General features: G+C 38.3%; 1 protein-coding gene across 1 annotated transcript; it reads right to left on the reverse strand.

The window, feature by feature from the left end:
* Positions 1–46,892: 46,892 nt before the first annotated feature.
* On the reverse strand, positions 46,893–120,624 carry CHST8 (carbohydrate sulfotransferase 8). Its single transcript, XM_053719230.1, has 3 exons — positions 120,510–120,624; positions 66,262–66,299; positions 46,893–48,342 (listed from the first exon to the last, which is right to left on the reverse strand). Exons 1-3 carry the CDS (start codon positions 120,622–120,624, stop codon positions 47,209–47,211), a joined length of 1,287 nt encoding a protein of 428 aa, XP_053575205.1. The 3' UTR covers positions 46,893–47,208.
* Between the last annotated feature and the right edge of the window lie 2,023 nt (positions 120,625–122,647).

Genomic DNA, 122,647 nt, shown 5'->3' on the forward strand with positions numbered 1-122,647 from the left:
CATTAGTGGTGCAGTGGTGCACTATCTGTCTGCTTTGTCTGAATGGGGCAGCTGTACAGCCTTTGATTGGCTGTACTAGTCAAAGTACTCAATGACACTGAATTAAAAAAAGCTAATAGGGATGGAAAGCTGGGGCATCTTTACAATGTTTTGCTGTGGGTATTTAAACAAAACACACACTGTCATTAAAACCTCAGAGAATGTTCATGAATCACATAAAGGAACAGTAAGTACTATTTTTAAAAGAAACATCTTAGCTTACGTTAACAATAAGAAATAAAATTAACAGAGATAAATTAAAATAAATGCTTATAAGAATATGAAATCACTTATGATAATCACAGAAAACCATTTTAGTTAAAATAAGATGTACTTTCCCAGACACCCTGGTTCAAATTAAAGACAATGAACCAGATTTTTTCCTCACAATCCAGTAATCTGATGCTCATTTTACCAGTTAACAGACTCTTTACAAGAATAATAACTGGGGTCTGACTGGTAAATAATAAATGATTCACTCATACAGCCCATAAACAGAATTTGGATTGACTCATCAATGACTTCTCTATACATTTTACAATAAAGTGACATTTATTTATTTATTTATTTTGGCATCTAAAAAGAGGGATATTAAAAAATACCTTTTAAAACAAGGTTCCACTGTTGAATAACATCCTATTTCATTTTTATGCTTGCGGGTGTATGACAATCCACAGACAATTTAAGTGAAAACAAGTACACCATTTAATTTCACTTTCAATATCAAAATTAAAGGTACATTTTCTTATTGTCTGCCTTAACACCTCAATCATTTTTTAATTTTATTTTTTATAAAAGTACATGAAACACAATTTTTTTTCATTATTCAGATAGAGCATACAATTTTAAACAACTTTCCAATTGACTGCCTCACTTGCCTCTGTCCTCACCGCAAGTCACTGCTCTAAAGAAACTATAGCATGGTCAGAGGTGACAATGTCATATATCTGTGCCCTACTTTCTAATTTAAGTAAAGTATTAGATACCAAGCATAAATTAATCCGGGAGAAAGATCTATATGGACTAGACTCCCACGTATATAGTTTAATGTCTGGGTGTTGGATACGCCATATGTCATGTAATTTAAGATTTTTACAAATTTGTGTAAAGATTTTTGACTTTTGAGGTGAGCCAGAAATCCTCCCGGGGGAGAGTCTATCAAAAAATAATAACGGGTCAGATTGAAGTCACCTGCTAAAATTTCATTCTGATCTACATATTTGGAAAGCTTAGTCATGATTATATTCCAAAAATCATGATCAGTGTTATTAGGTCCATAAATATAACAGCATATATAGTTGACCCGGGCAATCTCAGTACTCAAGATTATCCATCTATCATGTGGATCAATTTCAGTGTTCAGAATATTGTAACTAAGATTTTTGTTTAGTAAAAATGCAACTCCTTTTTTCCTCCTGGAACAAGCAGATGCAATAACCTGTCCTACCCATTTACTTTTAAGTTTAGCAGCTTCTTCCATTTTTAGATGGGTCTCCTGTAATAAAACTAAATCAGGATTACATTTAGCTAGCTGTTTAATTATTGATTTTCTTTTAATGGGAGAGGTTATGCCACCTACATTCCATGAAAGACATCTAATTGTGTCATTCATTTCCTGATTTAAAAAGTGAGTAAAAAACTAAGATATTGTACCTAATAGATATATGGTGGGGTTGGAGGATAGTGCAGAGGGGGAAAAAAAGGGAATAATAAATAAAATATTAACAAATTGGAGGAACAGGGAGAACACAGGGAAGATACCTAAAAAGAGAACATAATAACATAGAAGACACATAAAAACTAAAATAAAAATTGAAATAGTCCATATCCTTATCGCATATTCAATCATGTTGCATACATTGAATCTGTTCAAATATTCTTTTTACATTAAAGAACATTTTTCTTTTTACAAAACTCCTGGGCTTCTGCACTGCTCTTAAGAGTAATAGTGCTATCTTGCTCTTTATTAACAGTTTAGCAGGACAGAGAAGTCTAGCCTTGTGCCCTGCACTAATCAGCTTTGTACAGTATGGAGACAATTATTTTCTTTTAGCAGACGTTGCTCTAGAATAGTCCTGAAATATCAGTATTTTAGACTGTCTTGTGTAAAGATTATCCATCTTTCTATATAGCCTAAGAATATTAATTTTATCTTGATAGTTTAAGAATTTGACCATGATGATGTGATTCAGATCATTAGGGTTGGTTCTGACAGGTCCTAATCTATGCACCCTTTCAATTGCTAATGGCAAATATTTTTGTGTCATGCGAACGGCCAAAGAAAGTGTTGTATTTGCCAAAAGTAATACATCAGAGTAATCTTTATTTTCAGAGAGACCTATGATTTTAAGGTTATTCCACTGAGAGCGGTCTTCTAGTTCATGTACTTTATCTTCCAGCATTTTTAATAGTTTCTCTTGCTTATCTAAAGTTTGATCCTGCTTGAGGAGTGCATCTTCAGCCTACACATTCTAATTATTTTCTTAGTTCTTTACTATACAATCTGGCTTGTTTTTGTTTAATGATATGGTAGTGTTTTTCCCTGTGAAGCTTTGACTCTGACTTTCTGATTTTAAATTTCCTTTCACCTTGGATTCCTCTGCTATCAGGAGATCTACATTTAAGTAGCCAATGTAAGTTTTCTTTTGTCTGGATAGCGAGACAAATTTTACAAATGTATGTTTTCCTTTGATATTTGGATTAATTAATTCACAGTTACTTTCTAGTACTTATTTGTTGTTTTATTTTGTAGGTGCTGATTAAAGTGCTAGAGTGTGTTCAGACAATAAGTTTAATCTAATTGCTCTCTTACCCCTAGCCATTGTTTGGTCACTGTGTTTTACTTGCTGTGTCCCAGTAAGGATTTGTGGTGAGTTGAGCCTCTAAGTAATTGATACCAGCTTGTTTATTACAAAACAACAGTACTCCACTTGACTCTGGTGAAGATGTGGACCTGGCCAGAAAAATGGTTTGTTACAAACATCTACATACTTGGTATCTGTACCAAAATAGGACCCCCTGTGTCAACTTCTGTTCATTCTTTATCAACTTTTTTTGTTTGGACCTCTTCCAAACACCAGTACTCTTTTTCTTAATATACACTCTCTCATAACATATCATTATATCATTGTACATCTAACTTGACATATGTAGTTCAGACGATAGCTTGTTTTTTATCTTAAATGATTTTCTGGTTTCTTAAAATTAAAATTTAAAAGAAAGAATTGATCATTTTTTCCAGTTCCTTGTCATGTTACCACATTTCACAATAAATTCAATAATAGCACAATTCTTCCATTACAGAAAAATGTCTAACATTGTTCTCTAACTCTCCACTTTTTGCTCAAAACAATAGCAAACTTTTTAACTGTTGTTCTACTGCAAAATCATATTCAGGCCATTTCTCTCTCCCATCTTAGGTGCATTATCTTTTTAGTATTTTTTTTTCTTCTTACTGTCTAGCTTTCTTTGCAACTACTTCAAATACAGTTCCACAAATTGCACCTTTTTATTCCATGCTAAACTCCACTGTCTTCCTATTAAGTCTCATATGAATCATTCTCTTCTCCTACATTGTTATTTACTCTTCTACTAAAGAATGTCTCTTTTCCTCTCTTTGCACTCAAAGAGGCTCCAAGCCAAGCCTTTTCAGTGTATTGACCCTTACTTTTGAAATAAGCTATATGTGGGTGCATCTCTAAGCAACTCCATGTTTACTGTTATTTTTATATTAAAATACACTTATCCCATCTGGACCATTACACTTGCCAATGCCCTGATAGACAACCAATGGATGTAGGAATCCGTACTCTAACAGAGCTCCTATGCATACCTGAAAGAAAACACAAACAGACGCAACATTAAATGGACATTAAATCCAAATTTTTTCAATAGTGATTCATATAGAGAATACAATTTTAAACAACATCCCAATTCGCTTCTATTATCTAATTTGCTTCATTCCTTATATATCCTTTGTTAAAGAAGAAGCATTGCACACGAGTGAGCCAATCACAGAAGGGATATATGTGCCGCCACCAATAAGCAGCTACTAACCCTATCTAGATATGCTTTTCAGCAAAGTATATCAAGAGAATGAAGCAAATTAGATAATAGAAGTAAATTAGAAAGTTGTTTAAAATTGCATGTTCTATCTAAATCATGAAAGAAAATATTTGGGTTTTATGTTCCTTTAAGCACACCCTGGCCACCAATGCTAACCTAGTGTAACATTCTCACTGAGATGTTATGTGTACATACCTTTAAGAAGTATCACCAGGTAACAGACCTGCTTTAAAAGCCTCCCTCTCCTAGCATATATTGTTTGGTTATTATTTGAAGCTGCAGAATCAGGCTTGCTCGCCGCCTGAAACTGTTTTTGCTCTAATCTTTGATAAGCTCACCAAGACATTGCAATTTGCTTCCTTTCTGTGTTCAGCAGCCTCTCTGGATTTTACACCACTTCTGCACAGCTCCTCATCTGCATGCTCAGAGAGTCAGCTGAAATCCTCACAATGTTGCCACAGACATTTAACTGGCTGTTCAGGAAGCAACTACAACTATCCCTGCACATTCAAGGGACTAGATACTAATACATCTAGTATCTTAGAGGTTAGTTATCTCTTCACTACAGGGAGTGCAGAATTATTAGGCAAGTTGTATTTTTGAGGATTAATTTTATTATTGAACAACAACCATGTTCTCAATGAACCCAAAAAACTCATTAATATCAAAGCTGAATATTTTTGGAAGTAGTTTTTAGTTTGTTTTTAGTTTTAGCTATTTTAGGGGGATATCTGTGTGTGCAGGTGACTATTACTGTGCATAATTATTAGGCAACTTAACAAAAAACAAATATATACCCATTTCAATTATTTATTTTTACCAGTGAAACCAATATAACATCTCAACATTCACAAATATACATTTCTGACATTCAAAAACAAAACAAAAACAAATCAGTGACCAATATAGCCACCTTTCTTTGCAAGGACACTCAAAAGCCTGCCATCCATGGATTCTGTCAGTGTTTTGATCTGTTCACCATCAACATTGCGTGCAGCAGCAACCACAGCCTCCCAGACACTGTTCAGAGAGGTGCACTGTTTTCCCTCCTTGTAAATCTCACATTTGATGATGGACCACAGGTTCTCAATGGGGTTCAGATCAGGTGAACAAGGAGGCCATGTCATTAGATTTTCTTCTTTTATACCCTTTCTTGCCAGCCACGCTGTGGAGTACTTGGACGCGTGTGATGGAGCATTGTCCTGCATGAAAATCATGTTTTTCTTGAAGGATGCAGACTTCTTCCTGTACCACTGCTTAAAGAAGGTGTCTTCCAGAAACTGGCAGTAGGACTGGGAGTTGAGCTTGACTCCATCCTCAACCCGAAAAGGCCCCACAAGCTCATCTTTGATGATACCAGCCCAAACCAGTACTCCACCTCCACCTTGCTGGCGTCTGAGTCGGACTAGAGCTCTCTGCCCTTTACCAATCCAGCCACTGGCCCATCCATCTGGCCCATCAAGACTCACTCTCATTTCATCAGTCCATAAAACCTTAGAAAAATCAGTCTTGAGATATTTCTTGGCCCAGTCTTGACGTTTCAGCTTGTGTGTCTTGTTCAGTGGTGGTCGTCTTTCAGCCTTTCTTACCTTGGCCATGTCTCTGAGTATTGCACACCTTGTGCTTTTGGGCACTCCAGTGATGTTGCAGCTCTGAAATATGGCCAAACTGGTGGCAAGTGGCATCTTGGCAGCTGCACGCTTGACTTTTCTCAGTTCATGGGCAGTTATTTTGCGCCTTGGTTTTTCCACACGCTTCTTGCGACCCTGTTGACTATTTTGAATGAAACGCTTGATTGTTCGATGATCACTCTTCAGAAGCTTTGCAATTTTAAGAGTGCTGCATCCCTCTGCAAGATATCTCACTATTTTTGACTTTTCTGAGCCTGTCAAGTGCTTCTTTTGACCCATTTTGCCAAAGGAAAGGAAGTTGCCTAATAATTATGCACACCTGATATAGGGTATTGATGTCATTAGACCACACCCCTTCTCATTACAGAGATGCACATCACCTAATATGCTTAATTGGTAGTAGGCTTTCGAGCCTATACAGCTTGGAGTAAGACAACATGCATAAAGAGAATGATGTGGTCAAAATACTCATTTGCCTAATAATTCTGCACTCCCTGTATATGAATATATTATAGAAGACCTATAAGCAGTGATTTTAACATTTTTAATCAACTTCTAATTAGGTCTGCAACATTTCAAACATATATATTGTGTAAACATCCTTATTTCAACCTCTGTTGTAGAACACTGCCACCGTGTGGTTCATATGTAAAATATCTGAAAAGTGTATAAATCTGCAGGTGAGATCCATTTAAATTCACAGAACCTGAAAAGGAAACCTTACACCTAGCCATGTAATTATTGTGGAGTTGGATCTTCATGTGCCTAAGCTCTGAATCTCATCTGCTGATTTACCTTGTACGCCTTCCATGTTCCAGGATCAGACACCCGAACTAAAGGTAGAAGGAGGGCACACCAACTGAAATCTGCAAGAGGAAAGATAGACAAGGCACCCCATCAGAAGCTGCTGCTGGAGCTAGTTTACAAAATAGCCCTCACTGAAACTTAGACAGTGCATCCACCAGCGCATTGTTTAGCCCTGGAACATGCCGTGCCACAAACTGCACATTAACACACATGCACTCTAAAACTAGGAAACAAACTACTGACTTGGATGTCCAAAACACCACCAACCTATTTGCCAGCTGCCTCTTCCACAATGCCACTGCCACCAAAATTGGAACGATCTCCAATACCGTAAGGTTGTGCACAAACCCCAAGGATCTCTAGGACTCAGCCAAAAGAGCCGCACTCCATGAGCACTATAAATATATGTGCCATAGCCATGCTAACCTGCTGCATCTGTAAATAGATACATAACCTAGTTGGTTAGGGGCTCAGGCTTCCACACCAACCCCTTGTTGAAATCAGATAAGAAATATTTCCATACTAGCAGATTGGCCCTCATCTCTTCTTTAAACATACACCAGAGCCCTCACTCTTCGGCACCACCTAAGAGTTCCTCTAACTATTGATTAAAGACTTTACCCATGAGAATGACCCTACAGGCGAAGTTGAGAAGACCTAGCAAGAACTGCACATCCCGCAGGGAAGTGAAGTGGCTGTCACAGCTGCAGAAACCGCAACCAACCACCACCACCACTGAGTAGATCTCAATGCTTGAATAAGTTAGGCAATTACAAGGCCCTTGAGTCTTCTCTTCAAGCTAAGGGGACCCCAAACCGAGCCATAAGGAAATGCATGATTCTCATGAGGACTGTGGAATCTTGAGAACCTGCTGCCCCCAGCAATAGAAAATCATTGAAGTAGTGAACTACCCCTTTGATTTCTGCCTCTGCGATGACAGCCCAGTGCAAGATCGTGTTAAACATTTCAAAGAAACCACAAGAGACAAGACCCCATGTGCAAGCAACGATCAATAAAGAAAGCCTGTTAAACTTCATACCCATGAGATAAAATGAGTCAATATGTAAACTCAATATCAAGTTTGGCTATAAGGGCCCCAATCCCAGCTGCGCAAACTAACTCAAGAGCTTTATCGACTGATTAATTAGTGCCCTTTATTTTGTGTGATGATATTATTATTATTATCAGGTATTTGTAGAGCGTCAACAGGTTCCGCAGCCCTAGATACACAAATTATGTTTATATATCTCTATTTACACCAAAAGATTGTGTAAATGATTCGAGAAATGGTTAGCTATGCATAGGGGCTAGTCTATTTTGACCAATAGGAAAGAAAGGCTTCCTTTTTAAGGATGACATCCAAGATTACTTGCCATCTTGATAAAGCTCCACACAAGGGGTAAAAACCGGTAGAAGGACAGTATTATGGACTAATTTACGTGCGTAAATTTCACCCTTCGGACGTAATTTTTATCCCCATAGACTAACATAGAACAGCCACGCAATTTGGTATCCAATATACAGCGTAAGGACTTAGGCATGCAGAATTCAGAAAATCTACTCCATTCTCATCTCGCCACATATTGCAGGTGCAGCAACCCTTGCACTGACTAAAAAAGCAACGTAACTCCCTGGAAGCCTTAACAAACACATATATTTAAGCAGCATCTCAAGGTTAAAGGGACAGTATACTATGATATTGTTTTTTTAAGGTTTATTTGTGTATTTGAAATAGCTGATTTTGTTGTTTAAAGCCACAACATAATCAAATGGATTGAGCTTGTAGGTAGAATCAGATCTCATCACTTTATCACATTGTGGACATATACTTGCTTATTTACTTTAAATTTGTTCTCAAAACAATCAACAATACTTGGAGGAGAGAACAATGGGAAATCATAATTGTATTACCTTCATCTCTTTAGAACCCACTGGAGTGTAATTTATTCTAATGTTAACACAGCTTGGCATTGATGCCAAAATATATAAAGGGACGGTCAAGTCCAAAGAAAATCTTCTTGTTTCAAATAGGGCATGTTATTTCAAACTACTTTCAGATTTAATCCTAACACTTGCTTTGTTCTCTTGGTATTCTTAGTTGAAAGCTAAACCTAGGATGGCTCATATGATAATTTCTAAGACCTTCTTGAAGGCCACCTCTTTGCAATTGTGTCAAACCAATCACAGACAACATAACCTCTCACCTGCAGCCTTAAAACACCTGATAATACACACCCTATTAGTAACATCACTATTATATATACCCATGTGTCAATTTATATTGGATGTGAGATACATTGATTTTTTTTGTGAATATTACTATATGTACCCTTAATAAACAACTATTGTGATAATTATTATGATAATATTACCTGTTTTTATTGCCATTTCCACACAGGTCATATTATATGTTTTACCAATATTAGTGTACTAAAACACACCTCACATGGGTGTGGATGACAATTATATGGTAAATAACAGAGGACAAGATTTATGGTGAACTATAAATGGATGAGGGAGCTGAGGTGACTGTAGTGGATTTCCTAGTTCTCCTGGTTTGAGAAGATTCTGCTATTTCTGCTTGTGTGCTGGCCACAGATGATAGACTGGAGGCAGTGTCCTGCTGTGGTGTGTAAAGTTCTCAACCGAACGCACCCAAGAGTTGATTTTGTTCTCTCCATCTATTGTCCATTTGCATCTGCATATCAGACAGAATTGGCATAATCTGTGACTGCTTATGAACACTTGCACTTAACGATGCTGCCATGTCTCTCTCTAGCTCTATGCTATGTTGCTGTATCCTCTCTTGGCTCCTGATGAACTTTTTATGGTTCCTGAAGAACCTCTCTTGGCCTCTTTGTATGCTCTTGGTGCTTGTTATGAGCCTCCTCTGGAGTGCAATGTATTCCTCACCCAGGGGAGTATACAATGCATCCACAGGCTCTTGAACAGCAGGGCTTCTAGGTGCTTGTGGGGCAGGGTCACCTGCATCTGCTGTTGCTGGAGGTGCAGGATCAGCTTCAACTGCTGGTTCATGTGGGGCAGGGCCAGCTTCAACTGCTGGTTCATGTGGGGCAGGGCCAGCTTCAACTGCTGGTTCATGTGGGGCAGGGCCATCTTCAACTGCTGGTTCATGTGGGGCAAGGCCAGCTTCAACTGCTGGTTCATGTGGGGCAAGGCCAGCTTCAACTGCTGGTTCATGTGGGGCAGGGTCACCTGCATCTGATGGTTTATGTGGGGCAGGGCCAGCTTCAACTGCTGGTTCATGTGGGGCAGGGACACCTGCATATGATGGTGCTTGAGGTGCAGCTGTAGATTTTGCTATGTTTCCATTGCTGATGATGGTGGTGCTCATCCAATTGCTGATGATGGTGGAGCTTGTCCAATTGCTGATGATGGTGGAGCTCGTCCAATTGCTGATGATGGTGGAGCTCTCATGGTTGGTTGATAGTCCCACTGATGACCAGTGTGTGACCACTCAGCCTGTCCAATTGGCATTTCCTGTGACATTGTCTGTGGGTAAAATCCCTGACTGCTGTGAGATTGTGTTGTGGGTGGGGGGTAAATACATGGACCCTTTGTGGCTGACTTGGCTCCCCCTCAAAGCCAAAGGGAGGATATTCCTCTGGCCAGGAATCTTGCCAGGGGTCATATGGCAATGGTCGTGGCATCACTCCCAGATCCTCAACTGATGCCATCCAACCATGCTCATGCCTGGGAGCATACTGTTCTTGCGGTTGCCTGAAGACTGGTGGTGGTGGTGGCATGGATGTTTGTATCCTCGTGACAGGAGGTTCTGTGAAGGAGTCAAAGGATGAGAGGGATTAGTACAGTCAGATATATGTCCATGTGGGCATACAATATACATTGATACATGCTAGGGCCTATACTGATTATCATGTCAAACTGTTATTCTGAGACATGTTAGTATTGTACTATTCCACCTCATATCATGAATTGTGTTAAGTAGCAGTAATGTCAAATATAATTGTAGATGTTTTTGTTAGTAGGCCAAATACCATGCTCCTCATTGTGTACATGAATGTGTGATATTAAAGGATGTTATATCTCAAATACATATAATACTGGTGTGTGGGATGTTACTCAACAGCATGATGTGCTGTGGTTGCAGCCCCTGAGTCATGAGCCCCTGGAAATCCACAGACTGCTGTGGTACTCAGGGACCTGCATATCATCTCCTGCCAGGTGTTATACTCAATATCCACAAATGGACCACCACCTGTTCCTCTCTGGTGCATAGCTTCCTGCCCCCATCTTTTCTTTGACCCGCCTCTTGCAGTCATTCCACCGCTTTTTCAGGCCCTCAACAGTCCTCCTCTGTGGGGCCACACTGTTGACGGCATCCTCTACTGCCAACCATGCCGTTTTTCGCTTTTTGGCTTTGCCCTTCTCCTGCCCGAAGAGGGCACTGTAATTGTCCATGATGGCCTGGACAAGGGTAACATTTTCATCAAATGAGAAGTTTGGACATCTCAGCCTCTCATCCTCCATGGACACTTGACTTCCTCCCTGTGATGTCCCTGGTGTGGGTTCATCCCTATCCTCTCCATCCTCCCCCCTTCTGTCCCCATGTGCACCCTCTGTCCCTCTCCTAGATGTGCCTGCTCTCTGGGGCTCTCGGGCATCTCCCCTCCCATCATCCCTTCTAGCTCTCCCTCTCCCCACTTCACTTATTCCCTGATGGGGGGCCCACTGCTCCTCCTGTCCTCTCCAATACTCCTCTCCCTGCCACTCCTCTCCCCTCCTCCCTACCTCTCCCTGCCATCCTCACACTAAATCACACTACACACACTCACACTCACTCCCAGTTCAATCACAACCAAACACTCAGCCTATCACACTGTAAAAATCAAATAAAATGTGGGAGGTGTTAGAAAAAAAAGTGTGGTGTATTTTGTATATGTATGTATGCAATATGTTAAAATATGTGTAAGTGTACAAGCTTACTCAACAACAATGCGGCCTAACTAACTCCTCTGTTTGCGCCTCTCTCTCTACTCTCACTAATCCTCCACTCCAGTGTAGTGTGTTGTAGCTCAACGAACAATCCAAACACACTAAAATGGCGGCTGCGCATGGGTTTATATATGAATTTTGAATAGCGTTATTACGTGTCGCATTTTTATTTGAAATCTGTCCATTTTTACGAGTGCTAGCCTAATTTTCATAAAACTACTCTTTATTGACACTTTCCGTGGACAAAATCGTAAGTTACTTGCGACGACTAAAATATGTATTTGCGCACATTTCAGAAGATTGCCAGTTTGTCCTACTTACGCCAATTTAGCATCTAACAGCGCAGTATATGTAATACCCAGATGTGCAAGGTAAAATTACGGGAGGCGCAAGTTCCCACGCTTGCGCTGAAACCTGCGCCGTATATGTAATCACACCCCCTAAGCTTACATACTTGCTTTTTTAAATAAAGATACCAAGCGAATGAAGAAAAAAATATCAAAGTAGTAAATTAGAAAGTTCCTTAAAATTGCTGCTCTGTCTGAATCATGAATTTTAATTTTGCCTAGACAATACCTTTTAAGGGTGCAGACATTAATATAAACAGGTATATATATTTATTGCTTTTGTCAGTTTACAATTAACTATAATTAATTAGCAAGATAGTGTGGCATTTTAGCACAGCTTGAAAATAATATAGGATCATTAAAATATATATTGTTCTTACAGTACACCTAACAGAAGCTTATAAAAATTTATAGCATCAATGGACATACCAACTTGATTGTGAATGCAAGTACTATTTATAAATAAAGTCCCTAAAAACCATAGCAAGTATTTATAACATACAAGACGTTTGTCGACGGTACATTACACAAACGTTCTTTGCACCACCACATTAATAATCAGTCATTTTATTCAGACAGAATGAAGAAGCAACAATCTTGGAATTAACAAAAAAATCCAATAAAACTGGAACTAGAAAATTCTGTGATGTGTTCGTTATTTGCAGCAACACTGACATAATTAATTATCAGTTATGTGTTTAACCCTTAAAAATATATTAAGATTGTGCAGTTACAATAAAGATTGTGGATGCCATAGCATTTACTAGAAGATCTTACAGCCAAATGAGTAAAACGTTTGCAAATCCTAATTTAATAATGACTAACAAGTCCCTATTTTAAGAATGAGCAAAATAGTTATCTCCCTCCCTCTCCCAAAATTCTCAATTTAAATGCACATAGTTTTGTATTAGCTAAAGGCATGTTTGTAGAATTGTAGCCAAACCGAAAACCTAGTATACAGGATAGGAGTAGTGTATGGGAGCACTGGAGAATTATGGTCTTTGGGACAGTATTTTGCTGCCTGCCTTGTAAATATTTAATACATATTTGTGTACCCAGAACCGCTTCAGTGAGATTATAGTGCCTACCTCAGTTTGAAAAGATCCACCATATGTGCTTATTTTACTACACATATCCATAATGGTCAAGTCACATATATATATATATATATATATATATATATATACACACACACAATATTTTCATGCTTATTAAAACTAGGAAAACTCAAGAAATCAGCATGTAAGGAAACATATTGTACACTAGTAGAAAACATAGTGCTAGTTATGTCCCATTAAGCTATTATCCCGGCAGCCATAAGATGCACTTTGGTATGGCATGGGAGATATATCTATTAACAGACTAGGGGGTAGATGTATTAAAAGGCTGTCAGAGTGTCAGGTATTTTTTTATTCTCTGTCATTACAAACAATTCAACAACAAAAAATTAGTTATTTGTTTATGCAGTCTAGAATCTACCTCAATCAAACCTTTTCAACGTAACATTCCTTTTCCGTCTGTGTCTAAAAATGTAACCTTTTTTGATGCATAGTAACATAATCATATGGCCGTTATGGAGGGCTGCAAGACAAAGCAAGCATAGTAGTGACTAGTGCATTATAGCAGGCAGGTATTATAGATTTAGCATTGCAGACAGTTTAAGTTTATACATTTAATTTACTCAGGACAATATTGCTTTATAACCTAATAGACTATTAGGTTATAAAGCAATATTGTCCTGAGTAAATTAAATTGTTTATGTAAAATATATATACAGCATAACCAGGGCTCTTCCTACTTGATGATTAACAATGTAACGTATGTATAATATAATGTAATATAACGAATGTATGGTACACCATATAATCCTCTAGTCTTACCCCACAGTAACCCCAGAATCAGCTCTCTATCTGTCTCTTCTTTGATGGTGGACCGGTCTTTCTGTGCCAGAGACGGGTGCCTGCTCTCCTTCCCCCGCGCTTCTGCACAAAGACCTGCTGGCTGACTCCTCCCTCGCTCTTCCTCTCCGGAGTCTCCGGTCATGTTCCTTGTGCTGTGAAGGAACGTGACCGCTGGAAGTTTACTGGTCTGTAGAGTCAGGAGGAGGAGAGGAGCAAAAGTGCTGCGCCACAGTCAGCCGCCCTCAGTCATCTCATCTCTGAAAGCTAATCGCAAAAATAAGAACAGTCAAGGGCCCAGACTGAGTAAAAAATAAATACAATAACACAACCCACAATTTAAAAAAAAAAAAAAAACACTCCAGCATTATGCAAGTGCCGGGCTGGTGGGGGGGCAAGCCATAGTTTAGGGGGAAAATGCCCCCCGTTGCACCACTGTAACGACTCCACTGTTTATCGCTCACTGTACTGTATGCTGGCTTTTAGAGAGAGGATAGGACAGATGTGCTGCCAATCCCAAATCTGCTGCTCTAGGCACCAGCCTTGTTGGCCTAGGCCACAAAATGCCCCTGGAATGAAGGGAACGTCACTAGGACCCGACACTTCAACATCTCAATGATACATCAGAGCATGTAAGAAAATATTCGTACTTTATTCCACAAAGTTCAAAACACATATTAATGTCACAAAGAGGTGCATATGAAAACAAGGTAGAAGTAAGGGGACCAAACCCCACCGCATCATATGCATTTAATTTTTTCTGACAAATTTTTAAGTTATGTCTATTTCCACTTCCCCTGTATCATGTGACAGCCATCAGCCAATCACAAATGCCTATATGTATATTCTGGTAATTCTTACATAAGCTCAGTAGGAGCTGGTGAGTCAATGTGCAAATATAAAAAGACTGTGCACATTTTGTTAATGAAAGTAAATTGGAAAGTTGTTTCAAATTGCAAGTTCTATCTGAATCATGAAAGTTTAATTTTGACTTGAGTGTCCCTTTAAGTTTTAGTTCATTTAAATATCTACATACATATTTACAGATCATGTTTGTGCATAGTTTATAAGACAAATAAATAGGCAGTGTAGATAATTTGAATAGAATTTGCTTCTGCACACATTTAACTTGTGTGTTTGATGGATTAAATCCGACACATCCAGGCCATTTCTGGAGAACTATATGGCAGCAATTTTGCAAAAATGTTATCCATTTACAAGAGCACTAGATGGCAGCACTATTTTCTTTGTTGTAGTGCTTCAGATGCCTACCTAGGTATCTCTTTAACTTTGCTTCATTATCCTTGTATCCTTTGTTAAAGAGAATACCTAGGTAGGCTCTAGAGCAGCAATGTATTATTGGGAGCATTTTGATGACTACAGCTCCCAGTAGTGCATTGCTGCTCTTTAGCCTACTCTTCAAGAAAAATGCTGTGTAAACTTTTGGTTTGTCTATCTTTTATTTTTTTACTTGCTTTAGCCACTTGTATCGTGTTTGCTTCTAATGTTATTAAAATAGTCTCATTTTTTTGTTTTGTAAATATAAATGTGGTGCTGGTCACTAAAGCTAGATAAATATTTATTTGTGAGCCCATCTGGTCATGGTGCCATTCCTTTTGGGAGACCATTGCATTTATAATTTTGTTTTTCCAATATATTTCTCAATATTTTAATTTGTTTCCTTCTTTGGAAAATATATGCTAAGTTAATTTTTGTTCATAATAGACCTTAAAATATCAGGCTTTTGCTGTCTTCCATAAGTAGTTACACCATTTGATTTTTAATTAAACTTAGTAGTCTACATTTTTCTTTTTAATTACTTTTACTAACATTGTACATAGTTTACTACTGCCTTCATGCAATTTCTGTTTCAAATTCATCGCTCTTGTACCTCTCTTGTAGCTGTGTCCAGACAAGTTGCGTTATGGATCTGCCTTATGTGCTTTTTCCAAATGTGTAAATTGAGCAAGTATATATTCCATTATTTATTTATTTTTTACTATTTAATATAGATTTGTGATTTATATATTCAACCCTTAACACACATTTATGTGTGCCCCAATGTGTTGCTATACTACTTTGTTCACCATATTAAATTGAAAATAGTCCACTAATAAGGTTTCTGTTTGCAAATGTAATTGTATATAATTGATCAAACAAAATAAATTATGGGAATATTTGTCCACATCTCTACATATTCAATCATTGTATAGTCAGACAATGTAATAAGATGCATCTGTGTATCCTCTAATGGTGGGTTCAAACATAATTATATATTGAGATATCCTCCAATTATTATTGATCCATTTCATATAATAGATTTACTAGTCCTAGATACCTCTATTCTTCATCTTTGTGTAGTTTTGACACCTGAAAGGGAATACATTTTAATAACTATCCAAACTCTTTTTTTCTTGTTTGGACCAAAGGAAAAATAGATTTTTATCATAAATACGGTCAATTAGCTTGTGCTTCTTTCCCTTAAAAGAATAGTTTAGTCAAAATTAAACTTTCATGATTCAGATAGAGCATGCAATTTTAAGAAACTTTCTAATTTACTCTTATAATAATTTTTTTCTTCGTTCTCTTGGTATCTTTATTTAAAAAGCAAGAATGTATGCATAGGAGCCGGCCCACTTTTGGTTCAGAACCTGGGTAGCACTGGCGTCTAAATGTAGGCACCAATCAGCAAGCGCTACCCAGGTCCTGAACCAAAACTGGGCAGGCTCCTAAGCTTAAATTCAAATCAAGATACCAAGAGAACGAAAAAAAATTGATAATAGGAGTAAATTAGAAACTTGCTTAAAATTGCATGCTCTATCTGAATCATGAAAGTTTAATTTTCACTACACTATTCCTTTAAAGTGTGTGCAATTTTAATCTAAGGCCCTTTCAAAAGATTGTGCAATTTTTCAGATGTATTTAAACTCTTTCGATCAAATTCTCTAAAGCTCCTGTGTGCATTTTTAATATGAAAATTGGTGCACTGTCCTTTTAAGGGGAGTTGACTTTTATTGTTTGTGTAAAGAGACACATTTTCTTTACAATATAGTACTTAGTAAAATAAGCACATGATTTATCTCCATGCAGGTGAGCTTTTGAGAATCTGACCCTTTGTGTTCATTAAAATAATTTAATTAATTTTACATATAGTTTTTATCTAATTTAATCTTGTTCATTACTAAAAGAGCAAAAAGCAAAACTGATTGTAATAAGTAATGAGTATAATTAGACGGATGTGTGTACATAAAATCTATACAAGGAGAGGGGGAGATAGCGGTGAAGAATTTAAAAAAATAATAATGTATTTCTCTTGCATAAAAATAACAAGTGAGAAGAGAGAAAAAAACTAAAAAATGGTATTACATTTTTTTTTAAAAAATGAAATGAGAAGAAAGAGAAAAAAGGAAGATGCAGGTTTTTTTTCTCAATTTAAACCTTTCTTAAGAAAGAAAATCCACTTTAGTATAAAAAAACTAAATTATGATAATCCTTCCTTTTCTTCTATTTTCCTTTCTCCATTTAGCCGTTCTATTCTTGTCTTTCAGTTCATATTACTTATTGTTACTTGTCCAAAGTATTCTTCTTTACAGTTCTGTTACGAGTTATTTGTGGTTCTGGGAAAGAAATTTTCAGCCACTATGCAAACCTACATTTTCTGAGTCTCTATAACATAGTTTTTCCATTGTACTGCACAGAGAAAAAGGGAAGATCATTTATACTTAAAGGGACATTAAACACTTTGAGATTTTAATATAAAATGATAAATTGTATATATAAAACAACTCTGCAATATACTTTCATTATTTATTTTGTCCTCTTTGCCTGTAATTCCATTCTGAAATTGTGAGCTTTTCAGTTCCTGTTAGAAATGGAAGTGCAGAACACTGTTAAATCCAGCACAACCATTGGCTGCACACTATAGTGACCTATTTATAACTGACCCTAATTGGCCACAGCAGAGAAGGTAACACAAGTTACAACATGGCAGCTCCCAGTGTTTTATAGACACTAAAACTTTACACTTATTTTGTCACTTTCTAAACAACTAATGAAACTTTAAAAAATACATCTACATGTTAGTCATGGACTAATCTTTTCTTTGAATGCATCATTCTATCTAGCATGTATTTAGTGTTTAATGTCCCTTTAATGTTATTAGATTTTAATGTTTCTGATATGTTTTCATCTTTGCAAAGTATTCAAGCTAAAATCTAAAGACTTAGATCTCTAAATTTCTAAATTTTATATTAAATAATTATCTTTTCTCATTTGGTATTTTACTCTATATGCTCTTTCAAGGGTAGATTGATAATTTGTTCTTTTTAATTTAAATTACTAAATAACTCCCCTATGAAGTTTAATAAATCCCTCTCTCAATGTTTTTGGGAATTCATTTGATTCTGACGTTTTTCCATCTATTTCTATTTTCCAGATCCTCAAGTATAATTTTTAGCTATTGCATTAGTTAGTCCTGACTGTAAATGTTCTATTAATAGACTCATTTCAGATACAAAATGAGGAGAAAACAAAAAATGCTCTGTTATCTACCTCTGTTACAGCTTTCATATGTCCTCAAATCACCACACTACAAAGACAATGGGGCCCATTTATCAAAGTGCGAGCGGACATGATCCGCTGTAGCGATCATGTCCGCCGCACATCACTAAATGCCAACAGCATATGCTGTCAGCATTTATCACTGAACAAGCATTTCACAAGAAATGCTTGTGCAATGCCGCCCCCTGCAGATTCACGGCCAATTGGTCACTAGCAGGGGGTGTCAATCAACCCAATTGTATCCGGTTGGGCTGATTGCTGTCAACCACCTAAGAGGTGGCGGACGAGTTAAGAAGCAGCGATCTTAAGACCACTGCTTCTTAACTCCCGTTTCCAGTGAGCCTGAAGGCTTGCGCGGAAACAGATGCATTGGGGCCAATTGACAGCTTGATAAATCAGCCCCAATGTCTCTGACTTCTCTCCCCCTACTTTTGTGTTATACATAATTTTCTCCTTTAGATTGTAAGCTTGAGAGCCCTTCAAACTATATCACTTTGTATAAAAGTGCATCTACCACTGATTGTGCTCAAAGCCATGGCGCTACTCACTTTTTATGGAAAACTTCACTGTGACTGTTTTAATCTCCCTGTATCCCGGTAGACCAATCTGACCCTTGGTCTCAGTGTGTCTGCAGAGGCTGATGATGCACATGTAAATTACTGTCTCACAGTAGCATTGCCCTATACACAGACACTGTATGGATAACTCAAAGTCTTCATTCCCACTGGGGACTGGAGAAAAACATAATCTATGCTGATAAATTAATATCTTTCATGGTGGTGAGAGACCATGATCCATTATTCCTGGGAATTACCTTATCTTACCACTAGGAGGCGGCAAAGATTCCCAAACCCCAAGAGCACTATAACATCCCTCCCACCTCATAGGTACCTCAGTCTAACATATAGCCAAGCAAAATGAGGTAGGGAAAGAAATGAAAGCACAATTAAAGGAGCAGGGAAAAAAGATGTGTGCAAGAAAAAAACAACACCCGAAAAACACAGGTTGGAGTATTGTGGACTCTCACAACCATAAAAGAGATTTTAATGCCTCAGGGAATAGGAGGTAGCCAACTATTGTTAATTGGTTAGACACTGCATAATTTACATACACCTAGATTTAGAGTTTTGCGGCCAAAGGGGTGCGTTAGCTACGTATCTTTTTTTTCTAGCGCTGCTTCTAAACAACGCTGGTATTTAGAGTTCTCTGAAGGGCTGCGTTAGGCTCCAAAAAGGGAGCGTAGAGCATAATTTACCGCCACTTCAACTCTCAATACCAGCGTTGCTTACGGTATCGGCTAGCTGGAAAAATGTGCTCGTGCACGATTCCCCCATAGGAAACAATGGGGCAGTTTGGGCTGAAAAAAAACCTAACACCTGCAAAAAAGCAGTGTTAAGCTCCTAACGCAGCCCCATTGTTTCCTATGGTGAAACAGTTTCTAAGTCTGCACCTAACACCCTAACATGAACCCTGAGTCTAAACACCCCTAACCTTACACTTATTAACCCCTAATCTGCCGCTCTGTACACTGCCGCAACCTACATTATAGCTATGTACCCCTAATCTGCTGTCCCTAACATCGCCGACACCTAAATTATATTTATTACCCCCTAATCTGCCCCCCCAACGTCGCCGCTACCTTACCTACGCTTATTAACCACTAATCTGCCGACCGGACCTCGCCGCTACTCTAATAAATGTATTAACCCTTAAGCTAAGTCTAACCCTAACATCCCCCTAAATTAAATATAATTTTACTCTAACGAAATAAATTAAATCTTATTAACTAAAGTCTTCCTATTTAAAGCTAAATACTTACCTGTAAAATAAACCCTAATCTAGCTACAATATAATGAATAATTATATTGTAGCTATTTTAGGATTTATATTTATTTTATAGGCAACTTTGTATTTATTTTAACTAGCTACAATAGCTATTAAATAGTTAATAACTATTTAATAGCTACCTAGTTAAAATAATTACAAAATTACCTGTAAAATAAATCCTAACCTAAGTTACAATTAAACCTAACACTACACTATCAATAAATAAATTAAATCAATTAACTACAAGTACCTACAATTAAATAAACTAAACTACAAAAAAAAACACTAAATTACAAAAAATAAAAAAAGATTACAAGAATTTTAAGCTAATTACACCTACTCTTAGCCCCTAATAAAATAACAAAGCCCCCCAAAATAAAAAAAATTTCCCTACCCTAATCTAAATTAAAAAAGTTAACAGCTCTATTACCTTACCAGCCCTTAAAAGGGATTTTTGCGGGGCATGCCCCAAAGAAATCAGCTCTTTTGCCTGTAAAAAAAAACACAATACCACCCCCCAACATTACAACCCACCACCCACATACCCCTACTCTAACCAAACCCCCTTAAATAAACCTAACACTACCCCCCTGAAGATCTCCCTACCTTGAGTTGTGTTCACCCAGCCGGGCACCGATGGACCAAAAGAAGACATCCGGAGCGGCAGAAGTCTTCATCCTATCCGGGTAGAAGAGGACATCCAGACCGGTAGACATCTTCATCCAAGCGGCATCTTCTATCTTCATCCATCCGGAGCGGAGCGGAGCCATCTTCTTCCAGCCGACACGGATCCATCCTTCTTCCACGAGGCCTACTCGCCGAATGAAGGTTCAGATCAATCAGATTCAAGTTCAATCGGATTGGCTGATCCAATCAGCCAATCAGATTGAGCTTGCATTCTATTGGCTGATCGGAACAGCCAATAGAATGCAAGCTCAATCTGATTGGCTCAGCCAATCCGATTGAACTTGAATCTGATTGGCTGATTCAATCAGATTTGTCCTACCTTATTTCGAATTCGAGGGACGCGATCTTGGATGACATCATTTAAAGGAACCTTCATTCGGCGAGTAGGCATCGTGGAAGAAGGATGGATCCACGCCGGCTGGAAGAAGATGGCTCCGCTCCGGATGGATGAAGATAGAAGATTAAGATGTCTACCGGTCCGGATGTCCTCTTCTGCCCGGATAGGATGAAGACTTCTGCCGCTCCGGATGTCTTCTTTTGGTCCATCGGTGCCCGGCTGGGTGAACACGACTCAAGGTAGGGAGTTCTTCAGGGGGGTAGTGTTAGGTTTATTTAAGGGGGGTTTGGGTTAGAGTAGGGGTATGTGGGTGGTGGGTTGTAATGTTGGGGGGTGGTATTGTGTGTTTTTTTACAGGCAAAAGAGCTGATTTCTTTGGGGCATGCCCCGCAAAAAGCCCTTTTAAGGGCTGGTAAGGTAATAGAGCTGTTAACTTTTTTAATTTAGATTAGGGTAGGGAATTTTTTTTATTTTGGGGGCTTTGTTATTTTATTAGGGGGCTAAGAGTAGCTGTAATTAGCTTAAAATTCTTGTAATCTTTTTTTATTTTTTGTAATTTAGTGTTTGTTTTTTTTGTAATTTAGTTTAGTTTATTTAATTGTAGGTAATTGTAGGTACTTGTAGTTAATTGATTTAATTTATTTATTGATAGTGTAGTGTTAGGTTTAATTGTAACTTAGGTTTGGATTTATTTTACAGGTAATTTTGTAATTATTTTCACTATGTAGCTATTAAATAGTTATTAACTATTTAATAGCTATTGTAGCTAGTTAAAATAAATACAAAGTTGCCTGTAAAATAAATATAAATCCTAAAATAGCTACAATATAATTATTCGTTATATTGTAGCTATATTAGGGTTTATTTTACAGGTAAGTATTTAGTTTTAAATAGGAAGACTTTAGTTAATAAGATTTAATTTATTTCGTTAGATTAAAATTATATTTAACTTAGGGGGGTGTTAGGGTTAGGGTTAGACTTAGCTTTAGGGGTTAATACATTTATTAGAGTAGCAGAGAGGTCCGGTCGGCAGATTAGGGGTTAATAAGTGTAGGTAAGGTAGCGGCGACATTGGGGGGGGGGGCAGATTAGGGGTTAATAAATATTATGTAGGTGTCGGCGATGTTAGGGGCAGCAGATTAGGGGTTCATAGGGATAATGTAGGTTGCGGCGATGTGCGGTCGGCAGATTAAGGGTTAAAAATATTTATTATAGTGGCGGCGATGTGGGGGGACCTCAGTTTCGGGGTACATAGGTAGTTTATGGGTCTTAGTGTACTTTAGAGCACAGTAGTTAAGAGCTTTATGAACCGGCGTTAGCCCATAAAGCTCTTAACTACTGACTTTTTTCTGCGGCTGGAGTCTTGTCGGTAGAGGCTCTAATGCTCACTTCAGCCAAGACTCTAAATACTGGCGTTGGGAGGATCCCATTGAAAAGATAGGATACGCAATTGGCGTAAGAGGATCTGCGGTATGGAAAAGTCGCGGCTGGAAAGTGAGCGTTAGACCCTTTCCTGGCTGACTCTAAATACCAGCGGGCGGTAAAAAGCAGCGTTGGGACCCCTTAATGCTGCTTTTGACGGCTACCGCAGAACTCTAAATCTAGGCGTTAGATTTTTTTTACAGTATTGTTGCCAAGCTTTTATAATACCCATAACTAAGCTAAAACTTTTAATCTCCTTTGGCATATCTTTTCCTTGTGTATGCAGTAGGGCTTTTAATGAGTAAGGCTTCACTATCTCCTCTTCTAAAGATTTAGCTGTATAATATTCCTTATCTATCAACCATTCAGCCGCTATTTTAACAAGACACGTTATATTATATTTTCCTAGGTCTGGGAGTGCAAGTCCTCCATGTTCTTTTGAATATGATAATATTTTAAGTGATATTCCCCTCATTTTTTCCCCCATATAAAATCAGTCATCTTTTTATTGAATATTTTAATGTCTGCTTTCTTAATTAATAAGGGAAGATTCTGTAATTTATATAAGATTTTTGGGAATAAGATCATTTTTTATTAGTCCAATTTTTCCTGATAAAGCCAGTGGTAAATGTTTCCAACATTGGCATAAAATTCAGTTCATACCAAAGTTTTGGGTTCTTTCTTAAATTAATACCTAGATACCTTTAGGAGAAATAGATCATGTCAAACTAATCTAATTAGATTCTACGAGGAAGTAAGTAAAAATATAGATAAAGGGGAATCAGTTGATGTGATATACTTAGATTTTGCAAAGGCATTTGATACAGTGCCACATGAGAGATTAATGCACAAAATTAAGGGACTGGGAATAGCTGAAAATGTTAGCTCATGGATAAATAACTGGATAAAAGATAGGGAGCAACGAGTAGCAGTAAATGGATCATACTCAGATTGGACAAAGGTAATCAGTGGCGTCCCCCAGGGATCAGTACTGGGCCCTGTTCTTTTTAATATTTTTATAAATGACTTGGAGCAAGGATTAAATAGCGACATCTCTATTTTTGCAGATGATACTAAGTTAAGTAAGGTCATTAGGTCAGAGCAGGATGAACTCTCTTTGCAAAGGGATTTGCTAAAATTAGAACTATGGGCAAGTGAATGGAAAATGAGATTTAATACGGAAAAATGTAAGGTTCTACATTTTGGAAGTAAAAATAAGCAGGCTATGTATTTTTTAAATGGGACAAGACTTAGCCAAACACAGGAGGAAAGGGATTTGGGAGTAGTAATAGATAACAAGCTAAAGATGAGTGCACAATGCAGGGCAGCGGCTTCAAAGGCTAATAAGATACTAGCATGTATTAAAAGAGGCATTGATTCAAGGGAGGAAAGCATAATTCTGTCATTATATAAAGCCCTGGTAAGACCTCACCTTGAGTTTGGAGTGCAGTTCTGGGGACCGATTGCTAAAAAAGATATTGCAGAACTAGAAAAAGTTCAGAGAAGGGCCACAAAGCTAATAAGGGGATTGGAGAAATTAACCTATGAGGAGAGGCTAGCCAAACTGGGTCTGTTCTCTTTAGAAAAAAGGCGCTTGAGAGGTGACATGATTACTTTATATAAATATATTCAAGGCCCATATACAGAGATGGCAGAAGCTCTTTTTATTCCAAGAAAATTGGTTCTGACAAGAGGTCATAATTTAAGGTTGGAGGAAAGGAGATTTAATCTCCTGCAACGGAAACGTTTTTTCACTGTAAGAGCAATAAAATTGTGGAACTCATTACCAAAGGAGGTAGTGAATGCCAATACCATAGATACATTTAAAAATAGTCTGGATAAATTTCTGTATATAAACAAAATTCATGGATATGATTGCTAGTATTAAATGGGTCACATTTTAATGGGGTTATTTAAGCTTAACTGGAGCTTTTTGTAAGTATTTTAGATTTGTATAGGTTGAACTCGATGGACTTCATTGTTTTTTCAACCTTATCTACTATGTTACTATGTTACTATATATAATTTGATCTATGACTTTGAACTGACTTTTCCTAATAGATTACCAGTGTTTGTTTAGCCATAACAATTCTGTTTTATTGATATTGACTCTATAACCCGAGAATGAGCTGTATATTCCTATTTCCATTAATCTAGGAATATTCTGCTTGGTATTTCTTAGGAATATCAGTACATCATCTGCATAAAGTAAAAAATGTCCTCAATATTTTTACATAAAACCCCTTGCAGATCCTGTCGTATTGTTATAGCTAATGACTCAATAGATAAGTTAAACAGGAGGGGCGAGAGTGGACAGCCTTGCCTGGTACCTCTTTCCAATTTTATTTCTGCAGATTCTATCCCATTCACTGAAAACAAGGACAATGGATTATTATAAATTGCTTTGATATAATTCGTAAAGGATCCCGAAAAGCCAAACTTGGTCAGTGATGGGAACAAGTGATCCCTTTGCACAGCATCAAAAGCTTTTTCTGCGTCTATTGCTATTAACGCTGCATCATAGTTTGATTCATTAGATATATCAGATTGATTTCTAAAATATTCAATAATAATACACGCTTTGCGGATGTTGACTACTGAACTCTGACCATTCATAAAACCCACCTGGTTTGAATAAATAATATTGCCTAAAATTTTATTTAGTCTTTAACATAGTAGATAAGGTTGAAAAAAGACTGAAGTTCATCAAGTTCAACCTATACAAATCTAAAACACTTACAAAAAGCTCCAGTTAAGCTTAAATAACCTCACTAAAAGGTGACCCATTTAATACTAGTAATCATATCCATGAATTTTGTTTATATACAGAAATGTATCCAGACTATTTTTAAAATGTATCTAGGGTATTGGCATTCACTACCTCCTTTGGTAATGAGTTCCACAATTTTATTGCTCTTACAGTGAAAAAACTTTCCGTTGTAGGAGATTAAATCTACTTTCCTCCAACCTTAAATTGTGACCTCTTGTCACAAACAATTTTCTTGGAATAAACAGAGCTTCTGCCATCTCTGAATATGGGCCTTGAATATATTTATATAAAGTATTCATGTCACCTCTCAAGCGCCTTTTTTCTAAAGAAAACAGACCCAGTTTGGCTAGCCTCTTCTCATAGGTTAATTTCTCCAATCCCCTTATTAGCTTTGTGGCCCTTCCCTGAACTTTTTCTATTTCTGCAATATCTTTTTTTGCGATCGGTCCCCAGAACTGCACTCCATACTCAAGGTGAGGTCTTACCAGGGCTTTATATAGTGACAGAATTATACTTTCCCCCTTGAATCAATGCCTCTTTTAATACATGCTAGTATCTTATTAGCCTTTGAAGCTGCTGCCCTGCATTGTGCACCCATCTTTAGCTTGTTATCTATTACTACTCCCAAATCCCTTTCCTCCTCTGTTTGGCTAAGTCTTGTCCCATTTAAAATATAAGTTGCTTGCTTATTTTTAATTCCAAAATGTAGAACCTTGCATTTTTCCGTATTAAATCTAATTTTCCATTTACTTGCCCATACTTCTAATTTTTGCAGATCCCTTTGTAATGAAAGTTCATCCTGCTCTGGTACCATGGGGTACCATGCCTGAGGATAATGAGTCTTGAAAAATTAGTAGAGGTTTTTCTATAACAGTGCTAAGTTCCCTTAACACCCTTGGGTGTATTCCATCTGGGCCTGGAGTTTTATTTACCTTAATATTATCCAGTTTTATTCCTGATATCCTCTAAACATAACCCAGTTAATGGTATGGACTGGCATGTTCTATTTTGTTCCAAAGTGTCATCCAATGGTTCCTCTCCTGTGTATACTGAAGAAATAAACTGGTTTAGTACCTCAGCCTTCTCCCTGTCATTATTTATCATGCTACTCTCCCCGCATTTTAATGTACCTATATTATCCTTCCTAGATTTTTTGCTATTTATGTACTTAAAGAACCATTTAGGGTTAGACTTAGAATCCTTTGCAATTAATTTTTCATTTTCAATTTTGGCTAATTTGATTGTTTTTTTGCATGCATTGTTACATTCCTTATAAATATTGTATGTTGAGTCTATACTATTTTCTTTGAATAATTTAAATGCCCTACGTTTTTTCCTCATTTCTCTTAATACATTTTTATTTATCCACAACGGCTTTGATTTTTTATTTTGATTTTTATAACCATATGGTATTTGTTGATATGTATATTTGTTTAACAAAGTTTTAAATATTATCCATTTATCCTCTGTATTTTTATTATAGAATACATTGTCCCAACTTATATTATTTAATGATTTCCTTAAATCGTTGAATTTTGCATTTTTGAAGTCAAAAGTCTTAGTTAAACCTTTAAGACACTATTGATGCTAAAATCTTATAGTCTACTTTGAGCAGGGAGATTGGTCTATAAGATTCTGGCCTCTTGGGATCCCTTCCTTTCTTATGTATCAGAAGTGTAACTGCTTTGGTAAAATGTATTGACATTGCACCATTGTCCATATATAATAATAATTGAATAATTTTGTCAGATGTGGTACAATTTCTTTATTTAATATTTTGTAGAATTCAGCTGGCAATTGGTCAGGCCCTGGGGCTTTATTCAGTTTAATCTTACTAACAGTTATCTCTACTTCCTCTTCTGTAATTGGTTGGTTTATGTTTTAGAATTCTAATGATAATCTAGGGGTAACTATAGTATCCCAAAAAAAGCTCCTTATTGGAGCTATCTATCTTACATGCACTATAAATCTCTCAAAATAGGTGGTAGAAGATCTCATTAATTTCTACTGGGTCATGTATATATGTGTCTCCTACTCTTATTGTATGTATTAAATTGTTGTTTTTCAGATTTCACTAATTTTGCTAAGTAGATACCGGTTTTATTTCCAAATTTCAAATATTTTGCCTTGCTTTTCAAATCATCTCTTATAGTTTCTTGTAAATAGAATGTATCTCTTTCTTGTTTGGCCTGGATATACTTAGACCAATTATTCTTAGAGGCAATTTGTAGATACCTATTGTACATATTATTAATTTATTAGTCAGTTGTTCCTCCCTCCTCTTTCTTTTTTTTTTGTTTAAATAGAGACATAATGCTGATTATCTCACCCCTTAATACAGCTTTCGCTGTTTCCCATAAGATTTCTATCCTATCCTCATACTCTCTATTCAACTTGAGGAAAATGTTCATTTTTCTTTGAGCATGGCTACAAAGGATGCATTTTTCAGCATGTGTTTAGGGAAGTAAAGAGAGTTCCACATAGAAGTTAGAACCACTTTTTTTTGTGTCACCCATGGGGATTGCTAATGTTATAGGTGCATTATCTGACACTGTAAATTCCTTTACGTCAGCTTTGAGGTCTTCCTTCAAAAAACTGATACTAAAAAATAATCAATCCTAGACAATGATAATAATGATTTGGATAGACATGTATATCTTTTGGAATCCGGATACTGAATTCTCCATATATTATATACTTTGAGTGTTTTTTTAAATGTGTGTAGGATTCTCATTTCCTTTGCTATTCTATAATCCTTCTCCCTACCCCTTGTACTTTTTCTGTCTATTGGGAATCTAGGAGTTAAATAAAAATTGCCGGCTATTATTAAATTGTCATCTGCATAATTCAACAAGAGCGCCTGCAACCTGCCCCAAAAATCCATATGCAACTTATTCGGCCCGTAAATATTACAAAGTGTATATACCTTTTTTAATTTCTATTTTAATAATGAGATATTGTGCATTTTTATCTATTTTATGGTCAAGAATTTTAATTAGTAAGATAGCCAAACCCTTTTTCCTTTCAGTACATGGTGTAGCAACTATTTATTTTACCCAATTTACTTTTAATTTAACTAGTTCTGTAGAAGATAATCTGACTTCTTGGAGGAAAGCAATATCAGTGTTTAATTTTTTAAAGTGCTTAAGGATTGTCTTTCTTTTAATTGGTGAAACAATTCCCCAGACATTCCATGACGTAAAATTTATTGTATGCTTTAGACTTTTAGCCATATCATGAATCTAAAATTTCTACCTAGACTTTATCCACAATGTTTTGCTATACACTATAAAAAAAATTATTCACCCTGTTTATATGGGAGAAGGCTGGTGGAAAAACCGGGGAGAGGGGAAAAAAAAATCATCACAAGAGTTAAAAACCTTAGCACCCTCTGGATACATATTATACATTGCCACATTCTTAATTTAGATACTGCTTTGCTTCTTAACTGTTCTGCAAGGATTTAAAACCTTCATTTCATACTACCTTAAGTGTGGCAGGATATACAACAAAAGCCTGCATTCCTTTTTGAATAAATTGTGAGCATAATTGTGACATTATTTTCCTTTTATTAGACTATCTTTCTATAGAGAAATCCTGAAAAATTAGGACTTTTCTATCTTCCACCAACAAGGGTTCGGATAGTTTTTTAAAGTGTTTTAAGATGTAAAAAAAAAAAAAAAAAAAGCTGTAATGAGTGTATAAATGTGAAAAAAAAAATGAAGTGCACAAAATTAAACCAAATAGGAGGAAAAAAAAAAAAAAGACTAAGCTAAGCTCAGATCGAGTGAAATGTGTAAATGTGACAAATTGTGTACGAAGTGAAGGTAATTTATTCGGAGAGTGAAAAGGAAAAGATGAAATTTTTTTTTTTTTACTAAAGAATACTCTCTTGTCACACGTACTTTAAGGGAACCAATATATGGACAAATCTCATGTTTTTACCCTGTTGCCTGTAGCTCTTTGACCTAAGTTGTGTCGGATTCTTTATCTCAGTGCAGCAGTTAATACCAGTTACATTAGATTGGCAGGCTCTACACTCGGCTTTCTTGTTTCATCTAACACAGTCTGATCCTGGCATTCCTCTCTTGTTACTGAGGGTAATAGCTTTTGATTGTAACTAGAGACAGTAAAAACAGCACTCACTCTTACATTTTACAAAATTATCAAACCAGGCACAACTCTTTGTAACTATTGAAGAAAAAAAAATGGGTTAGGGAACTTAGGGTATGTATTGCCATCAACTTGCAGTTAAAACCACACAGCCACTCCAATATTGCAAATGATATTTGAGTTCACAGAGCGTTTTACCACTGTTGTGACCACTCTGTGGTATAAAATATTTATTTCCTGTGTCCAATAATACCTATTGTCTAAATTAGCAGACTATGTGCTCTATTTTTTCATTTCTTTATCACAGCGCTAATTCAAAGAACTAAACCAAATAGCACCGACCATCACTATCTTCCCTTTATTGTTGTTATATAAATTAATTCTAGGATATAACTAAATATCCAATTGTCACACAGGATCTTAACTTCTAAAACATTTTCAAGCCATCCATGTCTTTTCTTAAGCTGTCAGTTCAGAAAATGAGCAGGAACACATATTGCTAACAGAGTCTGCAATCAACTTATTAGTTGGACAAGCAACCTTAAAAAAATGCTACAACTGTTATTTAAAGTAAATACCACTGTTGTATTTAGTCTATATTAATAAAGATAACTTTCCTGCCACCAGTATTAATTACCAAACGGGCCAGTTTCAGAATTTACTAGCAAACTGATACTTTGGTCCTTTACAGGAAATATTTTTATAATAACCACGCTAGTTGTTTTATACTTCAAATCAAATAATACTCATCATATATTATTATAAATTCTTCCTTAATACACTGCTGCGTGGCAGATTTCTACAAGTATACATTGTACTTCTTCAAGCCCTTAACAACCAAATGTATCCTTTCATACAATATATTCAGTATGATTCTATCATATCACAAACATGTATTTTTAGGGCAAGAGTCTTGGAGCCCTCCGATACCTAATCAGACCTGGTGCCAGCGTCTTCACTGGGTTATCCCGACTCTATAGATATCTTATCCCTGTATGCGGTGTCCCCAGGCTTAAAGGCTAGACACCCTGACTGACTTTTTTGGGTCTCTCTTTTTCCTTTGTTAGCGATACACTTTGCCACAACATTACAGAGAGACTATTTTGCCGTTGTGGATATGAACGTACAGTTCCAAACATAACAATGTCCATGCCTTCTCCAGTCAGTAAAGTTCCTGTGGCAGCCAGACTCTTATTCTTCCTTAATAGTCTTTTTAGCAGAGAAAACCACTACAGTTTTTTTCAGATTCACTTATCTTTGTAGTTTGTCATTCAAATTTTGGCTTTCATATTACTTCTGCCACCGGCGGTGGGGTAAGATGGTGCTGCTTCAGCAATGAATCTAGAAAATGTAAAGCTCGGACTTCGGTGGAGTACTGATGTGAACTCTTGACACCATCAAAGCGTATTTGAAGGTCTTCCTTGGTGCTCCGCTGTGGATCGTGGCACTCTTGCCTGGCTTGGGCAAATGCCTACTGCCTGGAACTGGCGGTTTGGAGTTTGCGGTACGTGCGCTGCACTCGTGCCCTACCACAGATGCCGTCCACTGGAAGTCCGTCATTTTTGTTTTTTAATGCACTTAAAATTATTCAACATGCAGAAAAAGTGGCAAAAACATCAAAAAGGTCAAATTTAATAAAATTATGCAAAGACGTCCAACTAGCTACCTTGCAAAGTTGGTCAACAGAAGCCTTATTCTTGAAAGCTCAAGAAGTGAAAACTGATCTTGTAAAATGAGCAGTTATCCATTTAGGTGGAGGCTGACCTGTCTCCAAGTAAGCCTTATGAATCAAAAGTTTAAACCAAGAAGCCAAAGAAACAGCAGAAACTTTATGTTCTTTCCTTGAACCAGAAAAGTTAACAAACAAACTAGAAATTTGTCTGAAATCCTTAGTAGCATTAATATAATACTTCAATGCTCCAACAAAATCCAAATTATGCAAAGATCTCTCTGAAGCATTCTTGGGATTAGGACACAAAGAAGGGACAACAATTTCCAAACGTATATTGTTAGATGAAACAACTTTAGGCCAGAAATCAAATGTAATCCTTAACACTGCCTTGTCCTGATTATAGATAAGATAAGCAGGATCACAAGAAAGATCAGCCAATTTAGTGGCTCTTCTAACAGAAGACATAGCCAAAAGAAACAAAACCTTCAAAAAAAAGAGGCTTCATATCCACATTATGCATAGGCTCAAAGGGAGGAGCCTGCAAAACCTTATAACACCAAGTAAATATTCCACTGAGGAAAAATTGACTTGATCACAGGCTTAAAGGGACAGACAGTCAACACCAAATTTATTATTGTTTAAAAAGATAGATAACGCCTTTACTACCCATTCCCCAGCTTTGCACAACCAACATTGTTATATTAATATATTTTGTAACATTTAAACCTCTAAATTGCTGGCTGTTTCTAAGCCACTACAGACAGCCTCTTATCACATGCTTTTTTATTAGATTTTCACAACAGGAAACTGCTAGTTCATGTGAGCCATATAGAAAACAGTGTGCTCACACCCGTTGGTTGTGCACAACAAAGCACTAATTGGCTAAAATCCAAGTCAATAGATAATACATAAAATGTCATGTTATAAGGGGGCTGTCAGAAGAGGCTTAGATACAAGGTAATCACAGATGTAAAAAGTATATTAATATAACCATGTTGACTGTGCAAAACTGGGGAATTGGTAATAAAAGGGATTATCTATCTTTTTAAACAATAACAATTTTGGAGTGGACTGTCCCTTTAATGTGAGCCAAAACATGAACAAAACCACAAATGTTACAAAACTGAAAGAGCAGAAATCTGCACTTTCAAAGAACTGGCAGATATAGGCCCTTATCCAAACCATCCTGTAAGAATTACACAATTCTAGTAATTCTAGAAGAATGCAAGGAAAAACCATGATCTATACACCAAGAAATAAAAACCTTGCAGACCTTATGATAAATATTCCTTGTCACAGGCTTACTATCCTGGAATAAAGTCTCAATCACAGAATCTGAGAAACCATGTTTAAGAACTAACCATTTAATCTCCATGCCATCAAGCCTAGAGATTTTAGACCCGGATTGAAAAACGGACCTTGAGACAGAAGGTCTGGTCGCAGCAGAAGAGGCTAAGGAGAACATCTGGACATCTTAACCAGATCTGCATACCAAATCCTGTGAGGCCAAGCTGGGGCAATCAGGATTATTTATTATTTCTGTAGCCTTATCTTGGAAATCACTCTGGGAAGAAAAAACAGAGGAGGGAACAGATAAGCAAACTGAAATGACCAACAAGCTACTAGAGCATCTACAAACTCTGCCTGAGGGTCCCTAAACCTCGCAAAGTACCTGGGAAGTTTTTTGTTTAAACAAGAAGCCATGAGATCTTTCTCTGGGAGACCCCAAAGATCCACAATCTGATTGAACACTTCCTGGTGAAGAGATCATTCTCCTGCATGCAGAGACTCACTCCTGGATTATGAAATGCAGGAACCAGACAAGAATTGGCTTCTGCCCATGACAGAATTTGAGACACTTCCCTCATGGCTAGGGAACTGCGGGTTCCCCCTGATGATTGATATAGGCCACTGCTGTGACATTGTCTGATTGAAAGCAGAGATGAGAATCACTTTCTTAACAGAGGCCAAGTCTGAAGAGTCCTGAAAACAGCAAGGAGTTCTAGAATATGTATTGGGCTTTCAAGAGAGGATACCAACAAAATATAAGTAAACTAAGTTTAAAATATTGCTATCTGAACCATGTACTAATGCTAGCTGCATTGTTGCACCTAATCAGAAATAGTGATGAACTATACATGATCAAACGTTGTACTTACCATGTGCTATTTTCACTTACTTATGAGCTTTTCCTCATAGCAAAGGTAAGGAGTTTTTAAAAGCAAGCACTGAAACTAAAGCAAGCAAGCACAGAAACTACTGCTATAAATAGGCCTTATGTTTCAATAACAGTACCCCCCTTTGGAGGTATTTATTCCAGTGAAATTGAGGCCTTTCTAATGGAATAAATGTTTGCTTCTATTTAATTAAATAATCTGGATCTGCAGGCAAGTACACAGTAGTATAGATCAAACACCACTGTTTATAGCTATGTTTGATGCAATATTGAATTAGACGTGCACTAATAAAACAAATTTGATTTGGACAATTCGTTCATCACAAAAAAAAAAAATCTTTGCATATGGGTCATCCAGAATTAATTTGTTAACACTCTGTACTGGGGAACATCTTCCAACAGCAACTTATATTTAAATAAAGTTAAACAAGTAGCTAGTGCTACTGATACAAAACTGTAACAGCACAAAAAAAATCATTTTTTTTTCTCTTCATGTGAAGAACAAAAGAGAAGCGTACATACTTACTGGCTAATCTCAGAATCAACTGACAAAGAACTTAATAAACCATTCGCAAATATTTTAACTGTAAGCCTTTCTACCTGCAGAAAAGTATTCGTCTGAAAACCAGTTCACCTGCCTACTGAATTATATGTGCTGCATGGGTGATGCGTGATATTTTTGTTACAGCAACCCAGTGTTATTTTGTCTAGTTATTCTATATGTAAACTCACTTTTCTGTTTTGTTCCATCAGAAGCCTCAGAACTGTTTGACTAGACAGCTTCTCTCATCAAATGTTCTATAATTTAATAGGTTCATTTATTTTTGTTGTGCTATATTCAACAGAGTACTTGTTAAAAGTCACCATGTGTACTGTTCTATAAAGCTAAATTTAACAAGGCTGTCACAAATTCAGAATAATTCCACAAACCTTTATTTTATTTTGTACACAATCTTAGCATTTGTACATGTATCAGGGCACTGAACTTTTATACACACAGAGCCACCAAACAATAGACATTAGAATTTACATTTTCAATAGAAAGAAAATAAAACACCCTTCACCGTTTATAAACTACAATACAGTTAAACAGGCCCAGCCTTTTAAAAAAAATCATGTTTTGAGTCAACAAAACTTATACAGAACATTGTACTATTTAAAATTTCTTGAAGATAAAAATTATTTTGCACATTTCCCTTTTTTGCAGTGGTTTAGTTTTTTACAGTTTATTTTTTTTTCTATACAATACAAATAGTAAATGATCTGAGTAAAACTATAAAATAATCAATTTGTCTCTAAAGGATTGTCCATACATATGTACACAGGCAGTTACACAATATAATTCTGTTTATGGAATTATGTAGGATATATATATATTTACATTTTTTTTCCAAAACTTGAGTTTTTGAAAGTTGTTTTTCTAAATAGTTAAAATTTCAAGTACTCAAGTTTTGTTGTACTGTGTTAGCCTCCAGAAAATAAATCACTTGTTTTCATAATACATGATAGGCGTGACAGAAAATAGCATATAGAAACATCTGATAGTGAGATGTGCAGGACATGCAAGTAATGCAATCATTATTCAAATAAACTCAGACATAATTGTTTATAATGAAAGCTTTTAACCTTTTAACGCCGTTATGCCGTTCTATTCCGTCATATTTACACTGGGCTTTAAAGCCGTTATGACGGAATAGAACGTCATATCAAACGGCTGTCCTGAAGCCTTCTGCGCTTCAAGGACTTGATCGCGGTCTGGAGGGCGTTCCTAGGGTTGTAGGGACGCCCCCCAGATGCGATCCAATAATTGAAATCTCGCGATCGTATGCACGATCGCGTAGTTTCAATTTGTCTACATCGGAACAGGTGTTCCGATGTAGACACTTTAACCCTGTCACGAAAGGGTTAAAAATGTTGGGAGTAATGCAGTCCGTTTGATCACATGACTTATCCACATAATACGAACATGGCACTGGGTGTCCAGAGTTAGAGTGCGTGTAACCTAAGGACTTAAGGAGGTGTAGCTGAATGTATGGTGGTGTCATGAAAGGAGAAATCTGGTAGGTTTGGGCACAAGGGAGGTTCTAGACCATAAAAGTTGACAAACAAAGCTCAATAGCAACAATTTGTTGGGTACAGAGAGGGGGCTTAATTTTCCTATTCCTACCTTTAGTTTTTTTAAAAATTAGATTCTCCCTTGTTACCTCTCCTTGCTATGTGTAGAGCTCTGGCCATATAAAAAAGAATGACCGTACATATTCAGGGAAGCTGGCATATTTGTGGTGTTACAGTAATGACTGGGAGTATATAGCACCTCTTATTTCAGAATTGATGCTGTTTGGGTGATCCCAGGTTTCTATAGGACAGTGATTTGAACCTTGGCACTCCAGGTGTTTCAGAACTACAGTTCTCATGATGCTCAACTGGACTGCAGAGTGCCTAAGCTTTATGGGAAATGTAGTTCTGAAACACCTGGAGTGCCAAGGTTCGCCATCACTGCTATAGAACAATCGGGACACAAATAGAGGATTGAGAAACTTGAACATAGCCCTAATGCAAACTGTGGGACAGTTGGTAGCTCTGTAACTGTAGATAAAGTATTCAGTTCAGTTCTGCACACAATATGGTTATTCATTTATTACTAGTCCTATATAATTTCTGTAGAGGTACATGGTATACAGTCACAAATGTTTTAAATGAATGTAATAATTTATAAGTGGTGAAAACACATTCATTTCATAATGAAAAGAAGCCATTAAATTATAACAATTTATCATCTTCCACACAACGCACCAGTGCATATGCACATATGGCCATATACAGGGAAAATAGCTACCGTTGTATGCATCCTACGCTGAAGGAAGTAAGGTTGATAAACTTCTATTGATATTGGGTGTGTTTTTTTGCACAATCAACTGAAAAACAAATTATATATGCATTTAAACTGACATGTCATCCATAATCTAAAGTGGGCTATATGTGATACTTAGACTACATAATAAAACCTTCCATCTCATTAATTTATTTAACACCGGCATTGGTCTCAGGACAAACAGAAAATGTAACTGATGCATACAGACCATGCAAATGCTTGATTAATAGTTAAGCATGAGCACTATATGCACAAACCAATTAGATTCACCCCAGGCACCAGACAAGCATCAGGAACATAAAAAATATTTGAATGAATAATACCATATTTTAAAATGGCTAAACATTCTGAATAGGTTTGGATTTCAGAATAGTCTGGATTTTGGAGTATTTGCATCTGTAAAATGACAGTTTGGAGAGTGGATGTAACAAAGTGTAAACAGCAATATCTTATGCCATTTAGGCAATATTTATATGTCACAATACAGCTTATATGTGTAACCTAAAGGTATTTTTTTTAATACTTTTGTATAAATAGTACTCCCAGAAATATACTAAAGTACTGTAATCAGAAAGTTAATATTTGTTGTTAAAAAATAATAATAATATAGACTATTATTTGCATTTTAGAATACAAAACCAAAGGGAGGAAAACAGTCATTTTTTAGATATATTTTTTTTAAATATTCATTAAAAAGTTTGGATTTCAGAATAAATTTGGATTTTGGAATTCCAGATTTGGGGCGTTATACCTGTATTAAGAATATTACCCATCTTGTGAAGTGAGTTCCCTAATATCTTCCTCACACCTCACTACATGCCCCCTTGACCCTATCCCTTCACATCTAATACCCTCTCTGTCCTCTACCATTGCCCTCTCCTGGATCCACTCTTATCTCTCTAATAGGTCCTTTTCTGTCTCATTTGCTGGTGACTCATCCTCTCCACTGCCTCTGTCTGTTGGAGTACCTCAAGGCTCTGTTCTAGGCCCTCTACTCTTCTCTATTTATACTTCCTCACTGGGTAAACTTATTAGTAGCTATGGCTTCAACTATCACCTCTATGCTGATGATACTCAGATCTACCTATCCACCCCTGCACTCTCTCCGTCTGTCCTTTCCCACATCAGCGGCTGCTTATCAGGCATTTCTTCCTGGATGGCCTCTCACCACCTAAAAATCAACATGTCCAAGACTGAGATTCTTCTAATCCCCCCAACTAATTCTACTCCATTTTCTAACTTTACTATCACTGTCGGTGACACCACTATCTCCCCATCACCCCAAGTCCGCTGCCTCGGAGTTACACTCGACTCCAATCTGTCCTTCATACCCCACATCCAATCGCTCTCTTCATACTGTCGCAACCACCTACGCAATATCTCTAAAATTCGTCCTTTTCTGAGTGCTGAAACTACTAAACAGCTAATCCATTCCCTAGTAATTTCCCGGCTTGACTACTGTAAAAACCTACTAACTGGCCTTCCTTTCTCCCACCTCTCCCCCCTTCAATCCATCCTAAATGCCTCTGCTAGGCTAATCCACCTCTCCCGACGCTCTGTATCTGCCGCACCCCTCTGTGAGTCCCTTCACTGGCTCCCCATTCACAGCAGAATTAAATTCAAAATTCTCACTTTGACCTACAAAGCCCTTACCAATGCAGCCCCCCATACCTGTTCTCACTCATCAACAAATATACTCCAGCCCGTCCACTAAGATTCAACAACGATCTACTCCTTGCCTCTTCTACCATCACCTCCTCTCATGCTAGACTACAGGACTTCTCTCGTGCAGCACCAACCCTCTGGAACGCACTTCCTCGTGCTGTCAGGCTTTACCCCAACCTCTCCTCCTTTAAACGCTTCCTAAAGACCTTCTTGTTCAGGAAAGCCTATAACCAAATCAATAACTAATGAATTCCACTTGCCTAATAGTTGCCCTCATCTAACTTCACACTAACATCATTCCCACCTTTGCAGTCCCCGCCTCCTGTTTCTCACCCTCCTACCCATTTAGATTGTAAGTCCCCACGGGAACAGGGCTCCCAATTCCTCCTGTATTTGTTTGTTAAATTTTGTCTGGTGTCTCATATTGTACTGTACTTTTATCTTTGTTACCTATGAACAGCGCTGCGGAATCTGTTGGCGCTTTATAAATAAATAATAATAATAATAATAATCTCTTTCTAGTCATGGGTGCTGCCATGTTGAAATCCAGCTTTTACTACGTTCTAGTGCTGACTTGTTTGCACATGTGCAACAACTCTTCTTCAGATACCTGCAGTGTAACTTAGGTTTCATAATGGCAGCTCCCATGATCAGAGGGAAGTACATGCATGCAGTGTCCCTTTAAGGATGCATGACATTTTCCAACTCCTATCATATCCATTATTTCCAAACTACTTTATATAAAATACAAATTCGTGTTTCTGAAAACAGTGATGACATTTCTCACTTCTGTAAATATATTTTTACTTTCACTAGAGGAAATGGGTTGTCAGAATTTATTGTTTGGATATGTGAATAAACATCTGGCTCCAAAACTTAGAGTGAAAAAAAAAAACACACAAACACAACCAACATGTATCTTAGAAACTAGTGGAAGCAGCTAAGCCCAAGGGAAAAACTCAGATTTCATTATGCAAATATAATAAATTGACTTATCTGCAGAAAGTGATCAGTGCACGATAATGTAATTGAGGAGAATCTAGTTATTGACGTTTTTCTTGGAGAGAACAGTTATATTTGAGAGAAGCTGGATTTGTATCAATTAATCATCCCTGCTCATAATCTTGCTAACTCTTCTGAGTGGCAAGCAACATTTAAATGTGACTAATAGTTTCTGTTGAATGAAATGAATTATAACACATTTTATTTCACATGGGATTTGAATCTGAACACTCTTCTATAAAGGTAAAAGGGATGCAAAATAAAACAATGGCTACATTCTGATATTATTCAATAACTATTTTTAGTCATTCATAATAATAGTATTTACTTTAAAAATATTGGAGACTAACATATGTTAAAAAAAAACAAAAAACGCCAGTGTAAATATTTAGTAATTTCTTTGTCTGACAGAAAGGTCTGCTGTGCATCATGGCTGCGTATAAGAGGATAACACAATCGCTGACTGTATCTATAACCCTAATACTAACCCTAATAACTTAAATATTACCACTTGATGAGTGACAGGTACAATTCATGGCAATGATGTGGGCTATATTGTTTGTGACACTGAGGATACAGCCAGTGATTTGAGCTGGCACATGTATCCTCATTTGCATACACACACCTCCCAACACTACCCATAGGGTTTCTGGGACAGGGAGGTGAGGAGACTTATGGGTGGGTGGACCGCCTGTGTATGTAGAGATATTGAAGGGCTGGGAATGTGCCATGGAGGGGTGAGTGTGCCATGGAGGGGAGAGTGTGCCATGGAGGGGAGAGTGTGCCATGGAGGGGAGAGTGTGCCGTTGGAGGGGAAGTGTGTGCCGTTGGAGGGGAAGAGTGTGCCGTTGGAGGGGAAGAGTGTGCCGTTGGAGGGGAAGAGTGTGCCGTTGGAGGGGAAGAGTGTGCCGTTGGAGGGGAAGAGTGTGCCATGGAGGGGAAGAGTGTGCCATGGAGGGGAAGAGTGTGCCATGGAGGGGAAGAGTGTGCCATGGAGGGGAAGAGTGTGCTATGGAGGGGAGAGTGTGTGCCATGGAGGGGAGAGAGTGTGCCATGGAGGGGAGAGTGTGCTATGGAGGGGAGTGTGTGTGCCATGGAGGGGAGAGTGCGCCATGGAGGGGAGAGTGCGCCATGGAGGGGAGAGAGTGTGCCATGGAGGGGAGGGGAGAGTGCGCCATGGAGGGGAGGGGAGAGTGCGCCATGGAGGGGAGAGTGTGCCATGGAGGGGAGAGTGCGCCATGGAGGGGAGAGAGTGTGCCATGGAGGGGAGGGGAGAGTGCGCCATGGAGGGGAGAGTGCGCCATGGAGGGGAGAGTGTGCCATGGAGGGGAGAGTGTGCGCCATGGAGGGGAGAGTGTGCCATGGAGGGGAGGGGAGAGTGCGCCATGGAGGGGAGAGTGTGCCATGGAGGAGAGTGTGCGCCATGGAGGAGAGTGTGCGCCATGGAGGGGAGAGTGCGCCATGGAGGGGAGAGTGCGCCATGGAGGGGAGAGTGCGCCATGGAAGGGAGAGTGCGCCATGGAGGGGAGGGGAGAGTGCGCCATGGAGGGGAGGGGAGAGTGTGCCATGGAGGGGAGAGTGTGCCGTTGGAGGGGAGAGTGTGCCGTTGGAGGGGAAGAGTGTGCCGTTGGAGGGGAAGAGTGTGCCGTTGGAGGGGAAGAGTGTGCCATGGAGGGGAAGAGTGTGCCATGGAGGGGAAGAGTGTGCCATGGAGGGGAAGAGTGTGCCATGGAGGGGAAGAGTGTGCCATGGAGGGGAAAAGTGTGCCATGGAGGGGAAAAGTGTGCCATGGAGGGGAAGAGTGTGCCATGGAGGGGAAGAGTGTGCCATGGAGGGGAAGAGTGTGCCATGGAGGGGAAGAGTGTGCCATGGAGGGGAAGAGTGTGCCATGGAGGGGAAGAGTGTGCCATGGAGGGGAAGAGTGTGCCATGGAGGGGAGAGTGTGTGCCATGGAGGGGAGAGTGTGTGCCATGGAGGGGAGAGTGTGTGCCATGGAGGGGAGAGTGTGCCATGGAGGGGAGAGTGTGCCATGGAGGGGAGAGTGTGCCATGGAGGGGAGAGTGTGCGCCATGGAGGAGAGTGTGCTCCATGGAGGGGAGAGTGCGCCATGGAGGGGAGAGTGCGCCATGGAGGGGAGAGTGTGCCATGGAGGGGAGGGGAGAGTGCGCCATGGAGGGGAGGGTGTGCCATGGAGGGTAGAGTGTGCCATGGAGGGTAGAGTGTGCCATGGAAGAGAGAGTGTGCCATGGAGGGGAGAGTGTGCCATGGAGGGGAGAGTGTGTGCCATGGAGGAGAGTGTGCGCCATGGAGGGGAGAGTGCGCCATGGAGGGGAGAGTGCGCCATGGAGGGGAGAGAGTGTGCCATGGAGGGGAGGGGAGAGTGCGCCATGGAGGGGAGAGAGTGTGCCATGGAGGGGAGGGGAGAGTGCGCCATGGAGGGGAGAGTGTGCCATGGAGGGGAGAGTGCGCCATGGAGGGGAGAGTGCGCCATGGAGGGGAGAGTGCGCCATGGAGGGGAGAGTGTGCCATGGAGGGGAGAGTGTGCGCCATGGAGGGGAGAGTGTGCCATGGAGGGGAGAGTGTGCCATGGAGGGGAGAGTGTGCCATGGAGGGGAGAGTGCGCCATGGAGGGGAGAGTGCGCCATGGAGGGGAGAGTGTGTCATGGAGGAGAGTGTGTGCCATGGAGGAGAGTGTGTGCCATGGAGGAGATTGTGTGCCATGGAGGAGAGTGTGCGCCATGGAGGGGAGAGTGCGCCATGGAGGGGAGAGTGCGCCATGGAGGGGAGAGTGCGCCATGGAGGGGAGAGTGCGCCATGGAGGGGAGTGTGCGCCATGGAGGGGAGAGTGCACCATGGAGGGGAGAGTGCGCCATGGAGGGGAGAGTGCGCCATGGAGGGGAGAGTGTGCCATGGAGGGGAGAGTGTGCCATGGAGGGGAGAATGTGTCATGGAGGGGAGAGTGTGCCGTTGGAGGGTTGGGGAGGAACTGGGATGTGCTGTGGGTGGAGCCTGGGCATTCCCAGGGCACTGGGGCATTTGTCCTGACATGGGAAAATCTAAGATGATAGAAATGTATCCTTATCTGTTGTTAAATAAGAGCACAAATTTGATTACATATTTAAAGGGACAGTCTTGTCAAAATTAAACTTTCATGATTCAGATAAACAACTTCGCTTGTGGGTGGGTGGACCGCCTGTGTATGTAGAGATATTGAAGGGCTGGGAATGTGCCATGGAGGGGAGAGTGTGCCATGGAGGGGAGAGTGTGCCATGGAGGGGAGAGTGTGCCGTGGAGGGGAGAGTGTGCCGTTGGAGGGGAGAGTGTGCCGTTGGAGGGGAGAGTGTGCCGTTGGAGGGGAGAGTGTGCTGTTGGAGGGGAGAGTGTGCCATTGGAGGGGAAGAGTGTGCCATGGAGGGGAAGAGTGTGCCATGGAGGGGAAGAGTGTGCCATGGAGGGGAGAGTGTGCGCCATGGAGGGGAGAGTGCGCGCCATGGAGGGGAGAGTGCGCGCCATGGAGGGGAGAGTGCGCCATGGAGGGGAGAGTGTACCATGGAGGGGAGGGGAGAGTGCGCCATGGAGGGGAGAGTGCGCCTTGGAGGGGAGAGTGTGCCATGGAGGGGAGAGTGTGCCATGGAGGGGAGAGTGTGCCATGGAGGAGGGTGAGAGCCATGGAGGGGAGTGTGCGCCATGGAGGGGAGAGTGCGCCATGGAGGGGAGAGTGCGCCATGGAGGGGAGAGTGCGCCATGGAGGGGAGAGTGCGATGGAGGGGAGAGTGCGCCATGGAGGGGAGAGTGCGCCATGGAGGGGAGAGTGCGCCATGGAGGGGAGAGTGCGCCATGGAGGGGAGAGTGCGCCATGGAGGGGAGAGTGCGCCATGGAGGGGAGAGTGCGCCATGGAGGGGAGAGTGTGTGCCATGGAGGGGAGAGTGTGTGCCATGGAGGGGAGAGTGTGTGCCATGGAGGGGAGAGTGTGCCATGGAGGGGAGAGTGTGCCATGGAGGGGAGAGTGCACCATGGAGGGGAGAGTGGGCCATGGAGGGGAAGAGTGTGCCATGGAGGGGAGAGTGCGCCATGGAGGGGAGAGTGTGCCATGGAGGGGAGAGTGTGCCATGGAGGGGAGAGTGTGCCATGGAGGGGAGAGTGTGCCATGGAGGGGAGAGTGCGCCATGGAGGGGAGAGTGCGCCATGGAGGGAAGAGTGCGCCATGGAGGGGAGAGTGCGCCATGGAGGGGAGTGTGTGCCATGGAGGGGAGAGTGTGCCATGGAGGGGAGAGTGCGCCATGGAGGGGAGTGTGTGCCATGGAGGGGAGAGTGTGCCATGGAGGGGAGAATGTGTCATGGAGGGGAGAGTGTGCCATGGAGGGGAGAGTGTGCCGTTGGAGGGTTGGGGAGGAACTGGGATGTGCTGTGGGTGGAGCCTGGGCATTCCCAGGGCACTGGGGCATTTGTCCTGACATGGGAAAATCTAAGATGATAGAAATGTATCCTTATCTGTTGTTAAATAAGAGCACAAATTTGATTACATATTTAAAGGGACAGTCTTGTCAAAATTAAACTTTCATGATTCAGATAAACAACTTTGCAATTTACTTTTATCATCATATTTGCTCTGTTCTCGTTTTTTGTTTTTTAAAGCTAAATCTTGGGAGGCTCATATGATATTTTTAAGCCCTTGAAGGCCGCCACTTCTCTTAGTGCATTTTGACAGATATACAGCTAGACAGCGCTAGTTCATGTGTGCCATATAGATAACATTGTGCTCACTCCCATAGAGTTACCTAGGGGTCAGCACTGATTGGCTAAAATGCATGTTTGTCAAAAGAACTGAAATAAGGGGGCAGTCTGCAGAGGCTTAGATACAAAGTAATCACAGAGGTAAACAGTATATTAATATAACTATGTTGGTTATGAAAAATTGTGGAATGGGTTATAAAGGGATTTATCTTTTTAAACATTAAAAATTCTGGAATAGACTGTCCCTTTAACCATTTTGCAGAGGTTAAACATATAGTAGAATTTAAAAAAAGGATACAATTAAATGCCCTAACAAATCATTTTATTTTTATACACTAGAATATCCCTTTAAAGGGACAGTAAACAAACTGTTAATTATCTACAATAAAAAAAAAAATCAATATATTTTCATTATCTATTTTGCTCCCTTTTCATGTATTTAATTCTCAGAGCTGGAAAAGTGTCTTGCAGGCTTCTCAAGGCTAACCATGTTACATATATATCCCTAGTTGTCTTTAACAACAGGTGCTGGAGACTCAAACTCAGATTGTTTCCTCCAAATAAGGCAAGTGTTGGGAGGAGTTTGGCTATTGAAAAACAAATGCAGCAAACGACATGTTTATTTGTTGTAAAAAAAAAAAAAAAAAGCTTGACATTGTAATTACAAGAAATCTCTGTTGTCTTATAGAATTACATAAGTGTTTAGTGTCCCCTTTAATTTTTTCTGCTAATACTTATTATTTCTAAATTGTATTATGCATTTATATTATTTTAATGCTAAACTCTGTTTATACTTAAAGGTCTTAACTTTCCTCCTTTATGTAAAAGAAGAAAAATAAAAAGAAAGAAAATGTTCTATGAAATTAGGCAAATTTTGTCCATACATGTCTTAAGAGCTTATGCAGTTGTAGTCAAGTGCTCTCGACATCCCTAAATAAATCCTGATTTGCTGGACACAGTTGTAAACACATTGACAGCGTGAGGTAGGGTAAGTTATTAGATTGCCTGCGCTGCAAATTAAAATACAAATTTACTAGATGTAAACTACATTTTTATATGCATTACAGAAACGGCTGCACAACTGTAATATTTGTGGGTATTCTAGGTTTTCTGATGTACATAAATAAAACTGTAATAAAAAAAGATTTTGCAAAAAAAGTTTCCAATTTTTAAAACCTGTAGATACTTAAATGAAATAATTGCAACCATCCCATTTGGCATAACATTGATGTATGCATATGAATTATGTTTATTCTAAATATATTTTCTATTCTTTTGCTATGTTGCCTAAATGATACATTTAAGGACAATTCTAAAGAGGGTATTATAGTGCAAAAGTTACACATTCTAATTCTCTAGCGCACTTCTCTTACTAGAACTCTTAAGTGTTTAATCCCCACAAAGAGGTTAAACATATAAAGACCCTATCAGGAGCCGCAGAGAACTACTGGTCCAGAGCAGGAAACAGCCAATGATTTAATCAACAGCAGCAGCACAACCCTGCCAATCACCTGTGTTCAGCTCCAGAGCAGCAGTGCTTGTGGCTTCTGAGCAAAACTTTACCTATGTGTCTTACAGGGGCAGAGTGAGACCAACCCAAGCCCTGGGCAAAAATTAGGGAAGGGTGCCCATCACCTCTTACAACCCACCCTTAACTCCATAAGCCTGACTCCTATGCCCCTCCCTGACCATCCCCTATCAGGGCCCCCAAATGCCAGGGCCAGAACTCACACTCCAAGGCACCAGAGCAACAAACCCCAAATTCCAGTTTAAGGACCCACACTATGTGGCCCTTATCTGTTTAGTTACTTCTAGCGCAGCTGTCAGAGCTTCAGCTGTGCTAGCTATTCTTTGAACCACGGTGTGTGTGTGGTGCCATATTAAATCTTGCCAGCCTGCTGCCACCCACAACTTAACTGCACCAAGTGTCTAACCCCTTTTTTGTGTTAGAAATCTATAGTTTCATGGTGAGTAGTGCAAAAACGATATGCTTTAACAAATTGTAGCATGATTCATTTTTCCACTACAATGTCATTTTTAAAGTATATTGTATGCAAACAAAAATTCTGGCATGATAATGAGAGTGTCTGTTTTTAAATGATTAAGAAAAATAAAATGAGTTAACAATTTACCAGAAAGAAGTATACAATTCATATTACATATCCAATTGGTCACAGGGTTACAGGAACAACACAGCTCTATTGGTTAATATGGACACGCCTCCAAATGTCTGATAATAGATTTATTTAGTACAAGAACATGAATAAAAATTTTTTTATAAGACTCATTAAGTTGTAATGAAGTACAATGCGCTTTTAATGTGCATGCGTGCAAAAAGAAAAAAAAATATTAAGAAAATCCACAAACTAAATGTTAATTAGAAAAGTAAAATCACAAAACCTTGAGGCAGCTCATTACAGCAGCACTGCTGGAATAATTTACCTCTCAAAAGAACAACATATGAATTATACATTGGAATTGAGTAGTAAACCAACATGAATATTATGGATAGAAATTAGACAACATTGGTAATTGCTGCGTAACCCTTGTGAATTTCCCTCTTGTGTTAGAATTCTGAGCATGACCTTGAGTAGTTATAACAAATAAAGCAAAATTAAGCAATTTTGGTTGTTCACTGGGGTGTACAACAAAAAGAAAACATACTGATTGAAGAATTGCAGAACCTCAGCAGTGATTGAGGGAAAGGTTCACGGAGAATGAAGATACTTAGTGCACTGGAACAGGAAATACAAGATACACACTGAGGTACTGGCACCTGGAAAGTGATGCTATGACCCAGAACTCTGCAAGGAACCACGTTTGAAGTAATGTTATGTGTGGTCAACTGTAGCATAAACATGAAGCCACGACTAGCACCCTCAATGACAATAAAACATATTTATAATTAGTACAGTTTAGTAGCCTTCAACAGACCTGTGCTACTATTTTATTTCCATTTTTTTCTGATAGTTGTACCTTTTCTATGACTCTATCTACAAAAAACTATAGATCTATGCTTCTTTCAGACAGGATAACATTGCAGCTTGCCTCATTTAAGGCCCTGCAGCCAAAAGGGCAGAGACAGGGAGCAGTGCAATGCCCTCTAAGATTTGATTAATTAGATTAATGGTATTACAGCTAACTGCATAGCTTCTGTGTTATGTTGCAGTTTGTTGTAAGTGTTGCCAAAGCGAATCATGTTTTACAGCTGATGATCTAGAGATAAGTAGATAATGTGCAGCTAGTGATGCTGGCCCTATATTTATATCCGTTCTAAGGTTATCAAATTAATAACTGTGCACTCTAAGCTACTATGTAAAAATCAGAAATAAGTAACTCCCTATCATTACTTATTCTCAGTTTGCAATAATTACACAGTACTGTGGCTGATCCAATCTACTAATTTGCAGCATTTGACACATGGCCAGTAATCTATGCATCTGTATACCAAATGCCTTCAATAACTAATTAAACATTTCAATTGTGATATGCTTATTACTTTTAATGGAGTTTGTTTTAAAATGAGCAGAGGTCTCTGTGTGGGTTGAAGATATTGGATGCCAACAATAAAAAACCTGGATATTTTATACAAAATATTTCATGCACTTAGTACAAGTCTTCAAAAGGTTTTGAATAATTAAACATCTGATAGTCCATATAATAAAAGTCATAGGTGCGCTGTCTTTCTGAAGGAGACAGCTGTGCAAAGTATTGCTGAGTAATTTTATTAGTTGTCCGTTCCTCATTAGAATGCCTATCCTTAAATTTTGGAAATGTCAAGTTTTTTGGTGCCCCAATAAGATGTAGAAGAAAATTTGCATCTTCTTCCATACTTTCAAATTTACCAATAAAATCATAGTCTATCAAACAGGGGCTACAAAGTCGGCTTACATGGTCCCAATGGATGTCCATGCCCACCGGACGATGGACATCAAGAAGGTATTGAATAAACTCCTTAAAATGGACTCCTGATCCTGTCCTTAATGCTTCTTTTGTGGCATTTCTGCGATACCTAGAAATGATGGCTTTACCAAAAACTGGATGGTAATAATTATTAGCATGCTCAAATTTATCCCGAAAAGCTGATACAAGACGTTCAAAAGGTTCCCGAACAAATATCATCTTAGTATAAGTATTGAGTCTATGAAAGATCCCATTTCGATCAAAGCTGTCAAGACGCTTCAAATAATTTCCATAGTGTACAGTATTGTGTTGTATTTCCTTGGTGGAAGCGGCTAATCCATTTAGGACCATCAAAACACGTTTCCAGTTTGAGCAACCAGCTTTTGGTACCTCACAATACAAAATTTTGTGTTTATCTTCTACAAAAATTCGTGAAACATGATAAGGGGTTATAATTCTCCTACCATTACTTTTATATTTTGAGCAGATGTCTTGCATTAACTTTTTCCTCTGTCTTTGTATCTCATAAAGTTTCTTCCAGTTGTCATTCCTATCATCATACTGCAGCCTTCTAAGATCAACCACAGAATTGTTCATAGTAATTAGAATTGGTGATTCTTTGAGTAGAAACCTTCTCCTTTTCTTAAGTAATTTTCTGTCTGTGTATTGTTTATCCTCTCTCTGTAGAAACCTAATCTTTTTCTGTCTCCGGTTCACGCTCTGAAAAATAGCTGGAAATTTATAAGGAGGATATGAGGGAACTATTTGGTTGATCTCCAGTAATTGTTTTGCTGCATTATCGATTAAATTTCCATGTTGGTTGTTAGATGTACAATCCTGTGAACAAAAAAAACAAAAAGTGTCTGAGAATACATTGTAAACAAGGTATGGAAACAAATCAACATACACAAAGTAGTTTTCAATAAACATTTGCACTTTTAATGCATTTAATTTGTCATTATATGTTTTGACCACTAAATCTAGTAGAATATCATGTTCTGCAACTGCATAATAAAAAGACTATTCAAAAGCACTTGGTTTGAGTTTCATATGAGTAGTGGATTTCCTATTAACACATTTTAAAGTAATTATATTTTCCCTCCCACTACATCATGTGACAGCCATCAGCCAATAACAAAAATGCATATACATTTATTCTGTAAATCTTGCACATGTTCAGTAGGTGCTGGTGTCTCAGAAAGTGTGCATATAAAAAGACTGCACATTTATATAATGAATGTTAATTGGAAAGTTGTTTAAAATTGTGTGCTCTATCTGAATAATACAATTTTTATTTCGACTCGAGTGTCCCTTTAATGTGTCAGGTAACATGATAGCACATTTAAATTTGTCTCACCACTGGGTATATTTATTAATTACAGTAACTAAGTTGAAGATGATGTTTTTTCATCACAGTATGCTAGACCGTCATTTGTACGTTTCTGGTTGTGCAGTACATGAGGTGTCCATAGACATATTGCTAACAGCATATGCCACAGACAGCACACATTCCAGATAATGCAACCAGTTATTTTATGGAATATAAATAAAAAACTGTAAAACTATTCTAGTCTATTTTTTGCCAGATCAGATGGTATTTATATTATTGCTGCATAAACCAGTGTTTCTCAAATGGGGTCCCACAGCCCACTGCTGCACCTTTGTGTTTCAAAATATGCCAGGGCTGCTGTAAGCTAAGTAGACTTAGTTTACAGAGATTAGTTACTAAGCTGCACCCACAACCAGGACTCCCTGACCCAGGGTTTGGGCAGACTCAGACAACATTAAGAGGCAAATTCTATGAATCTAAGAGCTCTACAAACCCATATAACTGGGTGGCACTGACACCAGCTTCAAATCAGTTTTTCCATTATTTGTTCCACAACAAAACACTGAATAGAATTTTAAGTAACAATTAATTCAGTATTCAGCCGAATACTGAACATTCTAATGATGTATTAGAAACACAGAAATGCTTAGAACGTTTGATTGATTTCACAAATTTGACCATGTTTCTATGAGCCCTGTTAATTTGAAGTAAATTGGTTCAGGGCTTTTTAAAGTTTATTAGGGTGTAAAAATTTGACATGTTTCATTAATTTTAGGGAACAAAAATATTGTCAAGGGAAGCATTTGTTCTGCAATTGAAATGTAAACACACACTGAGCATGTGGCTGGGGACTTGTATCTTATTTGATGTTTTATTTGATTAAATATTAATAGTCTTAAATTAAAAGGTCATAAAAATCAAAATATAAGGGGCAAAGAAAATGCTCTAGTGTGTTTTATGCAAGCATTAATAATTAAATGGTCTAACTATGTTAGGGATTAAACACATAGTTAAAGTCAGCTCCAGAGCAGCAACCCACTATTGGGAGCTAGCTGAACACATCTGGTGAGCCAGTAACAATAGGAATATATGTGTAGAGACTATCAGCTAGCTACCAGAAGTTATGCTCCTTAGCCTATGTTTTTTAGAAAAGGATACCAAGAAAACAAAGTCAATTTAATAATAGAAGAAAGATTGAAAACGCTCTTAAAATTGCATGATCTATCTCAGGGGTCAACAACCTTGGGCCCCAAATGTTTTGAAACTACATTTCCCATGATGCTTAGGCAGCCTAAAGAGTGTCTCAGCATCATGGGAAATGCAGCTCCAAATCATCTGGGAGCCCAAGTTTGCTGACCCCTGATCTATATGAATCAGGACATTTTAAATGTAACCTCTTAGGTTGGCGCCCTCTGTGCACATCAATCAAACCAGTGCATGGAGCTTATCTATCGATTAGTGACCATGTAACCTCTAGGATCAGCACTGAAGCTGCTGCACAAGAGTTGCTATATAGATGGCACAATTATGTTAACAGCCCTCTTTAAAAACGGGGAAACCCTGGTTTAAGCATGGCAATTGTAAACCACAAAAAAAAAAGTGTTTTTATAATAAGAGCTTCTAGGTAAGAAGTCCTTTTTCTAACACTTGTATGCAGCATATTGGGGGAAGCAAAGAGTTTTAAGGGAAATGTACTGTAAAACATTCTCCCCCTATGTGCTCCAAATGGGTTTAAAGACAGCCCAAACCATTTGAAAGGGCATTCATGCAGCTGCTTTGAATACAATTGACTCATCAGCTGTTTGCTTGAGTACATTGTCCCTTTAGACTGCTGAAACCAGGAATTGTTCTGCTTTTTCAGATTTGTTTGAAAGCTTAAAGAATGGCAAAAACACAATTGTATGCCATGTATATCAATGTAAGAATTTGTATATGCATTTTCTTTTCTATGTATTTCACAGCAGTAACTTAAACCCTCCCATTAGCTAATGTACCATGATACTAAAACAATATTTCAAAGAGGGTATGATTGGCCATAAATGGAAAATAGATATGTCCAACATGAAAGGTTGCTGTAATCATTTGAAATCTTTTCCCCATTGCTTTGCTGAGCTATCTGGTGACCCCTAATGTCATCTTAACAAGATCAGGCTTTTAACTTGCAGCACACAGGCTGGCCGCATGTGATGTGTCTCAAGTCATTTACTCACAGAAAGTCCTAAGTGCCCGAGATTTAGGAAGCTGAACATTTAATGGCCCATCAGATCGGATTAACTGCTCCACTGCCAAATAAACTAACACAGCACAGCAAACTGCCAGTGATCACCTTCTGACCAGTTGAAAATACACTAATTTCTGCAAAGGCAGAACTGTTTATTCACATTGTTATCAGAGGAATGCAATGGTATTTTATAATTATACAAAACACGGAAGGGGACTGCACTCTCATACCGGACCGGGTACATATCCTATGACCCTGCAACATGCTCAGCCCTGGGTGCTCACGGGCACTCACAGGAAGCTGTGCTGTCCCCAGAGTCACAGGCAGTTAACCCCAGACAGGTCTGGGTGCAAGAACCATAGGGAAAATTACAAAACACATTAAAGTGAATGTAAAGTGTGCATCCTCACTAACGTTACCCTTAACGTCTATTAAAAATAAATACCAGTTTTATTCATCGATTTACAATGTTTTTGTTATATACCTTGTTTTTTTATTTTGTTCGTTGGCTTCCGTTATTTTGATCCTCCACCCGGTACGCGCGTCTACTTAGTGTCAGTCTGATTGACGTCTTAATTACCAATCAAGGCTCTAACCACAGGGGGACCCACCCGCTTACGCTGACATCACTACTCCTTTCTGCGCCTGCGTTATCATGTTCACCAACGATTTCCTTTAACGCTCATGCACATTTCGCGCATGCGCAGTTGTTTTACTTTATGGAGCCCTGTCATTTCTGAATTACTGTATTCTCTAATTACAGCTTATTTTGAAAATCAATACTGTTTGAATTCAAAGAATAAATTTTAATTATTATTCTTGTCACCAATTTTTAATAACCATATGAACAATGTCTGTTTACATTTTAGGAAAAATATTAGTTAGCAGGCAAAACATAATGAAAATAATAAGTTCCGTTTCAATAAACACAATCGATGTGTATTGTATTTTTATTTGGCGTATTAGGTGCTGGGTTAGCAGATCGTTTCCTTCTCTTCACAACGATAGTATTCATTGAATGTATTGATTCAATGAATACTATGGTTGATTGACAGCGGAAACAGCATTTCACGCATGCGCAATGGGAAGTGAAAACGGGAGCACGCATTGAAGAGACGTAAACAGCGGGTGGGAACGCTGTATACGTGATATGTCTAAAACTAAGGAAGTAAACTGTGGGAGGAGCAGGTACTGTGAATAGTCGATATTTCAACTAAAAAATAAAACTACATATTACTAATTTTTTAATAAATGTATAGTGGCGGTTAGGTTAAAATCAGGATTGCCTACAGGAATATGTGTTCAAAATAACGAAAATTGACAATCACTTTAATACAACACACAGAGAAAGTCCAGCACTCAATCACAAGCTCTCCGCTAAGATTTAAAAGCAAAAATGGAAAGGTTAGTTACCGCATTTGGCCAAATGGGACAAGCCCAGGTACCACATCAAGGTCCTTTCCAATACCTGGGACCCTAAAACAGCCACACAATGCAAGCTCTCAAATCCAAACAAACTGGGAAAAGGGAAGGGTGCACAGGCTTATGTAATCACCCTAGACATATACAAAACACGGAAGGGGACTGTACTCTCATACCGGACCAGGTACACATCCCATGACCCTGCAACATGCTCAGCCCCGGCTGCTCACGGGCACTCACAGGTAGCTGTGCTGTCCCCAGAGTCACAGGCAGTTAACCCCAGACTAATTAATACAACACACAGAGAAAGCACTCAGCACTCACTTACAAGCTCTCTGCTAAGATTTAACATTTGTAATTTTCCCTATGGTTCTATGACAGTAACATGATTTATTTATTTATTTTTGTATTTAAAAGGAATTTGTTTTATATTTAGAAAGAATTCTCACTTTTCAGTGATTCTTTAGAAGTCCATAGGTAGAGGACAACATCTAATATTACAGACTATGGCTATTAAAGGGACAACATACACCAATTTTCATATAACTGTATGTATAGGCACTACTATAAAGAATAATATGCACAGATACTGATATAAAAATCCAGTATAAAACCATTCAAAAACGTACTTAAAAGCTCCCAGTTTAGCTTTGTTTAAAAGGTAGCAAGAACACCCACCTTAAGTGGGAAATATCAGACACTCCCCCCTCCCCTTCCTCTTCATATTAAAAGACTCTTTAAACAAACAAGAGCAAGCTGGAGTAGGTATACCCAGGGGCGTAACTATCACTGGTGCAGAAGTCGCAACTGCGACCGGGCCCGGCAGGTCCAACCCTCAGGGGGGCCCCAGCTTGGGCATAACATTTATTTATTTTTTAACAACTTTTTTTTTTTCAAACTAACTTTTTTTTCTAGCAAACTTTGTTTGTTTTCAGCGGTGCAGGGGTTGCGTAACATTGCGCAGTGCTCACTAGCAGTTTTACATTAGAGCGTTGCCGTGGGTTACCATGGCAACGCGCTGCTGAGCGGGAAAGGAGGCAGGATCTGTCCTGCGTGAATGTATGCAACCAGTAACGCAGTTTTCTCAGCTCAGGGACTATGAAGTGGAAGGAAAAGGTAAGTCAGTAAGTGCATTGCATCCTGGCTAGCCTAGAACCCTAACCACTATCAGCCGTTAGTTGTTCATTGTCCCCAGGCAGTCGCACAGGGCTGATCTGGGGACAGCTGTGGAAGACAGTGAACCAACTGGGTCCCAGGCCGCACTTCACAGGGGCGGCAGTTCAATTAGTGACTATCAGTATATCACAGTCATAGTCAGACCGCCGCTCCTGTGATTGTCTTCTATTGGGGATTGTGATTGACAGTGGGGCAGCAGCAGCATTGAAGTCAGACCGTTGCAAATTGCATATATTAAGGTAGAATCAGTACTCCAGGTATTTGAATTCAGTGTCCTTGTGATATAAATTCCTAGTTTTCACTCACGCTAACAAAGTTACTTTTTACATTGGGCGTTGCTCCTAAACACTTGTCTCTGAGACTGTGCCTGGGAATTGGGATTGACAGCTGGGCAGGAGCAGCATTGGAAGGCCCACACAGAGATGTTCATGCTGTAATACGTGTGCACAGTGTGACTGTCAATTGTATGCACACACTGTCCGGAGCAGCACAGTTTTTCTATCAACTTATTGCTAGCCTGCCTGAAGTTGTGCCCCGCCCCCTGATTCTCACAGCACACTAAGCGTGACTTACTATCCTCTCTCTTGTCTGCAGCAGGCTCACAATTCTATTCTCTTTACAAGTAGCTCTGTGCTACTAACTGGGGCTGTGTGTGGTCTGGGAAGCACTAGGTAGATTTTCAATCACGGAGCTCAGCTAGAGGGAAAAGCAGTGGTGAGAGAACAGCAGAGAGATTCAGCAGAAGAAAAAAAACGGAGTGAGAAATCCTTTCAGTCAGTTTTCTTTTCCTCTGCTGAATCTTTGCTTTTCCCTCTCTGTAGCTGAGCTCCTGATTGAAAATCTGCCTAGTGCTTCCCAGAGCACACACAGCCAGTAAGAAGCACAGAGCAGCAAGCTAAGCTGATGCTTATACTTCTTCAAGACAGTGGCACAAGGATAAAACACATTCTAATCAACATCTCATATAGCTGGAACATAAGAGTACACTTTACACTTTTTCAAGACTGTATGCTCTATTTTTTATTTTTATAAAAGAATCATGTTTTTTACCTTTCTACTAAAAGATTGATCTAAATCTTCAACTAATATTGTGTCAGATGTCTTACTGCACTAGATTTCTCAAATGGGTATGAGTTTGCAACTACTCACATGTAAGTTGCTTTCTGTAATGCATTCATTTTCATTTAATTTTGGTATATGGGGAGCATTCTGTAATATTTGGCTCTGGTAATGATTCTGAAACTTACTTATTCCTCTGAAACCTCCCTACATTGGTGCAAGGTGAGATATTGCCTTGACTGTGAATTCATTATCTTGCTATTTTTTTTGACTCAATATGGGATCCTAATAATATCAGACCTCTGCAGTAAGCTCTGTGAATTTTTAGTTGATGACTGTGTGCAGAAGATTGTTTTGTTTTTTTGTTTTTTTATAGAAACATATCAGTTATGTAAGTATTAAAGGGACAGTAAAGTCAAAATAAAACTTTTATGATTCAGATAGAGCTCTCTTTGTTCTCCTAGTATAATTTTTTAAAGGATATACCTAGATAGGCTCAGAAGCAACAATAAAGGTAGCTAGCTGGAAGGGCAACCCTTAGGATTCACGGAGCCAAAACAAATTTGTGGATAATATACACAGCCACGAATCAGAACATAGGTTCCAGCAGTGCACTGCTGCTGCTTCTGAGCCTTTTCAATAAAGGATACCAAGAGAACAAATCAAAATAGATAATAGATGTAAACTAGAAATTTGTTTAAAATTGCATGCTCTATCTAAAACATGAAAGTTTAATTTTGACATTATTATTATATTGAAAAAAAAATATGTATCAAATTCACATTTTTTTGGTGGGGGGGGCGGGGTTGGGGGGGCCCTTCTTAGATTCTTGCACCTGGGCCCTGTGGTTTCTAGTTACGCCCCTGGGTATACCTCTGTATTCTCCTTAAACTTTGGGGCTTGGTTAGGAGTCTGAAAATCAGAGCAATGTTATTTAAAAATAAGCAAGACTAAAAAAAAAAAACCCTGCATGGGCTATATAAATGGATCATCTACAAAACATTTATGCAAAGAAAAATTGAGTGTATAATGTCCCTTTAAGTGTCATGGAAGCTAAACTTCATTTTTCAAACACTTATACAAGTTTAAAAAAATGTTGTAGTTGACTTCTGTTATCAAATGTATCCCTTTCTTTCATGTAATTAGCAAGAGTCCATGAGCTAGTGACGTATGGGATATACATTCCTACCAGGAGGTGCAAAGTTTCCCAAACCTCAAAATGCCTATAAATACACCCCTCACCACACCCACAAATCAGTTTTACAAACTTTGCCTCCTATGGAGGTGGTGTAGTAAGTTTGTGCTAGATTCTACGTTGATATGCGCTCCGCAGCAGGTTGGAGCCCGGTTTTCCTCTCAGCGTGCAGTGAATGTCAGAGGGATGTGAGGAGAGTATTGCCTATTTAAATTCAATGATTTCCTTCTACGGGGTCTATTTCATAGGTTCTCTGTTATCAGTCGTAGAGATTCATCTCTTACCTCCCTTTTCAGATCGACGATATACTCTTATATATACCATTACCTCTACTGATTTTCCTTTCAGTACTGGTTTGGCTTTCTACTACATGTAGATGAGTGTCCTGGGGTAAGTAAGTCTTATTTTCTGTGACACTCTAAGCTATGGTTGGGCACTTTTATATAAAGTTCTAAATATATGTGTTCAAACATTTATTTGCCTTGATTCAGTATGTTCAACGTTCCTTATTTCAGACAGTCAGTTTCATATTTGGGATAATGCATATGAATAAATCAATTTATTTCTTACCTTAATAAAATTTGACTTTTTCCCTGTGGGCTGTTAGGCTCGCAGGGGTTGAAAATGCTTCATTTTATTGCGTCATTCTTGGCGCGGACTTTTTTGGCGCAAACATTTTTTCTTTGTTTCCGGCGTCATACGTGTCGCCGGAAGTTGCGTCAATTTTGACGGTTTTTTGAGCCAAAAGTGTCGGCGTTCCGGATGTGGCGTCATTTTTGGCGCCAAAAGCATTTAGGCGCCAAATAATGTGGGCGTCTTTTTTGGCGCTAAAAAATATGGGCGTCACTATTGTCTCCACATTATTTAAGTCTCTTTGTTTATTGCTTCTGGTTGCTAGAAGTTTGTTCAATGGCATTTTTTCCCATTCCTGAAACTGTCATTTAAGGAATTTGATCAATTTTGCTTTATATGTTGTTTTTTGTATTACATATTGCAAGATGTCCCAGATTGATCCTGAGTCAGAAGATACTTCTGGAAAATCGCTGCCTAGTTCTGGATCTACCAAAGTTAAGTGTATTTGCTGTAAACTTGTGGTATCTGTTCCTCCAGCTGTTTGTAATGAATGTCATGACAAACTTGTTAATGCAGATAATATTTCCTTTAGTAATGTTACATTACCTGTTGTTGTTCCATCAACATCTAATACTCAGAGTGTTCCTGTTAACATAAGAGATTTTGTTTCTAAATCCATTAAGAAGGCTATGTCTGTTATTCCTCCTTCTAGTAAACGTAAAAGGTCTTTTAAAACTTCTAATTTTTCAGATGAATTTTTAAATGAACATCATCATTCTGATTCTGATAATGATTCCTCTGGTTCAGAGGATTCTGTTTCAGAGGTTGATGCTGATAAATCTTCATATTTATTCAAAATGGAATTTATTCATTCTTTACTTAAAGAAGTCTTAATTGCATTAGAAATAGAGGATTCTGGTCCTCTTGATACTAAATCTAAACATTTAAATAATGTTTTTAAATCTCCTGTAGTTATTCCAGAAGTTTTTCCTGTCCCTGATGCTATTTCTGAAGTAATCTCCAGGGAATGGAATAATTTGGGTAATTCATTTACTCCTTCTAAACGTTTTAAGCAATTATATCCTGTGCCATCTGACAGATTAGAGTTTTGGGACAAAATCCCTAAGGTTGATGGGGCTATCTCTACTCTTGCTAAACGTACTACTATTCCTACGGCAGATAGTACTTCCTTTAAGGATCCTTTAGATAGGAAAATTGAATCCTTTCTAAGAAAAGCTTACTTATGTTCAGGTAATCTTCTTAGACCTGCTATATCTTTAGCGGATGTTGCTGCAGCTTCAACTATTTGGTTAGAAGCTTTAGCGCAACAAGTAACAGATCATAATTCTCATAGCATTGTTAATCTTCTTCAACATGCTAATAACTTTATTTCTGATGCCATCTTTGATATCATTAGGGTTGATTTCAGGTATATGTCTCTAGCCATTTTAGCTAGAATAGCTTTATGGCTTAAAACTTGGAATGCTGATATGTCTTCTAAGTCAACTTTGCTTTCCCTTTCTTTCCAGGGTAATAAATTATTTGGTTCACAGTTGGATTCTATTATCTCAACTGTTACTGAAGGGAAAGGAACTTTTTTACCACAGGATAAAAAATCTAAAGGTAAATTTAGGTCTAATAATCGTTTTTGTTCCTTTCGTCACAATAAGGAACAAAAGCCTGATCCTTCACCCACAGGAGCGGTATCAGTTTGGAAACCATCTCCAGTCTGGAATAAATCCAAGCCTTTTAGAAAACCAAAGCCAGCTCCAAAGTCCACATGAAGGTGCGGCCCTCATTCCAGCCCAGCTGGTAGGGGGCAGATTACGATTTTTCAAAGAAATTTGGATCAATTCAATTCACAATCTTTGGATTCAGAACATTGTTTCAGAAGGGTACAGAATTGGCTTCAAGATAAGGCCTCCTGCAAAAAGATTTTTTCTTTCCCGTGTCCCAGTAAATCCGGCGAAGGCTCAAGCATTTCTGAAATGTGTTTCAGATCTAGAGTTGGCTGGAGTAATTATGCCAGTTCCAGTTCTGGAACAGGGACTGGGGTTTTATTCAAATCTCTTCATTGTACCAAAGAAGGAGAATTCTTTCAGACCAGTTCTGGATTTAAAAATATTGAATCGTTATGTAAGGATACCAACATTCAAAATGGTAACTATAAGGACTATCCTGCCTTTTGTTCAGCAAGGGCATTATATGTCCACAATAGATTTACAGGATGCATATCTGCATATTCCGATTCATCCAGATCACTTTCAGTTTCTAAGATTCTCTTTCCTGGACAAGCATTACCAGTTTGTGGCTCTGCCATTTGGCCTAGCAACAGCTCCAAGGATTTTTACAAAGGTTCTCGGTGCCCTTCTGTCTGTAATCAGAGAACAGGGTATTGTGGTATTTCCTTATTTGGACGATATCTTGGTACTTGCTCAGTCTTCACATTTAGCAGAATCTCATACGAATCGACTTGTATTGTTTATTCGAGATCATGGTTGGAGGATCAATTTACCGAAAAGTTCATTGATTCCTCAGACAAGGGTAACCTTTTTAGGTTTCCAGATAGATTCAGTGTCCATGACTCTGTCACTAACGGACAAGAGACGTCTAAAATTGATTTCAGCTTGTTGAAACCTTCAGTCTCAATCATTCCCTTCGGTAGCCTTATTGCATGGAAATTCTAGGTCTTATGACTGCTGCATCGGACGCGATCCCCTTTGCTCGTTTTCACATGCGACCTCTTCAGCTCTGTATGCTGAACCAGTGGTGCAGGGATTACACAAAGATATCTCAATTGATATCTTTAAAACCGATTGTACGACACTCTCTGACGTGGTGGACAGATCACCACCGTTTAGTTCAGGGGGCTTCTTTTGTTTTTCCGACCTGGATTGTGATTTCAACAGATGCAAGTCTGACAGGTTGGGAGCTGTTTGGGGGTCTCTGACAGCACAAGGGGTTTGGGAATCTCAGGAGGTGAGATTACCAATCAATATTTTGGAACTCCGTGCAATTTTCAGAGCTCTTCAGTCATGGCCTCTTCTAAAGAGAGAATCATTCATTTGTTTTCAGACAGACAATGTCACAACTGTGGCATATATCAGTCATCAAGGAGGGACTCACAGTCCTCTGGCTATGAAAGAAGTATCTCAAATACTGGTATGGGCGGAATCCAGCTCCTGTCTAATTTCTGCGGTTCATATCCCAGGTATAGACAATTGGGACGCGGATTATCTCAGTCGCCAAACGTTACATCCGGGCAAATGGTCTCTTCACCCAGAGGTATTTCTTCAGATTGTTCAAATGTGGGGACTTCCAGAAATAGATCTGATGGCTTCTCATCTAAACAAGAAACTTCCCAGGTATCTGTCCAGATCCAGGGATCCTCAGGCGGAAGCAGTGGATTCATTGTCACTTCCTTGGAAGTATCATCCTGCCTATATCTTTCCGCCTCTAGTTCTTCTTCCAAGAGTAATCTCCAAGATTCTGAAGGAATGCTTGTTTGTTCTGCTGGTGGCACCAGCATGGCCTCACAGGTTTTGGTATGCGGATCTTGTCCGGATGGCCTCTTGCCAACCGTGGACTCTTCCGTTAAGACCAGACCTTCTGTCACAAGGTCCTTTTTTCCATCAGGATCTCAAATCCTTAAATTTGAAGGTATGGAGATTGAATGCTTGATTCTTAGTCAAAGAGGTTTCTCTGACTCTGTGATTAATACTATGTTACAGGCTCGTAAATCTGTATCTAGGAAGATATATTATCGAGTCTGGAAGACTTACATTTCTTGGTGTCTTTCTCATCATTTTTCCTGGCATTCTTTTAGAATTCCGAGAATTTTACAGTTTCTTCAGGATGGTTTGGATAAAGGTTTGTCTGCAAGTTCCTTGAAAGGACAAATCTCTGCTCTTTCTGTTCTTTTTCACAGAAAGATTGCTAATCTTCCTGATATACATTGTTTTGTACAAGCTTTGGTACGTATAAAACCTGTTATTAAGTCAATTTCTCCTCCTTGAAGTTTGAATTTGGTTTTGGGGGCTCTTCAAGCTCCTCCATTTGAACCTATGCATTCACTGGACATTAAATTACTTTCTTGGAAAGTTTTGTTTCTTTTGGCCATCTCTTCTGCTAGAAGAGTTTCTGAATTATCTGCTCTTTCTTGTGAGTCTCCTTTTCTGATTTTTCATCAGGATAAGGCGGTGTTGCGAACTTCTTTTAAATTTTTACCGAAGGTTGTGAATTCTAACAACATTAGTAGAGAAATTGTGGTTCCTTCATTGTGTCCTAATCCTAAGAATTCTAAGGAGAGATCATTGCATTCTTTGGATGTAGTTAGAGCTTTGAAATATTATGTTGAAGCTACTAAGAATTTCCGAAAGACTTCTAGTCTATTTGTTATCTTTTCCGGTTCTAGGAAAGGTCAGAAGGCCTCTGCCATTTCTTTGGCATCTTGGTTGAAATCTTTAATTCATCATGCTTATGTAGAGTCGGGTAAGTCCCCGCCTCAAAGGATTACAGCTCATTCTACTAGGTCAGTTTCTACTTCCTGGGCATTTAGGAATGAAGCTTCGGTTGATCAGATTTGCAAAGCATCAACTTGGTCTTCTTTGCATACTTTTACTAAATTCTACCACTTTGATGTGTTTTCTTCTTCTGAAGCAGTTTTTGGTAGAAAAGTACTTCAGGCAGCTGTTTCAGTTTGATTCTTCTGCTTATATTTTCAGTTTTTTTCATTATAAGATTTAAACTTTATTTTGGGTGTGGATTATTTTCAGCGGAATTGGCTGTCTTTATTTTATCCCTCCCTCTCTAGTGACTCTTGCGTGGAAGATCCACATCTTGGGTAGTCATTATCCCATACGTCACTAGCTCATGGACTCTTGCTAATTACATGAAAGAAAACATAATTTATGTAAGAACTTACCTGATAAATTCATTTCTTTCATATTAGCAAGAGTCCATGAGGCCCACCCTTTTTGTGGTGGCTATGATTTTTTTATAAAGCACAATTATTCCAATTCCTTATTTTTTTATGCTTTCGCACTTTTGTCTTATCACCCCACTTCTTGGCTATGCGTTAAACTGATTTGTGGGTGTGGTGAGGGGTGTATTTATAGGCATTTTGAGGTTTGGGAAACTTTGCCCCTCCTGGTAGGAATGTATATCCCATACGTCACTAGCTCATGGACTCTTGCTAATATGAAAGAAATGAATTTATCAGGTAAGTTCTTACATAAGTTATGTTTTCTCTATGTGATCTTTGTTGAAACGTAGCTCTTTTCCATGAGAGCTTACTGAGGTATGCTCGGTGTTGTACATGTGACATGGGGATTACATGACAGTAATGTTTGCCACAGAGTTTGTAACAATGTTATACATATAGTGCTCAAAGCTCCTGAGCCTACCTCAATATACTTCTCATAGAAAGGAGATAGTTTCAACAAAGGATATAAAAAAGAGGTTAAATTAATCATATAAGCAAAATGTATTTGTTTTATAAATTATACAATCTATTTGAAGCATGACATTTTGACTCCTATGTCCTTTTAAGACAAACGAACTGATGAATTTTAACAAAAAAAAAAAAAGCAAATCTCACTATAACCAAATTTAATAAACATACAACAGCAATTTTTCAAGTACAAATATATCTATCTATTCATGAGATTTGCTTCTAATTTTTATTTTCAGTTTTAAGTAATCACTGTGTGGTAATAAGCTGTTTTGTCTAACCACAAAAAATAAATAAAAAGTAGGCATGTGCCCTCAGAGGTTTAAGATGCCTCCGAATGTGGAAGGCGGTGGCCGCTTGCAGCGTTCATCTCTCTTCGGAGACGGATTTCTGCTTGTTAAAGGGATAGGAATGTCAAAATTAAACTTGTATGATTCAGATAGAGCATGCCATTTTAAGATACTTCTATTTGTCATATATTGTTTGTTTTCTTGTTGAAAAAAAATATGCACAAATCCTACACTAGTGGGAGCTAGCTGCTGATTGGTGCCTTCATGCATTTATCTCTTGTGATTGGCTACCTAGATGTGTTCGGCTAGCTGCCAGTAGTGCAATGCTGTTCCTTTAGCAATGGATAACAAGAGAATGAAGCAAATTTTATAATAGGAAATTAAAAAGTTGTTTGAAATTTAATGTTCTATCCAAATCATGAAAACATAATTTATGCTTACCTGATAAATTTATTTCTCTTGTGGTGTATCCAGTCCACGGATCATCCATTACTTGTGGGATATTCTCCTTCCCAACAGGAAGTTGCAAGAGGATCACCCACAGCAGAGCTGCTATATAGCTCCTCCCCTAACTGTCATATCCAGTCATTCGACCGAAAACAAACAGAGAAAGGAGAAACCATAGGGTGCAGTGGTGACTGTAGTTTAATTAAAATTTAGACCTGCCTTAAAAGGACAGGGCGGGCCACTGGATACACCACAAGAGAAATAAATTTATCAGGTAAGCATAAATTATGTTTTCTCTTGTTAAGTGTATCCAGTCCACGGATCATCCATTAATTGTGGGATACCAATACCAAAGCTAAAGTACACGGATGATGGGAGGGACAAGGCAGGATTAAGCGGAAGGAACCACTGCCTGAAGAACCTTTCTCCCAAACACAGCCTCCGAAGAAGCGAAAGTATCAAATTTGTAAAATTTTGAACAAGTGTGAAGCGAAGACCAAGGTACCGCATAGTCACGGAGGTTCTCAAGCTTAAATTTAAAATAAGAAATCTCTGAATCAGGTTTCCCCGAATCAGAGATGTCACCCACAGACTGAAGCTCTCCGTCCTCATGATCTGCATATTGTGACGCAGTATCAGACATCGCCCTTACAGCATCTGCGCGCTCTGTATTTCTCCTAACCCCAGAGCAATCGCGCTTGCCTCTTAATTCAGGCAACCTGGATAATACCTCTGACAGGGTATTATTCATGATTGCAGCCATGTCCTGCAAGGTAATCGCTATGGGCGTCCCTGATGTAATTGGCGCCATATTAGCGTGCATCCCCTGAGCGGGAGGCGAAGGGTCTGACACGTGGGGAGAGTTAGTCGGCATAACTTCCCCCTCGTCAGAATCTTCTGGTGATATTTCTTTTATAGTTAAAGACTGATCTTTACCGTTTAAGGTGAAATCAATACATTTAGTACACATTCTCCTATGGGGCTCCACCATGGCTTTCAAACATAATGAACAAGTAGTTTCCTCTATGTCAGACATGTTTAAACAGACTAGCAATGAGACTAGCAAGCTTGGAAAACACTTTAAACAAGTTTACAAGCAATATAAAAAACGTTACTGCACCTTTAAGAAACACAAATTTTGTCAAAATTTGAAATAACAGTGAAAAAAGGCAGTTACACTAATGAAATTTTTACAGTGTATGTAACAAGTTAGCAGAGCATTGCACCCACTTGCAAATGGATGATTAACCCCTTAATACCCAAAACTGAATAATAAAAGACAAAAACGTTTTTTTTTGTTGTTGTTTTTTTTCAAACAGTCACAACAACTGCCACAGCTCTACTGTGGATTTTTACCTCCCTCAAAAACGACTTTGAAGCCTTTTGAGCCCTCCAGAGAAGTCCTGGAACATGCAGGAAGAAGCTGGATGTCACTGTCAGTATTTTTAGCTGCACAGAAAAGCACTAAAATAGGCCCTTCCCACTCATATTGCAACAGTGGAAAGCCTAAGGAAACTGTTTCTCCCAATAAGTTTTATCACCAAATACATATAAAAACGATTAAACATGCCAGCAAATGTTTTATATTACATTTTTATAAGAGTATGTATCTCTATTAATAAGCCTGATACCAGTCGCTATCACTGCATTTAAGGCTTTACTTACATTACTTCGGTATCAGCAGCATTTTCTAGCAAATTCCATCCCTAGAAAAATATTAACTGCACATACCTTATTGCAGGAAAACCTGCACGCCATTCCCTCTCTGAAGTTACCTCACTCCTCAGAATATGTGAGAACAGCCATGGATCTTAGTTACTTCTGCTAAGATCATAGAAAACGCAGGCAGATTCTTCTTCTAAATACTGCCTGAGATAAACAGTACACTCCGGCACCATTTAAAAATAACAAACTTTTGATTGAAGAATAAACTAAGTATAAAACACCACACTCCTCTTACGACCTCCATCTTGGTTGAGGCTTGCAAGAGAATGACTGGATATGACAGTTAGGGGAGGAGCTATATAGCAGCTCTGCTGTGGGTGATCCTCTTGCAACTTCCTGTTGGGAAGGAGAATATCCCACAAGTAATGGATGATCCGTGGACTGGATACACTTAACAAGAGAAATAAACTTTTGGGTTTTCTTGTTGATTTGCACACCTGAGAGGTCACCTTCTTCTGCATTAGGAGGCACCTGAAACTTACCTAAAAAAATTATACAAATCTTAAAAAATAAATAAAAAGAAATGATGGTAACAAAATGCAAACTATTGACTATCATTATCAGCTACATAAACACGCACCTTTATTGTAGTTGTATATTTTGTTGCTCATGATATAAAATGAAATAAATATTATTTATAGGGAAAAAAGTACCAATACCACTAGGACAGCTTTTGAAACATTTACTGGAAGTAATGATAGATTATTAGATTTATCAATACTGCCAGAACTCTAGCATTCTATGTGTAATGCAGGCAGTTAAAGGGTTAATAGTGGATTTTGCTTATCTATGACAATAGATACATACAGTTCCACATTTAGAGCATCTGGTGCACAGTTCAGCACCAAGCAAGTAACTAAGGAAAAACCATGAAGAAAAATTAGTTCTGATAAATATGCCCAACTTCCAGCTGGTGAGCAAGCAACAGCCAAAGTATGAAATCTGTTATCCTGCAAAACAGAGGAAAATCTGGCCAAGCGCTATATTGCTGACAAACCCCAGGCTGTACAATAATGGATCATCAAAGTCAGGAAGGGACTAATAACAATCTGGGCACAATCTATTTGCTACAAAATGACAATAACTGGGAAATAGACCAATTGCGATCTTTAAAATATGGCAGTGTGGAAAATATAATAGTTGTGTATTGCAATGTGATTGTAGTTATTGCTATTAGATGTTGGATAATATTCCTTAATTGTTTAATGATAGTTTGTGTTTTATCCTGATAAAATAGGTCAGCAGGAAATGCAAAAACTCTAGAAAGAAAATGAGCACCAAAATATCTCCAAACAACACAACTATTATTATTGATATTAGTTAACAACAACAACAATAATAATATCATAATTGTGATCAATTATTTGTCATGCAATGCTGAGTACATAATCACATTGCTATACATTATCATGCAGATATGTTCACAGGTTTTATTTAGTCATTCAAAAATACACACATGCAGTCTTGGACTGGCCACTAGGTGGAGCAGTGATTCTTTCTCAGACTCAGAAATAAGCATTTCTTAGTTTCCTTAGTTTAATATAAAATTTCATCAGGAAAAAAAAAAGCTATGGAAATTTTAAGTGTTGGTGTATCTTTTAGTAATTTCCAATTTCCTCTGTTTTTAGAAAATCAACAGATTATGAATGATCAAACTCCTGTGTGTAATATGCACAACTGGTGCCGTAGGGTAAAGTGACTGATGTATCAATTCATTTTGGTGAAAATAAGGCTGAAATTTCAATAAGCTGATACGTTAGCTTGCTTCAGTAATTCCCTTCTCTCGAACAAGCTGCATAATTCAGGTTTATTGATGTACCCCATAGACATGCATTTAAATAAATAAATACATAAATCTGTACCTACCTTTTTTGGTTGGTGTAAGGAAAATTCAAATTTCATACCTAGAAACAGAGACAAGTAAAAACAATAAGTGATTATGCAATTCCAAGCAGTATTTTGTATCTATATATATATATCTATATCTATAAATACAGGACTGAAAACTTCTACTAGTTCACAAAAAAGAAAAAGAAAAGAAAGAAATTGAATGTGTGTACAAAAGCCTTTATAAAAACATACAGCTCCATAATACAAACAAAAAAAAACAAAACAAATCATATCAAATCATAATAAAAAACAACAGACTAATCAATCAAATCACCACGTATTTCATAATACCCATCCCTCTACCAGTTAGCAATCATAACATTTTCATTAATACAACAAAGGAATCCAACTGAATATGTAGCATTTACGATATCTCAGTTCTAAAAGATGTACTGTTTGTATATATGCTCAATATCTTACATGTTCTATGTGTGACCAAACTGCAACATTGAATTTACTAACTTCCACATTCCTAGTGTAGTGTTAATATTGACCATTACTATGGTAACTGCACAACACACACAAAGCAGATGCCATAAACAAACTTTATTAGCACAATCAAAATCCTCAGTGACAATACTTTTTAGAATGCATTAACTCTTAAAGGGACTACTACACATATTTATTAGTATCTTAAAATAGAGGTCACATAATATTAGTCCTTATTAACCCCATTTTAATGCAGTCTTGTATGTATCTATGTATTTTCGACTATCATCTGCTAACATCAAATCTATGTTTGTGACAAGTATTTATATAAACTATTCATTAGCCTCCATATCTGTTGTAAATAAAATTATACTGTTTACAAATAGTACCAAAGGTTAATGATAGACATCAAATAGAGGTTCTAATTGAAAGTATATACAATAAATATAACTATACAATTTACATAGCTCACTATATGAATAAAATATCGATCATTACTTAAATCCACCACTCACAAAGTCCATAGTTTCAAGGACCCAGTATTACTGGACAACCATTTCATTTTATTTATGCCTATTCCCCATGGTATGTGTACCGGACCACTTGACATACACACCCTAACAGAAGCTCAAATTAGGTTAATAAATAACACTATGGGGCATATTTAACAATGTGAGAGCAGACATGATACAAAGTATTGTATAATGTCCGCTGCACATCGATAAATGCCAACAGCATACGCTGTCTGCATTTATCATTGCACCAGCAATTCTTGTGAACTGCTGGTGCAATGCCGCCTGCTGCAGATTCACGGCCAATCGGCAGGGGGTGTCAATCAACCCGATCGTATTAGATCAAGTTGATTTCTGTCTGACGCCTCATAGCAGGCAGACAACTTATGGAGCAGCTCCAGAGCTTGATAAATATTCCCCTATGTATGAGACGTCTAAGGAAACCAAAGGTGTTTTAAACTTAGTACACATATATGTTGGCCATCAAAGTACACATTAACAGATCAATGCATAGTCTGGTTTAGTCTTGTACAGTTTTCAGTTTGTGGGGGGTTAGTGCATCAAGACAATATATCCATCTGGTCTCCTTTTTGAGGGGTTCCTGACATGGAAGTAAACTCAAATTTAAACTTGATTTGGATAGACAATGCAGTTTAAAAGAAAAACAAAAACTTTCCAATGTACTTATATTATCAAATTTGCTTAATTTCCTTGGTAGTCTTTGTTGAAAAGTAAAACTAGGTATACTCATAGGATATCAAGAGTGTGCACATGTCTTTTGCATTCTATTGAAGCAGTGTCTGCAACAATGTATAACTGCTACAATGGTTATCAGAAATGATTGCATGAATCAAGTTTACACTAATACTGTTGCTAAATTATCTTACATAATAATTACTCTTTAGAAACAGAATCATAAAAGAAAACAATTCTCACAGCAGGGTATTATAATTACAAAACAGTATACTTATGGTTTAAGTCCATCCAGTAATGAAGCTGCAACACTAAAAAAACTATGCTGCCGTCCCCCCAGCTCAATGGTCATTAAGAAAAGTACAGTACTGTGTTTAGGACAACAGATTTTTTAAATGTAATGGTATTTTTTCAGGACAGCCAATCAATTTGTAGTATGTCTGAATTTATTGTACACAGCGAGAAATATTATGTCTGTTCTGTCACCGGGAAAAAAATGTAATATAAAAGCTACCTCACCTGTATTTCTCCTTGTGTAGTTTATATTTCCCAGTGTTTTGTGGCATGCAGAATTCAGGAAATTGAAACAGAGGTGGAAAATTGTCACCAAAGTTTACTAGTGAGGAGTTAAACATTACTGGTCCAAACAAATTTACTAGTCTACTTAACATTAAACATAGGAAAAAAGTCAATGTTTTATATATATATTTGTTAAAGAGCACAACTTGGGAATATTGGATGGGGGTTTTAAGAATGTTGTGTTTTGAGGTTAGTTTTTGAGAATTGTATTTTTACTCTCTTTCAGGGTACAGAACATACTAAATTTACAGATCACAACCTTATACTAGTCGGTCTGTTTACAACTATATATGACATAATGTGTATAATTAGAAAGAAAATTAAACACATACACACGCTTTGTGCTAAAATGACATTCTAATTAATTAGAGCATGTCATTGTTTTCATTAAAACTTTTCTTTAACCTTTTTTTTTTTCCATAAAAAATCGTATCACTTAAAATATCTGAGTGTAATAGAAAAATGTCTCTTTGACAGAATATTTTTAATTAACAGATGCTCATTACATACTATGGGCCAGATTACAAGTGGCGCGTTAACAGTTGCACATAAAAGATAAGGGGTTTTATCGAGGCCGTTGTCGCTTCGTTTTTTCCACCAATTGTATTACAAATTGAAAGTTAACGAGATTTATGCTAGATGATTACCGTGTCTTCAGAGCACTGGTTAACGGTTTGGCAAAACAAAAAAGTGTCACAAAACACACCAAAAATACATTACAAAGTACAGTTACACTCATACTATCCCCATTTAATAAAAAATATTTTAAAGAAAATGCTCACAAATGTTATTAAGGCTCAAAGATATGAGGTCTCAGGTGTTAGAGAAAAAAAGCAGCCAAAGGACTTTAACATTGAGATACATATATATATATACATGTCTAAAGATGTACTGTGTATGTACTGTATGTGCACTATATATGTGTGTATATATATATATATATATATATATATATATATATATATATATATATAGAGAGAGAGAGAGAGAGAGATATATGTGTGTGTGTGTGTGTGTGTGTATGTATATATATATATATATATATATATATATATATATATATAGAGAGAGAGAGAGAGAGAGAGAGAGAGAGAGAGATGTGTGTGTGTATGTATATATATATATATATAGAGAGAGAGAGAGAGAGAGAGAGATATGTGTGTGTGTATGTATATATATATATATATAGAGAGAGAGAGAGAGAGAGAGAGAGAGAGAGAGAGAGAGAGAGAGAGAGAGCGAGAGAGAGAGACATATATATATATATATATATATATATATATATATATATATATATATAAAAGTGCATTGGATCCCTTTGCAGTTAAGTAGATGAAAACATGTAAAAGCATATTTTATGCAATATTCATATTTAATAAAGTGTTATATTCTGTATTTACTGTAAATATGTCACATTCCAATATATATTCTTCTATGTGAATAATATTTGAATGTGAAACATTCATATTTTTATGCCGGGTTAGCGCACTTGAGAATCGTGTTTGCGGGCGAGTAGGGTATTTGTTTTTTTGCTCCTTTGACGTGTATGGAGGAAAAAGTTATCGTTGGGTAAGTGCCCGAGCGTAAAACAGTTTACTTTTAACTAATAATACGAGCGCAACTTGACGTATGCAAAAAGCTTACTTCTGGTGCAGGTAACACTCCACTTGTAATCTAGCCCTATGTGTTTAAAGTGCCATAAAACATGTTGAGATATGTGCATATCCTAAAAGGGTTAATTATTTAAAAATAGTTTGCATAAAAAAATTGTTTAAAAACTGCCGGCAAGTATTTTAAAATTATTTTCAAAAATAAGCAAAAATACTTAGCCATGCTGTCTGGAGCACTGTGCTTCACCCCCCTTAAAAGAAAGGGTTAAAATGGAAGTACTGCAGTATACATTTGCAGTTATAGTAATTAAAGTACATATTATATTTTTCCTCTACACCAACTTGTTTTATGTCCCTTTAAAAAGAAATGGTGGATACGTACGCATGCCATACCTGTTATGCTTATTGCTTTGCCAGAAACAGCCTGGGTGTGCAACTTTGTGTGTTTAAAATCTTGCAAAGCTAAAGAGATAGTCAGAAAAAACTATCAACTGTTCTAACAAATTAAACTACGCTATTAATACACTAAAATGTCCCTTTTGATATGATAAAAAGGTTTTGCTTTTTGTGGCTGGCTAAAATATTGCAATCTCAGGTATTGTTTCCTTGCACAGCAGAACTGAGACTAGGTGCAATATGCCCTTAAAATGGCTAAGCTCACCATAGTAAATCAACCTTTCTGTGAGGCTAGAAGTTCATTGCATTAGGGAAATGATATACAGTGGTGGCGTCTTTTATCTGTTACTGCAGACGTGATAATGATTCCTTTTCAGAATAATCTACAAAGGATTTCATGGTTACATCATTTTCTTTTAAATACTGTGAAGAACATAAAATGCTAAATATTCTTCTAGTTTGTTGCCATTTTCATTTGGATCTCAGACCAGGTATAAAGGACATTTATCTAAAGCTTGTCTTGTATTGTTCCAAGGCCCATTTGAACAGTTTGATAGTGTGACATTTCCACTATTATGTAAAGAGCTCAGAGAATGCATGAACTGGGGACCGAGAGTGATAATCCTAATAATAACAGCTTTGTAGGAAACATACATTTTTGCACATAAGAATCTCAGCTCTTTTGTATTCTAGTTGGATTATTTGCTAATTTACATAACAGACATTAAAAACGGTTTATTAATAGGAAACAATTCATATGCGCTCTAACCAAAAACATAATTTATGCTTACCTGATAAATTCCTTTCTTCTGTTGTGTGATCAGTCCACGGGTCATCATTACTTCTGGGATATTATCTGCTCCCCTACAGGAAGTGCAAGAGGATTCACCCAGCAGAGTTGCTATATAGCTCCTCCCCTCTACGTCACCTCCAGTCATTCGACCAAAGACCAACGAGAAAGGAGAAGCCAAGGGTGTAGTGGTGACTGAATTATAATTTAAAAAATATGTACCTGCCTTAAAAAACAGGGCGGGCCGTGGACTGATCACACAACAGAAGAAAGGAATTTATCAGGTAAGCATAAATTATGTTTTCTTCTGTTATGTGTGATCAGTCCACGGGTCATCATTACTTCTGGGATACCAATACCAAAGCAAAAGTACACGGATGACGGGAGGGATAGGCAGGCTCATTATACAGAAGGAACCACTGCCTGAAGAACCTTTCTCCCAAAAATAGCCTCCGAAGAAGCAAAAGTGTCAAATTTGTAAAATTTGGAAAAAGTATGAAGCGAAGACCAAGTTGCAGCCATGCAAATCTGTTCAACAGAGGCCTCATTCTTAAAGGCCCAAGTGGAAGCCACAGCTCTAGTGGAGTGAGCTGTAATTCTTTCAGGAGGCTGCTGTCCAGCAGTCTCATAGGCTAAACGTATTATGCTACGAAGCCAAAAAGAGAGAGAGGTAGCAGAAGCTTTTTGACCTCTCCTCTGTCCAGAATAAACGACAAACAGGGAAGAAGTTTGGCGAAAATCTTTAGTTGCCTGCAAGTAGAACTTGAGGGCACGAACTACATCCAGATTGTGTAGAAGACGTTCCTTCTTTGAAGAAGGATTTGGACACAAGGAGGGAACAACAATCTCTTGATTGATATTCCTGTTAGAGACAACCTTAGGTAAGAACCCAGGTTTAGTACGCAGAACTACCTTGTCTGAGTGAAAGATCAGATAAGGAGAATCACAATGTAGGGCTGATAACTCAGAGACTCTTCGAGCCGAGGAAATAGCCATTAAAAATAGAACTTTCCAAGATAACAATCTTATATCAATGGAATGAAGGGGTTCAAACGGAACACCCTGTAAAACGTTAAGAACTAAGTTTAAACTCCATGGCGGAGCAACAGTTTTAAACACAGGCTTGATCCTAGCTAAAGCCTGACAAAAGGCCTGGATGTCTGAATTTTCTGACAGACGCCTGTGTAACAAGATGGACAGAGCTGAGATCTGTCCCTTTAATGAGCTAGCCGATAAACCCTTTTCTAAACCTTCTTGTAGAAAAGACAATATCCTAGGAATCCTAACCTTACTCCAGGAGTAATCTTTGGATTCACACCAGTATAGGTATTTACGCCATATTTTATGGTAAATCTTTCTGGTAACAGGCTTCCTAGCCTGTATCAGGGTATCAATAACCGACTCAGAAAACCCACGTTTTGATAAAATCAAGCGTTCAATTTCCAAGCAGTCAGCTTCAGAGAAGTTAGACTTTGATGTTTGAATGGACCCTGAATCAGAAGGTCCTGTCTTAGAGGTAGAGACCACGGCGGACAGGATGACATGTCCACTAGATCTGCATACCAAGTCCTGCGCGGCCATGCAGGCGCTATTAGAATCACTGATGCTCTCTCCTGTTTGATTTTGGCAATCAATCGAGGAAGCAGCGGGAAGGGTGGAAACACATAAGCCATCCTGAAGTTCCAAGGTGCTGTCAAAGCATCTATCAGAACCGCTCCCGGATCCCTGGATCTGGATCCGTAGCGAGGAAGTTTGGCGTTCTGGCGAGACGCCATGAGATCTATCTCTGGTTTGCCCCAACGTCGAAGTATTTGGGCAAAGACCTCCGGATGAAGTTCCCACTCCCCCGGATGAAGAGTCTGGCGACTCAAGAAATCCGCCTCCCAGTTCTCCACTCCCGGGATGTGGATTGCTGACAGGTGGCAAGAGTGAGACTCTGCCCAGCGAATTATCTTTGATACTTCTATCATTGCTAGGGAGCTTCTTGTCCCTCCCTGATGGTTGATGTAAGCTACAGTCGTGATGTTGTCCGACTGAAACCTGATGAACCCCCAAGTCTTTAACTGGGGCCAAGCTAGAAGGGCATTGAGAACTGCTCTCAATTCCAGAATGTTTATTGGCAGGAGACTTTCCTCCTGACTCCATTGTCCCTGAGCCTTCAGAGAATTCCAGACAGCGCCCCAACCTAGAAGGCTGGCGTCTGTTGTTACAATTGTCCAGTCCGGCCTGCTGAAAGGCATCCCCCTGGACAGATGTGGCCGAGAAAGCCACCATAGAAGAGAGTTTCTGGTCTCTTGATCCAGATTCAGAGTGGGGGACAAATCTGAGTAATCCCCATTCCACTGACTCAGCATGCACAATTGCAGCGGTCTGAGATGTAGGCGTGCAAAGGGTACTATGTCCATTGCTGCTACCATTAAGCCGATCACCTCCATGCATTGAGCTACTGACGGGAGTTGAATGGAATGAAGGACACGGCATGCATTTAGAAGCTTTGTTAATCTGTCTTCTGTCAGATAAATCTTCATTTCTACGGAATCTATAAGAGTCCCCAAGAATGGAACCCTTGTGAGAGGCAAGAGAGAACTCTTCTTTTCGTTCACTTTCCATCCATGCGACCTTAGAAATGCCAGAACTAACTCTGTATGAGACTTGGCAGTTTGAAAGCTTGAAGCTTGTATCAGAATGTCGTCTAGGTACGGAGCTACCGAAATTCCTCGCGGTCTCAGAACCGCCAGAAGGGCACCCAGAACCTTTGTGAAGATTCTTGGAGCCGTAGCCAATCCGAATGGAAGAGCTACAAACTGGTAATGCCTGTCTAAGAAGGCAAACCTTAGATACCGGTAATGATCTTTGTGAATCGGTATGTGAAGGTAAGCATCCTTTAAATCCACTGTGGTCATGTACTGACCCTTTTGGATCATGGGTAAGATTGTCCGAATAGTTTCCATTTTGAACGATGGAACTCTTAGGAATTTGTTTAGGATCTTTAAATCCAAGATTGGCCTGAAAGTTCCCTCTTTTTTGGGAACCACAAACAGGTTTGAGTAAAACCCTTGTCCTTGTTCCGACCGCGGAACCGGATGGATCACTCCCATTAATAATAGATCTTGTACACAGCGTAGAAACGCGTCTTTCTTTATTTGGTTTGTTGACAACCTTGACAGATGAAATCTCCCTCGTGGGGGAGATAATTTGAAGTCTAGAAGGTATCCCTGAGAAATGATCTCTAGCGCCCAGGGATCCTGGACATCTCTTGCCCAAGCCTGGGCGAAGAGAGAGAGTCTGCCCCCCACTAGATCCGGTCCCGGATCGGGGGCCCTCGGTTCATGCTGTCTTAGGGGCAGCAGCAGGTTTTCTGGCCTGCTTGCCCTTATTCCAGGACTGGTTAGGTTTCCAGCCTTGTCTGTAACGAGCAACAGCTCCTTCCTGTTTTGGTGCAGTGGAAGTTGATGCTGCACCTGCTTTGAAATTCCGAAAGGGACGAAAATTAGACTGTCTAGCCTTAGCTTTGGCTTTGTCTTGAGGTAGAGCGTGGCCCTTACCTCCTGTAATGTCAGCGATAATTTCTTTCAAACCGGGCCCAAATAAAGTTTGCCCCTTGAAAGGTATATTAAGTAATTTGGACTTAGAAGTTACATCAGCCGACCAGGATTTTAGCCACAGCGCCCTACGTGCCTGAATGGCGAATCCTGAATTCTTAGCCGTAAGTTTGGTTAAATGTACTACGGCCTCCGAAACGAATGAATTAGCTAGTTTAAGGACTCTAAGCCTGTCCGTAATGTCGTCCAGCGTAGCGGAACTAAGGTTCTCTTCCAGAGACTCAATCCAAAATGCTGCCGCAGCCGTAATCGGCGCGATGCATGCAAGGGGTTGCAATATCAAACCTTGTTGAACAAACATTTTCTTAAGGTAACCCTCTAATTTTTTATCCATAGGATCTGAAAAAGCACAGCTATCCTCCACCGGGATAGTGGTGCGCTTAGCTAAAGTAGAAACTGCTCCCTCCACCTTAGGGACCGTTTGCCATAAGTCCCGTGTGGTGGCGTCTATTGGAAACATCTTTCTAAATATTGGAGGGGGTGAGAACGGCACACCGGGTCTATCCCACTCCTTAGTAACAATTTCAGTTAATCTCTTAGGTATAGGAAAAACGTCAGTACTCGCCGGTACCGCAAAGTATTTATCCAACCTACACATTTTCTCTGGTATTGCAACAGTGTTACAATCGTTAAGAGCCGCTAAGACCTCCCCTAGTAATACACGGAGGTTTTCCAATTTAAATTTAAAATTTGAAATATCTGAATCCAATCTGCTTGGATCAGAACCGTCACCTACAGAATGAAGCTCTCCGTCCTCATGCTCTGCAAGCTGTGACGCAGTATCAGACATGGCCCTAGAATTATCAGCGCACTCTGTTCTCACCCCAGAGTGATCACGCTTGCCTCTTAGTTCTGGTAACTTAGCCAAAACTTCAGTCATAACAGTAGCCATATCTTGTAATGTTATCTGTAATGGCTGCCCAGATGTACTAGGCGCCATAATATCACGCACCTCCCGGGCGGGAGACGCAGGTACTGACACGTGAGGCGAGTTAGACGGCATAACTCTCCCCTCGCTGTTTGGTGAAAATTTGTTCAATTTGTACAGATTGGCTTTTATTTAAAGTAGCATCAATACAGTTAGTACATAAATTTCTATTGGGCTCCACCTTGGCATTGGAACAAATGACACAGGTATCTTCCTCTGAATCAGACATGTTTAACACACTAGCAATAAACATGCAACTTGGTTACAATCTTATTTAACAAAAACGTACTGTGCCTCAAAGAAGCACTAAACGATTAAATGACAGTTGAAATAATGAACTGAAAAACAGTTATAGCATCACTCTTTAAAAACAACACAACTTGTTAGCAAAGGTTTGTTCCCATTAGTAAAGCAACACTAATTAAATTTTTAAAACACAGTCACTATATAAATCTCACAGCTCTGCTGAGAGAATCTACTTCCCTTCAAAGAAGTTTGAAGACCCCTGAGTTCTGTTAGAGATGAACCGGATCATGCAGAAAATATAAGTGTAACTGACTGGAAATTTTTTGATGCGTAGCAAAGAGCGCCAAAAACGGCCCCTCCCCCTCACACACAGCAGTGAGAGAGAAACGAAACTGTCATAATCAAAACAAGCAAACTGCCAAGTGGAAAAATAATGCCCAAATATTTATTCACTCAGTACCTCAGAAATGCAAACGATTCTACATTCCAGCAAAAACGTTTAACATGAATTAAATACCTATTAAAAGGTTTAATGTACTTTTACGGAGTAATTCCGGTGAAATACCATCCCCAGAATACTGAAGTGTAGAGTATACATACATGTCATTATAACGGTATAGCAGGATTTTCTCATCAATTCCATTCAGAAAATAAAAACTGCTACATACCTCAATGCAGATTCAACTGCCCGCTGTCCCCTGATCTGAAGCTTTTACCTCCCTCAGATGGCCGAGAAACAGCAATATGATCTTAACTACTCCGGTTAAAATCATAAGAAAAACTCTGGTAGATTCTTCTTCAAACTCTGCCAGAGAAGTAATAACACGCTCCGGTGCTATTGTAAAATAACAAACTTTTGATTGAAGTTATAAAAACTAAGTATAATCACCATAGTCCTCTCACACCTCCTATCTAGTCTTTGGGTGCAAGAGAATGACTGGAGGTGACGTAGAGGGGAGGAGCTATATAGCAACTCTGCTGGGTGAATCCTCTTGCACTTCCTGTAGGGGAGCAGATAATATCCCAGAAGTAATGATGACCCGTGGACTGATCACACATAACAGAAGAAATAAAAGTAATTTACTATTATTATTATTATTATCATAATGTATTTGCTAAGTGGCACAGTAATCTTCAGCTCTGACAACATGATTATTGGGTACAATGCCATCAGACTTGGCAAAGGAATTGACTCAGGAGGAAAAGGGATCTGTTCCATAGATCTTACAATCTACTATGCCAATCAGAATATTTCATTTGATGCCTGGATGATACACTTTTTCCTGCCTTCTATTTTTTTAGGCTTCTAGCAGGCAATGTTTTTTCCACCATCACACCAGTTGCCTAACTTCTATACTCGACTCAAATAGCCTTCACGACTCTTCACACCAAGCTGGTCATCTTTCTATCTGATTTTGATAATAAATTGTTCATCCCTAATCTTTGATGTGTGTTACCGTACTTCAACTTGGTCGCCATTCATTCCTCGCCAATCCTGGCATTGCTGTGCTTAGATCATGTGCCAAAAATGGCTGTCATCAGCCAAAAAAAAACAAATACTTACAGTGTCTATGTGCTATATTTAAAATGTAGAGACATTAAAGTAACATTAAAGTTACATTTTCATTTAGGTCCATAATGTGTATTAACAATTAAGGTTTAATTACTGATTAACAACAAGAATTCAAAAGAAAAAATAAATGTCACAGAAAGAGGAAAGGCCAAGCACAAGCCTACAATATGGGGAGGATCACCCATTATCCATATCCAAGATTCCACTCAAACGTCCTTTGCATTAAATTGTACTTCATCGTTTTAATAAAAATAAGGTGTCTAATGGATAATGAGGGTATAAAAGTGGGCACTGATGATGGTAGGGAAAGCTCAAAGTAGACTTATGCCCCCCCCTTATTCCCTATTTGTAGCAGGGGAAATAATCAACAGAAAATGGACAAAGAGAACTCTCTATTCCCTATAGCTAAGCAATTTAAAGGGATATAAAACCCACCAAAATTACAATTTTAAAAAAATAAAATTGGGCTCCATTTTACTTATATTATCAAATTTGCTTAGTTCCCATGATATTCTTTGTTGAAGAGATACCTAGGTAGGTATCTGGACCACTACATGGCAGGAATCGTGCTGCCATCTAGTGCTCTTGGAAATGGATAACATTCTTGCAAAACTGCTGCCATATAGTGCTCCAGACATGTGCACGCTCCTCAGCTTTTTTCAGCAACAGATTCAAAGAGAAGTATACAGTATATGACAGTAGCATTAAATTAGAAAGTTGTTTAAATTGCATGCTTTATCTGAATAAGGAAAGACAATGTTGGGGTTTTATTTTCCTGCATATACTACATTTTCGTATGAAAAGTGCACAATAAAATTTGTATTTTAAACATCATACTAAAGGAATAATTGAACCATTCACACAAAAATAAAGCAGGGAGCATTGTAGCTATGGTGCATCAAAAATCGTTCACTAAAAATCATATTTTATAAAAAAACGTAAACTTGTATGTAAATTACACAGAAATAAATTGCATTAACTATGCACAGCGTAAATCGTAATTTAAGTACACTGGATGTGCAAAAAAAAAAGCAAGAAAATGGCCTGAATAAGGGCGTTCCATAGGCTTATATGAAATTGTCTCTTTAATGCCACCGTAATTTTGAGAACAATTTTCGCACCACAGATCTCACAGTTTTTTCTCGCCAACTAAAAGGTGGCAAGCTTCTCGCAAAAAACTGAAAATACTTATAACCCTAATGGACAAACGCAAGCACACAAAAATATAGGAGATGCTATACGCAGAAAGCACCATAATGTGATTTATATTGCCCCCTGCTTACTGCTTTCCAGCGAGCTCCTTTACATTCAATAGCAGACATCTCCCCGGGACTGCCCCTTTTACGATAATTCTACCAGGGCAGTCCCTGTAAGGATCAACGAGAAAATCCACGTCTGAAATTAAGAGGTTTCGATCATCTGGCCCTTTGTGTTTCAAAATCTCCATTTTGTGTGCTTTTAAAAAAAGATTTTCTGAACATACTCAGTCCCTAATTCTGTGTGACACCCATAGCTGTGGGGTTGTGACTAGGATGTCCTAGTACCATGATAAAACTAATTTATAACTGGGCATGGGCAAAAATTAATAGTTCGGTATTGGTTAACTAAACATATGTCAAATATGGCTGCAGGCAGTGGTATTTAGCTATTTTCAGTGCCGGATTTATTAGAATATAAGTGCAGCACACAAATATATGTGCAAATCTAGATATGAATGTTGCACTTTTACACTTATAAATCTGATGGTGAAAATAGCGGAATGCTGCTGCTTGTGACCATATTGGGCATAAGTTTAGTAAATGTAACTAACAAATATTTGCACATTTCTATTTATAACTGCCTCTAACTGGCCTCAGCAGAGGAGATTAGATAGGAAAAACAGGCTTTTAATGCTGAAACAAATATATTATAAATATTGAAAGCTTACATTTATATCTTCAATATTTATACTAATTGTGTAACAACAATACATCTGCATATTATTCCCAAGGTTACAATGTGAATATTATTGAATACATGATTACGTCTTGCATTTACTTAGTGTTTACTATCCCTTTAAGAAACATTGATGATGAACACAGAGTGTGGACATGCTTTTATTATAGTTCTGCACTTTATATTTTAGGTAATGATATTTCCCATGTACACTGCAAGTTGCCTCATGTTTCCATGACACAGGTATACTGCAGAGGTTAAGATTTCAGAGCCATGGGATATATATTTGAAGAGATACTAAGAGGCGTCATGGGGAGAAAAGCAATTAAAAACTATTCCTTTTAATATTCTATCAAGGACTAGATCATCAGCTACCAAATTCTAGTAAGAAACCTGTTCTCCCAAGGAGTTTTATCAACACCGTTCAAAACTTATATGGAGGTAACATCAGATGTTCAATTATGCATAGCAAAAAAAAACAAAAAAAACGTAGCAAAGTATTTTCATTATTTAGTTTGAATGCAATATATATTTTATGTATGCATAATATACTGTATATTAGCAAATTATATACTGTATATTAGCAATTAATCACTGCATGGTAACTGATCTATAAACAAAATGTGTGTTTTTAAAGTTGTTGAAACTGTCAATGTGTTATTAATATTTACATTGTTTTGCAGTCCAGGTACATACTATTTAAAGAAGCCTATTGACTATGATGCTCTTGCCTCTACTTGATCAGTGCAGGATTTCATTTATCCCTAAGGAATCTGTGTGTAGCTTGGTTCAGGGTCAGTATTCTAAATTCTGCAGGTTACACTCTAGATTCTCTCTCTGAGGTGAAAAACACAATTTCCATAGTTAAAAAACCTTTATTTTGATGTACAGTACTTTTAAGCTTCTCTTGCTGATTGGTGATGCTTTTTTGTTTTTTACATTTGAAAAGGCAAGAATGTAAGCTTAAGACCAGGCCCATTTTTAGTTCAGAACCTGGGTAGCTCTTGCTGATTGGTGGCTACATTTAGACCCAGGTGCTAAACCAAAAATGGGCCGGCTCCTAAACTTACATTCTTGCCATTCCAAATAAAGATACCAAGAGAACGAAGAAAAATAGTTAATAGGGGTAAATTACAAAGTTTCTTAAAATTGCATGCTCTATCTAGTCAAAATTAAACTTTCTGGATTCAGACTATCCCTTTAACTAAGCCTCTTGTTATTTACTAACTTAGGTAACAGAATAACCATAGTCTTAAATAAAATTCTACATTATCTGGAGAAGAGTGTATGTTGTTGTGAAATGTAAATGCAAAATACTGGAAAACCTATAAAAAATAAAGAAAAGAATCCCTGCTTGTACTGCCCCTTAAATAATAGCAATTTCAAAATGATCTGTTATGTTACACTGTAAATACATTTTGTGTTTGTGCCTACTGAGAATAGGAAATTCTTATGTGTCATTTGTAATAAGTATCAACAGCAATAAACAAATTATAGCTGAATCGCTGATTTTAATACTACGTTAGAGGCAGATGCATTTTTTACTATTAATTTTATCACTGCAAGAAGCTCAGCTGCAAAAGCTGAAGATTTATATTCACCGACAGTAACGTCAACATGTGGAAGCTGGCAATTTGCATATCTAAATATGTATTATTTCACCAAATGGCTAAATGGATTATAGCAGGAAATTGAATAAACACAGTTTTCTAGAAATGCACACAGTTAATGCAGGCAAAAACATTCAAAGGATTAAGTCCTGTATTTCTCTCTATACTGGAAAAATAAAATGTGGCGATGAAGGAAGAAATCGACATTTCAGGTAAATATAATATGCAAAAAAAAAATGACATCAAGGACATGTGGACATCAATCATATGTATGATCTAGCTTCCGAGTCACACTATGAAACACAATGGGAGGTCTCCTCTTTAGATCACACTATAGATCAGTAAAATTCCACTAGGAAATAAAACATGATTGAAAGCTCTAACATCTGCAGCAAGTATACATTTGTTTTTGTACACATTAAAGACATTGTAGTTATACTGATATTCTTAAAGGGACAGTCTACTTCAAAATTGTTATTGTTTAAAAAGATAGATAATCCCTTTATTGCCCATTCCCCAGTTTTGTATAACCAACATGGTTATATTAATACACTTTTTACCTCTGTGATTACCTTGTATCTAAGCCTTTTCTGACAGCCCCCTGATCACATGACTTTTTATTTATTATCTATTGACTTGTATTTAATCCAATTAGTGCAGTGTCTGCCACAAACCACGGGCATGAGCACAATGTTATCTATATGGCTCACATGAACTAGCAACCACCTGTTGTGAATAGCAAATAAAAAAGCATGTGATAAGAGGCTGTCTTTAGTGGCTTAGAAACAGGCAGAAATGTTGAGGTTTAAAGGTTATAAAGTATATTAATATAACAATGTTGGTTGTGCAAAGCTAGGGAATGGGTAGTAAAGGCGTGATTTATCTTTTTAATTAACAATAATTCTGGAGTAGATTGTCCGCTTTAAAGGGTACCTCCTTCTAATCATGGGTGCTGCCATTACGGAACCTAGGGTTACACTGCAGGTATTTGAAGGAGACACTCAGCACTAGAACATAGTGAAAGTTAGATTTCAACATGGCAGCACCTGTAACTAGAGGGAGGTAGAGAATAACCTCAATACTATGCTTATGAAATATATTTAGTGTTTAATGTCCCTTTAAATAACCTTACAAAAGTCTTGATTTCATTAACTTTATCTCTATACAAAAATACTATACTTTGTAAAATCAGCTATAAAACCAGCCAATGCTATCTTGTTAAATAGCCAATAAATCCTCAATTACATTTTCATTTTCACAATAAAACTTTGCAAAGTTTTTTTTTTTTTTTTTTTTTAAAGCTACGGTTAAATATTTATATTGCTATGTGTTTTAAATTAATTCAGATGCTCATATAAGCCTTACATTATCGGTCACTTAAAGGGACACTGTACCCAAAAGTTTTCTTTTGTGATTCAGATAGAGCATGCAATTTTAAGCAACTTTCTAATTTACTCCTATTATCAATTTTTCTTCGTTCTCTTGCTATCTTTATATGAAAAAAAGGCATCTAAGCTTTTTTTCTTGGTTCAGCACTCTGGACAGCAGTTTTTGATTGGTGGATGAATTTATCCACCAATCAGCAAGGACAACCTAGGTTGTTCACCAAAAATGGGCCGGCATCTAAACTTACATTCTTGCATTTCAAATAAAGATACAAAGAGAATAAAGAAGATTTGATAATAGGAGTAAATTAGAAAGTTGCTTAAAATTGCATGCTCAATCTGAATCATGAAAGAAATTTTTTGGGTACAGTGTCCCTTTAAAGCAAATATCCTGTGTGAACCACGATTGCTTTTTGAGATGTTCCCTTAAAGCCCACACTAAATACTTAAAGGACCTGTAAATAGATTTGCATAATGATAAAAAAGACAATGCAATAGCACTTAGTCTGAAATTCGAATGAGTATTAGATTTTTTTTTCTGACAAATTTCAAAGTTATATTTATTTCCACTCCCCCCGTATCATGTGACAGACATCAGCCAATCACAAATGCACATACATCTTGCACATGCTCAGTAGGAGCTGGTAACTAAAAATGTGTAAAAATAAAAAAAGACTGTGCACGTTTTGTTAATTGAAGTAAATTGGAAAGCTGTTTAAAATTGCATGCTCTATCTGAATCATAAAAGTTTTATTTTGACTTGAGTGTCCCTTTAAATAATAAATACTAAATGTGTCTGAGAACCAAGGCGGCATTTTTTGCACTATTTCAGAGATTGCATGTCATGCCAAGCCATTTGTACACATCTAGTTGTGTGCTGCTGATTTATCCCTCTGCATCACACAGACAACACACACCCTGTACATGCATGCAGTTGGAAGCTATGGGTTTAAAGGGACAGTGTACCATAAACTTGTTTCCCCTTAATGTCTTTCCAATGATGTGTTATACCAGCTGCAGAGTATAAAATGTATGATACCAAGGAAAGGAAAAAAGTTAAAGATACTAACACTCTCACTCTAAAATGCTAACCCTAAGGTTGGATTATCTCCTAAAACCAACCAATATGTAGAGACAGAAAAAACAGAGTATAGGGTAGCGCTAAGACAGCTTAGAGATTTGTCAGTAAAAATCTAGTGATCAAGTGGCAGGGATATAGTGTGTAATAACACTAAAGGGAGAGGGCACTCAAATATTCTGGAAAACACAGTGGCTAGTGGTATAAAGGGGTCAAATAAAGCGCAAAAAAAGCGCAAAAAAGTGCTAGAAGCAAGGAATTGTTAATGTGATATATGGTTAAAATGACCTCTAGATTTAAAACTAAATAGAAATGTACACCGAGTCTAACTTGACAAAAATTGTTTTAATCATAAATAAAATCAAACACAGATAATTAAAAGGTGCCGGCACCAAATTAACAGAATCAGAAATTAAAAAAAGCATATTGCAGTTGGACAAAAAACATAAGAGGCTAAAAGATACAATAGGTGATTAGATACAATTTGTATCGTGAACAATAATTTATACCGATAAACATATGTTTCCCAATTTGGTTGGTGGTGTTTACCGTACTGGTGTATAGGATGACCGTCCTCAGTTGTTAGATAGACTTGTATAGGGAAACAGAAATGTCTGCGGCCGTAGATGGTGAATGAAACCGCTCCGGCGGTAATGTCCGATGCGATGTGGATGGCAAGCGGTGTTGCTAATAGACTGCAGTTGCAAAGTACAAAATCCTACTGCGTCTGGATGGCCTGTATGTTGCCGTGGTAAAGTTGCAGGTAAGTCCTGGGGCCGAGGTATTTGCTGGCAGCCGAGACTTAACTAGCGGGCTGTACCTCCAGGTCCTATTACCTGTTCCGGTGTAGGGGATCACAGGCTGGAAGTCTGTTTGGTAAGGTATACTAATTCGTTGATAGACTTAATGAGAACACGGTAGATAGATCCTGGGTGAGGAATTATGCACATGTATACACCGCTTACAGCTTTAAAACGGCTTTAATACACCTCACCTACTATAACCGGGTTCCCCAAATAGATAGTGTGCAGATGAGCAAATCTATGCGGCCTACTCGGCTGAAACGCGTAGATTTGCTCATCTGCCCGCTAGTTAAGTCTCGGCTGCCAGCAAATACCTCGGCCCCAGGACTTACCTGCAACTTTACCACGGCAACATACAGGCCATCCAGACGCAGTAGGATTTTGTACTTTGCAACTGCAGTCTATTAGCAACACCGCTTGCCCTCCACATCGCATCGGACATTACCGCCGGAGCGGTTTCATTCACCATCTACGGCCACAGACATTTCTGTTTCCCTATACAAGTCTATCTAACAACTGAGGACGGTCATCCTATACACCAGTACGGTAAACACCACCAACCAAATTGGGAAACATATGTTTGTCATTTAAAAACATCCTGCTTACGAGACAGACTTAAATTAGGAAACATATGTTTGTTTATCGGTATAAATTATTGTTCACGATACAAATTGTATCTAATCACCTATTGTATCTTTTAGCCTCTTATGTTTTTAGTCCAACTGCAATATGCTTTTTTAATTTCTGATTCTGTTAATTTGGTGCCGGCACCTTTTAATTATCTGTGTTTGATTTTATTTATGATTAAAACAATATTTGTCAAGTTAGACTCGGTGTACATTTCTATTTAGTTTTAAATCTAGAGGTCATTTTAACCATAGATCACATTAACACTTCCTTGCTTGTAGCACTTTTTTGCGCTTTTTTTGACCCCTTTATACCACTAGCCACTGTGTTTTCCAGAATATTTTAGTGCCCTCTCCCTTTAGTGTTATTACACACTATATCCCTGCCACTTGATCACTAGATTTTTACTGACAAATCTCTAAGCTGTCTTAGCGCTACCCTATACTCTGTTTTTTCTGTATAAAATGTATGATAAATTGCTCCTTGATATATATTTTTGTATATGAAATGGTTATTTCTGTCAATTGAAACTATGAGCTTGCAGGGAGGGCAGATCACATTAGCTGGTCTCTCTTCATTCACAAAAAATCCTCCTTATCTAATGTCAAAGTAAACAGTGAAACCAATGGAAAATTACCATTTTAGTACATCTCTATCTAACCCCCACTGGGAACATATTAAACATTAAACCTTGTTTGCATAGCTTTTGTATAACCATTACTAGTATTGAGATTTTCAGTATACTTTGGGATACAACAGACACAAGAAGTTATTTCAAATTGCGAATTTAAAGTAAATGAGCAATCTGTAAACAATGTAATACACTCCAGGCGGTAAAATGGATAATTGGGATCACATTAAAGGGATATGAAACCCAAGCATTTTCTTTTGTTATTTAGTCAGAGCATACAATTTTTTTTAAAGTTTCCAATTTACTTTAAATTTGATTTGTTCCCACGTTATTCTTTGTTGAGGAGATACATGAATGTATACAAGTATAAATGTGTATTAGGCCACCTATTGCAAATTGATAAAGTACAGCAGGTATAAAACAAAATCCAATAAGAAAGATTATCTGGACTACTATAATGTATAAACCTCAGGAAGAACTTGCTATGTAGCATCTGATCTACTCGGGATAGCTCTGCATTCAAGAAAACGTTTAAAAGGGACATACAAGTTAATATTAAACTCATGGGCCAGATAGAGCATGCAATTTGAAGAGACATTTCAGTTTACTTCTGTTATCTCTGTATCCTTTGTTGAAAAACATGCCTAGGTTTTGAAGCAGTAACGCACTACAATGAACTAGCTGCTGATTGGTGGCTATACAAATATGCTTTTGTCATTGGTTTACTAGAAGTGTTCCGCTAACATCCAGTAGACTTATGTGCCTTTAAGTTGTGTTTGACCAGAACTTCCAAAGTAAATACAAATCTGTTTTTATTACTCTTTGCTCGCATTAGGTCCATTCCTTTCTTTTCCTTATATTTCATGTTCTTTCAGTTTTGTATTGTGCCTGTACTGTGTACAAGAGTAAAGAGGCAGGATTTGCCCTATGTGCTATATAAGCTTATAAAAAGACTGTCACTTAAATATTGTGTCCTCTAGCCCATAAAATAACAAAACAGAAGGATATCAAACCAGTAATGTTAGTTTTCTCTGGGTGATCATTACTGTTTATTATATTTTTTCTGTTTAAAAAATAAATAAATAAAAATTAAAGCACATTGTTAAACTCAATGAAAGTGTATTTTGTATCACAAAACCATAAACATATTGACATGTGGAGGCATCTTGATAAAGCACTATTTCTCTGTTACTTGTATTTCTTATACCTGTATGTATGAATGAGTCCTGTGAGCAAATAAAGTCCTTTGATGGACCCCATATAAACAACTTAAGGGATCAATGTGCTATAAATTTAGATTTCCCTTAATGTATTCACAATTACTTGATTATATTAGCTGGGAATTGCTCTAAGTTTATTTTTGTATATGAAATAGCAGTTTTTTTGCGGATTGATGCTTCAATCCATTGTTCTCAAGAACATGTTAATATAAATGGGCTGGACCTCCAGAAAAAAAGCAGACTTCCTAATCTTATCTATCTCACTATATTCACAACTGCAAATACTTAGAACTTGATGATCAAAGGGACCACAGCATCCAATGAAAATGTTCACTTGTGTCTTGCAATAAATTTCAGCAGTGTGGAGGGGCATATTTTTCCAATATGTTTACATACTATATAATGTGCGTTTTGTAAATTGGAAAATAGATTGTGTTACACTACATATCAAAAAATCTACATAGAAACTAATTTTTAAAGTAAATGAAGTATATTTCTTAAAATGCTCATCTCGCTTATGAAAGAGTGGCGAGATATGTATATGTAAAAATATTCTTTATTATGGGAATTTATCAGATCTACAGAATTCTGCCCAAGTTTAGTATTGCATATTTCTTATTCAAGGAACATTTCCAACAGAGCAATTAAAAAATAATACATATTTTATAGACCGCTGTGCCAGTCCAAGCCTGCAGCCCCATAAGGTCAAACAGATGTCTTCACAGACTGATTGGCACGGATTCAGGTAATGAAAAAAACCTTCTCACAGGTGGTAAATTCAAAATATTTAGGAGGCTCAAACACACAGTTTATATACAGGAAAATCAAAAAGGTTTAGATTCTGCTCTAAGATTGTAACGTGATGGAAAAGGAGTAGAGCAGATAGTCTTGAGAGAAATGATATTCTAGTGATGATACACATGACAACTACATTTTCTACCATAAATTAAAAAATTATATAAGATATCAAACAGTTTCCTATCAAAATGTGCAATTCTACCTTATATCCTTAGATGACAGGACACTGTGTCCCCTTCCTTGAAAGTTTGCTTTCACCAGGCATCAGGTAGAGTAGTGCCGCCCAGACACAAGAGCACATACCGTCACCTCTCTATAGCAGAGCCTAGGTTTCTGAACATGGGGAATCTGAGATTACATTGCAGAGCAGGGAGAGTCCATTCTTGTGTGGCTATGGGCAGGGTGGTACAACATGTGATTGGCTGTACGACCTGTGTGAAATCTGCAGAAAAAAGCAATGGGCCAGACTGTCTGCAGCTACGGATGGTGGTTCCAAACTGGGTAAGAGACCTCTTATAGTAAGTATAGAAGGGAGTAGTGTTGCAAAAGCACCGTGCCGTTTTATTAGGTGTATTGTATCATTAAAAGAGGTGGTTTGTTGGACATTATTTCCAGCATTTAACATTTTTTTTTTTAGATTCTGCTATTTTATGCTAGATACCCTGCATAATGTTTATTAGATCCTTATTAAAGGGACATGAAACACAATTTTTTTCTTTCATGAATCAGAAAGAACATGTAATTTTAAATATGTTTCTAATTTACTTCTATTATCTTATTTGCTTCATTCTCTCAATATCCGTTGTTGAAAAGCATATTTAAATATGCTCAGTAGCTGCTGATTGGTGGCTGCACACAGATGCCTTGTGTTATTGGCTCAACCATGTGCATTGCTATTTCTTCAACAAAGGATACCTAAAGAATGAAGCAAATTAGATAATAAAAGTAAATTGGAATGCTGTTTAAAATTGTATTCTCTATCTGAATAATGAAAGGAAAAAAATGGGTTTAATGTCCCTTTAAAATTTACAGCAAACTTTACACAGTGGAAATTCTACCATTTCTTAAAGAAATGGCTGTGGCAATGTGTTTATCATCTGTATAATGGTATGAATGGTAACAAGCTAGAATCAGTTTTTCATTTTACATGATAGGAGGATACATAAAAGATCACTTCCCATTGTACTGTGTGATGGCATTTTGTCACACAGGCAATGAGGACAATTTTGGCAAAGAAAAAGCACAGAACATATGTTTACATTAGGGAATCGTTGACCTATTGCAGTCTGTTGAAATGCTAAGGTAACTAGTGTATGGCTGCTAAGCTAAATGTTAGTATTTTATAAATAATAGCTATATATACATAAATATACATCTAAGAGAGTGCAGTACTAAGGAATAAGGATTTTTCTTTTAACACTCGACAAGTAACTGGCTGGTCAGTGGTCATATATATTGAGTTTATATTATATATACAGGGCTGAAAGTTTCCACTTGTCCGAGATTGCAGTAAACATGTAAAAAAAAAGTTTTTTTCTTTAACATTTAAAGTGCCATAAAACATTGAGTTATGTGCATATTATAAAAGGGTTAAATGAGGTAAAACAGTGTGTGTGAAAAGAAAAGTGTAAAAAAAAGCTTATAAGTATTTTAATACAATTTCCATTTTCAAAAATCTGCAAAATTGGTTACACTTTAGTGTTGCCAAATGTAGCTTGCTCCACCTCCCTAATCACTGTCTTACTCCAAACTCTGAGGTATCATGTAACAAATTATGCATGTGAGGATAATTACTTATGCAAGTAAGGGGGGGGTGGTAAGGAGGGACATCAGATACTGCTATTGTTTGTTGCCAAGAGGCTTGCTTGTTTCCATGGGGATAATGTCACATGCTTTGTGAAAGCTTGAGCATTATACTGTGCACTGCTTTAGTCAGGTGTCATGTGACTCTGCACCCATGCGCATGAGTGCATTCTGCCATAGCTATGGCCTGGATAGCACCTTCCATATATGGAAATGCCCAGGGGGAGCTTACTGCAAACAAAATTATGCCTGAATTAAAGGGGTTAATGAGGGTTAAATAATAAACTGATTTGCAGGTTAGCTTTGGCTGCACTACATATTTAGACACTTATGTTAGTTCATACTATTTGATGTACCTTTAAGTGGACTAGTAACTTTTTTCTTTTCTAATGTGACTAGGAAACTATAGTAATAGTTTTCCACCCCAATAAAAAAAAATAAAAAAAAATATATATATATATATATATTTCCATAATGGAGTGAAATCATAATGCTGATCTGAACCTGGAAGTTGTGAGCTGCCTCTCATAGGAAGTAGTTAAGTTCTCAGGAATCACACAGGTGTAAGTGTGACAAGGAGTACCTGGTGCTGATAAAAAACAAAACAAAAGGAAAAACCAATCTAAAATCACAAATCAAATTGTGCTGTTATCAATGTACCTTACTTTGCATTTGCTTCTAGTTTCACATGCACGTCTTTTTCAGTTGGTTAAATAAGGTCATTACATATTTTCAGACAAACATGCCAGATTAGATTTGGTGAGATTAAAACCTTCTGCTTAGATAATACGAGTCCTAAGGAACACACCTGGACAGCTCACTAGTAAGACATTTTACAATAGAAAAAAATAAATTACACTTTGACTTTTGTATTTTTTGGTACTATTTTAATTTTGTTACTGTATTATTCTTAAACCCAATTTTTTTCTTTCATGATTCAAATAGTGCATGCAATTCTAAACAACTTTCCAATTTACTTCTATTATTCTAATTTGTTTTGTATATGCCTAATTTTATTAGCTCCCCCAATGCATGCAGCTAGCTCCCAGTAGTACATTGCTGCTTATTCAACAAAGGATACCAAGAGAATTAAGCTAATTAGATAATAGAAGTACATTGGAAAATTGTATTCTCAAACTGAATCATGAAAAAAAAAAATTGGGTTTCATATATGATTTTACTGTGAACCTTAAAAGGGACATGAAACCAAGAATTTCTTTCATGTAATTAACAAGAGTCCATGAGCTAGTGACGTATGGGATATACATTCCTACCAGGAGGGGCAAAGTTTCCCAAACCTTAAAATGCCTATAAATACACCCCTCACCACACCCACAAATCAGTTTTACAAACTTTGCCTCCAAGGGAGGTGGTGAAGTAAGTTTGTGCTAGATTCTACGTTGATATGCGCTCCGCAGCAAGTTGGAGCCCGGTTTTCCTCTCAGCGTGCAGTGAATGTCAGAGGGATGTGAGGAGAGTATTGCCTATTGAATGCAGTGATCTCCTTCTACGGGGTCTATTTCATAAGGTTCTCTGTTATCGGTCGTAGAGATTCATCTCTTACCTCCCTTTTCAGATCGACGATATACTCTTATATTTACCATTTCCTCTACTGATTCTCGTTTCAGTACTGGTTTGGCTTTCTACAAACATGTAGATGAGTGTCCTGGGGTAAGTAAGTCTTATTTTCTGTGACACTCTAAGCTATGGTTGGGCACTTTATTTATAAAGTTCTAAATATATGTATTCAAACATTTATTTGCCTTGACTCAGAATGTTCAACTTTCCTTATTTCCAGACAGTCAGTTTCATATTTGGGATTATGCATTGAATTATCATATTTTTTCTTACCTCAAAAATTTGACTTTTTTCCCTGTGGGCTGTTAGGCTCGCGGGGGCTGAAAATGCTTCATTTTATTGCGTCATTCTTGGCGCGGACTTTTTTGGCGCAAAAATTCTTTTCCGTTTCCGGCGTCATACGTGTCGCCGGAAGTTGCGTCATTTTTTGACGTTATTTTGCGTCAAAGATGTCGGCGTTCCGGATGTGGCGTCATTTTTGGCGCCAAAAGCATTTAGGCGCCAAATAATGTGGGCGTCTTTTTTGGCGCTAAAAAATATGGGCGTCATTTTTGTCTCCACATTATTTAAGTCTCATTATTTATTGCTTCTGGTTGCTAGAAGCTTGTTCACTGGCATTTTTTTCCCATTCCTGAAACTGTCATTTAAGGAATTTGATCAATTTTGCTTTATATGTTGTTTTTTTCTTTTACATATTGCAAGATGTTCCACGTTGCAACTGAGTCAGAAGATACTACAGGAAAATCACTGCACAGTGCTGGAGCTACCAAGCTAAGTCTGCTATAAACTTTTGGTATCTGTTTCTCCAGCTGTTATTTGTATTGCATGTCATGTCAAACTTATTAATGCAGATAAAATTTCCTTTAGTACTGTTACATTACCTGTTGCTGTCCGTCAACATCTAATTTTCAGAGTGTTCCTGATAACATAAGAGATTTTATTTTTTAAATCCATTAAGAAGGCTATGTCTGTTATTTCTCCTTCTAGTATACATAAAAGTCTTTTAAAACTTCTCTTTTTTTCAGATGAATTTTTAAATGAACATCATCATTCTGATACTGATAATGGTTCTTCTGGTTCAGAGGTTTCTGTCTCAGAGGTTGATGCTGATAAATCTTTGTATTTGTTCAAGATGGAATTTATTCGTTCTTTACTTAAAGAAGTGTTATTTGCATTAGAAATAGAGGATTCTGGTCCTCTTGATACTAAATGTAAACGTTTAAGGTTTTTAAATCTCCTGTAGTTATTCCAGAAGTGTTTTATCTCCCTGATGCTATTTCTGAAGTAATTTCCAGGGAATGGAATAATTTGGGTAATTTATTTACTCCTTCTAGACGTTTAAGCAAATTATATCCTGTGCCATCTGACAGATTAGAGTTTTTTGGGACAAAAATCCCTAAGGTTATGGGGCTGTCTCTACTCCTGCTAATGTACTACTATTCCTATGGCAGATAGTACTTCATTTAAGGATCCTTTAGATAGGAAAATTGAATCTTTTCTAAGAAAAGCTTACTTATGTTCAGGTAATCTTCTTAGACCTGCTATATTTTTAGCGGATGTTGCTGCAGCTTCAACTTTTTGGTTAGAAGCTTTAGCGCAACAAGTAACAGATCATAATTTTATAGCATTATTATTATTCTATAACATGCTAATAATTTTATTGGTGATACCATCTTTTGATATCATTAGAGTTGATGTCAGGTATATGTCTCTAGCTATTTTAGCTAGAAAAGCTTTATGGATTAAACTTGGAATGCTGACATGTCTTCTAAGTCAACTTTGCTTTCCCTTTCTTTCCAGGGTAAATAATCATTTCGTTCCTTTCCTCACAACAAGGAACAAAAGCCTGATCCTTCATCCTCAGGAGCGGTATCAGTTTGGAAACTATTTCCAGTTTGGAATATATCCAAGCCTTATAGAAACCTATAGCCAGCTCCTAAGTACCTATGAAGGTGCGGCCCTTATTCCAGCTCAGCTGGTATGGGGCAGATTACGTTTTCTTCAAAGAAATTTGGATCAATTCCGTTCTTAATCTCTGGTTTCAGAAACATTGTTTCAGAAAGGTACAGAATTGGCTTCAAGTTAAGGCCTCCTGCTAAGAGATTCTTTTCTTTCCCGTGTCCCAGTTGACACAGCAAGGCTCAGCATTTCTGAAATGTGTTTCAGATCTAGAGTTGGCTGGAGTATTTATGCCAGTTCCAGTTCTGGAACAGGGGCTGGGGTTTTATTTTATCTCTTCATTGTACCAAAGAAGGTCAATTCCTTCAGACCAGTTCTGGATCTATCATTATTGAATCATTATGTTAGGATACCAACATTCAAGATGGTTACTGTAGGACTATCCTGCCTTTTGTTTAGCAAGGGCATTATATGTCTACAATAGATTTACAGGATGTGTATCTGCATATTCCGATTCATCCAGATCACTTTTAGTGTCTGAGATTCTCTTTTTAGACAAGCATTACCAGTTTTGTGGCTCTACTGTTTGGCCTAGCCTCAGTTCCAAGAATTTTTTTCAAAGGTTCTCGGTGCCCTTCTTTCTGTAATCAGAGAATAGGGTTTTGGTATTTCCTTATTTGGACGATATCTTGGTACTTGCTCAGTCTTCTCATTTTCGAAGAATCTCATACGAATCGACTTGTGTTGTTTCTTCAAGTTCATGGTTGGAGGATCAATTTACCAATCAATTCATTGATTCCTCAGACAAGGGTAACCTTTTTAGGTTTCTAGATAAATTCAGTGTCTATGACTCTGTCCTTGTCAGACAAGAGAAGTTTAACATTGATATCAGCTTGTCAAAACCTTCAGTCACAATCATTCCCTTTGGTAGCCTTATGCATGGAAATGTTGGGTCTTAGGACTGCCGCATCAGATGCGATCTCCTTTGCTCGTTTTCACATGCGACCTCTTCAGCTCTGTATGCTGAACCAATGGTGCAGGGATTACTCAAAGATATCTCAATTAATATCTTTAAACCGATTTTACGACACTCTCTGACATGGTGGACAGATCACCATCGTTTAGTTCAGGGGGCTTCTTTGTTCTTCCGACCTGGACTATAATCTCAACAGATACAAGTCTTACAGGTTGGGGAGCTGTGTGGGGGTATCTGACGGCACAAGGGGTTTGGGAATCTCAGGAGGTGAGATTTCCGATCAATATTTTGGAACTCCGTGCAATTTTCAGAGCTCTTCAGTCTTGGCCTCTTCTGAAGAGAGAGTTGTTCATTGTTTTCAGATAAGACAATGTCACAACTGTGGCATACATCAATCATCAAGGAGGGACTCACAGTCCTCTGGCTATGAAAGAAGTATCTCGAATTTTGGTTTGGGCGGAATCCAGCTCCTGTCTAATCTCTGCGGTTTATATCCCAGGTATGGACAATTGGAAAGCGGATTATCTCAGTCGCCAAACGTTGCATCCGGGCGAATGGTCTCTTCACCCAGAGGTATTTCTTCAGATTGTTCAAATGTGGGAACTTCCAGAAATAGATCTGATGGCTTCTCATCTAAACAAGAAACTTCCCAGGTATCTGTCCAGATCCCGGGATCCTCAGGCGGAGGCAGTGGATGCATTTTCACTTCCTTGGAAGTATCATCCTGCCTATATCTTTCCGCCTCTAGTTCTTCTTCCAAGAGTAATCTCCAAGATTCTGAAGGAATGCTCGTTTGTTCTGCTGGTAGCTCCGGCATGGCCTCACAGGTTTTGGTATGCGGATCTTGTCCGGATGGCCTCTTGCCAACCGTGGACTCTTCCGTTAAGACCAGACCTTTTGTCTCAAGGTCCTTTTTTCCATCAGGATCTGAAATCCTTAAATTTAAAGGTATGGAGATTGAACGCTTGATTCTTGGTCAAAGAGGTTTCTCTGACTCTGTGATTAATACTATGTTACAGGCTCGTAAATCTGTATCCAGAGAGATATATTATAGAGTCTGGAAGACTTATATTTCTTGGTGTCTTTCTCATCATTTTTCTTGGCATTCTTTTAGAATACCGAGAATATTACAATTTCTTCAGGATGGTTTAGATAAGGGTTTGTCCGCAAGTTCCTTGAAAGGTCAAATCTCTGCTCTTTCTGTTCTTTTTCACAGAAAGATTGCTATTCTTCCTGATATTCATTGTTTTGTACAAGCTTTGGTTCGTATAAAGCCTGTCATTAAGTCAATTTCTCCTCCTTGGAGTTTGAATTTGGTTCTGGGGGCTCTTCAAGCTCCTCCATTTGAACCTATGCATTCATTGGATATTAAATTACTTTCTTGGAAAGTTTTGTTCCTTTTGGCCATCTCTTCTGCCAGAAGAGTTTCTGAATTATCTGCTCTTTCTTGTGAGTCTCCTTTTCTGATTCTTCATCAGGATAAGGCGGTGTTGCGAACTTCTTTTGAATTTTTACCTAAAGTTGTGAATTCCAACAACATTAGTAGAGAAATTGTGGTTCCTTCATTATGTCCTAATCCTAAGAATTCTAAGGAGAAATCGTTGCATTCTTTGGATGTTGTTAGAGCTTTGAAATATTATGTTGAAGCTACGAAATCTTTCTGTAAGACTTCTAGTCTATTTGTTATCTTTTCCGGTTCTAGGAAAGGCCAGAAAGCTTCTGCCATTTCTTTGGCATCTTGGTTGAAATCTTTAATTCATCTTGCCTATGTTGAGTCGGGTAAAATTCCGCCTCAGAGAATTACAGCTCATTCTACTAGGTCAGTATCTACTTCCTGGGCGTTTAGGAATGAAGCTTCGGTTGACCAGATCTGCAAAGCAGCGACTTGGTCCTCTTTGCATACTTTTACTAAATTCTACCATTTTGATGTATTTTCTTCTTCTGAAGCAGTTTTTGGTAGAAAAGTTCTTCAGGCAGCGGTTTCAGTTTGAATCTTCTGCTTATGTTTTTTGTTAAACTTTATTTTGGGTGTGGATTATTTTCAGCAGGAATTGGCTGTCTTTATTTTATCCCTCCCTCTCTAGTGACTCTTGTGTGGAAAGATCCACATCTTGGGTAGTCATTATCCCATACGTCACTAGCTCATGGACTCTTGTTAATTGCATGAAAGAAAACATAATTTATGTAAGAACTTACCTGATAAATTCATTTCTTTCATATTAACAAGAGTCCATGAGGCCCACCCTTTTTTGTGGTGGTTATGATTTTTTTGTATAAAGCACAATTATTCCAATTCCTTATTTTATATGCTTCGCACTTTTTTTCTTATCACCCCACTTCTTGGCTATTCGTTAAACTGATTTGTGGGTGTGGTGAGGGGTGTATTTATAGGCATTTTAAGGTTTGGGAAACTTTGCCCCTCCTGGTAGGAATGTATATCCCATACGTCACTAGCTCATGGACTCTTGTTAATATGAAAGAAATGAATTTATCAGGTAAGTTCTTACATAAATTATGTTATTTATTTTATGATTCAGATAGAGCATATACTTTTAAATAACTTTCAAATGTACTTCAATTATCAAATATGCTTCATTCTCTTGGTATCCTTTCTGCAAGAGCAGCAATGTACTACTGGGAGCTAGCTGAACACATCAGGTGAGCCAATGGGAAGAGCCATATATGAGCAGCCACCAATCAAGCAACTAGCACCCAGTAGTGCATTTCTGTTCTTGAGTCTACCTAGGTATGCTTTTCAACAAAGGATACAAAGCAAATTCAGATAATAGAAGTTGTTTATAGACATGCAGCAGGATTTATAGACATGCAGCAGGATACACAGCTCTCATAATTATCTGTGCCTTTATAGAATCCTACGAAGGACCTAGTAACACTAATATATCTTATTAGTGTATCTCACCTGAGCGGAGAGCGTTACAGAATTAGACTCTTAATGTGACGTTAGACAGTTTGTTAAAAAATCATAAATACATTTGAACATATAGAACAACCTGCCATTCATTTAGGATAATGGTTTATCTTATATTGACAGAATACTGAAAAATGATTACAGAACATCCAAGTCATTAAAGTAATTTGGTCAAAATTCTCTAGGAAAGTGATGCAGACTACTAAAGAAATCCACCCTTAACACAATTCACATGCAGCTGCATTTTTACTGTTCCATATATACAATTGTGGTTCTGTTGGAGAATCAGCAAAAATAATGTTACCTTTCCATGGCTACCACGATAAGAGAGCAAATCAAGTTGCCATATTGAAGTTATTCACCTGTGCATTATTAAATTCCTTCCATAGTGATTTGCAAAATCCGTGTTCTCCCCATGACTTGTTTAATGGGCACACCACCCAGCCGATTTTACTGACCACCAAGCTAAAATTTAAGCCAATACTAAGCTACAATTAGTTATTTTTTTCTAATGTTTTGTTGCACAAATGGTCATTAAATCAATGTATGTTAAATGATGTCATCACATTGTGCTTTGGATTGCTTGAAAGGACATAGAACTATGGAACCCATTTTTTTTTCTCTTTTTTTGATTCTGATAGAGAATGCAATTTTAAAGTTTACAATTTACTTCTACATCGTTCTCATGTTATTCAGGAAATAGTGATGCCAGGCAGTGCGCTTTCTAACATTGTTGCGAAACTGCTGTCATATAGTGCTGCAGACACGTGCACGGTCCTGAGCTTACATCCCTGATTTTCAACAAAAGATAACTAGAAAATGAAGAAAATTTGATAATAGAAGTAAATTAGAAAGTTGTTTAAAATTCAATGTTCTATCTAAATCATGAAATAATTTTTGGGAGGTTTTATGTCCCTTTAAGTAACATTTATAATTAACAGAAAAGTTTCTAATTTTGCAAAGTATTACACTGGCCAGGCTACTTTATATTGCCACTCGGCTAGCAACATTTTCTGTGTAGAACACTTAAATTGAATTCTTTTTGCTACAACTTGCTATATTTTACAGTTTACTGTCTTTTATGATATTTGTCTGATATGATTTTCACGTTTATTTTTAACAAGAAACCTCTATTTCCTACTATGTTGGTTCTTACAAGCTAAGGCAAGTCACATCTTCAAACAACATAAAACCCATTAGTGCAACTGTAAAGTTCAGATAGAGCATTCAATTCTAACAGCCTTTGTTCAGCTTGGTATCCTTCATTGAAAAACATACCTAGGTACATTCAAGAGCAGCAATGTGCCACTGGGAACTAGCTGCTAATTGGTGGCTACACACATATGCCTCCTGTCATTGGCTCACCAGATTTCTTTGCAGGGGTAAAACACATTTATATACAAGAAATAGTACAATGAAAATGCTCTGATACAAAAGAGAGTTTTCTTTTTGCACTTGTATATCCCTTTAAATCTTAAAGGGACACTAAACCCCAAAAAATAGTTTGTGATTCAGATTGAGCATGCGATTTTAAGCAACTTTCTAATTTACTCCTATTATCAAATTTTCTTCATTCTCTTGGTATCTTTATTTGAAATGCAAGAATGTCAGTTTAGATGGCGGCCCATTTTGGGTGAACAACCTGGGTTGTTGATGATTATTGGTGGATAAAGTCACCCACCAATAAGCAAGTTCTGTCCATTGTTCTGAACCAAAAAATAGCTTAGATGTCTTTTTCAAATATAGATAGCAAGAGAACGAAGAAAATTTGCTAATAGGTGTAAATTAGAAAGTTGCTTAAAATTGCATGCTCTATCTGAATCAAAAATTTGGGTTCAGTGTCCCTTTAACCTTGTACATTCTCCTTTTGCTTTCCCCATTGTCAACATCACTACCAGAGCAATCTCCTTTTTCATTTTCCCCTTTTCTGTCCTTTCCTCTTCCAGCGCTTTTCCATTTTTACTCTTCTTCCGGAGTTAGTGGTGTTGATAATTATAGAGGAATACAAAATAATAATACATTTGAATGTACTCCAGTATTTGCTTGAAGCCAGTACACTTCTCTTTCTGTACGTGTGTATGAAAACCAATAAAGCTATTGAAGAAAAATACCATTGTACTCTAAAGTGTAATCTATGTGCTCTGGAGAGCTTTAAAAACACCATGACCATTAAAAGTGAAGCACCAGAAAAACAAACACTCAGTGGCAGCTGTTATGTCCTATAGGGACTTGCAAGGGATCTGTGTTTATTTCTAAAAACCGGACTTTATACTAAGCCAAGAAGAGTTTGAATCATTGACCAAAATATTAACAAGAAATTTGTCAACGCTCACAGGTCCCAAAATTGTATTAAAGGGACGTTATACACTAGATTTTTTTTGATGCTCCATTTATATAGCCCATAAAGTTTAAAAAAAAAAAAAAGTATAGTTTTGCTCATTTTTAAATAACATTGCTCTGATTTTCTGACTCCTAACCAAGCCCCACAGTTTTAGGAGTATACTGAAGTATACCTACTGCAGCTTGCTTCTGTTTGTGTAAAGAGTCTTTTCATATGCAGAGGAAAGGGGAGTGTCTGCTTTTTCTCACTTGCAGTGGGTGTTCCAGCTACTTTTTTAACAGTCCTAAACTGGGAGCTTCTAAGTAAGTTTTTAAAACGGTTTTATAATGGATTTTGATATCAGTATCTGTGCATATTATTGTTTAAAGTAGTGTCTATTGCATGCAGCTATATGAAGATTTGTGTATACTCTCCCATTAAGGCTTCAGCACATTGTTTTAGTTTACTCAAAGTCTTGATCAGTTCTGTTCAAATTCTTTAAATGAGCATCAGACATGCTAAAATGAAACTATAATGTATAATATGATATGAACTAAGTATGTAAAGATTCTCAATTCAGGGTTAGAAATGTTCATTTTATGGCTTTCTTTCACCAGCTGAATATTTAAAGTGACCGTAAACAAACACTTTTTTTAAATATATCGCCAGACCCACGAACTGCAAGACTGATAAAGCTAAAAAGGCAATTTCTCATGGGCCTGACAACATTCCAGTTACTTCTATTATCTAATTTGCTTCATTCTTTAGATATACTTTAATGAAGAAATAGCAATGCAGACGGTGAACCAATCACAGGAGGCATCTATGTGCAGCTACCAATCAGCAGCTACAAAGCATATCTAGATATGCTTTTCAGCAAAGAATATCAAGAGAATGAAGCAAAATAGATAATAGAAGTAAATTAGAAAGTTGTTTATAATTGTATGCTCTTTCTAAATCGTGAAAGAAAAAATTGGGGTTTCATGTCCCTTTAAGTGGTGAGATGAGCAATTGTATAATACATTTACTGTGAAAATCAGTTTGCACGTTGATTAATTGAACTATTACAAAATGAGCATTTCTTGGCAGACACGACAATACTTTTATCATCAGGTCCTTAACCCCTTAATGACCGAGGACGTGCAGTGGACGTCCTCAAAAAAAAGGCAGTTAACGCCTGAGGACGTACCCTGCACGTCCTCGGTGTGGAAAGCAGCTGGAAGCGATCCTGCTCGCTTCCAGCTGCTTTCCGGTTATTGCAGTGATGCCTCGATATGGAGGCATCCTGCAATAACCTTACATGGCCATCCGATGCAGAGAGAGCCACTCTGTGGCCCTCTCTGCACCGGACATCGATGGCCGGTATCGTTGGTGGGTGGGAGCCGACTTGGGAGGCGGGTGGGCGGCCATCGGTGTGCCGTGTGACGTTGAGGGGGGCGGGATCGGGGGCGGGACCGTCGGGGGCGCGCACGGACACGCGCGCGTGCACGGAGGGTGGCGGGCGGGCGCGTGCACGGGGCGGGAGCGGGTGGGAACCGCTACACTACGGAAAATGAATTAAAAGTTAAAAGTTAAAAGTAGCATAAGCACAACAAAAAAAAAACACAAAAAGAGATCGTGGAGGGGTGGGGGGTTGGTTTTTGTGTGGGGGGAAGCTACACTACAGAAACGTTAAAAAAATGTACAACAAAAATTTTTTTTCTTATAAACTGGGTACTGGCAGACAGCTGCCAGTACCCAAGATGGCGCCAATTAAGTTAGAGTGGGAGGGTTATAGAGCTGTTTGGGGGGGATCAGTGAGGTTGGGGGCTAAGGGGGGACTTTTACACAGCAGCATATGTAAATATGCTTTTAAAAAAACCACCAAAAAACAAATATAGCTTTTATTTTTTCTGCCAGTACTTAAGATGGCGGGGACAATTGTGGGGTGGGGGAGGGAAGAGAGCTGTTTGGGAGGGATCAGGGGGTCTGATGTTTCAGGTGGGAGGCTGAGCTCTACACTAAATCTAATATTAACCCTGCAAGCTCTCTACAAGCTACCTAATTAACCCCTTCACTGCTAGCCATAATACACGTGTGATGCGCAGCGGCATTTAGCGGCCTTCAAAATACCAAAAAGCATTGCCAAAGCCATATATGTCTGCTATTTCTGAACAAAGGGGATCCCAGAGAAGCATTTACAACCATTTGTGCCATAACTGCACAAGCTGTTTGTAAATGATTTCAGTGAGAAACCTAAAATTGTGAAAAATTTAACGTTTTTTTTAATTTGATCGCATTTGGCGGTGAAATGGTGGCATGAAATATACCAAAATGGGCCTAGATCAATACTTGGGGTTGTCTACTACACTACACTAAAGCTAAAATTACCCCAAAAAGCTCCCTACATGCTCCCTAATTAACCCCTTCACTGCTGGGCATAATACACGTGTGGTGCGCAGTGGCATTTAGTGGCATTCTAATTACCAAAAAGCAACACCAAAGCCATATAAGTATGCTATTTCTGAACAAAGGGGATCCCAGAGAAGAATTTACAACCATTTGTGCCATAAATGCACAAGCTGTTTGTAAATAATTTCAGTGAGAAACCTAAAGTTTGTGAAAAAATTTGTGAAAAAGTGAACGATTTTTTTTATTTGATCGCATTTGGCGGTGAAATGGTTGCATGAAATATACCAAAATGGGCCTAGATCAATACTTTGGGTTGTCTACTAAAATAAAATGTGGACATGTCAATGGATATTCAGAGATTCCTGAAAGATATCAGTGTTCTAATGTGACTAGCGCTAATTTTGAAAAATAATGGCTTGGAAATAGCAAAGTGCTACTTGTATTTATTGCCCTATAACTTGCAAAAAAAGCAAAGAACATGTAAACATTAGGTATTTCTAAACTCAGGACAATATTTAGAAACTATTTAGCATAGGTGTTTTTTGGTGGTTGTAGACATGTAACAGATTTTGGGGGTCAAAGTTAGAAAAAGTGGGGTTTTTTTTCAATTTTTCCTCATATTTTATAAAATTTTTTATAGTAAATTATAAGATATGATGAAAATAATGGTATCTTTAGAAAGTCCATTTAATGGCGAGAAAAACGGTATATAATATATGTGTGTACAGTAAATGAGTATGAGGAAAATTACAGCTAAACACAAACACAGCAGAAATGTAAAAATAGCCTTGGTCCCAAACGGACAGAAAATGGAAAAGTGCTGTGGTCATTAACCCCTTAATGACCACAATGTACCCTGTATGTCACTGGTCGTTAAAGGGTTTTTCAGGACATAATAGCACAAGTCTAGCAAGAACACGCTATTAATGCGCTCCCTCCAGCAGGCTTTGTGGAATAGAGCAGTCTCAATGCTGGTGGCAAGTCCGCGCTATAAAACAATCAAGTCCCAAAAAAAGGCCAGCGACATACAGGGTACGTCGCTGGTCCTTAAGGGGTTAAGGGGTTAAAGGGACACTGAACCCAAATTTTTTCTTTTGTGATTCAGATAGAGCATGGAATTTTAAGCAACTTTATAATTTACTCCTATTATCAAATTTTCTTTATTCTCTTGGTATCTTTATTTGAAATGCAAGAATGTAAGATTTAGATGCCAGACCATTTTTGGTGAACAACCTGCTTGTTCTTGCTGATTGGTGGATAAATTCATCCACCAATAAAAAAGTTCTGTCCAGAGTACTGAACCAAAACAAAGCTTAGATGCCTTCTTCTTCAAATAAAGATAGCAAGAGAATGATGAAAAATTGATAATAGGAGTAAATTAGAAAGTTGCTTAAAATTGCATGCTCTGTTTGAATCACGAAAGAAAAAAATTTGGGTTCAGTGTCCCTTTAAACACAAGCAAGAGAGATTTTCTCTTAAGCAAAGTTTGAAATTTGTATTTTTTGTTCTCTGAAATGTTTTAACCTTGTGTTGTTAAATACAGAGCAAACTAAGGGACCGAGGCAGGTCTGGGTAAAGTTGCCAGCTGTATTCCACATAATAATGAACAAACTCTAGGTGACTGAGCATGATAGTAAGTGGGATCATACAATGTCCCCCTCAAAAGCTGTACCTTAGACAACCACACATGATCCCATCATTCATATTTTTCATAACTGAGCAGTCATTTTACCCCTTGGCTGGCAGTAACATACAAATCAATCATTTTACCTCTTTGGCTGCCAGTAACACACACACAAACAGTTTGTACCCCCTTGGCTGACTTTAAATACTTTTTGCTTAATATTTGTAATCCATTGAAGCATAGCAGTTTTTACATTTAGCTAACACTGGAGGACGTAAAAAACCTTGTACATTTATATGTTTAAGGGAAAGTCAACACAAAAATTGTTATTGTTTAAAAAAAAAAAAAAGATAACGCCTTTACTACCCATTCCCCAGCTTTGCACAAAAAGCATGGTTATATTAACATACTTTATAACATTTAAACCTCTAAATTTCTCTCTAAATCCATAAAGACAGCCCCATGATCACATGCTTTTGTATTTGCTTTTCACATCAGGGGAAGCTAGTTCATGTGAGCCATATTAGATAACATTGTGCTGGCGCCTGTGGATTCTAACAACACAGCACTTATTGGCTTAAATGCAAGTCAATAGATTAAGTCATGTGATCAGGGGGCAGAAGATGCTTAGAAACAAGGTAATCAAAGAGGTAAAAAGTGTATTCATATAACACTGTGTTCTGTGCAAAACTGGGGAATGGGTAATAACATAATTTATGCTTACCTGATAAATTTATTTCTCTTGTAGTGTGTTCAGTCCACGGGTCATCCATTACTTATGGGATATATTCTCCTTCCCAACAGGAAGTTGCAAGAGGATCACCCAAGCAGAGCTGCTATATAGCTCCTCCCCTCACATGTCATATCCAGTCATTCGACCGAAACAAGACGAGAAAGGAGAAACTATAAGGTGCAGTGGTGACTGGAGTTATAATTTTAAAATTTAGAACCTGCCTGAAAAAAGACAGGGCGGGCCGTGGACTGAACACACTACAAGAGAAATAAATTTATCAGGTAAGCATAAATTATGTTTTCACTTGTTAAGTGTGTTCAGTCCACGGGTCATCCATTACTTATGGGATACCAATACCAAAGCTAAGTACACGGATGATGGGAGGGACAAGGCAGGAACATTAAACAGAAGGAACCACTGCCTGTAGAGCCTTTCTCCCAAAACCAGCCTCCGAAGAAGCGAAAGTGTCAAATTTGGAAAATTTGGAAAAAGTATGAAGTGAAGACCAAGTTGCAGCCTTGCAAATCTGTTCAACAGAGGCCTCATTCTTAAAGGCCCAGGTGGAAGCCACAGCTCTAGTGGAATGAGCTGTAATTCTTTCAGGAGGCTGCTGTCCAGCAGTCTCATAGGCTAAACGTATTATGCTACGAAGCCAAAAAGAGAGAGAGGTAGCCGAAGCCTTTTGACCCCTCCTCTGTCCAGAGTAAACGACAAACAGAGAAGAAGTTTGTCTAAAATCTTTAGTTGCCTGTAAGTAGAACTTCAGAGCACGGACCACGTCTAGATTATGCAAAAGACGTTCCTTCTTTGAAGAAGGATTAGGACATAACGATGGAACAACAATTTCTTGATTGATATTCCTGTTAGAAACAACCTTAGGTAAAAACCCAGGTTTAGTACGCAGAACTACCTTGTCTGAATGAAAGATCAGATAAGGAGAATCACAATGTAAGGCAGATAACTCAGAGACTCTTCGAGCCGAGGAAATAGCCATCAAAAACAAAACTTTCCAAGATAAAAGCTTAATATCAATGGAATGAAGGGGTTCAAACGGAACACCCTGAAGAACTTTAAGAACCAAGTTTAAGCTCCACGGAGGAGCAACAGCTTTAAACACAGGTTTAATTCTAGCCAAAGCCTGACAAAAGGCCTGGACGTCTGGATGCTCTGCCAGACGTTTGTGTAAAAGAATAGACAGAGCTGAAATCTGTCCCTTTAGCGAACTAGAGGATAAACCCTTTTCTAAACCCTCTTGTAGAAAAGCTAATATCCTAGGAATCCTAACCTTATTCCATGAGTAACTCTTGGATTCGCACCAATATAAATATTTACGCCATATCTTATGGTAAATTTTTCTGGTAACAGGTTTCCGAGCCTGTATTAATGTATCAATAACCGAATCCGAAAACCCACGCTTTGATAGAATCAAGCGTTCAATTTCCAGGCAGTCAGCCTCAGAGAAATTAGGTTTGGATGGTTGAAAGGTCCCTGAATTAGAAGGTCCTGCCTCAGAGGAAGAGACCATGGTGGACAGGACGACATGTCCACTAGGTCTGCATACCAGGTCCTGCGTGGCCACGCAGGCGCTATCAGATTTACCGATGCCCTCTCCTGTTTGATCCTGGCAATCAGCCGAGGTAGCAACGGAAATGGTGGAAACACATAAGCTATGTTGAAAACCCAAGGGGCTGCTAATGCATCTACCAGCACCGCTCCCGGGTCCCTGGACCTGGATCCGTAACAAGGAAGCTTTGCGTTCTGGCGAGATGCCATGAGATCCAGATCCGGTTTGCCCCAACGACGAATCAGTTGAACAAATACCTCCGGGTGAAGTTCCCACTCTCCCGGATGAAAAGTCTGGCGACTTAGGAAATCCGCCTCCCAGTTCTCTACGCCTGGGATGTGAATCGCTGACAGGTGGCAAGAGTGAGACTCTGCCCAGCGAATTATCTTCGAGACTTCCAACATCGCTAGGGAACTCCTGGTTCCCCCTTGATGATTGATGTAAGCCACAGTCGTGATATTGTCCGACTGAAATCTGATGAACCTCAGCTTTGCTAACTGAGGCCAAGCCAGAAGAGCATTGAATATTGCTCTTAATTCCAGAATGTTTATTGGGAGGAGTTTCTCCTCCTGAGTCCACGATCCCTGAGCCTTCAGGGAATTCCAGACTGTTCCCCAGCCTAGAAGGCTGGCATCCGTTGTTACAATCGTCCAATCTGGCCTGCGAAAGGTCATTCCTTTGGACAGATGAACCGGTGACAACCACCAGAGAAGCGAATCTCTGGTCTCCTGGTCCAGATTTAGCAAAGGGGACAGATCTGAGTAATCCCCGTTCCATTGACTGAGCATGCATAATTGCAGCGGTCTGAGATGCAGGCGCACAAATGGCACTATGTCCATTGCCGCTACCATTAAGCCGATTACCTCCATGCACTGAGCTACCGATGGGCTTGGAATGGAATGAAGGACACGGCAAGCATTGAGAATCTTTGATAACCTGGACTCCGTCAGGTAAATCTTCATCTCTACAGAATCTATAAGAGTCCCTAGAAAAGGAACCCGTGTGAGTGGTAACAGAGAACTCTTTTCCACGTTCACTTTCCACCCATGCGACCTCAGAAATGCTAGAACTATCTCTGTATGAGACTTTGCATTCTGAAAACTTGACGCTTGTATCAGAATGTCGTCTAGGTACGGAGCCACCGCTATGCCTCGTGGTCTTAGTACCGCCAGAAGTGAGCCCAGAACCTTCATAAAAATTCTCGGGGCCATGGCTAACCTGAAGGGAAGAGCCACAAACTGGTAATGCCTGTCTAGAAAGGCAAACCTCAGGTACCGATAATGATCTTTGTGAATCGGTATATGAAGGTAAGCATCCTTTAAGTCCACCGTGGTCATATATTGACCCTCTTGGATCATGGGTAGGATGGTTCGAATGGTTTCCATCTTGAACGATGGTACCCTTAGGAATTTGTTTAAGATCTTTAAGTCCAAGATTGGTCTGAAGGTTCCCTCTTTTTTGGGAACCACAAATAGATTTGAGTAAAATCCTTGTCCCTGTTCCGATCGCGGAACTGAGTGGATCACCCCCATGATTAAGAGGTCTTGTACACATTGTAGAAATGCCTCTCTCTTTACTAGGTTTGTTGATAACCTAGAAAGATGGAACCTCCCTTGTGGAGGAGAGGATTTGAAATCCAGAAGGTGTCCCTGAGATATAATCTTTAACGTCCAGGGATCCTGCACATCTCTTGCCCAAGCCTGGGCAAAGAGAGAAAGTCTGCCTCCCACTAAATCCGTCTCTGGATAGGGGGCCCTGACTTCATGCTGTCTTAGGGGCGGGAGTAGGCTTTCTGGCCTGCTTGCCCTTGTTCCATGACTGGTTGCCTTTCCAACCTTGTCTGTAACGAGCAGTAGTTCCTTCCTGTTTTGGAGCGGAGGAAGTCGATGCTGCTCCTGCCTTGAAGTTACGAAAGGCACGAAAATTAGACTGTTTGGCCTTTGGTTTGGCCCTGTCCTGAGGAAGGGCGTGGCCCTTACCTCCCGTAATGTCAGCAATAATTTCCTTCAAGCCGGGCCCGAATAAGGTCTGCCCTTTGAAAGGAATGTTAAGTAGCTTAGACTTGGAAGTTACATCCGCTGACCAGGATTTAAGCCAGAGCGCTCTGCGCGCCTGTATGGCGAATCCAGAATTTTTAGCCGTAAGTTTGGTTAGATGTACTACGGCATCTGAAACAAACGCATTAGCTTGCTTAAGGGTTCTAACTTTGCTCAAGGCCTCATCCAACGGCTCTGTGCGAATCGCCTCTTCCAGAGACTCAAACCAGAATGCCGCTGCAGCCGTGACAGGCGCAATGCATGCAAGAGGCTGCAATATAAAACCCTGTTGAACAAACATTTTCTTAAGATAACCCTCTAATTTTTTATCCATTGGATCTGAGAAAGCACAGCTATCCTCCACCGGGATAGTGGTACGCTTGGCTAACGTAGAAACTGCTCCCTCCACCTTAGGGACCGTCTGCCATAAGTCTCGTGTGGTGGCGTCTATAGGGAACATTTTTCTAAATATCGGGGGAGGGGAAAAAGGCACACCGGGTCTATCCCACTCCTTACTGATAATTTCTGTAAGTCTTTTTGGTATAGGAAAAACGTCAGTACACACCGGTACCGCATAGTATCTATCCAACCTACACAATTTCTCTGGAATTGCCACCGTGTCAAAATCATTCAGAGCCGCTAATACCTCCCCTAGTAACACACAGAGGTTCTCAAGCTTAAATTTAAAATTTGAAATTTCTGAATCTGGTCTCCCCGAATCAGAACCGTCACCGACAGAATGAAGCTCACCGTCCTCATGTTCTGGAAGTTGTGACGCAGTATCAGACATGGCTCTCGTGTCATCAGCGCGCTCTGTCCTTAACCCAGAGCTATCGCGTTTGCCCCTTAATTCGGGCATATTATATAATACTTCTTTCATAACATTAGCCATATCATGTAAAGTGATTCGTAAGGGCCTAGATGTACTAGGTGTCTTAATCCTACGCATCTCCCGAGCGGGAGACGCAGGTACTGACACGTGAGGAGAGTTAGGCGGCATAACTTCCCCCTCGTTGTCTGGTGATAGCTTCTTTATCGGTACAGATTGACTTTTCAAAGCAATAGCAATACAATGTGTACACATCGTTCTATTGGGCTCCACATTGGCTTTTGAACATGATGAACAAATAGTTTCCTCTGAATCAGACATGTTTAAAACAGACTTAGCAATGAAACTAACAAGCTTGGAAATCACTTTCAATAAGTTTTACAAGCAATATAAAAAACGCTGCAGCGCTTCAAAAATACAGATATAATTAAACAATTCTTAACAAGAAGTGTACTATTAGCAGAGGATTGCACCCATTAGCAAAAGGATGATTAACCCCTCGATACCCAAAACGGATAAAACAGATATCAATTAAGATTTAACGCTTTTAATCACAGTCAGCACACTGTCACAGATCTGCTGTGACTGATTACCTCCCTCACAAATGAAATTTGCAGACCCCTGAGCTCTCTAGAGACGTCCTGGATCAAGGAGAAGAAACAGAAAGACTGTGCAATAATTTTAACTGCGCAATAAGGCGCTAAAACAAGGGCCCTCCCACTCCAATCACAACAGTGGGAGCCCTGATATAACGGTTTCCATGCAGAAAAATATGTTAGCCATGTGGAAAAAATCATGCCCAAAGCGATTTATCACCAAAGTACCTCACAAAAAAACGAATAACCTGCCAGTAAACGTTTTATTAAAAAACAACATTTTTCAATGTCATGCAAAGCTATCACTAAGCCTGCTACCAGTCGCTACCACTGCAGAGAAGGCTTAAGTATTATTTCAGTGTTAACAGTATTTTCTCAGTCAAATTCTAGTCCCTAGAATATAACTCGACTGCGCATACATTTATCAGCCTGATACCAGTTGCTACTACTGCATTTAAGGCTGTACTTACATCATACGGTAACAGCAGTATTTTCTTAGTCAATTCCATTCCCAGAAAATAAAGTACCGCACACACCTCATTTGCGGAGGACCCCGCATGCTATTCCCAGTCTGAAGTTACCCCACTCCTCAGAATGTCGAGAACAGCCAGTGGATCTTAGTTACGCCTGCTAAGATCATAGATAAAAAACGCAGGCAGTTTCTTCTTCCAAATACTGCCTGAGATAGAAAAAACAGCACACTCCAGTGCCATTTAAAATAACAAACTTTTGATTGAAGAATAGATAATAGTTAATAGTTAAGTAAAAACTCCAGCTCCTCTCGCGACCTCCTTCTTTGTTGAGGGTTGCAAGAGAATGACTGGATATGACATGTGAGGGGAGGAGCTATATAGCAGCTCTGCTTGGGTGATCCTCTTGCAACTTCCTGTTGGGAAGGAGAATATATCCCATAAGTAATGGATGACCCGTGGACTGAACACACTTAACAAGAGAAAAATGGATTATCTATCTTTTTAAACAATAAAACATTTTGAGTTGACTGTCCCTTTAAGTATTTTTGTGAAGATTTTACTGAACAGCATTTTAAAATACTAGACAGCCCGGTTGAATACTGGACACCTGGTAAATCTAGGTCTGGGTAGTCTAGGGTGTGGCAATGCAATGCATTATAAGTCTATACAGTTTAAAAGGACATTAAACACCTTTTGTGTAAAACAAAAAAAAAATACCTGGCCCCTACCCCCTTAAGAGGCCAAAAAAGCAAATTTTGATACCTTGATTTAAAAAATTTTTGAAAATGAATTAGTTGCACTAGGCTTTGAAAAGCTAGGTTATAGAATTTGCTTTTGGCCTCTCTAGGGAGAGCGTAGAACTAGCACAATCCAGCAAATTATGATTTTGAGCTCTGTATTTCTAATTACTCCTTACTGGAAATGGTTCAGAAATGTCAAATATATACTTGGGGTTGTTCTGGCTCAGTAGATATAAGGGTCTATAGCTCGATATGCATTTATTACAGAAAAACACTCTCTAAACAGTGGAAGCCTTAAAGGTAAATCTATACTAATCATACTGGTGCTTTAACCATTACATTTATATCAGTGTCACATGCTGATGTTTCAGGAAACCAAAGACACAGATATGCGGCTTACTTGATTGCTAATCACTTCACTGCTTTTTTAGACACATAAAATGACTTCTAAACATTATCTTCCCGTATACTCCTCTCTCTCTCTCTTCTTTAGCACTAGAGGCATGTCACATCAGATATCAAGCTACATTCTGCAGAAAACATCTCTAAGTGCACTGAACTCAAACAGTAAAATTGCATTACTAGATCTCCCTTTCTAATCAAATCTCAGTTTAGCATTATGCAGTATCCTTGACATTTCCAGCACTTAAATCCTTCAGTTTGAACGCAACGTAGCAGAGTATTATAAATTATATTAACATGAGTTCTGCAGCTTCTCTGCACCCACTGGTTATAAAGAAAACTAATTTCGTTCAATGCTTTTAGACTTATGATCAACTTGCAAACGGATAGCTGATAAAATAATAAGACTACTCAGTAGTAATACCTAAAAGCCTTTGAAGTGGGTGTTGCCTATACCTCTATGTTGATCCTATGTATTTTACGTTAATTGCATATTTAGCACAGTAATTGCAGTAATATACCATTAAGAAATAAAATGTATATTTTATGCACACTACAGTTTATAAAAAAAATAAAGTTACTACTGAAATAAGCCGCTTCAGCAAGTTTATGGGAGGGGAGAGGGGGAGAGGGAGGGAGGGAGGGAGAGGGAGAGGGAGGGAAGGAGAGGGAGGGAGAGAGGGGGACAGAGAGAGGGGGAGATAGAGAAGGAGGGGGGAGAGAGAGAGGGAGGGGGGAGAGAGAGAGGGAGGGGGGAGAGAGAGAGGGAGGGGGAGAGAGAGAGGGAGGGGGAGAGAGAGAGGGAGGGGGAGAGAGAGAGGGAGGGGGAGAGAGAGAGGGAGGGGGAGAGGGAGGGAGGGGGAGAGGGAGACAGGGGAGGGGGGGAGGGGTAGAGAGGGGAGGGGGAGAGAGGGGAGGGGGGAGGGGGAGAGAGAGAGGGAGAGAGAGGGAGAGAGAGAGAGAGAGAGAGAGAGAGAGAGAGAGGGAGGGAGAGAGAGAGAGGGAGGGAGGGAGGGGGAGAGAGGGAGGGAGGGGGAGATAGAGAAGGAGGGGGGAGAGAGAGAGGGAGGGGGGAGAGAGAGAGGGAGGGGGGGAGAGAGAGAGGGAGGGGGAGAGAGAGAGGGAGGGGGAGAGAGAGAGGGAGGGGGAGAGAGAGAGGGAGGGGGAGAGGGAGGGAGGGGGAGAGGGAGACAGGGGAGGGGGGGGAGGGGTAGAGAGGGGAGGGGGAGAGAGGGGAGGGAGGGAGGGGGAGAGGGAGATAGGGAGAGAGAGAGGGAGGGAGAGAGAGAGAGGGAGGGAGGGAGGGGGAGAGAGGGAGGGAGGGGGAGAGAGGGAGGGAGGGAGAGAGGGGGGGGTGTGGAGGGAGGGAAGGGGAGGGAGAGAGGGAGGGAAGGGGAGAGAGGGAGGGAAGGGGAGAGAGGGAGGGAAGGGGAGGGAGAGAGGGAGGGGAGGGAGAGAGGGAGGGGAGGGAGAGAGGGAGGGAAGGGGAGGGGGAGGGAGGGGGAGAGAGGGAGGGAGGGGGAGGGAGAGGGAGGGAGGGAGGGGGAGAGAGAGAGATGGATAGAGAAATAGAGGGGGACAAAGAGGTAAAAGAGAGAGAGAGAAAGAGAGAAAGAAAGAAAGAAAGAAAGAAAGAAAGAAAGAAAGGTAGGGAGATAGATAGAGAGAGAGAGAGAGAGAGAGAGAGAGAGAGAGAGAGAGAGAGAGAGAGAGAGAGAGAGAGAGAGAGAGAGAGAGAGAGAGAGAGAGAGAGAGAGAGAGAGAGAGAGAGAGAGAGAGAGAGAGAGAGAGAGAGAGAGAGAGAGAGAGAGAGAGAGAGAGAGAGAGAGAGAGAGAGAGAGAGAGAGAGAGAGAGAGAGAGAGAGAGAGAAAGAAAGAAAGAAAGAAAGAAAGAAAGAAAGAAAGAAAGAAAGAAAGAAAGAAAGAAAGAAAAGCTCAAATCTGCTGTCCTTTTACCCTATATTTATTTGTCATTTGTGGTCTTTGGTAAAGAAACATTTACCCAGAAATACCCACAATTTGCCTGTACTGATTGGTAATTAAAGACAAATAAATAGAGGGTAAAAAGACGGCAGATTTGCGCTTCCAATTTGGGACATTCATGCAAATTGTCTGCTGCCATTTATTTTTTTTAAATTGCAAATTGCTTTCTACTTCCCCTTTAATGCCTTAATTTATTTATTCCATTCTCTGGGGCCTATCTATCAAGCACCGAAAGGCGCTTGACGGCCCGTGTTTCTGGCGAGTCTTCAGACTCTTTCATGTTTTGCAAAGGGCATGTAATTTTAAACAACTTTCCAGATTACTTTTATCACCAATTTTGCTTTGTTCTCTTGGTATTCTTAGTTGAAAGCTAAACCTAGGAAGGCTCATAAGATAATTTTTAAGTCCTTGAAGGCTTCCGCTTATCACATGCTTTTTTTTTTGCTTTTCACAACAGGTGAGAGCTAGTTCATGTCAGCCGTATAGATAACATTGTGATCACGCCTGTGGCATGTCATGTGATCAGGGGGTCTGTCAGAAGATGCTTAGATACAAGTTAATCACAAAGGTAAAAAGTATATTAATATAAAAGTGTTGGTTATGCAAAACTGGGGAATGGGTAATAAAGGGAATATCTATCTTTTTAAACAACAATTCTGGTGTTGACTGTCCCTTTAATTATGTTTTTTCTATCAGATTTTCAAATACATTAACATTTTGATAGTCTTCAATATGCCATCGAAAGGAGCTTAAGCAGTGCACTACTGGGTGGCGCTAGCTTTTTGCGGCTCATACAAACTTTTGCAAGTCGTCCATGTTATGCAAAGGAGGGCAGCTGAATGGCTCACTGCCTCTCCATTGTTCAACATGGATGATCACGATCGCGGGCGGGTGGGGGGGGGTGTAGAATTATGCAAAATTTGCCAAACATTACACTTTATTTTTTAATAAAATCTTTATTAAAAATTATTTTTGTCAATTAAGAAGTTTTTAGCAAACAATTTGTTTTCTCAAGGGTTAAATCTGGATTTTCTTTAACCCCTTAATGACCACAATTTACCCTGTATGTCACTGATCGTTAAGGGTTTTCCAGGACATAATAGCACAAGTCTAGCAAGAACACGCTATTAATGCCCTCCCTCCAGCAGGCTTTGTGGAATAGAGCATGTCTTGCATAAACTTGGTGTAATAGACCTTTTTCACAGCAGTCATTTTGACATGAAATAGTAGGACAAATACAGGTGTTAGCAATGACATTAATTAGGGTTCCATTCCATTTAGGTTTATGAGAGCCAAGTGTAAGGGGAGGTAACACTAAAAATGTGCAACTTTAGCCTTTAGAAGCTGATTTTTTTTTCTGTTTTTTTATACTGTATACAAATTATGCTGTATTCTCTGGTTGTATTCCAATAAAGAGACTGAGAAATAATTATATATGGTCATTATACCATTGCTAAAACAACGTACTGTACTGTATATATTGCTGCACTTACCCCAATAGGGGATTACTGTGTTTCAGTACAGTATCAGAAGCAAAAAGCCTGAGATGTTGCATTTCAAAATTGCATATCTTACCCAGAATCCTCTGGTGCATTGATAATAGTGTATATGGGGTTTTTCTGGGTAAAAGACTTATCTACTTATCTGGCTAAAAGATAAAAGATGAGTTCTAAAATACTAATTTCCTGTGCAATGATTCTATAATTATATATATATATATATATATATATTTTTTTTTTTTTTTCAACAAAGTGCACTCCTGAACGTAATCCACAGCAGCCTTGGGTGCTAATCAAAAGTAATGTAGGTAAGCAGACATGAAGCACTCCAAAGGTCTTGCATATATTCTTCACTTTATTGTGAACGTTTACGGGCCCAAAGTGACTCGTCCTCAGATGAAGAATATATGCAAGACCTTTGGAGTGCTTCATGTTTGTTTACCTATATATATATATATATATATACATATATATAAATAATTAGCGACAATTAATTGAATGTAAAAAGGTTTTAGAACTGTAAGTTCAAGTATAAGTCATTTCACTTATTTCTCTTTTCTCATGAACTGCCACAGCTCTGAACAGGACCACCCCAACTATAGCATATCCCTTCCTCACCCATTATACACTATTGGCCCCGCCTCGCTATAGACCACTGATCACTGTATACAACGTAGCATGCTTAGGTAAATGTATGATGGGGCACTCCAAACTCTCTGTGGCGTGTGGAAATAAACATTTTTTTATTTTACAGTAAAAGAAGGAAAAACAGACAATGAACCTATTATTGCAATGCTGCTTTACTTTGCTTAAAGGGACAGTGAAGTCAAAATGAAACGTTTATGGTTCAGATAGAGCATGCAGTTTTAATTCAACCAGGGTAACTGACAAGCCCTACCCTCATGAGGGGGTAGGGGGTGCATTGCACAAGCGTTTGCCCGTGCAATGGTAAATATGGGAAACAAATGTGCCCCACAACATGTGAATTCTGTCCGTTTGCAAATTGATAAATCTTGCCCATAGTGCATAGTGAAACCTGCAAAACCTAGAACCCAATCATGTAATATTCTACACAGTGAATGAAAGATTAGTGCAGTAGCTCTTTTGTATATCTTGTTCTAATTAAAAGCAGAAAAATGTGATAATATAAAAAAATAATACTCAAATGGCTTTTAAAATGATGCATCCTTTTAATGCATATTTTGCTAACAAACACAGCCCTGCTAAATGGTTTTAAAACACATATAAATCTCAATTGCTATTTTCTTGCTTAGATTTGCTGTTAATAAAACAAATACTTATAAGACAAAATGCCTGATTAGTGATCAGCAATGTACAGGTTTGTGAATGGCTGTTGAGACTATGTTGAATTGTGTTAAACTCGTTAATATTTTTTAAGCCTGTTTTATATTAGCCAATATATTTAAAATTTACTTCTACACACTTCATAAAAATACAGTTTGGCAAAGGTCGCAATTCCTTTTAAATATGACAAAAACGCATTGTACATTTTCAGTAAAATTGGACTGTTTTTCTTCACGTCATATCGAGTCAAACAAAGTTAATAGCGCATGATAAAGTGAACATTTGCACATACAATGTACAAATAATGCAGGCCTGTTTTGAATTAATGTCCAAGACAATTTCCGCAGTGGTTGTAAAAAAGGCAAAAATTAACCAGGAAAACCATTTGAGGTAAGAAATACAATACAGTTGATACAAATCAAACAAGCAAAGATGAAAATCTTCATGAGAGCCTGGAGATAATCTACAGTTCTAAAGCAAATAGAGAGGGCAAAAGACACAGAATTTGTACTGATTTTAGAACAAAAGCAGTTAGGCTGCAGGCATTTTGCTGCTATGAATCTGGGGTAAGCAGGAAGTAATCACCTGTTATGAGGTGCTACGATGAGACGGTTGAACAGACCGTCCACGAACTAGAAGTACAAATAATGCAGTGGCACTCGGGGGTAAAAGTTAAAAAAAATTTACTTTATTGCTTCATCGTAATAAAAAAATAAATATCTGAAAGGGGGGGAGAATCCCATCTGATGCATATTGCGTCAATCACAAGAGTGCAAGGTGGGATTCCCCCCTTACAGATATGTATTTTTTATCATGATGAAGCAATAAAGTTATTTTTAATTATGTTCCAGACACGCAAGTGCCCCTTCCTAAACATCAGATTCTCTCTCTTTTTTTTTTATGAGTTATTTAAGCAGAAAGTGCAGAATAACATAACACAACCCTAGTAAAATAGTTATTTAAGCAGAAAACGCAGAATAACATAACACAACCCTAGTAAAAATAGTATACAGAACTTAAATTTTAGTTCCCCCAAGTTTAATTATGCACAATAAAAATCTGTGCAATGTACGTAGCTGTTATCTTTTGCCCACTTTTCCTGCAATTTACCTCTAAAAATTGTGTCTGGAATAGATCCTGAAGACTCCTGTCCTCTTTTTACCCTGCTACCCAGTAATCAGTGCACCACTTAATTATGTCTCTAAGCAGCCAGAAACAAAGTAAACATCCTGACAAGTATTATTCATAGGGCTTGTGCTCAGGCTGTAAAACAATGCAGTTTGTGCTCACAAAATTAGTTTTAATTGCTTTTGAATAATTGTTTGCATATTATTTGTAATGCCATGCTTAAAGGGACATGAAATGTCATTATTTATTTTGCTTACTTTTTTTCCCTGTAATTACCTTACCTTTGATCAAAAAGTTTTGCCCGCAACCTAGCTTTCTTTCAAAATGCATATATTTTGCATATAATCATAACACAAATCAGTAATGTATGCACACTGTGATATTCCTACTGCATCTCTAGTCTGATACAGCCAGCCAGAGTTCAACTCCATTTCCTGGGCTGCAGTTCTGGCCCTTGAAAGACCACAGTTGGACACCCTGATTTAAGTCTTTGGATGTGCATTTTAAAATTGATTTTCTGTTTCAGTAGTGTTCCCATTCCAAATGCCGAGGAATGGCGGTTACAAGCGCAGCATGTGTTATGACAGTTAATTAATTCTTAATAGGATTTTTCCAGCAAAACCTAATGTATGTTATAGGCGACAAAATGCAATAATACTGTATGTTGATATTGATATAATTTATGACTAATTAACAGCAGAATCATTTCTCCAGAGATTGCAACGCTGTGTCTGGTACATACTTTGTAAATCACTTAAGCTATGTTTGCCTTAGTTACAAATCACTTCCAGTCTCATTACCATGCTGTATTTTAGAACGGCTTCACCAATATTCTCAATGTCAAAAGTATTTTTAGGTTTTCCTATTTTTAACATCGTACAGATATCTTCTGGCACATATGTAGCTTCAAAGTTTCTGTTAAAGCAGCAAAGTTTTCATTTTATGTTCTTTGATTTGTGTCCTTTTTTGGTCTCTGCTTGAGATCACCTAACCCTTTCTTCACTAAAATGGAGTTGGAGAATTTCAGTATTTCAATGCGCATTAAATTAAATTGGATGGGGGTGATGCATTTAGCTTAATGCATCGGTTTCAATCCACTTTGTATAGCACATCAATTTTAAGGAGTCTTTAGAAATGCACATTTTTATGAAACTTCCCGTATTAATGCAAGTCCCCACTGTTACTAAAGCTCCATGCTTTATATACAGAGTCTCATCCCTGTGGAAATAAGCACTTTTGCATTCTGATTAAAGGGACACTGAACCCAATTTTTTTATTTTGTGATTCAGATAGAGCATGCAATTTTAAGCAACTTTCTATTTACTCCTATTAGCAAATGTTCTTCCTTCTCTTGGTATCTTTATTTGAAAAGCAATAATGTAAGTGTAGATGCCGGCCCATTTTGGTGAACAACCTGGGTTGTTCTTGCTGATTGGTGGATACATTCATCCACCAATAAACAAGTGCTGCCCAAGGTTCTGGACTTTCTTTTTCAAATAAAGAGAACAAAGACAAATTGATAATAAAGGATTAATTAGAAAGTTGCTTAAAATTGCATGCTCTATCTAAATCACGAAAGAAAAAATTTGGGTTCAGTGTCCCTTTAAAGATAATGGCTCAGGCCATAAAGCCTCCATATTACCCACATCTGTAGCCTTTAACTAAAACTTTCTAGTGGATCACTGATCCTGGTTCCTAGTTTCCATTATTGACCTCTGCTCATTGCCACTACAAGATACAAATTATATAAAATTTATGCTGGAATTTCCCTTAGTTATAACAGAATGCAGAAAAAGTACGACAAGTGCCAAGTACTGAACAGGGAATAATGCTCTATTGATCCAACATATTAACAAGTTCTGTGCAAAAGTAGACTGGACTTCCTCAAAGAATTATATTATTCATCAAGGAATGTCCACTGTTGCCTTGACTAAATGCTTATTATATAACCAAGATGCGGCCCTTTCATTCTCATGCATTCTACAAAATATCTTAAAAACTAATGCATATATGCAAATATCATCCTGATGTATCCAGAAAAGATAGATGAACAACATACTGATAATTTTAATTTAAAGATATTAGGTGCTGTGCATAAGGAGGTTGGCTGGTTAACTGGTTGTCTGAAAAGTAGATGGGATCCATCAGTATATCATAAGACACGACAAGATTAAGGCAAGCATGGTTTCCCATTTCCCTCTCACCCAGTAGTGATAGTAAGGGCTCAAAAGTAAAATTCTTCCCTGATAATTTCATTGTCTTCTTGGCAGTAAGTCCATGAGAACATTCATAACCTATGGGGAATTACCTTTTCTGACCACTAGGAGGCAAAGGCACCCCAACAAAGCTTAAATATCCCTTCCACTTGCGCTACCCTTTCAGTAGTTCAAGCCAAGGATAAGGAAAAGCGAAGTGGGATATATGGGGTACAGAGGTGCAAATGACTGCCACCACACATTGTGCATTAGTGCGGGGTCGTGGACTCTCACTGCTAAGAAGGAAATTAAATTATCAGGTAAAGAATAATTTTTATTTTCCTTCTATTGGCAGTTAGAGTCCACGAGAACATTCATAACCTATGGGAAACCAATACCCAAGCTGAGAAGTCCACAAATGTCCGGGAGGAAAACTTCATTTCTTTTACAGAGCACCTCTCTCTGCCTGCCTCCATGACACGTGTCAAAGAACTACTGAGAAGGTAGGGGAAGTGGGAGGGATATTTAAGCTTTGTTGGGGTGTCTTTGCCTCCACCTGGTGGCCAGGAAAGGTAATTCCCATAGGTTATGAATGTTATTGTGGACTCTCACTGCCTATGGAAGGAAATGTGCTTTAAACAAGTATATTAGTCCAAATGTTCAATTTTGCATGAAAGCTAAGATTTTATTATGCTTAGCACAAAACATAAAAATATAAAACATGGATTTTGACAGCAGATAACCAACAAGTCTGCCCAAAATTTTCTAAAAATGTAAGTTTATTTAATTTGTAGGATGGCCTTATGCATATCCCAGGCATTCTTGAAGTCTCCCACAAATGTATAAAGTAGAATACACAAACTTTAAAAAAAAAAAGTAGATTCCAACTCAGTAAATTATGGGGACTACTAATTGGTTTTTAGAGGGGACATTTGAAATATTGTTAATTGCATGAACCTCCATAATATTTTTTTTCAAGAATATCATAGTGACTCCTAACATGTGAAGCAAATTATGAAGGTTTGTGGTGGAGAGAAGATGTATGATACCTTCACCATATATATCGTATTTATCAAAGATGGCTGCAACATGTGAATGAGTGGAGAATTTAAGGTCATTACATTAGCAAACCCAGCGAAATATGAATGCTAACAGAATAGTTACTCCTGAAAACAAGGAAGAAACAGGAGAAAGAATATATGCTTCACATGAAGCTAATCATAATGAAAGAGTTAGAACAAAGAGGTAGCACGTCCATGGGACAGATAAAGAGCCTGATATAAGAATGGAATTATAGATTGTAAAATGTTTCTTTAAAAGACCAGTAAAAACAGGAGATTTGCAAAATCAACACTCCCCCTGTATCATGTGACAGCCATCTGCCAATCACAAATGCATATATTCTGTGAATTCTTGCACATGCTCAGTAGGAGCTGGTGACTCAAAATGTCTAAATATAAAAAGACTGCACATTTTGTTAATGGAAGTAAATGCTAAAGTTGTTTAAAATTGCCTGCTCTATCTGAATCATGAAAGTTTAATTTTGACTTGAGTGTATCTTTAAAAAACATGGACACACAACAATAATACATCTATAAAATGAAATGTGTCCTTGGATTATGCTTATTTGCAGATAAGAAAATGACTGATCTAGCAGGGTGTGCCATGGTATTAAAGGATGGCAATAGGTAAAATAGGAAACATACTGGCCTTAGCAGCTGTGCTGTCTTTTTTTATCTCTATAATAAAGGAGTAGATAAAAAAAATGGAACTTACTTTGTGGCATGAAGACAATTTTTGATGCTTTTACCACAACTAATAAGTGTAGAGAGAACTCATCACATTTTGGCTTTGACAGAATTTCTTCACTGATATCCTTTGAAATCAACATCTTACGTAGTAATCATTTAGGAGTATCTGACACCACCTAAATAAAATGGATTTAGCTAGCTGAGGAAATTGCCATTATTTTTATTACAGAATTCAATAGTTCAGAGTCAAAGCATTAAAAGCCACTTTTTAATGCTTTCTCCATATCGTTACCGCTCCCACCAGTATTTCTGTTATATTATATTCCATAGCCATGATCTCATTTTTCAGGCAGCTCAATAAAAGTACAAAAAGGAATCAAGCATATTTCTACTGCTATCCTGCCGACACAATCACAGCTTGAAAAAACAACTTGGAGTAATTGTTACTGATTTTATTTTGTCATTTGAAATTGCTCGTAACGAAGAAAGGTGCTGCTACAGTAGAGCTTCCGCCGGGTAAAGGGAAGTGGGGTTGAGCAGACCAACTGCAGATCGCTGTTTCCTTCCCCTGGTTTGTTGTGTCCTACTTACCTTTTTTATTGGAATAAATATTGTTAGTCTATTTGCTCAGCAGCCTTCCGCTTTTCTTTTTTCAATTTGAAATAGCTCCTCTTATCTTTTGAACTGCCACCTAGCTATAGAAAAGATATGCAAACAAAAGGCATCAGAAGAAATCCACCTCTTTGTGGACTTGGGAGAGAGCCCTGTCCATTTAAAAGGGTGTTCCTGTAGCATCTTTGAGTACAATGAAATATGTTTGCCTGAGTATACTGTCCTTTAACACAGAGTTTATCATAAGCTAAACCTTCAATTAGCTTGACCAAAAACCCTTTGTAAGGACAGACGATAAGCTACTCTTTGTGCAATAGCAGGGACTTGTCAGAGTGATTACTTGGGTTTTTTTGTTTTTATTTATTTATTTTCTGCCTTTGACAGGATTTATGCCTTTGACAAATTAGTTATTGAAAAAAAAATCTTCCAGTTCCTGGTGTTGTATTCCAAGAATTTAGTTAGAATTCTTGAACACTCCTAATGTTGGCTAAGTGTTGCATTAAAACAATTTTTACTTCTCATTGGTTTTTCTCATCCCAAAAAGATGGCAAATATTATTTTATATTTAAAAAAAAAACGCATTATAACAATTATATATCATTCCATTTGTTCTTTATCTCACTTTCACGAGCTACTGAAATAGTCTTAAAAAAGCAATTAGATGAATGATAATGTTTAAGAATGGTGGAAGTTGCTATAGCAATAGTTCATATTGTTCTTTGATTCTTTCGTTAACTGTGTATTTCTACTTCAGAGCTTTTTAATGATACTAAATAAACTGCTACAGATGATTGGAGGCAAACAGCATTTAGCAGGACGGCAGAAAATACTGTTCACTTAGTGATTTAATGTAATGAATTAAATGAATGCAATTATCATCAACACAGATAATAAATGTACAAGTCACAGGGGAGGGGGAGTTAGACATTAATCTGCTACACATTAATCTATTTATTTGTAAAGAGAAGATCCTTTTAACAGAAAATATTGATTTTGTTTGTAACAAAAAATCACAGGAAATGTGTTGTTTGCAAGGACTTATATGAAATATTATTAGGACCTTAAAGTCATTTCCCATCTAAAGAGGCATTTTAAAATGTATAACTATTTTTTGATGCAAGTGTGGGTGTGTCCCTGTCCACCAATACAACTGCAAGAATTTTCCTGATCATCCAATAGTGCACAAGTCGTCACTTTCTGTTCATTTTAAAGTAAAAATAAACTATTTTAACAATCTTTTTTTCAGGTTTTTGAAATTTAAATAGAACTTTTTCATTCACACATTTTTTAAACATTTTTTTTAATTTATGTCTCCCAAAAAGGCAGCTAAAGAATGAAAAAACATTACTAAGAATGAAGTAACATGAATGATGTTGCTAATGGGATATTTTAGCTATTACAATAGAATATCTAGGAGGACATATACCTTTCTCCATATCGTTACCGCTCCCACCTGTGTTTCCGTTATATTGCATTCCATAGCCATTGGATAGCCATGCTCTCATTTTTCAGGCAGCTCAATAAAAGTACAAAAAGTAATCAAGCATATTT

The sequence above is a fragment of the Bombina bombina genome, chromosome 1 (assembly GCF_027579735.1).
Source record: "Bombina bombina isolate aBomBom1 chromosome 1, aBomBom1.pri, whole genome shotgun sequence".
NCBI classification, from domain to species: Eukaryota; Metazoa; Chordata; class Amphibia; order Anura; family Bombinatoridae; genus Bombina; species Bombina bombina.

Bases quoted from the DNA above. Each gene is read 5' to 3' on its own strand.
- CHST8 (XM_053719230.1), bottom strand. From the start codon at position 120,624: ATGTTGATTTCAAAGGATATCAGTGAAGAAATTCTGTCAAAGCCAAAA. The intron at 66,300-120,509 runs GTAAGTTCCATT...CTCTGTTTCTAG, and splicing joins AATTGTCTTCATGCCACAAA to GTATGAAATTTGAATTTTCC. The intron at 48,343-66,261 runs GTAGGTACAGAT...TTTTGTTCACAG, and splicing joins CCTTACACCAACCAAAAAAG to GATTGTACATCTAACAACCA.